The sequence below is a fragment of the Rhinoderma darwinii genome, chromosome 2 (genome assembly GCF_050947455.1).
Source record: "Rhinoderma darwinii isolate aRhiDar2 chromosome 2, aRhiDar2.hap1, whole genome shotgun sequence".
In the NCBI taxonomy this organism is placed as follows: domain Eukaryota; kingdom Metazoa; phylum Chordata; class Amphibia; order Anura; family Rhinodermatidae; genus Rhinoderma; species Rhinoderma darwinii.
In genome coordinates this window covers 361,700,855-361,845,033 of record NC_134688.1, presented here as the reverse complement: position 1 = coordinate 361,845,033, position 144,179 = coordinate 361,700,855, and the positions used below count along the sequence as shown (strand labels likewise).

The following is a 144,179-nucleotide window of genomic DNA, read 5'->3' as shown; positions in this document are numbered from 1 at the left end:
GACGTCAGGAGATAGTCACTGTCCAGGGTGCTGAAAGAGTTAAACTGTTTCAGCACCCTGGACAGTGACTTCCGATCCCAATATACATGAACGTGTAAAAAAAAGAAGTTCTGACTTACCGATAACTCCCGGCTTCTTCCTCCAGTCTGACCTCCCAGGATGACAATTCAGTCCAAGTGACAGCTCCAGCCAATCACAGGCCAAGCACAGTTTGCAGCGGTCACACGGACTGCGGCCACATGGACTGCGGCGTCATCCAGGGAGGTGGGGCCCGATGTCAAGAGAGGCGCGTCACCAAGGACGCGTCACCAAGGCAACGGCCGGGAGGGAAGTTCTCGGTAAGTACGAACTTTTTCTTTTTTTTTTAACAGGTTTCTCGATATTGTGATCGGCATTCACTGTCGAGGGTGCTGAAAGAGTTAACTGTCGATCAGTTAACTCTTTCAGCACCCTGGACAGTGACTGACGTCGACTAGACTCATCTCTATGATGGCGGCTGCGCGAAAATCACGCAGCCGCGCATCATACACGGATGACACACGGAGCTGTCAAGTGGTTTTTGCACACGCAAAACGCCACGTTTTTTTGCGCGCACAAAAACGCAACGTTCGTCTGAATAAGCCCTAAGTCCGACAAAGTAGCTATTAGGGTAGTAATGAGCATTTGACAAAATGTTTTTATATCATAAATATTCCTACTCAGTAGGCCTCATGCAAACATCCGTTACCTTTTATATGGCCGCAAAACATGGATTCGCAAAACACAGACTGCACACGGATGGCTTCTGTGTCTGGTCCGTTTTATTTTTTAGCACAACATTGAATAGAATTTTCTGAAAGTTGATACCTAGAACATTTTCAAAATGTTACTCAGCACTTTACACTCACAGATGCCTTAAAAGAGGCAAATAATTCATGTTTGTGGATAAAAGTCCGATCCCCAACAGCCTAAGGGCTTATTCAGACGAACGTTGCGTTTTTGCGCGCGCAAAAAACGCGCCGTTTTGCGCGCGCAAAAACCACTTGACAGCTCCGTGTGTCATCCGTGTATGATGCGCGGCTGCGTGATTTTCGCGCAGCCGCCATCATAGAGATGAGTCTAGTCGACGTCAGTCACTGTCCAGGGTGCTGAAAGAGTTAACTGATTGGCAGTTAACTCTTTCAGCACCCTCGACAGTGAATGCCGATCACAATATCGAGAAACCTGTTAAAAAAAAAGAAAAAGTTCGTACTTACCGAGAACTTCCCTCCCGGCCGTTGCCTTGGTCACGCATCCTTGGTGACGCGCCTCTCTTGAGATCGGGCCCCACCTCCCTGGATGACGCCGCAGTCCATGTGACCGCTGCAGCCTGTGCTTGGCCTGTGATTGGCTGGAGCTGTCACTTGGACTGAATTGTCATCCCGGGAGGTCAGACTAGAGGAAGAAGACAGGAGTTATCGGTAAGTCAGAACTTCTTTTTTTTACACGTTCATGTATATTGGGATCGGAAGTCACTTTCCAGGGTGCTGAAACAGTTCAACTCTTTCAGCACCCTGGAGAGTGACTATCTCCTGACGTCGCGTACCGGAAATTTTTTTGCCAGGTTTGGCCGAACTCGTTTTTACGTTCGGTTCGGTTGTCCGGGTTCGCTCATCTCAAAGACACTCCGTTTGGATGTTTGTAAACAGAAAAGCACGTGGTGCTTTTCTGTTTACATTCATCCTTTTGACAGCTGGTGCGTGAAACAGGCAGTTCGCACGGAAGTGCTTCCGTGCGACCTGCGTGGTTTTCACGCACCCATTGACTTCAATGGGTGCGTGATGCGCGAAATACGTGGAGATATTGACCATGTCGCGCTTTTTGCGCAGCGGACAAAAGCTGCGCAAAAAGCACTGACTGTCTGTACTGCCCCATAGACTTGTATTGGTATGTGCGTGGCGCGTGAAAACCACGCGGCCCGCACGGACCCAATACACGTTCGTGTGAATCCACGCTAAGGCTGGGTTCACACACACTATTTACAGACGTAATTATGGCGTTTTAGCCCCGAATTACGTCTGAAAATGCGGCTCAAAAGCGTCGGCAAACATCTGCCCATTCATTTGAATGGGTCTTACGATGTTCTGTGCCGACGGTCATTTTTTTTACGCGACGCTGTCAAAAGGCGGCGCGTAAAAAAGACGCCCGCGTCAAAGAAGTGCCTGTCACTTCTTCAGACGTAAATGGAGCCCTTTTACATGGACTGCATTGGAAAAATAGCTCCAATTACGTCCGTAATGGACGCAGCGAAAGACGCCTGCACATGCCCTTACGGCTGAAATTACGGTGCAGTTTTCTCCTGAAAACAGTACCGTAATTTCAGCCGTAATGGACGCTGCCGTGTGAACATAACCTTATTATGAAGTAGAAAGCTTATGAATCAGGGATACAGAAAATAAATAATGGATGTAATGATGGGGGTAGGGAAACGGACAAGAGAGCCCTAATCTACCCGCCACTCTGTCCCTGCCTACTTGCAACGACCCGCCCTAGGCGACGGGGTACAACTGGGCTGCGGTCCCTACGCTCAGTAAGTGCACGAGACAAACAGACAAGGGTACACAAAGCTTAGGGAAAAGGGAAAGTTGCCCACGGCAGCACCGTGAGCAACAAGAGTGGTGAACGAGCCGAGTCAAACCAGGAGAGAACGAGGTACCAAACGCAGAGCAGGAGTCAAGTAAGCCAGGGTCAGTATGGAGCAGAATCAAATAGTAGAAGCTGTAGCTGGGCCAGGAAACCACACGAGAAGAATCACAAGCAAAGGAGGAACAGGAAAGGCAGGTATAAATAGACAGAGGGCGGGAGCTAGCTCCGTCTGGCCAGGCTGCGATAGGCTCTCCCACTCCTAAGCCTGCCATCCTGAGTGGTGGAAGATGGAGTCAGTCTCAGAGACATAGACTCAGGTGCAGACTGATTACCTATGGGCGTAAACACAGAAGTTGTGCCTGGCAGATCCTTTACAATGGATAAATATAAATAAAAACAAAATAAAAAACAATTGTAGCGTACTATTAACCCCTTTAGGACACAGCCTGTTTTTGCCTTGTGGACACAGATGATTTTTTTCAAATCTGACATGTGTCACTTTAAGTGGTAATAACTCCGGAATGCTTTTACCTATCCAAGCGATTCTGAGATTGTTTTCTCGTGACATATTGTACTTTATGTTAGTGAAAAAATTTGGTCGATAAATTCAATATTTATTTGTGAAAAACTTCACATTTTAGCAAAAATTTGCATTTTTCTAAATGTAAATGTAACAGATAGTAATACCACACAAAATAGTTACTAGTTAACATCTCCCATATGTCTACTTTATGTTTGCATCATTTTTTTTCACGTACTTTTATTTTTCTAGGACGTTACGAGGCTTAGAACTTTAGCAGCAATTTCTCATATTTTCAATAAAATTTCAATAGGCCATTTTTTCACGTACCAGTTCAGCTCTGAAGTGGATTGAGGGCCTTATATATTAGAAAGTCCCCATAAATCACCCCATTTTAAAAACTGCACCCCTCAAAGTATTCAAAACCACATTCAGAAAGTATTTTAACCCTTTAGGCGTTTCACAGGAATTAACCCCTTAAGGACACAGCCTGTTTTGGCCTTCAGGACACAGCCGATTTTTTCAAATCTGACATGTTTCACTTTATGTGGTAATAACTCCGGAATGCTTTTACCTATCCAAGCGATTCTGAGATTGTTTTCTCGTGACACATTGGACTTTATGTTACTGGCAAAATTTGCTCGATACATTAAGTATTTAATTGTGAAAAACACCAAAATGTAGCGAAAAATTGCAAAAATTTGCATTTTTCTAAATTTATATGTATCAGCTTGTAAGACAGATGGTAATACCACACAAAATTGTTGCTAATTAACATCACCCATATGTCTACTTTAGATTGGCATCGTTTTTTGAACATCCTTTTATTTTTCTATGACATCACAAGGCTTAGAACTTTAGCAGCAATTTCTCACATTTTCAAGAAAATTTCAAAAGGCTATTTTTACAGGGGCCAGTTCAGATGTGAAGTGGATTTTAGGGCCTTATATATTAGAAACCCTCGATAAGTCACCCCATTTTAAAAACTTCACCCCTCAAAGTATTCAAAACAGCATTTAGAAAGTTTCTTAACCCTTTAGATGTTTCACAGGAATTAAGGCAAACTAGATGTGAAATGTTCAAATTTCTTTTTTTTTTTGCAGAAATTCATTTTTCATCTATTTTTTTTGTAACACAGAAAGTTTTACCAGAGAAACGCAACTCAATATCTATTGCCCAGATTCTGCAGTTTTTAGAAATATCCCACATGTGGCCCTAGTGCGGTAATGGACTGAAGCACCGGCCTCAGAAGCAAAGGAACACCTAGAGGATTTTGGGGCCTCCTTTTTATTAGAAAATATTTTAGGCTCCATGTCGGATCTGAAAGGCTCTTGCGGCACCAAAACAGTGGAAATCCCCCAAAAGTGACACCATTTTGGAAACTATACCCCTTGAGGAAATTATCTAGGGGTATAGTGAGCATTTTGACCCCGCAGGTTTTTTGCAGAAATTATTGGAAGTAGGCCGTGAAAATGAAAATCTACATTCTTTCAAAGAAAATGTAGGTTTAGCTAATTTTTTCTAATTTCCACAAGGACTAAAAGGAGAAAATGCACCACTACTTTTGTAAAGCAATTTCTCCCGAGTAAAACAATACCCCGCATGTGGTCATAAACGGCTTGCTTAGAAGGGAAAGAGCGCCATTTGGCTTTTGGAGCTCAAATTTAGCAGGAATGGTTTGCGGAGACCACGTCGCATTTGCAAAGCCCCTGAGGGGACAAAACAGTGAAAACACCAAAAAAGTGACTCCATTTAGGAAACTACACCCCTTGAAGAATTCATCTAGGGGTGTAGTGAGCATTTTGAACCCACAGGGGTTTCATAGATTTTATTAGAATTGGGCAGTGAAGATAAAAAAAATCCTTTTTTTCCAATAAGACGTAGCTTTAGCTCAACATTTTTCATTTTCTCAACAAATAAAGGAATAAAAGAACCCCAACATTTGTAAAGCAACTTCTCTGGAGTACGGCAATACCCCATTTGTGGTCATAAACTGCTGTTTGGGCACACGGCAAGGATCAGAAGAGAAGGAGTGCCATTTGGCTTTTGGAGCACAGATTTTGCTGGATTGGTTTCTTGACACCATGTCACTTTTGCAAAGCTCCTAAGGTGTCAGTACAGTGGAAACTCCCCAAAAGTGATTCCATTCACAAAACTACACCCCTTGAGGAATTCATCTAGGGGTGTAGTGAGCATTTTGACCCCACAGGTGTTTCATAGATTTTATTAGAATTGGGCAGTGAAAATAAAAAAAATCCTTTTTCTTCAATAAGACGTAGTTTTAGCTGAAAATGTTTCATATTCTCAACAAATAAATGTAAAAGAGCACCACAACACTTGTAAAGCAACTTCTCCTGTGTATGACAATACCACATATGTGGTCATAAACTGCTGTTTAGGCACAGAGTAGGGCACAGAAGGGAAGGAGCGCCATTTGGCTTTTGGAGTACAGATTTTGCTGGATTGGTTTCTGGGCGCTATATCGCATTTGCAAAGTCCCTGTGGGACCAAAACAGTGGAAACCCCCCCAGAAGTGACCCCATTTTGGAAACTACACCCCTCAAGGTATTCACCTAGGGGTGTAGTGAGCATATTAACCCCACAGGTGATTGGCAGAAATTGGTGTGCACGTGATGTTGCAGAGTGAAAATGGTTTTTCAATAGATATGCCAATATCCAGCTTGTGCCACTGGAGACACACACCCCAAAAATTATTAAAAGGGTTCTCCCGGGTATGGCGATACCATATATGTGGAAGTAAACTGCTGTTTGGGCACACTGTAGGGTTCAGAAGGGAGGTAGAGCCATTTGGCTTTTGGAGCGTGGATTTTGCTTGGTAGTAGTTTTGTTTGGAGTCTTACTGGTGTTTCCGTTTATAATGTGGGGGTACATGTAAGGCGGGCGGAGTATATAAGGGGCATAGTCAGGTGGTATAGTGGGGTAAAAAAAATAAAAAATAATAATCCATAGATGTGTGTTATGCTGTGACACAATCCTTTCTGCACAGGCCGGTGTCGCACTAATAAATGGTCTTTACTTATCCCCCTTTTGGTCCGCACTCGGCACCTTTGAAGTTTGGGGAATTTTGCTGGGAAGTGTTGTCCTGGTATAATACGGGCACCCTCGCTTCCAGCAGATATGCTGGGCCCTCCCCTTCCTGGATCCCTAATTTTAGGGGCCTTGATAATTCGCCACTTGAAACAGAAGAAATGTTCCCCTCGGGCTGCACAACTGCATATTTTTATTTCCTGGCTTATTGGTGCCTTGACTAATTTTAAGTGGTATGAGGGCTGTTTTTTTTTGCGGGACGAGCTGTAGTTATTATTGGTACCATTTTGGGGTACATGCGACTTTTTGATCACTTGTTATCCTTTTTTTTTTGGGTGGCAAGGTGACCAAAAAACAGCAATTCTGGCATATTTTTTTAGTTCTTTTTATACAGCGTTCGCCACGTGTTATAAATTACATGTTACCTTTATTCTGCGGGTCAGTCCGATTCCGGCGATACCTCATTTATAGCACTTTTTATGTTTTACAACTTTTTGCACAATAAAATAACTTTTGTAAAGAGAATGGATTTTTTCTGTCGCCAAGTTGTGAGAGCCATAACGGTTTTACATTTTTCGTCGGCGGAGCTGTATGAGGGCTTGTTTTTAGCGAGACGAGTTATAGTTTTTATAGACACCATTTTTAGGTACATGCGACTTTTTGATCACTTTTTATTTCAATTTTTGGAAGACAAAGTGACCAAAAAATAGCAATTATGTCAGTATTTTTTAGTTATTTTTTTTACGGCGTTCACTGTGCGGAATAAATAACATAATATTTTTATAGTTCAGGTCGTTACGGTCGCAGCGATACCAAATATGTATGGTTTTATTATTTTTTTCAATAATAAATGACTTGATAAGGGAAAAAGGGCGATTGTGTTTTGTGTTATTATTTGAAACTTTTATTGTATTTTTTACAACTTTTATTTTTACTTTTTTGACACTTTTTTTGACACTTTTCTTTAGTCCCACTAGGGGACTTGAAGGTCCAACAGTTTGTTTGATGTTCTAATACATTGCACTACCTATGTAGTGCAATGTATTAGAACTGTCAGTTGTTCACTGACAGCAAGCCGATCAGGCTCCGCCTCTGGGCGGGGCCTAATCAGCTTACGTAATGGCAGACAGGAGTCCATTGTTAGGGCTCCTGTTGCCATGGTAGCAGTCGCCAGCCTTGCCATCGCGTGGCAAGGCTGCCGATTTGCTACAAACCTCTAGGATGCAGCGATCACAATGGATCGCTGCATCGAAGGGGTTAATGCCAGGAATCGGAGCTAGCTCCGGTTCCTGGCGATAGATCGGGGTGTTCGCTGTAACATACAGCGGACACCCACTGCTGATGACGCCGGCTCAGCTTCTGAGCCGGAAGCTGAGCCGGCGCCATCTTGCCGATGGTACCGGAAGCCTCCTGGGCCCCGCCGACGACGGGGCATAGGAGGATTCCGTTGCTGGCGGACCGGGAGGTAAGCATTAGCCCTCCGATCGCCTTTGCAGCCACCGGCAACCCAGCGATCATGTTGCTGGGGCGCCGGTGGCTATAAACTCCTCACATGCTGCGATCGCTATTCAACGCAGCATGTGAGGGGTTAATCGGTCGGATCGGAGGCTAGCTCCGGTCCTGGCCGATACCTCAGGATGCCAGCTGTGACATACAGCTGTCACCCGGCGGTGATGTCGCTGGCTCAGCTCCTGAGCCAGCTTCATCTCCATGACGTACAGTTACGTCAAGATGCGGGAACAGTCCATCTCCCATGACGTAACTGTACGTGATTTTGCGGGAAGGGGTTAAGGCAAAGTAGAGGTAAAATGTACAAATTTCATTTTTTTTGCCGAAATTCATTTGCAATAAAAAAAAATCTGTAACACAGAAGGTTTTACCAGGGAAACGCAACTCAATATTTATTGCCCAGATTCTGCAGACTTTAGAAATATCCAACATGTGGCCCTAGTGTCCTAATGGACTGAAACACAGGCCTCAGAAGCAAAGGAGCACCCAGTGGATTTTGGGGCCTACTTTTTTTAGGAATATATTTTAGGCACCATTTCAGGTTTGAGGAGGTCTTGTGGTACCTAAACAGTCGAAACATCCAAAAAGTGACCCCATTTTGGAAACTACACCCCTCAAGGCATTTTTATAGGGGTATAGTTAGCATTTTGACGCCACAGTATTTTTGCAGAAATTAGTGGAATTAGTCTGTGAAGATGAAAATCACCTATTTTTCTGTGGAAACATAGAATTTTTTCATTTTTACAAGGAATAAAGGAGAAAAAGCCGCCCAACATTTGTAAAGCAATTTCGCCCGATTACGGCAATACCCCATATGTGGTCGTAAACTGATGTTTGGACCCACAGCAAGGCTCAGGAGGGAAGGAGCGCCTTTTGGATTTTGGAGTGCAGATTTTGCTCGATTGGTTTTCAGTGCCATGTCGGGTTTGCAACGCCCCGGAGGGACCAAAACAGTGGAAACCCCCCAAAATTCACCCTATTTTGGAATCTACACCCCTCAAGGAATTTTTCTAGGGGTATAGTGAGCATTTTGGCCCCTCAGGATCTTTTTTAGAGCTAAGGTGACCAAAAAACAGCGATTTTGGCGCTTTAAATTCTTTATTTATTACAGCGTTCACCGTGCGCAATAAATTACGTTTTCATTTATTCTGCCGGTCGGTACGATTACGCCGATACCATATGTGTATAGTTTTTTTTAAGTTTTGCAGTGTTTGCACAATAAAATTAAGTTTCTATAAAATAATTTATTTTCTGAGACACGCTATTCTGAGCCGTAACTTTGTTATTTTTTAGTCAAAAAAGCTGTGGAGGTCTTGTTTTTTGCGGGCGGGTTGTAGTTTTTATTGGTACCATTTTGGGGTAAATGTGACTTTTTGATCACTTTTTATTCTATATCTTGGGAGGGGTGGTGACCAAAAAATAGTGATGCTGAAAGTTTTCCGTTTATTTTGTTTGCAGCGTTCACCGTGTGGAAAAATGAACATTATAGTTTCATAGTTTGGGTCGTTACGAACACGGTAATACCAAATATGTGTACTTTCTTTTAACGTTTTCATTTTTTCCCCATAATAAATGACTTATTATAGGAAAACAAAACCTTTTATTTTTTCACTTTTATAAAACATTTTTATTAACTTTTTTTACTTTTTAAACTTTATATTTTTGTTTATTAACTTTTTTTTTACTTTTTACACTTTATTTTTTTGACCTGTAGCTCTGATCGCTGCTAGAATACATTACACTGCCTTGGTAGTGTAACGTATTCCAACTGTCAGTGTGACGTCACAGTCACTCTGACAGTTGGTCTACGAGGAACAGCAGAGGCTGATCCTCATAGGCTGACATACATGGCAGACCCGGGGGCCGTTGTCTGGCCTCCGGGTGCCATCACAAGCATCAGAAGCCCCCACGATTGCATGGGGGCTGCTGATGCGCTACAAACCCGCTACATGCGGAGATCGCAATCGAGCCCCGCATGTAACGGGTTAATTGCCGAAATCAGCGGCGATGATCCGCTGATCGGCAGCACTGGAGTGTCAGCTGTCGGGGACAGCTGATCTCCCAGTTCCCGATGCACACCTTGTCGCCGACAGTGTACATCGGGAACGACACAGTGACTTCCTGTCACTCTGACAGGAAGCCTATCAGGACCAGGCGAAAGTTGGTCCTGATGGGCTTCCGTCCATGGCAGACCCGGAAGCCATTGTTTGGCTTCCGTTTGCCATACTAACTATCGGCAGACCCCGCGATTTCGGACGGGGGTCTGCCGATATGCTAGAAACCTCCAAAAATTCGGTGATTGCAACCGATCGCCGAATTTAAGGGGTTAATTCACCGAAATCAGCGGCAAAGGACCGCTGGCCGGCAAGAGGGGAGTGTCAGCTGTCGGCGACAGCTGACCTCCCGGTTCCCGGTGCACACTGTCGCCGACAGTATGCACCGGGAAAAACTCAGTAACTATACGTCCTCGTGCGGGAAGTAACCTCCCGCAACGACGGACAGTTACGTCCTCGTGCGGATAGGGGTTAAGGAAAATCACGTGGCCCAGCAGGTAAAGGGAATTCACTGAAGTGATAAATGAGTAAAATGTATCATTTTTATTTCATAGCTATCTAAAAACAGGGGTACAATCACCACTGTGAAAAGCCCAACCGTGTATTCAAAAACGTATTAAACACAATACTCCCAGTCCTAGTTCGTTTGCGAACCCTTTGTGACTGGGTATGTAAACAGAGATATCAAAATATGGAATCAGCGTATTAACATTGGTAAAGCAGTGATTTGGACCCTCGTTCACACAGGAGCCTGCGTTAACCGCACCAGATTCTCCCAATGTACAGATGCACAACAATGCCACTGCCCCTATGCAAAATTCCCTCACTTCACCCGACCCTACGCGTTTCTATACTTATCATCAGGGGTCTGTCAGTCTGGCCAGGATGCCAGCGATATATCTTCAGCAGCAGGTATTCTACTGCACAACACGGAAGCATGCACGCATAGATGTCAGCGGCATGCTTCACTCTGGGACTCTGAGTCACTATGAACTGAATACTCCGCCCCCTGGCTCCGGCAGCATACATCAAACAGCCAATCACACTGGCCCAGCACATCCATGATGCTCAACCATGTGACTCCCGGCTGTCAGCTGACATACCCGGAGCAGCAGGTAAAGAGGCAGTGATAGTCTGCAAAAATGACTTATTATTAAATTGGTGCGAGACTGTATATAGAAACCATTTGGCTCTGCTTAATGTGTATCAAAATATCGGATATAAATGGAACGTACAAAGACAAAAGGTGTTGCACCAAACCTGTTGTATTATAACAAATGGTTTCAAAGGGGCGAGAGGTGAGAGAAGGTACCAGGCTCAGTTAGACAAAGAGATCAGCAAACGGCATTGTGCGAAGAAGGTAGGTCACTATAAGGGCATGTTCAGACGTGGCAGAATTCTGCAGACACTGTCCACATCAATGCAGCACATAATCTGCGTTGCAGATTCCGTTGCGCCTTTGCCTAAAATGTGAAGTAAAATGCTATGGATTAGGCATTGCGGATTCAGGTGAAGAGTACATCCTGCTCTCTTTTAAAACATTCCATCTCAGTCTGGCTATAGACCTCGAAACAGCCAGAATGATGAAATATCCTGGTCGCGAAAGCAATCCGCAACGCAACACACATAACATCTGCGGATTTCATTGCGTAATTTTTCAACTCCATTGAAGTCAATGGAGAAATTACGCCACAAGTACGCATAAAGCCCGCAACAGCCAGTGTATGCTGCGAACACCAAATTCCGCAGCGGAGTTTTCCGCAACGTCTGTATGAAGATAACTAAAAAGGTTTGGAAACCAATGGACAGACTGTCTGCTGCGGATTTTGAGTGCGGACTGTCCGCAGCGGAATTCCACAGTATTCCGCCACGTGTGAACATGTCCTAAATAGGATCTATTTGTGAGAGAGTCGACTATTCAATCTCTCAAAGTAGCAAGATAGCTCTAGTTTCAGCCACTACCTCCTCCATGCGCTGCAGATGAAGGTTTTTTTTTCAACATTCTGCAATCTGCCGTTTTAGTAGCGATAAAGAGGAAATGCAGGTGACTTCTTTTTTTTTTTAAGAATAGAAAGAGAGCCTAGTGTCATAAAGAATAAAAGGGTCGAGGATATAATGGATAATTCAACACCTGTGATAACTTATCCATAAAAGTACTATAAAAAATTAAAGTTTAATGTGGGTGAAGTTCTCACATGCCACACGTCTAAACATACATGTCTTCAAATGAAATACCATAACAGTAGTAATGCAATGTTTGGTTTATTGATACAATTTTAATTCACTGCGAAAAGTGATTGTAGCCCCAAACTCTATTTATTTCCTGAAAGCAGGTATAACGTGATGATTGCAGCAGTTTTACGCATCCATTTTCCAGGCATGACCACATTGATGCAACTTTGTGACATTCAAGAACTCTTAAAAAAAGAAATAAAAAAATATATATAAAAAATATCTTGTTCGCGGTAACTTACAGTTAGGGCTTATTCAGACGAACGGGATATACGTCCGTGCAATGCGCGTGATTTTTACGCGCGTCGCACGGACCTATATTCGTCTAAGGGGCCGTGCAGACAGTTGCGTGATTTTTACGCAGCGTGAGTCCGCTGCGAAAAACTCACGACATGTCCGTTGAAGTCAATGGGTGCGTGAAAATCACGCGCACCACACGGAAGCACTTCCGTGGTACGAGCGTGATTCGCGCAACAGCTGTCAAACTATGAATGTAAACAGAAAAGCACCACATGCTTTTCTGTTTACAAACATCCAAACGGAGTGTCATAATGATGGCGGCTGTGCAAAAATCACGCAGCCACGCATCATACGGTGCTGACACACGGAGCTGTTAAGTGCCTTTTGCGCAGGCAAAACGCAGCGTTTTTTGTGTGCGCAAAACGCACACGCTCGTGTGAATCCGGCCTTAGGCAGAGGCTTATACTCAAAATAAACTGTACACATTATAGCCTAAGGTATGCAAAAGTTGTACATAAAGTTTGAGCTCACAAAAATGCTGAAACAGTGGGCATGCAATATTTGGTCTTCAATTGCAAATTTTATAAAAAAAATAATTATGCTGTACAACATAAACAGCTACTGAACTGCCAAAATGCAATTTATTTCAGAAAGCAGACAACCAGCACAATAATTTACAACCACCTTCATGCAACTTTGCATCAAACAGTAATTTAAAGCAAAAATTGCATGCAAATTTAAATTTGCTACCATAACACTGATCCTACCAGAGCCCACGGGACGGATATGGTGCATACAAACCACGCAGCGCATCTGGTCCAAAAACCGCAACACATTGTGGTGCGTTTTTTCGGACAAAATTTCCGCTGCAGAAAGCAGCGATAAAAACTACTCATACTTACGTAGTTGTTATGGCGACGTGTCCCTCTTGTGCAGTCCGGTCCGGCCTCCCTGTATGACATCATCCCAGGAGGCCAGCCCTCTGACGACATCCAGGCCAGCCTCCTGGGATGACGTATCATCACATGTGACCACCGCTGTAGCCTGTGATTGGCTGCAGCGGTCAAATGGCATGCAATATCATCCCAGGAGGCTGGACTGCAGGAAAAAGGAAGGACTTCTGGGTAAGTATGATTATTTTTTTTTCATAGTTGCGATTCTTGCGGTGTAATCGCTATGAATACGCCGCAAAAGTCGCAACACTTGGCTTTCTGTTGCAGATTTTGCATCCTCATTGAATTCAATGGGGAAAACGCACAACGGAATATCAACAACACCGCATAAATTGACATGCAGATGAATTTAATTCCGCACCGCATGTCAATTTATTAACGTTTACGCTGCGTTTTTTTTCCGCACCGTGGGCATGAGATTTTCTAAATCTCATCCACTTTGCTGCTACTGTAAGTGCTGCGGAAATTCTGCAGCGTTTACACTACGTGTGAACCCGGCCTAACACAAAAAATAGCTCCTTAAAAAGTAGTGCAACATGTACGGGAATCATACAAACCACAATTACTTATGTTTGTGTAGCGTCCATGGCCGCGGGTCGTCCAGTTAACTTACCTCCCGACTTCCGCAGCCATGGATCTGTGAGCACTGGTTCCCATCTCCTTCCACTCCAGTCCGCTGTGTCCCATAGGGTGCGCGTGCATGCTCGTGCCCGCTCTTAAAGGGCAAGCGCGCGCACATGAAAACAATCATCATCATCAACTCACATGATGTCCTGGACTATAAGAAGGCCTCTGCCCTTTTGATCCTTGCCTGAGCGTTGTTTGTCGTATCCTAGTTTGTCTAAGCAAATGGTCTCCTAGTGTTTTCCAGTTCTAGTGTTCCCTGTTCCTGTATCCTGTATCCCGTTCTATCCTGGTCAAGTGCCGTGCTGTGCTGTAGTTGTGCTGTGCTGTATCTACGCCTGTCGTGCTCCTCCACACCTGACGTCTACTTGCTGCCTAGTCCCAGCCGAGCCTGCCTTGCTACTGTCCGAGCTGCCACAGGTACCCTATACGAATTATAGACTTAGACCTGCGCCCTGTTGGCCAGCTGCCATGCCATACGGCCCAGTGGGTCCACGAAACCTACGTGACAGTACGCTCAGGCCATGGACCCAGCTGGTCGATCCAAGACCATAACGTCGTCATAAGAGATGCGGGCGGATATGCTAGACCTCCGGTCTCAATAGGACCAACTCCTCCAGGCCTTCTCGCACGTCGTTTGAACCAGTGCCAGATCCACTTCAGCCTGTATGCTAGGGTATTTTCGTCTGATGGCGCAAGGGTCGCTTTCATCATCTCTCTTCTTACTGGCAGGGCTCTTGCATGGGCGAACCCTATCTGGGAGAGACAAGGACCAGAGACCTGTGACTTCCAAGGGTTCCTCCGGACATTTCGCACGGTGTTTGAGGAGCCTGGACGAGTCTCCCCTGCAGCGGCTTCCTTGTTGAACCTATGCCAAGGAGACATCTCTGTGGGCGAGTACACCATCCACTTCCGCACCCTGGTGGGAGAACTGTTGTGGAACAATGAGGCCCTGGTGGCTACATTCTGGCATGGACTGTCTCCTAAAATTAAGGATGAACTTGCCGCTCGAGACCTGCCATCTACCCTGGATGACCTCATCCTTCTGACTGCCCAGATTGAAAGAAGGCTCTGAGAACGACTCCAAGAGGTTCGTCGGGAGGGAGCTCTTCCTAGTCTGGCCCCTACGTTGCAGCAACCCCTGCCGTCCTCAGATGCCGTTCCTCCTAAGGAGTCTGATAGAATGGACCAATATAAGCTATCTACGCAGGAGAGACAACGCAGACGCACTTCGGAACTCTGTCTATATTGTGGCCTCGGAGGCCATCTTGTGTGTCTGTGTCCCTAAAAGCCCCAAAGCCTAGGGTTGGTAGGAAAGACAACCTTGGGCAAAGAAGGACTCTTGTCTAAATTGTCCATACCCGTGACCATAGTGTCCGGTGAGAAAACGAATCAGGTCTCTGCGTATCTGGACTCTGGATCCGCTGCTAATTTCATTTGTAGAGACCTGGTGGACCTTCTTCAGTTGCCCACTACCCCTCTGGAGAGACTGTTCATGGTTACATCGGTAAATGGACTACCTCTGCCAGACCCAGTTATAGCTGTGACAAAGCCACTGAGGCTCCAAGTGGGAGCTCTTCACTCCGAACTTCTGTCATTCTATGTCCTATCCAAAGCCGTTAACCCTGTGTTGCTGAGCCTGCCTTGGCTCCGACTACATGCCCCAGACCTGGACTGGAATTTTGGAGAGGATCTCCAGTGGGGCCCTGAGTGTCACAGCCGATGCCTGGTGCATATTAGTTCGGCTAAGCCTCCTCTGCCTCGGTCATGCTGCATTTTCAGATGTCTTCAGAAAGAGGGAGGTGGAGACATTGCCCCCACACCGGGCGTATGACTGCCCTATCGAGCTGATTCCTTGTGCATCTCTTCCCCGTTGTAGGATATATCCTCTCTCCTTGCCAGAGACTCTGTCCATGTCCGCCTATGTTAAAGAGAACTTGGAGAGTTCTGAGAGTCCTTGTATAGACTACCGGGGTCTCAACCAAATCACGGTGAAGAATAAGTGTCCATTGCCACTGATCTTTGAAATGTTCGATCGTATACGTGGTGCCAATATTTTTTCCAAACTAGACCTGCGTGGGGCTTACAATCTAATCCGGATTCGCCAGGGTGACGAATGGAAGACTGCATTTAATACCCGTGATGGACACTATGAATATCTTGTAATGCCCTTCGGCCTGTGTAATGCTCCTGCGGTCTTCCAGGAGTTTGTTAATGACATTTTCCGTGACCACCTCTATGTTTGTGTTGTGGTCTATCTTGATGACATCTTGATTTTTTTCTCCAGATCCTATAACGCATCAGAGACATGTCCGTCAAGTTTTTCTGCCGTTAATGGAGAATCGTCTGTACGCCAAGTTGGATAAGTGCGTGTTTGAAAAAGATGCTCTACCCTTCCTGGGCTACATTGTCTCGAATAGAGGTCTCAAGATGGATCCTGAAAAGGTAAAGTCTGTCCTGGAATGTCCACGCCCTCAAGGCTTGAGGGCCATACAGCGCTTTCTGGGATTCGCTCATTTTTACAGACAGTTTATTCCAAATTTCTCCTCACTGACTTCTCCTATCTCTAACCTCACTAAGAAGGGCATGAACGCCAAGGTGTGGACTCCTGAGGCAGAGTCCGCATTCAATAGCCTGAAGAGTGCCTTCACGTCAGCCTCTTTCCTCCATCATCCAGATGTTTCTCTACAGTTCTCGTTGGAGGTGGACGCATCCTCTGTTGGTGCTGGCGCACTCCTGTTCCAAAGAGGTTCCAAGGGCAAGTCAATGGTATGTGGATATTTCTCTAAGCTCTTCTCTTCCGCAGAACGCAACTACTCGATTGGGGATCGGAACTTACTGGCAATCAAATTGGCTCTGGAAGAGTGGAGACATCTACTAGAGGGCGCAGCTCATACCATCCTGATGTTTACGGTCCACAAGAACCTCACCTATCTTCAGACGGCCCAACGGCTGAACCCTCATCAGGCCTGGTGGTCACTATTCTTTACCGGGTTCCAGTTTGAGCTCCATTATCGCCCGGCCGACAAGAATGTGAGGGCCGATGCCTTGTCCAGGTCTTTCGAGGCAGAAGACACCGTGGAGATTCCACAGAACATTATTGATCCGTCTTGCTTTGTCTCTGTCAATACCCTGCAAGTTGGGGACATTCCTCCAGGGAGGACTTTTGTGCGCCTGGCTGAATCCTCCGCTGGGGACACTCCTCTAGACTGGCAGGTCACGCAGGGACCCATAAGACCCAGGATCTGATCATCATCATCATCATCAACTCACATGATGTCCTGGACAATAAGAAGGCATCGGCCCTTCTGATCCTTACCTGAGCGTTGTTTGTCGTATCCCAGTTTGTCTAAGCAAATGGTCGGCTAGTGTTTTCCAGTTCCAGTGTTCCCTGTTCCTGTATCTCGTGCTATCCTGGTCAAGTGCTGTGCTGTGCTGTAGTCGTGCTGTGCTGTATCTACACCTGTCCTGCTATTTCACGCCTGACGTCTACCTGCTGCCTAGTCCCAGCCGAGCCTGCCTTGCTACTGTCCGAGCTGCCACAGGTACCCTAAAAGAACTATAGACTTTGACCAGCGCCCTGTTGGCCAGCTGCCATACCGCCAAGGCGGTACGGTCCAGTGGGTCCACGAACCCTATGTGACAGTTTGTACATACATGTCTCCACAAATTTGTCAAAACTACGGGCATGCAAAATCAGATTTTTTTTTCCCCCCTGCAACTGAAATGAACTCCAAGGATATTGTACAGCCATTTTTTTATTTTTTTTAAAACAGACACTATGAACATTATAGTATAAATATATCCAGCAGTTTGCACTTATAACCACCTTCATGCAACTTGTAAAAGTGACTTTTACCCAAACATTGCTCTCAAATTCAGAGTAACAACTAAAATGTTTGCTCAAGCAGACCCCTTATAAAAAAAATATACACAAGCGCACGTGTTTAAAAATGTAACTGCAGCAAAAGAGAAGTGTATATAGGGGTTTACATTGGTGGATTAAGTAGACCATAGGCCCCGGGCTGTTACCCAAACTTGGGCCCCCCTTCTCCACCGCCGCCCTGCAACTGTTGTTAACACTACTTTTTTGTGCAAGCATTAACAAATGGGTGTTACGATTCCCCTTGTCAAAGGGCTGTGTTCCTACATACTGACAGTCTCCAACCATCGCTGACAGTATCACATTGCGCATGGACACATCCAGGGCCGGCCTTAGGCTAAAGTGCACCCTGTGCAGCAGATTTGTTTTGGCGCCCCTCCAATGTTACATACCTTCCACACAACTAATGCCACCATATACTGTTCATATAAATAACACCGTTATATCCCGTACGTAGAAATATTGCTGCCACTTACTTTATACATAAATAATACGTCTGTAAAATGTATACATTTATAATGCCGCCATATACAGTACAAATTAATAATACTGCACATATAAATAATACCCCCATGTACTGTGTGTCTGTGTGTGTGTATATATATATATATATATATATATATGTATATATATATATATATATACATAATGCTGCCATAATATAATCGCTTTAAACTCTACACAAATTTAACACCGCAATATATTGTGCACATATAATACCACTACATATTATTTGTATAAAAAATACTGCTATATACTGAACACATATAATACTACTATATTCACTACACAGCTATTATACTGCTATATACTATACTCACATATAATACCGCTATATACTGCATACACCTATAATATCGCAACATACACTACGCACAAAATACTGCTATACAGTCTACACACACATAATACCACTATATACTCTACACATCACAGTTTTGCCACTATTTACACAAAAGCACAGGAAAAAAAACGTTTTTAAATCATTGCTTCAAAACTACAATGTGCGAATATGCCCTTACAGTATCATATGTACACAAGAATCATATATATCCACATGCACACAGATTATATATATATATATATATAAAAAAAATCCTGGCCTGGGGAGTGATTAAACGTACCTCCTTTTTTCATTCACTACTTTGGAGTGCTGCCCCAATTCTTTTTTACCTGATTTTATATATATATATATATATATATATATATATATATATATATATATATATATATATATATATATATATATATATATATAAATATATATATATATATATATATACATATATAGGGTGGGCCATTTATATGGTTCCACCTAAATAAAATGGGAATGGTTGGTGATATTAACTTCCTGTTTGTGGCACATTAGTATATGGGAGGGGGGAAACTTTTCAAGCTGGGTGTTGACCATGGCGGCCATTTTGAAGTTGGCCATTTTGTATCCAACTTTAGTTTTTTCAATGGGAAGAGGGTCATGTGACACATCAAACTTATCGAGAATTTCACAAGAAAAACAATGGTGTGCTTGGTTTTAACGTTACTTTATTCTTTCATGAGTTATTTACAAGTTTCTGACCATTTATAAAATGTGTTTAAAGTGCTGCCCATTGTGTTGGATTGTCAATGCAACCCTCTTCTTCCACTCTTCACACACTGATAGCAACACCACAGAAGAAAGGCTAGCACAGGCTTCCAGTATCCGTAGTTTCAGTTGCTGCACATCTCGTATCTTCACAGCATAGACAGGCTCCTATGTCTGTGAGACTGACTCCATCTTCCACCACTCAGGATGGCAGGCTTAGGAGTGGGAGAGCCTATCACAGCCTGGCCAGACGGAGCTAGCTCCCGCCCACTGTCTATTTATACCTGCCTTTCCTGTTCCTCCTTTGCCTGTGATTCTTCTATGCTTGTTTCCTGGCTTGCTGCTGCTGCTTGTACTACTCATCCTCTGCTTGTTATTGACCTTGGCTTTCTGACCACTCTCCTGCTCAGCGTTTTGTACCTCGTTCTCTCCTGGTTTGACTCGGCTCGTTCACTACTCTTGTTGCTCACGGTGTCTCCGTGGGCAGCTGCCCCGTTTCCCTAGCTTCTGTGTACCCTTGTCTGTTTTGCACTTACTGAGCGTAGGGACCGTCGCCCAGTTGTACCACGTCGCTCAGGACGGGTCGTTGCAAGTAGGCAGGGACTGAGTGGCGGGTAGATTAGGGCTCACCTGTCTCCCTACCCTGTCATTACATAAGTATTTGATCCCTTTGGCAAACAAGTCTTAATACTTGTTGGCAAAACCCTTGTTGGCAAGCACAGCAGTCAAACGTATTTTGAAGTTGATGATGAGGTTTGCACACGTTAGATGGAATTTTGGCCCACTCCTCTTTGCAGATCATCTGTAAGTCATTACGATTTCGAGGCTGTCGCTTGGCAACTTGGATCTTCAGCTCCCTCCATAAGTTTTCGATGGGATTAATGTCTGGAGACTGGCTAGGCCACTCCATGACCTTAATGTGCTTCTTTTTGAGCCACTCCTTTGTTGCCTTGGCTGTATATTTCGGGTCATTGTCGTGCTGGAAGACCCAGCCACGAGCCATTTTTAATGTCCTGCTGGAGGGAAGGAGGTTGTCACTCAGGATTTGATGGTACATGGCTCCATCCATTCTCCCATTGATGCGGTGAAGTAGTCTTGTGCCCTTAGCAGAGAAACACCCCCAAAACATAATGTTTCCACCTCCATGCTTGACAGTGGGGACGGTGTTCTTTGGGTCATAGGCAGCATTTCTCTTCCTCCAAACACGGCGAGTTGAGTTAATGCCAAACAGCTCAATTTCAGTCTCATCTGACCACAGCACCTTCTCCCAATCACTCTCAGAATCATCCAGATGTTCATTTGCAAACTTCAGACGGGCCTGTACATGTGCCTTCTTGAGCAGGGGGACCTTGCGGGCACTGCAGGATTTAAATCCATTACGTGTTAGCAATGGTTTTCTTGGTGACTGTGGTCCCAGCTGCCTTGAGATCATTAACAAGTTCCCCCCGTGTAGTTTTCGGCTGAGCTCTCACCTTCCTCAGGATCAAGGATACCCCACGAGGTGAGATTTTGCATGGAGCCCCAGATCGATGTCGATTGACAATCATTTTGTATGTCTTCCATTTTCTTACTATTGCACCAACAGTTGTCTCCTTCTCACCCAGCATCTTACTTATGGTTTTGTGGCCCATTCCAGCCTTGTGCAGGTCTATGATCTTGTCCCTAACATCCTTAGAAAGCTCTTTGGTCTTGCCCATGTTGTAGAGGTTAGAGTCAGACTGATTAATTGAGTCTGTGGACAGGAGTCTTTTATACAGGTGACCATTTAAGACAGCTGTCTTTAATGCAGGCACCAAGTTGATTTGGAGCGTGTAACTGGTCTGGAGGAGGCTGAACTCTTAATGGTTGGTAGGGGATCAAATACTTATTTCTCTGTGCACAATGCAAATAAATATATATAATTTTGACTATGTGATTTTCTGTTTTTTTTTTTTTTTTTTATATAATCTATCTCTCACTGGTAAAAATTAACCTAGCCTAAAAATTCTAGACTGTCCATGTCTTTGACAGTGGGCAAACTTACAAAATCAGCAAGGGATCAAATACTTATTTCCTTCACTGTATATACCTACTCATACGCACATTTACACTCATACACACATTTCCACACTCACACATACTATTACACACTCATACATACACTTACACTCATACACACACTCATGCACACACTTACACACTAATACACTTATACATACATAAACTTATACACACATTTACACACTTACACACACATACACACTTACACTCATACACACACTTGAACACTCATACACACACTTGCACTCATACATACACTTACACACACTTACACATACTTACACACACTTACACACACATACACACTCATATACACACTTACTCTCATACATACACTTACATAGTCATACATACACATACACACTCATACATAGACTTAACTTCCATGTAGGATCTGTCATGGAGACAGTCTCCTGGAGCAGCAGGGGCCTTTACAACATGACCCATCCAAGGACAGCAGATATAACCAGCTGCAGAAGTAGCTGGTCCCTTAGCTGTATCCTGTTCCCAGTGTTCCCATATCCTGTATCCCGTATCCAGTCATTGTGTTTGTTCCTGAGCAAAATCTAGTGTTGGAGTCAAGTTCATCTTCTGCCACGCCAAGTGTTTTCGGCTACTCCAATGTGTCTGCTACGCTACTTGTCTGTCAGAACTTCTATACAGGTACTATAGTTCTAAAGACTTTCATTGGCTGTAGTTTGGCCAGCTGCTACTCCGCTACGGTCGAGTGGCCTAGTGTGTCCACATAACCCCAGAGCCATGACAATCACAGGTGATGTCTTCTCAGATTCTAGTAGTTGTGTTTCCTATGTTCTTCTCCTTCCAGTTCAGACCTCATGACGACTTCTCCCGGCCATGATCCATTTCTGGAGAATTTGCCACTCAAATGACCTTTTACGATCCTTCTATTCTTACTTCTGTGTTGTTAATAATTTTTCAATAAACATATATTATGTGAAACAAAAATAAAAAGATTGGGTACACACTTGTATAAGAATAGTATAAAATGTATAAACTTTATTGTATGTGTGGTTCTAGTGTCTGCTGTGTCCTATTGAATTCAGCTATCCAGATACCAGTAAACATCAAAGTCATAGTCGATGAGTCGCATGCTACATTTTGAGCACGCTATACAGGGGCATTATCATAGTCACAATTGACACTGCAGAATGTGTAAGCAAGAAGCTGCAATTCTATGCAGCTCCCTGCCTTACCGTCTGGTGGGAAAGATCGGTGACCTCATGGTCACCGTATTGATCCCTCATTGTAAAGTCAAAGGCCTCATGCACACGACAGTATTGGTTTTGAGGTCTGCAAAACCACGGACCCATTGTGGTCCCTTTGACCACAAAAAGCCTCCGTTGTGAAGCACTGTCTGGGGATTCATCTCCTGGAGGAGCCCCCTGACATTATTGTTCATATATGGACAGTGAAGTCAGAGGCTCCTCCAGGAGCAGAATCCCTGGTGAGAACGTTGCCGATGCTCTGGCCGGGGATACCGCTCCTGGAGGAGCCCCAGATGTCACTGTTCATATCTGGACAGTGACGTCAGGGGCTCCCTCTAGGAGGGGGGTGTGGTCCTATCTACATGTGTGCTGTGGCACTATATGGGCACTATCTACAGGGGACACTGTGGCACTATGTACCTGGGCACTGTGTCACTATCTATGTTGGCACTGCGGCACTACATGGGCACAGTGGCACTATCTACAGTGGACATTGTGGCGCTATCTACCTGGGCACTGTGTCACTATCTACATGGGCACTATGGCAGTTTATATGCCACTTAATATGTGGGCACTGCGGCATTATGTGGGCACAGTGGAACTTTTTACAGTGTGAGACTATGTGGGCACTGTGGCACTATGCGGCACTATCTAAGTGGGCACTATCTACGATGGGCACTATCTACAATGGACATTGTGGCATTATCTACATGGGCACTGTGGTGTTTTCAGGGGGTTGGGACAAAATAAAACCCTGGCAAATGAAATCCATCCGTTCATTAAACGACCATGAAAAACGGATCGCAAACGGGAGACATACGGCTATTAAAAATGGCAGACGGACTTGAAATGGATGACAAACTGATTCAAAATGACTATGAAAACTGACAGTTGATCAGTTTTTAATGGTATTTCTTTCCCACTGTTGTGTGAATATAGCCTTATCTTCATATATTTTCAATAAAGGTAAAAAAAAAAAGTACACGTAACTATTAGGCTGGGTTCACACGACCTATTTTCAGACGTAAACGAGGCGTATTATGCCTCGTTTTACGTCTGAAAATAGGGCTCCAATACGTCGGTAAACATCTGCCCATTCATTTGAATGGGTTTGCCGACGTATTGTGCAGACAACCTGTAATGCAGGACACTTCTTTGCCACGTAATTTGAGCTGTTCTTCATTCAACTCACAGCTCAAGATTTACAAGTGTCTCAGACGGCTCGCAAAATACGAGGAGGAGCATTTACGTGTGAAACGAGGCAGCTGTTTTCTCCTGAAAACAGTCTGCCTTTTCACACGTAAATGACAGCTAGCGTGTGCACATACCCTTATAAGGGTTTGTTCACACATAATTTTGGGTAGTTTCTCGGGCCGTAAACGGCTCAAAAATGGCTGAAAAATCAGATCAAATTGGAAGCAGAACGACTCCAAACATCTGGCCATTGATTTCAATGGAAAAAACAGCGTTCTGTTCCGACGGGCCATTTTATTATGCGGCCGGTTTTAAAAATGACCGGGTTAAAAAAACGTCCACGAAAAAGAAGTGCATGTCACTTCTTGTGCCGTTTTTGGAGTCGTTTTCCATTGACACTATAGAAAAACAGCTCCAAAAATGGTCGTAAAAAACGCAGGGACAAACGCGAGTGGCTTAAAAAATGTGAAAATCAGGAGCTGTTTTCCCTTGAAAACAGCTCTGTATTTTCAGACATTTTTTAGTAAGCGTGTGCACATACCTTTACTTTGCCAAAACTGGTAATGTGTTACATACCTGGATGTAAGTAAGCCACGGGCCACAGACGAGGTGTCAACCGTAGCCTCCAAATCAGATGTGAACAAAGCCTAAGCTGGAGCCAATATACTAGATCTTTACCAGAGCTGTAGGTACAATTTAATACATTATAGAGTTTATCTTGATTTCACTCCAATTTACATTTGGTAAACGGAAGAAATAACATTGTGCTAGAAATGTAGGTTTTAAAATATGTGTTATATCCAGTGGCAAATAAACATCTCACACATAATTAAATTAAATAGGAAGTAGTCTAGAGCTATTACTTTGCTGATACCTTCTTGGACATCCAAAAAATTTATCCGGCTAACTTAAAGGAAGGGTGTCGCGAAAAAAATAAATTTTATATCAATTTGCTTTTAGTGTTTTATTAAAAAATGTTTTATTTATTTGTGTATTTGTGTTTTACTTATTTTTATTTTTTAACTTTTTCTTGTCTATGGGGGCTGCCATTTTTTTTTTCATCTCTGTATGTGTCGTTTAACGACACATACAGACATGGAATACGGCACATACAGCCCCATAGAGAATGCGAACGGGGCCCGTTCCATCCACTATGCTGTACGCCGTCTGTGTGGGAATGGCGCATGCGCCGCTCCCACACAGTCCAAATGGAAGGTCTTCGGCCGAGCGACGTACGGCGCCATTTTCTTGTGGACCGGAAGCTGCGGCCGGACAGTAAGATTACTACTTCCGGTCGCGGCTTCCGGACTTGTGTTCTAATGCAAGCACTTGGAGCGAAGGGAGCAGACGGACCGGAGGGAGCGGCGGCGGCAGGAGCAGGTAAATTAGGTCTGTGTATGTACGTGTTTTACTGTGTGATTACTACTGTATGTAAACCTACTACACTGTGTGTTCGCTCAAAAAATGGCGACACACAGTGTAGGAGGTTTGACCGTTCAATCCCCTTCTCTCTCCTGGCACTAGCCAGGATAAGGGAGAGGGGATTCTGTGAGCTCACTAGAGCGAGTGTGTTTTCTCAAATTTTGCAGCATAAAGCAATGTGGTTGCTTTACCACATGCCAATGCTGCAATTTGGGAATTGCTCCATCTAGTAACCAGCACTGGGAAATGTTATAAATTAAAATCTAATTTATAATATTTCCTGACTCGTGAAAAAATAAAAAAAAATTAGAACAATGTTTAATCATTTATACACTAACTGTTTAACTAAAAAAAAAAAAAAAAATTCTAGCGACACATTACCTTTAAAGGGAATGTGTTGCCAGAAAAACATGTTTTTTTTTAAAAAATTAAACATTTAGTGTGTGGGTGATTAAACATTGTTCAAATTTTTTTTATTTTTTTCACGAGTCAGGAAATATTATAAATTAATTCTAATTTATAATACTACCCATTTTTGGTCACTAGATGGAGCTGTCCCCAAAATTGCAGCTTTGCAAAATTGGATAAAAAGCCCTCGCTCTAGTGAGCTCTCAGCATCCCCCCCTCCTTTATCCTGGCTAGTGCCGGGATAAACGAGGGGTTTGAACGGTGTAACCTCCTACACTGTGTGTCGCCATTTTTTGAGCTAACACACAGTGTAGTAGGTTTACATACAGTAGTAAACACACACAAACACGAACATACATTGAAATCTCTTACCTGCTCCTGCCGCCGCGGCTCCCTCCGGCCCGTCCGCTCCGTTTGCTGCCGCTGGTCCAAGTGCACAAATCCGGAAACCGCGACCGGAAGTAGTAATATTACTGTCCGGCCGCGACTTCCGGTCCACAGGAAAATGGCGCCGGACGGCGCCAATTTCGAATTGGACTGTGTGGGAGCGGCGCATGCGCAGTTCCCACACAGACGCCGTACACTGAAGTCAATGGGACGGGAGACGTTCGCAGTCCCTATGGGACTGTGGCTGCCGTATTCCATGTCTGTATGTGTCGTTAATCGACACACACAGAAATGGAACAAAAAATGGCAGCCCCCATAGGAAAGAAAAAGTGTAAAAATAAGAAAAAGTAAAACACAAACACACAAATGAATATAAACGTTTTTAATAAAGCACTAACATCTTTGACATATAAAAAAATAATTTGTGATGACACTGTTCCTTTAAGAAATGGTTGTTTAACCCATAAAATCACCCACCACCATTTCTATGGCAGTGACATATAGTCAGTAGAAGTGACATAGATCAAATAATTGTTATGGGAACCGGGAGTGGATCTTCTATAACAATTATCGGATTGAATCCGATTGATGCATGCTAACCTGGGATACTGAGTGTAAGGCCTCGTTTACACGAGCGTGATATACGTGCGTGCAACGCACGTGCTTTTCACGCGTGTCGTACGCACCTATATTAGTCTATGGGGGCATGCAGACAGTCCGTGAGTTTTGCTCAGCGTGAGTCCGCTGAAAAAAACTCACGACATGTCCTATCTTTGTGCGCTGTTCGCGCATCACGCACCCATTGAAGTCAATGGGTGTGTGAAAAGCACGCATGCCGCACGGAAGCACTTCCGTGCGAACTGCGTGATTCGCGCAACAGCTGTCAAACTCTGAATGTAAACAGAAAAGCACCACGTGCTTTTCTGTTTACAAACATCCAAACGGAGTATCATAATGATGGCGGCTGCGAGAAAATCTCACAGCCGCGCATCATACGCTGATGACACACGGAGCTGTTAAGTGCCTTTTGCGCATGCAAAACGCCGCGTTTTTGCGTGCGCAAAACGCACTCGCTCGTGTAAATCAGGCCTTTGGGAGACCTTGCCTTCATCCTTAACCCCCTTAGGGAGGTAAGGTCTTTGTTGCCAAAGGTATCTCTTGGTTGACCATGATCATGTTTGCTGCAGGTGCACATATCAAATAGCTTTTACATATTAGAATTAAAGAGTTGTACAAGATTAGAAAAAAAAATACTCTGCTTTTTTCGCTAGGAATAGCTCCACTCTTGTCCTAGGGCTGTATCTGGTATTGCAGCTCAACCATACTGAAATACTTAAGTGAATCAGCCAGAGTTGCAATACCAGACACGGCCCATGGACAAGAGTGGTGTTGCTTCTGGAAGAAATCAATGTGATGACTTTTCAAGACTAAAGTTTTGGCGCAAATGTGACCATAAAACATAGTATATATGCAAGTTAAGCTGCAGTCAATAAACTATTTATTTTTTAAGGTTCAGTAAAGTTTCAATCTTAAGAGGATAAGTCAACACAAAACAATTTACTCCCAACACATTCTTTAAGAAGCAAAGTACTTTTTGGTTGGTAAAATAGAATCTAGTATCACGGATTATTCTCTTATGCTTGTCAGTGCAGTATATCCATATACCACATTGCTCTTATCTCTTCTCCCAAATGTATCACTAAAACCTGCTTATCGTTAGCTGCTGTGAATTGGAAATCTAAAATTAATGAGCTCCATATTCCTGACATGAGTCCCCATGGATTGCTGTCCATCTGGAGCTCACATTGCTTCTCTTTTTTTTGTTCTCATAAAACAAAAGCATGCAGCAGGATCACTATATATCTTGATAGCTTTGCTATTGGTTCTGTCTTGGATTAGATGAGGATCCTCACGCTTGTAAACAGAGTAATCTTTAGCGTGTGACCTACTTTGAAATCAATTTGATTACAATGTGTATTAAAGCAAATGTGTTTGTAAAAATAAAAAAAAATAATCTGAAACATTGGGTATTGTTTTTCAACATACTCTCTTAAATTTTATACTTTAGATCAGGGATCTCAAACTCGGCCGGGTAAGTGGGCCACATATAGAAAAAATGGGAAGTTGACGGGCCGCATTACTTTCAAATTTGATACAATACAAAATTATTCAATCAATTCCTTATTTGAACTACTATAACACTATATTACTAGAATAATAATACTACATTACTATAATAATACCGCTAGGTTTAAAATTTTAGATATTTCTCCACATGCTTTTTTCAACAATCCAGTTTTCCAGTTTTAATGTCGCTAAATGCAGTCCGGCGGCTCAGTTGGCAGCGTTTGGCAGACACACATATCAAGATTGGGCAGCCCCTTTTTGGATAGTGCAACAGAGTCCTCTGTAGATAATGTCACAGTGCCCTCTGTAGATAATGCCACAGTGCCCTCTGTAGATAATGCCACAGTGCCCTCTGTAGATAATACCTCAGTGCCGTCTGTAGATAATGCCACAGTGCCCTCTGTAGATAATGCCACAACACCCTCTGTAGATAATGCAACACACCCCTTGATAATGCCACAGTGTCCTCTGTAGATACTGCCACACACCCACTTGTAGATAATGCCACAGTGCCCTCTGTAGATGCTGCCACAGTGCCCTCTGTAGATGCTGCCACAGTGCCCTCCATACATGCTGCCACAGTGCCCTCTGTATATACTGCCACACCGCCCTCCGTAGATGCTGCCACAGTGTCCCCCGTAGATGCTGCCACAGTGCCCTCCGCAAATGCTGCCACAGTGCCCTCCGCAGATGCTGCCACAGTGCCCTCCGCAGACGCTGCCACAGTGCTCTCCGCAGGCGCTGCCACAGTGCCCTCTGCAGACGTTGCCACAGTACCCTCTGCAGATAATGCCACACACACCCCAAGTAGATAGTAGTGGAATCCCCAGCCAGAGTGTTGCCGACGCCTTGGCTGGGGATTCCTCTGCTGTTTGAGCCCCTGACGTCACTGTCCATACACAATGACATCAGGTGATCCTCCTAGACCGGAATGTTATATCAGGGGCAACCCCAGAGCCGGTGTCCCGGAGCACAGCACTAGTATAGGCTCTGTGCCGGAACTCTGGGGAAGCCACTGACATCAGTGTCCATACATGGACAGTGATGTCAGGGGCTTGCCCAGAGCTGGAGTCTCGGAGCAGAGCCACTTCTAGCACTCTACCTGGGATTCCAGCTCTGCTCCTGACATCACTGTCCATATATGGACATGGATGTCAGGGGCAACCCCAGAGCTGGAGTCCCGGGCAGAACGCTAGTAGGCTCTTGCTGGGACTCCAGCTGTGCTCCTGATATCACTGAGACTCTTGCTCTTGGGAAGCCTATACTAGCGCTCTGCCCGGGACTCCAGCTCTGGGGAAGCCCCAGACATCGCTGTCCATATGTGAACAGCAATGTCAGAAGATTCCACAGAGTCCCGGAGCAGAGCCTATACTAGCGCTCTGCCCGGGACTCCGCTCTGGGGAAGACCCTGACAACACTGTCCACATATACAAACACACACACACACCCCGTAGGTAGTGCTACACACACACACACACACACACACACAAACAATTCCCCCTTTGCAGATGGTGCCACACGCTGAGACGGGACCATTGCGTAGGCCGGCGTGATCCAGTGACGTCATCGCGCTGGCCTGCGCAGGGATCATGTCCCAGCAAATTATAGGCTGCAGGCAGGGGCTGACTGTCAAATTTTAGCCTGGGGGACAAGCATACTGCACTGGCCCATAAGTATAGGCCTATGGATAAGTATAGGCCTATCCTCGTTGCGGAAAATCTGCAGCAAATACAGTAGCAGCAAAGTGGATGAGATAAAACAAATCTCATCCATGCGCTGCGTAAATACTGAGCAGAAAAAAACGCTCAGAAATTGACCTTTGGTGCGGAATTTTATTCCGCAGCATGTCAATTGTATTTGTGTAAATGCTGCATATTTTTTGCTGGTTTTCCCCATTGAATTCAATGGGCAGGCAAATCCTGCAACAAAGAGCAGTTGTTGCGTTTTTTTGCGGTGGGTTTGCAGTGATCCCACCACAAAAAATGCAACTCAGAAAAAAACAAAAACTCATACTTATCCAGAAGTCTGTGTTCCTCCCTCCAGCACGGCCTCCTGGGATGACGTTTCATCCCATGTAACCGCCGCAGTCAATCACAGGCTGTAGCGGCAGTCACATGGGGTGAAACAAGAGGCCGGCCTGGATGACGTCAGAGGGCCGGCCTCCTGGGATGATGCTTCATCCCATGTGACGGCTGCTGCAGCTAATCACAGCTAGCAGGCAGGTTACGTGCTGTAGTTTTCCGCAGCGGACATTCCGGGCGAAAAACTGCACCACAGTTTGGTGTGCTTTTTTGCCCGGAATTCCCTGTGGCGCACAGTAGTTGTCACAGATCCTGTATGTGCTAGGAGGGGGGCCAAAATGGCAGTTCATGCCGTGACATACTATCAGGTCATGGAGCCCGAACGATGCGCTCCTCATGACCTAATAGTACGTCCAGGAGTGGGAAGGGGTTAAGCAGCTGGGGTTTGAATGTTTTCCGATCCCAGGTTTTTTCAGCAGGCTGTTCTAAGTTCAGGAGCTGTTAGTTACAGTTGCTGCTTAGAGGATGAGAGCTCATCAGCCTCTTCTACAGCCCCACCAAAAGACGTCACTGTAGATGAAGCACCTGCACCGCATTCCGTCAAAAGAGGGTGGGCGGTCGTTGAGAGGTTAAAGTGGTTAACTCAAGAAGACAAGCTCTATCTTACTGGAAGCCAACATGGCGATCAGCTTCTCTAACCCCCAGTGATCGGCTGTAAATTGACAACTGGATGTTACCACTCCCCTTGTCAGTAGGTGTCTCTTTGCACAGTCTGACACTGTCGGCACTGATTGTACAGTGTCAGGGCTCATTTACACGAGTGTGTGCGTTTTGCGCACGCAAAAAACGCGGCGTTTTGCGTAGCGCAAAAGGCACTTAACAGCTCCGTGTGTCATCCCCGTATGATGCGCGGCTGCGTGATTTTCGCGCAGCCGCCATCTTTATGACACTCCGTTTGGATGTTTGTAAACAGAAAAGCACGTGGTGCTTTTCTGTTTACATTCATAGTTTGACAGCTGTTGCGCGAATCACGAGCGTCCCACGGAAGTGCTTCCGTGGGGCATGCGTGATTTTCACGCACCCATTGACTTCAATGGGTGCGTGATGCGCGAACAACGCACGAATAAAGGACATGTCGTGAGTTTTACGCAACGGACTCACGCTGCGCAAAAATCACGGACTGTCTAAACTGGCCCATAGACTAACATAGGTCCGTACGACACGCGTGAAAATCACGAGGGGTTGCACGGACGTATAACACGCTCGTGTAAACGAGCCCTCAGAGTGAATAGGGACACGCCCTTTTGACAAGGGGGCATGGTAATACCCAGTTGTCAATTTATACATTTCCAGGAGGATTAAAAGAGGAACAACACAACCCTGAGTTGTAAGAAAAAATGCTCCGGTATTGTTATTTCACAGAAAATACAAGTATTTGACAGGTCCTCTTAAAATCAGAACCTATCGGACTTGTCAAATGTATTTTAGCAAGAAGTAAGGAACATATAGAAAGGAGTTTGACTGCAGGATTAGTCTACATGAAGACAGATAGGTCTGCATAGAAGCTGTAGACACAAAATGGAAGGCTATTTTGAATCAAACCTTCTTGCAAAGTTGCTTCATTCTTTATTTTAGATGCATTGAAGCAATGCAATCAAAATGGTTGCAAAGATGTACATAGCTGTTGAAGAATTTTCCCCAATATCAACTTTTATAGCATGGTAATTAGATATGCCATAAAAATGTGGTCCATGGGGGTCCTAAGTGGCAGCTTGACCACCAAAGATCATACTTTTATGGTATTATATGGCATATTAAATTGAAACAACATGAAGAATTAAGGGCAACACACTTGTGATGTCACAGCAGATTACCTGACGGAAACACAGTTCTGATATCACTGAAGCTTTCCTGACTGAAACCCACTTTTTATTGGACCCAAGCAACGGTTTTCAGGCTGCAACACATACCTTCAAGCCACTGACTACAAGGCAGCATTTGACACACTTTTTTTTCCTGGTTTTCATCTGAGCAGCACAGATCTGATGAGCTGTTTTTAATCTGGCTCGTTTAGGACACACTCTAATAAATGAAATGTGTCCTCCTGTTTTGTGGTAACGCGAGGTTGTCTAGGTCGTGGTCCATTATATATCTCTTGAGGGTACACTACACGCCACCAAGAGAAACCTCCAGGCGAGCAATTCCCAGCAGACTGTGCCCTGCATTTCTCAAAGCGACTATGGCAGATTGCTTTTGATTAATAACTCCTTCATGGGACCCATTTACGTGACCACTTTACACATTTTCACAAGTTCACACAGTATCACAATACAAGGATTGTATTGGACACCGGAGTTCTTTCACTATGTACAGTGGGGAATTAGAAACCTGTTTAAGAGAGAAACTGTCTTTGTTGCCCATAGCAACCAATCACAGCGCAGCTTTCATTTCATATTCTGCTTTTTTTTTTAAAAAGGCCTCACTAGCAGTAGACTAATTTCTGTGCAAAACACAAATATCATGTTCATACTTGCCAACTGTCTTGAATTTGCCGGGATTGTCCCGAATTTAGAGACTGTCCCGGCAAATTACTGTCCCGGGACATGGCCCGGCAAATGCTACATTCAATTGTATCTGCGTCCTCAGGACGCAGATAAAATTGAATACTATGGCGGAGCAGGAAACTATCCGAACCCTGCTCTGCCATTCACTCCTCCTGAAGTGAAATCCCCGACCAAGGCATTGCCGGAGCCCAGGCTGGGGATTCCGCTGCAGGAGGTGCCACAGACATCACTGCCCTTATATGGACAGTGGAGTCAGGGCTCTCTCCAGAGCATTGCCGATGCCTGGACGAGGATTCCGCTCATAGAGGGACCAACAATGGCTCTATCTACAGGGAGGCAGGGGTGGGGCTATCTACAGAGGGAGTATGTGGCTCTATCTACAGGGGGAGTATGTGGCACTATCTACAGTAGTGATGTAAAGGATCTGCCAGACACAACTTCTGTGTCGATGCCCATAGGTAATCAGTCTGCACCTGCTTCTATGTCTGTGAGACTGACTCCATCTACCACCACCCAGGATGGCAGGCTTAGGAGTGGGAGAGCCTATCACAGCCTGGCCAGACGGAGCTAGCTCCCGCCCTCTGTCTATTTATACCTGCCTTTCCTGTTCCTCCTTTGCTTGTGATTCTTCTCTGTTGGTTTCCTGGCCCTGCTGCAGCTTCTTGAACTACTGATCCTCTGCTTGTGATTGTCCTTGGCTTTACTGACCATTCTTCTGCTCTGCGTTTTTGTAACTCGCTCATCTCCTGGTTTGACTCGGCTCGTTCACCTCGCTTGTTGCTCACGGTGTTCCCGTGGGCAACTTCCCCATTTCCCTGGCTTCTTTGTACCCTTGTCTGTTTGTCTGTCGTGCACCTATTGAGTGTAGGGACCGTCGCCCAGTTGTACCCCGTCGCCTAGGGCGGGTCGTTGCAAGTAGGCAGGGACTGAGTGGCGGGTAGATTAGGGCTCACTTGTCTGTTTACCTACCTCGACATTACAGGTGATGTGTGTGGCATCATCTACAGGGTGTGTGTATCATCATCTACAGGGAGTGTGTGGCATCATTTACAGGGGCGATATGTGGCATCATCTTCAATGGGTTTGTGGCACCATCTACCGGGGGTCTGTGTGGCATCTACAGGGGGGCTGTGTGGCATCATCTACAGGGGGGGCTATGTGGCATCATCTACAAGGGGTGTGTGTGGCATCATCTACAGGGGGTGTGTGTGGCATCATCTACAGGGCTGTGTGGCATCATCTACAGGGGGTCTGTGTGGCATCATCTACAGGGGGGCTGCGTGGCTCTATCTACAGAGGGCATTGTGGTATTATCTACAGAGGGCACTGTAGCACTATCAACAGGGGAGCCATGTGGCATCATCTACAGGGGGCACTGTGGCATCATCTACAGGGGGCAGTGTTGCAATATCTACAGGTACCAGTGTGTGGCAATATCTACAGGGGGCAGTGTAGACACAATCTACAAGGGGCACTGAGTGTGGCATATGGCCTAGCACTAGTGATAAAGTGAGACATCACCTGCCTGTAAACAACCAGATAATCAGAGAAATACCAGCCACCATAGTAGTTGTCAGCCAAACTAGTGCAGAAATTTTGTTTGTATTTTGTATGCATAAATTCTGCAAAGTCACGCCCCGCTAGCCACACCCAAAAGATAAATCACACCCATAAGACACACCCACCAAATACACCACACCCTAAGTGTCCCTGGAAAAAAATTTCAAATGTTGCCAACTATGCATGTTCATCCTTTACAGATAAATTAACAAATCTGGGGGGTGTATTGAAATGAATGAGAAGGAGTATATAAAAATAAATGTTTACAAAGGTACATGAAGCCTGTAAAGGTGTATCTCAATATCAAAGTTTATGGCATGATAACTAGCTATGTCATAAAAGTATAGTTCCTTGGGGGTCCCAGGTGGTAGTTTGACCCAAAGATCACACTTTTATGATGATGTAAGGATGTGAAGCAGCCCTTCCCCTTCCCAAGTAGATGCTACTGTTTCTTTAACCCCTTCCCGCACCTTGGCGTAACTGTACGTCCAGATAAGCAGTAACTTCGCGCACCTGGGCGTACAGTTACGTCCGCGCTTTAAAAGTTAACCGCCGCGCGGCGCTACACCGCAGCGGCGGTTAACTGTGCAGGGTGTCAGCCCTGCTCTCCCCGTTGCCGATCAGCGGCCTGTCGCCGCTGAAATCGGCAATTAACCCCTTCGATGCGGTGGTCGATTGCGATCACCACATCGAAGAGGTTTACAGCCGATCGGCAGCCCCCCACATGTATTTGCGGGGGCTGGCGATCCTTATCATGGCAACCAGAGGCCAGACAATGACCTCCGGGTTGCCATGTACGGAAGCCTCGGAGGATCAGCCTCCGGCCGTTCCTCCTCTGCTTCCTGTCAGTGTGACAGTTACGTCACAATGACAGTTAGAACACATTACACTACGTGTGTAGTGTAATGTGTTCCAGCAGCGATCAGAGCTGCCAGTCTAAGTGTCCCCTAGTGGGACAAGTAAAAAAAGTTAAAAAAAGATAATAAAAATGTTTTGAAAAAGTGTAAAAATAAAAGTTATAAGTGACATAAACAAAGAATGCTTTTTTTCCCTATAATAAGTCTTTTATTATAGGAAAAAAATTAACACGTTAAAAAAGTACACATATTTGGTATCGCCGCGTTCGTAATGACCCCAACTATAAAACTGTAATATTATTTTTCCCGCACGGTGAACACAGCGAAAAAAATAAACGAAAAACAGTGCCCGAATCACAATTTTTTGGTTACCAACCCTCCCAAAATATACAATAAAAAGTGATCAAAAAGTCGCATGTACGCCAAAATGGTACCAATACAAACTACATCCCGTCCCGCAAAAAACAAGCCCTTACACCGCTTTTTTGACTGAAAAATAAAAACGTTATGGCTCTAAGAATATGGTGACACAAAAATTAATTTATTTTATAAATAAGTGATTTAATTGCACAAACGCTGCAAAACATAAAAAAATTATATACATATGGTATCGCCGTAATCGTATCGACCCGCAGAATAAAGTATAATGGTCATTTATAGCCCAGGGTGAAGGCCATAAAAAAAACAAATAAAAAACATTGTCAGAATTGATGGTTTTTGGTCACCTTGCTTGCCAAAAAATGGAATAAAACGTGATCAAAAAAATTTCTGGTACCCCAATATGGTACCAATGAAAACTACAGATTGTCCCGCAAAGAATAAACCCTCACACGGCTCCGGTGGAGAAAAAATAAAACAGTTCTGGCTCTCAGAATATGGCGATGCAAAATGTGCAGAGTGTTCCAAAAGCGGATAAGATCGGGCGCCATTTATAAGTGCGACACCGGCCACATATCTGCGGATTATTATTTATTTACTGCATTATTATACCCTCTTATTATACCCTGATGTACCCCGCACAGATAACATGTACCCTGATGTACTCCGCACAGATAACATGTACCCTGATGTACTCCGCACAGATAACATATGCCCCCACATTATAAACTGAAACACCAGTAAAACCCCAAACAGAACAACTACCAAGCAAACTCTGTGCCCCAAAAGCCAAATGGCGTCCCTCCCTTCTGAGCCCTGCAGCGTGCCTAAACACCAATTTACGTCCACAGATATGGCATCGCCATACCCGGGAGAAACCGGTTAATATTTTGAGTTATTTGTCTTCAGTGGCACAAACTGGGCATAACATGTAGTGCACTAAAATGGCATATGAGTGGAAAATTTTAATTTTCACTCCGCACCATGCGCTGTGCATTAACCCCTTCGTGCACCACAACATAGCATGTCTTAGTGTGGGGGGTGATGTATGGAGCGTCTCACGTAAAAAATAAAGAATTTAGAACGGCAAAATCGCTGTTTTTTTGGTCACCTTGGCTCTACCTAAAAATGTAATAAAAAGTGCTCAAAAAGTTGTATGTACCAAAAAGTTGCACCAATAAAAACGACCGCTCGTCCCTCAATAAATAAGCCCTCATACCGCTCTATTGACTGAAAAATAAAAAAGTTGTGGCTCTTGGAACGCCGGGAGGAAAAAACTAAGAAGGAAAAGAAAAAAATGGATCACTCCAGAAAGGGTTAATTACTTTCTAATGAAAAACCATTTATGACCACACGTGGGGTATTGCCGTACTCGGGAGAAATTGCTTTACAAATGTTGGGGGGGGGGCTTTTACCCCCTTTATCCTTTGTGAAATTGAAAAAAATGCAACATTTTAGTGGAAGAAATGTCGATATTCATTTTCACGGCCTAATTCTAATAAATCCTGCAAAAGACTTGTGGGGTCTAAATGCCCACTATATCCCTAGATAGATTCTTTAAGTGGTGTAATTTCCACTTTTGGGGGGTTTCCCCTGTTTTGGCCTCTCAGGGGCTTTGCAAATGCGACATGGCACCCAAAAACCATTTCAGCTAAATTTGAGCTCCAAAAGCCAAATAGCGCTCCTTCCCTTCTAAGCCTTGCTGTGGGTCCAAACAGCAGTTTATTACTACATATGGCATATTTCCGTAATCGGGAGAAATTGTTTTACAAATGTTGGGGTGCTTTTTCTCCTTTATTCCTTGTAAAAATTAAAAATGGCTACCTTTTTTCAGAAAAAAAGTCGATTTTTACCTTTACAGAATAATTCCAATGAATTCAGCAAAACAACCGTGGGGTCAAAATGCTAACTTTACCCCTAGAAAAATTCCTTGAGGGGTGTAGTTTCCAAAATGGGGTCACTTTCCGGGGGTTTCCACTATTTTGTTCCCTTCAGTGCATTTCAAACGCGACATGGCACTGAAAACCATTCCAGCAAAATCAGAATTTCAAAATCCAAATGGTGCTCCTTTCCTTCTCAGTCCTGCTGTGGGTCCAAACAGCAGTTTATTACCACATATGGGGTATTGCTATAATCAGGAGAAATTGCTTTACATATGTTGGGGTGTTTTTTCTCTTTTATACCTTGAAAAAATTAAAAATTTCTACGTTTTTTCAGAAAAAAGTAGATTTTCATCTTCACAAACTAATTCAAATAAATTTAGCAAAGAAACTGTGGGTTCAAAATGCTAACTATACCCCTAGATAAATTCCCTGAGGGGTGTAGTTTCCAAAATGAGGTCACTTTTGGGGGTCTTTATTGTTTTGGCCCCACAAGACCTCTTCAAACCTGACATGGTACCTAAAATATATGCTAAAAAAAGAAGGCCCCAAAATCCACTAGGTGCTCCTTTGCTTCTGAGGCCGGTGTTTCAGTCCATGACCGAACTAGGGCCACATGTGGGATATTTCTAAAAACTGCAGAATCTGGGCAATAAATAATAAGTTACATTTTTTGGGAAAAACCTTCTGTGGTATAGAAAAAAATGTATTACAAATGACCATCAGAGACTGGCACTTTTCCTTGCAACAGTAGAAAATGCAAGACCTGTACCAACATCTGGTCATCAAACACCATCCAGATACCAAACACGCAGCAGGACTATAAAATCACTGGCACGTTCTCCTGTACATCCTCCAATGTAGTGTACATGATCCTGTGTACAAGGTGCATCAATAAAGGAATCTACATTGGAGAAACAATACAAAAACTACAAACCAGGATGAATCTTCACAGACATACAATAAAACAGGAGGTGGATACACCCGTGGGAAAACACTTCTCTGGACCAGACCACAGTTTGGCAGATTTAAAGGTACTCATTCTGAAGGGTCATTTTAAAAACAACAGAGAAAGAAAAATTTGGGAATTCAAGATGATGATAAAATTCCAGTCATTGACACAAGGCCTCAATCTAACACCAGGATTTATGAGCCACTACATGGACACACGTCACGTCCCCCATCAGACTGACTCCAGATGCCTTAACTCCTAAGTCATCACCCCTATAACCTCAGTTTTATTGCCCCAGCTTATCTTAATGATGTATCACCTCATGTACTAATTGTCTTTGTGTAACATCTAAATGTTGTACTTTTTTCTAAGTCATTCATTTGTAAACTGCCTGAAGAAGGGGCCTCTGTGCTCTGAAAGCTTGCATATAGAACTTTTATGGTTAGCCAATAAAGGTATCATACCTATTATACTTTTGTCTTTTTTGACACAAAAGTATTTAACATTTCATAGTATAAAAAAAATGAAATTTGTAACTTTCACCTCTACTTTGCTTTAATTCCTGTGAAACGCCTAAAGGGTTAATACACTTTCTGAATGCTGTTTTGAATACTTTGAGGGGTGCAGTTTTCAAAATGGGGTGATTTATGGGGACTTTCTAATATATAAGACTCTCAAAGCCACTTCAGAACTGAACTTGTCCTTGTAAAAACGCCTTTTGAAATTTTCTTGAAAATATGAGAAATCGCTGCTAAAGTTCTAAGCCTTGTAACGTCCTAGAAAAATAAAATAATGTTCAAAAAACGATGCCAAACTAAAGTAGACATGTGGGGGATGGTAACTAGTAACTATTTTGTGTGGTATTACTATCGGTTTTACAAGCAGATACATTTAAATTTAGAAAAATGCTAATTTTTGCAATTTTTCGCTAAATTTTGGTGTTTTTCACAATTAAATACTGAATCTATCGGGCAAATTTTGCCAGTAACATAAAGTCCAATGTGTCACGAGGAAACAATCTCAGAATCGCTTGGATAGGTAAAAGCATTCCAGAGTTATTACCACATAAAGTGACACATGTCAGATTTTAAAAATCGGCTTCGTCCTGAAGGCCAAAACAGGCTCAGTCCTGAAGGGGCTAAATGCACTGATTTATGTTGTTTAACGACTTTTCTGTTCTACAGGCTTAGATCCTAAAGAAGAATTGCAAGCAGTGATATTGCTTTATTTCCTTGTTATGTGTATATATTTGTAAATGTTTATTTCATGTGATGTGCTTTTGTTTAGAGGTAATAGTCGATGGATCACTGTGGCTGTTGCATGCACCGCCAGTAGAAACGGCCCGAACACCATGTTCTAATATACCTTGTTATAGCAACAGCAGTCTGAGGACGCAACCTGTGTAGGTGCGCTATGTGCCTCACACTGGGGTGAAGTTTACATGTTAAAAGGTGGCTGTTCCCGCCTAACGGCGTCATTAATTGGCCTATGACCCAATAGAGCAGTAAAGTGCTCGCACACACTAGATAAAAGTGAACCTGGAATGGGTCCATAGAAAGTGGGTCGCGGTGCCAGGGCGCCTAACCTGCAAGCAGTAAAAAAGATTCAGATGGGTGGATTTGCCAGGGAGTCTGTAAAGATTGTAGAAGGGCAAAAAGAGAGATGGGGTCTGGAGACCAGAGGACATATCCCTGCCTGTGCCTCTGCTGGAGAAGTTGTTTGCACCCCCGTGCGGCCGTTTGTGGAAATTGCCTGCCTAGTAAAAACAACTGTTATTTTGCATCAAATTTGGGCTTATTATCTCATTGTGACTAGACCTCACTTCTATTGCGGAGCTCGGTTTAGACTTAGGCTAGGTTCACACACCCTATTTACGGATGTAATTCGGGCATTTTAACCTCGAATTACGTATGAAAATACGGCTCCAAAGCGTCTGCAAACATCTGCCCATTCATTTGAATGGGTTTTACGATGTACTGTGCTGACAGTCATTTTTTTTACGCGCTGCTGTCAAAAGACGGCACATAAAAAAGACGCCCGCGTCAAAGAAGTGCCTGTCACTTCTTGGGAAAGTAATTAGAGCCGTTTTCCATTGACTCCATAGAAAAACAGCTCCAATTATGTCCGTAATTGACGCTGCGAAAAACGCCTGCAACATGCCATTACGTCTGAAATTCAGGAGCTGTTTTCTCCTGAAAACAGCTCCGTAATTTCAGGCGTATGGGACGTGTACGTGTGAACCCAGCCTTAGAGTACTATTTGCATAGTAAATTAGCATGCCATGAAAATTATGGTAAAAAAAAATATGTATAATATGCACATATACCATACCCCACATATCCCCAAAAAACAATGGCAGAATACACTTTTTTTTACACATTCAAATTACACCTGAAATGCAAAAAAAGAAAAAAACACGACAGCAAAGTCAGTGGAAAAATAAAAAAGTTCTGTTCCTCATAATGGGATAGGGCACAAATGTAAAAATACTCTGTTTCCTGAAGGCAAAATTATCTGCGTCCTCAATGGGTTAAACCCTCACTGGCGCCATAGCTCCTCGACTAGCATATAACCGGGCATAGAGTCCCTCAACCGCTATCCCAACTCCAGGTACGCCTTCCCCTGACCTTCTTGTACCTGTTCCATGTATGGGCAGGGCTCCCCTTAATGTATCTTGTATATATTCTTTCATTTCTACACTGTCTTATGTAATAGTTACAATGTGTTACTCTGAAATTGTGCTATGTAAAGCACTGTGGAAGTTGGTGGCGCGATATAAATAAATAGTAATAATAATGAAAATAATAATACAAATATCTATACATTTCAATAGCCTTTCATTTACACATTACCACAAAAATCGTTTGAATATGTGTTAAGGTCAAAACTGTATCAAACGATGAAATAACATACATTTGGGTCTAATATGCTGTGTTGCAGGTGCTTTTTGAGGCAATATAGAACATTTATTAATGCAAATCTTATCAGGTAAAAAAAAAAGGACATTTAAAGATCATAAATGGTGTAAGAGGGTTAAAATCCAGATCAAATGTGTTTGTTTATATAATTATAGCTCTGATAGATTTGAGGCATCGGACCACACACGCGGCGTGTATTTTACTATTCTGTGACAACCCATCTAATCTTATATCTATTGCCCTTAACCAAGATGGCGTCCGAGTATTCGCTATAGAGTTGCGTACTCACGCACAGAACGGCATGACGAAAGGAACTCCTCTGTGGAGCTGCAGGCGGTACTACGGGTAGACGGGGCGAACTGTGGAATACTGGGCCGCAGAGAACCGTATACATTTCCCGCGTATTATCCGGACTGACTACGCTGCTGTGAGGCCTCCGGCTGAGGAGCCGGAAGCATAGAACATGCCGCGTCCTTTGTGGCTCAGTCCGGGCATTCTGCTGCTACTGACGGTGGCGGCCGCGGCCTCGAACGCTACTTGCCCGGCTCCCTGCGTGTGTGAAGGGAGAATGCTGGACTGCAGCAGGAGAAGACTGGGCCGGCTTCCCGCAGCGCCACTGCCCGAGGGTATCACAAGCCTGTAAGTAGTTTTCTTTATACACGTGAAGCAGCTCAACCTAGTGCTTGTTTACACAGCGACCCTGCCCGTTCTTGTAGTAGTGGTTCTGTATTGAGGTGTGTATGTATGTGTGTGTATATATATATATATATTTTTCTATTGGCGCTGGTTGTTATAGAATTGCTATAGCTACGCTTACTTTATATGTAATTGGACAACTTGCACATGTTTCGTACCAGTGATGTCACACTGGAAAGCGGCATACACAGGTAAACAATGGACGCATGTGACGTATCGTCCATTCTGATGTCATGTGACCACATCCACTAGGTCTATTGCTGTCCACGTAAAGCCCTATCGCCGTGCGTCATTGCGGTCATGTGGTGTCAGTATGTTTGTAGAGCGTTAAAGGCATTTTACATGGGCCGATGATCGGTCCTGATCCTTGTCCTATATTAACATGCCCATAGATCAGGCGTCAAACTAGTGCACGCTCCTTTATCGTTGATTGCAAAGTTTATGCGGTCCTAAAAGTTGTTTGTTGCCATCACGCCTCCCCGTGTAAACAATAATGTAAACTGTATGGGGACAAACTATCGTATTAACTGTTTTCATACTCCTAATGTTTTTCGCATGTAATGTAGTTAAAGGAGCGCAGGTGGATTTTGCCTAATCGTTGATGATGGGGGTTCAGGATTTGACATCAGTGGTTTCCTGCAGCAGACCAGGTTATAAAGTATTATTCGTAAATTGGCTATTTTTCTTTAAGCCGGAAATTTACATAGGGACCCTAAAATGTGGCTGCATTACGCTTCCCTGAAACAGCCTAAGGCGGAGTTCACACGACAGGGTTTCCCGGCCGGGTGACGGCCGTTCATAAATCGGCCATCACCCGGCTGCATTAGGAACCCCTAATGGGGCTATTCACACGACCGATTTTTTGACGGGCCGGGAAAACCAGCCGTCAAAAAATGGGACATGCCCTATTTTCGGCCTGGTGCCCGGCTCCCATAGAAGTCTATGGGCCAGGTAATACACGGCCATCACCGGAATGTTTCCCTAGTGATGGCCGGGTCTACCGTCGCTCGCGTTTTCTCTCCTCCTCCTCACAGTGTAGAGTGCATGTGAGGAGGAGGAGGGTCTTGTTTTGCTCCCTGTAGGAGTCGGAATCCCCAATCCCGGGGATTGGTGATTCCGCTACAGGAGAAGTGCGTGACTACACTGTCCATATATGGACACAGCGATGTCCTTCACTTCTGCTGCGGAATCCCCAACTCTATGGCCGGGGATGCCCCTACAGGAGAAGTGAGTGACTACACTGTCCATATATGCACCACAGAAAAAAGTGGGACATAGAATAGGATTCAAAACATATATGGACACAGCGAAGTCACTCACTTCTGCAGCGGAATCCCTGACTCTATGGCCGGGGATTCCGCTACAGGAGAAGTGAGTGACTACACTGTCCATATATGGACACAGTGACGTCACTCACTTCTGAAGTGGAATTCCCGACCTGTGGCAGGGAATTCCTCTCCAGGAGAAGTCAGTGACTACACTGTCCATATATGGACATTGAAGTCAGTGACTTCTCCTGGAAGGGGGGGGGGGGGGAATGGGTGGCATCACCTGCAGGGGGCTGGGTGGCATCACCTGCAGGGGGCTGGGTGGCATTATCTACAAAAGGCTGTGTGTGGCAACAAATTTAAATGAAATTCATCCGATTTTAAAACGGACAGGGAAAAAAACGGATGCAAATCGGGTCCAAATCGGCCGGTAAAAACGGCAACACGGTCCGGAACGGAATCGGAACGGATGCAAACCGGCCTGTTTTCCCGGCCGACGCTCGGACCCTGTCGTGTGAATGAGGCCTAAGGCCTCTTTCACACGACAGTGAAAAACGGCCATGTGATGGCCGTCCTTTTAACGGCTTTCACATGGCCGTTTTCAGAACAATGATATTCTATGGGTGCATTCACACGGCCGTTTTTTTAACGGCCCGTGAATAATGGCCGTCAAAAAATAGGACATGTCCTATTTTTGGCCGTTTTAACGGCCTGACGGCCCCCATAGAAGTCAATGGATCCGTTTTTAACGGCTGTCAATACATGTAACAACCGTTAAAAAAGGATCTGTTACATGGGCACTGGCAAGGGCACTACTAGTTCCCTTGCTGGCTATCGTTGGCATACTCACGTTTGTGGCGCTTCTTCATGTGTGGTCACTCGTCTTCATGGGTTTGAAGGCGCCTCGATGACGTCATCGCCCCGTCGCGCTGCCTTGCCAGATCCCGTGCAGACGAGTGACCACAAGTGAAGAAGAGAGACGGCGCTGCTCTCGTGAGTATGTGGCACAATCTACAGGGAGGCTGGTGTGGCATCTACAGGGAGGCTGGTGTGGCATCTACAGGGAGGCTGGTGTGGCATCTACAGGGAGGCTGGTGTGGCATCTACAGGGAGGCTGGTGTGGCATCTACAGGGAGGCTGGTGTGGCATCTACAGGGAGGCTGGTGTGGCATCTACAGGGAGGCTGGTGTGGCATCTACAGGCAGGCTGGTGTGGCATCTGCAGGCAGGCTGGTGTGGCATCTACAGGCAGGCTGGTGTGGCATCTACAGGGAGGCTGGTGTGGCATCTACAGGGAGGCTGGTGTGGCATCTACAGGGAGGCTGGTGTGGCATCTACAGGGAGGCTGGTGTGGCATCTACAGGGAGGCTGGTGTGGCATCTACAGGGAGGCTGGTGTGGCATCTACAGGGAGGCTGGTGTGGCATCTACAGGGAGGCTGGTGTGGCATCTACAGGGAGGCTGGTGTGGCATCTACAGGGAGGCTGGTGTGGCATCTACAGGGAGGCTGGTGTGGCATCTACAGGGAGGCTGGTGTGGCATCTACAGGGAGGCTGGTGTGGCATCATGTACAGGCAGGCTGGTGTGGCATCATGTACAGGCAGGCTGGTGTGGCATCATGTACAGGCAGGCTGGTGTGGCATCATGTACAGGCAGGCTGGTGTGGCATCATGTACAGGCAGGCTGGTGTGGCATCATGTACGTGCAGGCTGGTGTGGCATCATGTACAGGCAGGCTGGTGTGGCATCATGTACAGGGAGGCTGGTGTGGCATCATGTACAGGGAGGCTGGTGTGGCATCATGTACAGGGAGGCTGGTGTGGCATCATGTACAGGGAGGCTGGTGTGGCATCATGTACAGGGAGGCAGGTGTGGCATCATGTACAGGGAGGCAGGTGTGGCATCATGTACAGGGAGGCAGGTGTGGCATCATGTACAGGGAGGCAGGTGTGGCATCATCTACAGGGGGCGTGTGGCATCATCTACAGGGAGGTGTGTGGCATCATCTACAGGGAGGTGTGTGGCATCATATACAGGGTGGTGTGTGGCATCATCTACAGGGAGGCTGTAAATAGTGTCTAGGTGAACATGTGACCTTCCTTTGGTGGTTTTCAGGGGGTTGGGACAAAAAAAGCCTGACCAATGAAATTCATCAGTTTTTTTAACGGCCATGAAAAACTGATGCAAAATGGATGTCAAACGGCCATTAAAAACGGACAGACGGACTGGAAATGGATGAAAATTTAGAGACAAACTGATGCAAAATGGCCATGAAATACTGACAGTTGATCAGTTTTAAATGGACATTTTTTTTCACTGTCGTGTGAATAAGGCCTAAGACTGCCGGCACGCTGTGTTCTGCAGAGCCGCTCTCGAGTACCACTATTTTCATTGAAAGTGGGAAGAGATCCTAGTAAAAGATAAATATTCCATAACACTTCTTTATGAGACGTTACTTTTGATGAAGAAAGAAGTACAGGATTTCCATAAGCGTGAATTCAGTATTAATTCTGCAAGAGGAGGGGTAAATGTTTTGGCATGTTTACCAGTCCGCCTGGGACAAAATTGCTGATCTAGGTGCTGGCTGTGTTTATGCCCACTGACAAACTGATGCTGGAGATGGTGCCCATCCGGTACCTGCAAAGAATGGTGTTGTCATAAAGGATTTTACTAAATTGTTGCCCACAGGTATGACAAGTTATTCTCCATTCCAGTGCAACCTAAAGCTGGCCTGGCATTTAAATGAATTTAATACTTGCGTGGCGTCTCCGTACGGCCTCTTAGAGGGGGTCCCGAGCAGGGGACCCGCTCTGACACTCATTTACTGTAATAGGCCATTAAACCACCAGCATGTCTTTATACTGCTGGGGTTTATTATCCTAAACATCTTCCCCTCAAAACTGTCTGTTTTGGCATTTTGTCTAAAAAAAAAATAAAAATACCGAGATGTCAGGACTCTTCTCCGGTCATTTGTAACTTCTTTTTAGTGAAATTGCTAAAACATTGATTGGCTTCTATGGCCTCAGTTTTTGATAAATGAGTCCCATTGGGTTTTGATTCCTCACCATTTTTAAGATTCTCTTTGCTGTCCGTAAGTGAAGGAAAGTTTGGCTGAACACTTGTGCAGACCTAGTCCGAGATATGGATATAATTGTATCCAGTGTTGGCAATTCTGTGTAATCTAAATACATAAGCAGCAGCACAAGTCTTCCTCCTGTCCTGGTAGTTTGTTACAGTGTATCAGACTAGTTCAGAGAATCTGCAGAGAGACTGAGTTTGCACTGGATACAATTGTAATCCTACTATGGCTCTTTTAAATGGGTATTCCCAGAATACCAATCATGAAAACGGGGGTCCTGAACCCGTTCCTCATCACTCAACATTGTGAAAAAGCTTAAAGAGAACCTTTCACCTACCCATACATGTGCAGCATGTAATAGGCAGGGGTGCACAAATGCTGGGGCACTGTAACTTTTTTTTTTTTTTTAGAGTTATACGTTATTTAGATATCGGTGCCGTTATATTTGGCGCCCGATATTTAAATAACGCACCTGTAATGGCAAGGGGGTGTGTAACATCGCTGTGAGACTATCCAATCAGAAGTGTATGATGCGGATTGGTCAGCGTCATACACTCCTCTGTACAACACCCATTTGGTAAAAAGTAAAAACACACCAGTTGTCTATTAACCCCTTGAGTACCCAGCTCATTTTGGCCTTGAGGACCAGACCCATTTTTTCAAATCTGACATGTGTCACTTTATGTGGTAATAACTCCGGAATGCTTTTACCTATCCAATTGATTCTGAGATTGTTTTCTCGTGACATATTGTACTTTAGGTTAGTGAAAAAATGTTGTCGATAAATTTATTGCTTATTTGTGAAAAACACCAAAATGTAGAGAAAATATGAAGAAATTATGATTTTTCACATTTTAAATCTATCTGCTTGTAAAACAGATAGTAATACCACACAAAATAGTTACTATTTCACATTTCCCATATGTCTACTTTATGTTTGCATCGTTTTTTGAACATCCTTTTATTTTTCTACGACGTTACAAGGCTTAGAACTTTAGCAGCAATTTCTCAAATTTTCAATAAAATTTCAAAAGGCTATTTTTACAGGGGCCAGTTCAGTTCTGAAGTGGTTTTGAGTGCCCTATATATTAGAAACACCCATAAAACACCCCATTTTGAAAACTGCACCCCTCAAAGTATTCAAAACAGCATTCAGAAAGTGTTTCAACCCTTTAGGCGTCTTACAGGAATTGAAGGAAAGTAGAGCTGAAATTTGAAAACTGCCTGAAGAAGGGGCCTCTGTGCTCTGAAAGCTTGCATATAGAACTTTTATGGTTAGCCAATAAAGGTATCATACCTATTATACTTTTGTCTTTTTTGACACAAAAGTATTTAACATTTCATTTTTTTTTTACAAAATTCATTTGTAATACATTTTTTTTCTGTACCACAGAAGGTTTTACCTGAGAAACGCAACTCAATATTTATTGCCCAGATTCTGCAGTTTTTAGAAATATCCCATATGTGGCCCTAGTGTGATAATGGACTGAAACACAGGCCTCAGAAGCAAAGGAGCACCTAGTGGATTTTGGGGCCTGCTTTTTTTAGAATATATTTTAGGCACTATGTCAGGTTTGAAAAGGTCTTGTGGTGTCAAAACAGTGGAAACACCCAAAAGTGACCCTATTTTTTAAACTACACCCCTCAGGGAATTTATCTAGGGGTATAGTTAGCATTTTGACCCCACAGGTATTTTGCTATGTTTATTGGAGTTAGTCTGTGAAAATGAAAATCTACTTTTTTTCTGGAAAAACGTAGAAATTTCGAATTGTTGCAAGGAATAAAGGACAAAAATCACCCTAACATTTGTAAAGCAATTTCTCCCGATTACGGCAATACCCAATATGTGGTAATAAACTGTTGTTTGGACCCACAGCAGGGCTCAGAAGGGAAGGAACGCCATTTGGATTTTGGAGTGCTGATTTTACTGGAATGGTTTTCGGTGCCGTGTTATGTTTGCAATGCCCTGGAGGGACCTAAACAGTGGAAACCCCCCCAAAAGTGACCCCATTTTGGAAACTATACCCCTCAAGGAATTTTTCTAGTGGTATAGTTAGCATTTTGACCCCACAGGTTTTTCGCTGCATTTATTGGAATTAGTCTGTGAAGATGAAAATATACTTTTTTTTCTGAAAAACGTAGAAATTTCGAATTTTTGCAAGGAATAAAGGACAAAAAGCACCCCAACATTTGTAAAGCAATTTCTCCCGATTACGGCAATACCCCATATGTGGTAATAAACTGTTGTTTGGACCCACAGCAGGGCTCAGAAGGGAAGGAACACCATTTGGATTTTGGAGTGCTGATTTTACTGGAATGGTTTTCGGTGCCGTGTTATGTTTGCAATGCCCTGCAGGGACCTAAACAGTGGAAACCCCCCAAAAGTGACCACATTTTGGAAACTATACCCCTCAAGGAATTTTTCTAGTGGTATAGTTAGCATTTTGACCCCACAGGTTTTTCGCTGCATTTATTGGAATTAGTCTGTGAAGATGAAAATATACTTTTTTTTCTGAAAAACGTAGAAATTTCGAATTTTTGCAAGGAATAAAGGACAAAAAGCACCCCAACATTTGTAAAGCAATTTCTCCCGATTACGGCAATACCCCATATGTGGTCATAAACTGTTGTTTGGACCCACAGCAGGGCTCAGAAGGGAAGAAACGCCATTTGGATTTTGGAGTGCTGATTTTACTGGAATGGTTTTCGGTGCCGTGTTATGTTTGCAATGCCCTGGAGGGACCTAAACAGTGGAAACCCCCCAAAAGTGACCCCATTTTGGAAACTATACCCCTCAAGGAATTTTTCTAGCGGTATAGTTAGCATTTTGACCCCACAGGTTTTTCGCTGCATTTATTGAAATTAGTCTGTGAAGATGAAAATATACTTTTTTTCTGAAAAAACATAGAATTTTCACATTTTTACAAGGAAAAAGGGAGAAAAAGCACCCCAACATTTGTAAAGCAATTTCTCCTGATTACGGAAATACCCCATATGTGGTCATAAACTTCTGCTCAGAAGGGAAGGAGCACCATTTGGATTTTGGAGCGCAGATTTTGCTGGAATGGTTTTCAGGCGCCATGTTGCATTTGAAGAGCCCCTGAGGTATTAGTACAGTGGAAACCCCCAAGAAGTGACCCCATTTTGGAAACTACACCCATTGAGGATTTTGTTTTAGGGGTGTAGTGAGCATTTGGACTCCACAGATGTTTCATAGAAGTCATAAACATTGGGCAGTGAAAGTGAAAATTTGCATTTTTTCCAATAAAAAGTTGTTAAGCCCCAAACTTTTCATTTATACAAGGGGCAATAGGAGAAAGAGCACTGCTCAATTTGTTACCCATTTTCTCTTGATTACAGCAATACCCCATATGTGGCTGTAAACTGCTATATGTGCACATGGCAAGGGTCAGAAAGGAGGGAGCACCATTTGGTTTTTGATCACAGATTCTGCTGGAATATTTTTCAGGCATCATATTGTGTTTTCAGAGCCCATGAGGTACCAATATAGAGGAAACTCACAAGATGTGACCCAATTAAGAAAACGACACCGCTCAAGGTATTCATCTAGTGGTATAGTGAGAAATTTAACTTTTCAGATTAGGAATTAAAACAAAATTGGTAGAATTTAAATGTTTATTTATTTTACAAACGCGTGGGTTTGATGAAACATTTTGGGGATGTATCAAGCACCAATGAGAAAAAAAAGAACTCACAATTCATTCATTTTTTTTTCTTGTGTTCATTGATACCCTATATAGGACCTTTTTGTATTGAGGCACACGGTGAGGCCCGGAAGTGAAGGTGTACCATGAGGCTCTTCAAGGCCTAGTTTTTGCTTGGGTGATTTTGGGCCACCATGGTGGTATTCATCTAGGGGTATAATGATTTTTTGTTTTGTTTTATATATCCAATTGGTGCACAAGTGGACAATTTTTAAATGAAGGTGACATAAAATTTAAGATGAAGTTTATATGGACATCCTGAAAATGGCATGAAAAAAATTAGTAGTCCACTGAAGAATGGTAAATTCTGAAACATTCTTTCATGCAAAGCCCTGGTTTGGAGGGGCAAGTGCTGCATTGATATATTGTATCCTTTCGGATACCCCTCTTCGCGCACACGCGACATCGTTTTTGTGGATGGCTCTTTTTTTCGGTTGGGGGGACTTCACTGGGGAAGTGCTGGCCAGGGACAATTCTATTTGCCTCACTTCCTGAAGCCCTGCTACTCGCTCCTTCCTCTTGGTCTTTAAAAATTAATTTTTTAATTACTTTTTCAAGGTACTCGAGGTACCTAGAACGATTGCCAGCACTTCGGTACAAAATAAAAGAATTGAGGAGGGCCATTTCAATTAAATATACGGACAGTTTTTTGTACCATACTTTCGTCTTTCGCATGGCACAGTATGGCTTCATTAGTTGATCTCCCAAATCCACCCCTCCCATATGCTTGTTCTAGGCCTGTATGCATACAGGCTTTGAAACAGTGGTGCTTGTTCCACGCACTGAAACTGGGCTTGTGGTGTTGCCATGCATGGTGGAGAGCATGAGGACCTCTTTTTTTGTCCCTGAATTTTACCAGGAGCACATTTTCATCATATCGTGCCCTGGTTTCGCCAACTGACAGTTTCTCAGCAAGAAAAGGCTTTGGGAGGTATTTTAGATTCCTGCGAGCAGTGCCACAGGCCATTGTTTTCCTTTCAACAAGGCACTTAAAAAGCGGAACGCTGGTATAAAAGTTGTCGAGGTATAGGTGGTACCCCTTATCCATCAGAGGATGCAGCAGGTCCCACACTATTTTACCGTTTGTGCCAAGAACTGGGGGGCACTCTGGGGGACTAATCTGTTTGTCTTTCCCCTCGTACACACGAAAGGAGTGTGTGTATCCAGACTGGCTCTCGAACAGTTTATATATTTTTATGCCATATCTGGCTCTTTTGTTTGGCAAGTATTGTCGGAAATGAAGCCGTCCTTTGAAATGGACTAACGATTCATCAATGGCTGTTTTTTTCAGGAACATAAACTTCTGCAAAAACCAAATTAAAATATGTGATGATGGGCCTAATTTTGAACAGCCTATCAAAATTTGGATGATCCGGGGGGGGGGGGCACTGCTCATTGTCAGCAAAGTGCAAAAACTTTAAAAGGGCCTCAAAACGTTTTCGCGGCATCACAGCACGGAATACAGGTGTATCGTACAAAATATCTGTGGACCAATACGATTTGATGGTTGGCTTTTTTACAAGGCCCATGTGGAGCAAGAGCCCCCAGAAGGTTGCAATTTCATTTGCATTGGTTGGGTGCCAAGCTTGGGTTCTGGCATAATGGGATGTCGGATTTTTGCCTAAGAATTGTTGTGCATATAAATTTGTTTGCACAACCATTAGGTCAACTAAAGTATCCGAAAAAAAACATTTAAAAAAATCTATTTCCTGAAAGTCAGTTGGATTTATTTTTATGCCAGGGGCAGAGGTAAACGCAGGAATTTCAGGTGTGTAAGAGGTAGGCGGTAGCCATATCGGGTCACTGGTGCTGGGGTCACTGGTGCTGGGGTCATTCGGATCACTAGCCCTGCTTCGTTTCTGAGGGGGTTCCTCATCACTGGAGGAGGATAACACAAACTCAGATCCACCCTCACTGGCGCTTTCTGTATCTGTATCTGAACATAAAATGGCATATGCCTCCTCCACGCTAAATAGACGAGACATTACGGGTGTGTAATAACACTGCACTAACCCTGACGTGCAAAACTAAATTCCTGAACAGTATTGGCAAGGAAACTGTGACGTGCAAAAGTAGCACACAAAATGACTACTAAATTACTAAAACTTTTTTTGTATTTTTTTTTTTGTTTTTTTATATTTTTTTTATGAAGAACTAAAGGATAGGGCAGTAAAGGGGGCTAATATACTGATGGGCACTAAAGAAAAGTATTATATAGGTTTGATTGTTACTAGGGAGGACTGATGGGCACTATAATGAGCAGCAAAGGGGGCTGGTGGGCACTAAAGATTGCTGGTGGGCACTAAAATGGCTGGTGGGTACTAAAGATGGCTGGTGGGCACTGGAGAGGGCTGCTGGGCACTAAAGGGGGCTAATATACTGATGGGCACTAAATAAAAGTATTATATAGGTTTGATTGTTACTAGGGAGGACTGATGGGCACTATAATGAGCAGCAAAGGGGGCTGGTGGGCACTAAAATGGCTGGTGGGTACTAAAGATGGCTGGTGGGCACTGGAGAGGGCTGCTGGGCCCTAATGGGCACTAAAGAATATTATTAGTTATATTCTGAGGGATGATGGGCACTATAAAGGGCAGATGGGAACTATAAAGGGCAGATGGGAACTATAAAGGGCAGATGGGCACTAAAAACGCTGTTTTTCCACTGTTTTTCAACTGTATTTCTGTCACTCTCCGATCTCCTCACAGTTCTCACAGAAATGAGGAGATCAGAGACGCTGACAGGAGCTTTCTCCGGTTTCCTACGTCATAGATAGCTGTCATTGGTCAGTCTCTAAAGACTGACCAATCACAGCAATCGCCGACATCGGGGCATGCAGATCTGTCCCCAGCACGGCAACAGAGGCGGTCAGCTATCACTGACAGCTGCCGCCATGTCGCTATCACTTTGTGATTTCACAGAGTGACAGTTTGATCCTTCGACGTAATAGTACGGCGAAGGTACGCTGGCATATGCGGCCAGCGACGTAGTATTACGGCGAAGGTACGCAAGGGGTTAAGAAACTAATTAGCATAAATATAAAATTGCTCATAACTTGCTAAAAAATGATTGTTTTTTTAAAATAAAAACCACTGTTATCTACGTTACAGCGCCGATCAGATTATGGGAGATAGGGCACATGTAATCTGGTGACAGAGACTCTTTAAATGGAACAGCAGTCTGCGCCCGCCGCTCCACTCAATGTCTATGGGACTGACCGAAACAGCTGAGCTCTCTATTTGGCGGTTTCCATCATTCCCATAGACTTTGAATGGAGCAGTATCGCGCATTCTCAACCACCGCTAAGTTCAAGGTCCTCCTCACTGCGGTCGAGCAGTCATGAGGAAAAGGGGGTTTGTACCCCGGTTCTCGCGATTGGTGGGGGTCTCATCAATCATATAATTATCATTTTATGGGTTAGTGATAATTGTCGATTCTGGGAATACCTTTTTAATTTGAATAAAAGGTGTTACCCTAGATTCTTCTATATGAAGTGCTCTTTGCTGTATATTGTCACCTGGAATGTGTTGTGTGTTGCTAGTACAATGATTTACTTATCACATAGACACAGGAATCTGCACACTGCGGGTTTAGAGTTGGTTTAGAAGCATGGCATTGAATAATTGGCCTGGTATTAAGTGTTCATAGAGTAAATTGTCAGCCTGTGAGTAATTCACACCAGCGGAATGTGTGCGTTTTCTACAGACAATTCCATTTGGCGTTTGTATTGATTTTTTTTTTTTTTTGGTTTTTGCAGTTATGTTTTTCTTCCTATCTTACTTAGGCCTCTTTCACACGACAGTGAAAAACGGCCATGTGATGGCCGTCCTTTTAACGGCTTTCACATGGCCGTTTTCAGAACAATGATATTCTATGGGTGCATTCACACGGCCGTTTTTTTAACGGCCCGTGAATAATGGCCGTCAAAAAATAGGACATGTCCTATTTTTGGCCGTTTTAACGGCCTGACGGCCCCCATAGAAGTCAATGGATCCGTTTTTAACGGCTGTCAATACATGTAACAACCGTTAAAAACGGATCTGTTACATGGGCACTGGCAAGGGAACTACTAGTTCCCTTGCTGGCTATCGTTGGCATACTCACGTTTGCGGCGCTTCTTCTTGTGTGGTCACTCGTCTTCATGGGTTTGAAGGCGCCTCGATGACGTCATCGCCCCGTCGCGCTGCCTTGCCAGATCCCGTGCAGACGAGTGACCACAAGTGAAGAAGAGGAGAGACGGCGCTGCTCTCGTGAGTATGTGGCACAATCTACAGGGAGGCTGGTGTGGCATCTACAGGGAGGCTGGTGTGGCATCTACAGGGAGGCTGGTGTGGCATCTACAGGGAGGCTGGTGTGGCATCTACAGGCAGGCTGGTGTGGCATCTACAGGGAGGCTGGTGTGGCATCTACAGGGAGGCTGGTGTGGCATCTACAGGGAGGCTGGTGTGGCATCTACAGGGAGGCTGGTGTGGCATCTACAGGGAGGCTGGTGTGGCATCTACAGGCAGGCTGGTGTGGCATCTACAGGCAGGCTGGTGTGGCATCTACAGGCAGGCTGGTGTGGCATCTACAGGCAGGCTGGTGTGGCATCTACAGGCAGGCTGGTGTGGCATCTACAGGGAGGCTGGTGTGGCATCTACAGGGAGGCTGGTGTGGCATCTACAGGGAGGCTGGTGTGGCATCTACAGGGAGGCTGGTGTGGCATCTACAGGGAGGCTGGTGTGGCATCTACAGGGAGGCTGGTGTGGCATCATGTACAGGCAGGCTGGTGTGGCATCATGTACAGGGAGGCTGGTGTGGCATCATGTACAGGGAGGCTGGTGTGGCATCATGTACAGGGAGGCTGGTGTGGCATCATCTACAGGGAGGCAGGTGTGGCATCATCTACAGGGAGGCAGGTGTGGCATGATCTGCAGGGAGGCTGGTGTGGCATGATCTGCAGGGAGGCTAGTGGCATGATCTGCAGGGAGGCTGGTGTGGCATCATCTACAGGGAGGCGTGTGGCATCTACAGGGAGGCGTGTGGCATCTACAAGAAGGCTGTGTGGCATCATATACAGGGAGGTGCGTGGCATATACAGGGAGGTGCGTGGCATCATATACAGGGAGGTGTGTGGCATCATATACAGGGAGGTGTGTGGCATCATATACAGGGAGGTGTGTGGCATCATCTACAGGGGGTGTGTGGCATCATCTACAGGGGGCGTGTGGCATCATATACAGGGGGCGTGTGGCATCATATACAGGGAGCGTGTGGCATCATATACAGGGAGGTGCGTGGCATCATATACAGGGTGGTGTGTGGCATCATCTACAGGGAGGCTGTAAATAGTGTCTAGGTGAACATGTGACCTTCCTTTGGTGGTTTTCAGGGGGTTGGGACAAAAAAAGCCTGACCAATGAAATTCATCAGTTTTTTTAACGGCCATGAAAAACTGATGCAAAATGGATGTCAAACGGCCATTAAAAACGGACAGACGGACTGGAAATGGATGAAAATTTAGAGACAAACTGATGCAAAATGGCCATGAAATACTGACAGTTGATCAGTTTTAAATGGACATTTTTTTTCACTGTCGTGTGAATAAGGCCTTAGTGTGACATATGCATGAAATCTCTACATACAAGTTAGGTTTGCGAGCTAAAGCCAGGGCTGTGTGGTGCACCTTACCACGTGTAGCTTTAGCGACATCTCTACCGCGCCATTGTTTCTGGTCGTTTCAGTACAACTGACAGACGAAACATCATGTTGCATATTTATCTTACAGTTTTATTGTCATTAACAAAGTGCCATTGACATTAACCTGAGGTCTCTCTCACACAGTTTTTCCGGTTTGTTTTTGGAGACTTTGCCAAGTCTCATTTGCTGTCCGTTTAGACCAGTCCTCTTATCAGGAGCTTTGAGGCCACGTGTGGCTCTCATGTATTCGTCATGTGGCCCCCTATCTACAGCCCTTGTGTGATTCACATCATTGCCAATACTTGTACCAGGGTCAGAACCTATTCACTGGCACTAGACACCAGGCTAATAACCACATATTTTGATCTGATAAAAAAACAAATCAGTGTTTCGCCATATAAAATTGGAGGTAGTGTATAACTGGGTATTTGGGTGCCACTAAGGGAAATCTGTCACCAGGATACACAACTTCTGGTCCATTGACCCAATTTCTAAAGAAAAACGAGCCAGTATCTTGCACTTGTTGTGTGGCATCCAAATGCTAAAAAAACATGCTGTGTGTGTGTTACTACAGTATCTTTCTCGGCTGTTTTCAGTTACGAGGAGGCATCCTCAACACTTTTTATATCGCACAGTTCAATAGATGCAGCCACGTGGACCCACCTAGCAGAGGGCTAATTGAACACCCCTAATAAAAGTCCATGTGGTGGGGCGCTCAGCAGTGGCTTATTTCCTTTTATATTTTTTGGTGACAGGCCAACTCCAGCAGGTGGGATGGGGATTAGGACCCCGGTTCGGGAGATGGGGGGCGGGTCCGAAGGTGGGACATGCATATTCTGTGGATATACCATAAATGTCTAAGATGCTCATTTTACTTATTTTGGAAGAATGTTGGACCTTTTATTTATTATTATTTTTTTTTTTTGATGATTATTGGAGATTAAAGAGGTTGTCTCATCAACACAACCTGGTCCATATGTCCTATTACGACCCGCTCCTGCTCTGGTAGACCCGACATACATTACATGGACGCCATGTAATGCTACATTTCCCCTGCAGTAGATGGACCCAATGCAATCAGCTGGCTTTTTTTTTAAAGAAGGGATTGTCTTTATGAGACAACCCCTTTTATATGAGACCTATCAGAAAAAATAAATGGTCGTTTTCATGTACATTAAAAATCTGGCAAAGGGCCTGTTCACATCACTGTTCGTTTCCACTGAGGGGTTCTGTCGCAGGTTTCCGTCCGGTTAACCCCTCACCTTAGCTTCCGTTTCCCTCACCATTGAACTCAATGGTGACTGAAACCTAGCTAATGGTTTCTGTCTGTCACCGTTGTGACAGGGTTCCGTTGTTTTGGGCGGAATCAATAGCGCAGTCGACGGCTGTTGATTCTGTCACAAAGGTGACAGGCGGAAACAATTAGCTAGGTTTCCGTCACCATTGAGTTCAATGGTGAGGGAAACGGAAGCTAAGGTTTCCGTATGACTGTTCGCTGAGGGGTTAACCCAATGGAAACCTCAGACGGAACCCCTCAGTCGAAACAAACTGATGTGAACAGGCCCAAAGATCCATATTTACACCCTGACCGGCTTGAACAGGAGCAAAATAATTTATATAATGTGTATGTAAATATTGATGTGGGTGGTCGTTTATATTTATACATCTTCATGACCAGCACTACATCTGATAAGACATAAGAACAGAATGTGTCACCAGAACTTGGCTTAGGCTTTGGGCATGTATCTTCAACAATTCTATAAAGGAGACCTACCAGTAAAAAATGTTATTAAAAAGTTTCATATATTTGTGTTCAAGTTTAGACTTTCTCTAGGCTGCAGTATTAGAAGCTTGAGTATTTCAACTGAAGTTCAAACTAAGGCCCTGTTCACACACTTTTTTTATTTTATTTTATTTTTTTTTTGCAGGCAGACAAATCTGCTTTAAAAGGCAGATTTTCACCTGCCTGCACTTTCTTGCTGTGGTGTTTGCCGCAGTTTTTGAGCACTGCGGGCAAAAAAAAACATTGCAAAAAACGCTTTCTTTGCCTTCTTCGTGAAGAAAGAGCATGTCTTTTTTTTTCTTCCCTGCAAGCGGCTAAAGACGAAAGCGGGAAAAAAACCGCCTGAAATCAATGGGAGGCAATTTCGGGCATTTTTGGATGCTGATTCCGACGCAGTTCCCGCTTCAAAATTACAACTGATCCGTGACCCTTGTGTATTGTTTTTAAAACCATACACGTTTTTTGGGCGTATATGGGTTTATCGATATTATTTTTACAATGTTAGCCAGCTCCACAAGTTTCATTTGAATGAATTTTCCCCCTGTTGCTGTTGACTGTAAAAAAGGAAGGCTGAAATCACACACGGCATTCAGGTCAGTTTTTCACAGCATGTTTAGATCTGGGTTTTTTTCTTGGCCAGGAACTTCTCCCCTTATTTGCAGTTAGTCCATAGCAAAATATTATTATGTCTATACACTTTGGAGGAGATTTATCAAAACTAGTGCAAGGCAGAAGTAGAGCAGTTGCCAAAAGGTAATCCATTAAGTCGCTTTCATTTTCTAATTGACCTCTGAAAAATTAAATGTGGAATGTGATTCAATTCTAGGGGCAACTGCTCCACTTTTAGGGCTTATTCAGACGAACGTGATATACGTCCGTGCAACGCACGTGTTTTTCACGTGTTAAGTGCCTTTTGCGCACGCAAAATGCTGCGTTCTGCACAGGGTCCTGCTCACACTTCAGACACTATAATGTAATCTCACCCCTGATTATTTTTAGGCAAAATCGCCCAGCCCTACCTTGATATCACTTTCCATACATGGACAGTGATGTCAGAAGCTTTCAACGCCAGAGTCCCCGGCCAGAGTGTCGCAAGTGCTCTGGCTGGGTACTCCAGTGCTGGGGAGTCTAATGACATCACTGCATATATATGGACAGTGATGTCGGTAGCTTTCTGACGTATACGTTTAATGTATACCTGTGACAGACACAACACCTGGACCTCCCGCGGCTGATTAGAACTAGAGTTAGAGCACCATAGGCTTCTATCGTTCTTTATCTCTTGTTCTAATGAACAGCGGTAGGTCCAGGTCCTGTGTCCGTAACATGGGGGCAAGAATTCACCCGTATAACGCTTGCGTGAAAGCGGCCTAAAGATGGCAATACAATAAAAGTGCTTTCCCTATGAGATTCTGCAAACAGTGAAGTGATTGAAATGAGTTCAGATGTCACATTTTTTTGAAAAGAGCAAAGTATGTATTGTCTACCAAAACGTGTTTAGTCTTAGAGTATTGAACTTGGAGAGTAGCCGGAGCTCCACTTGACATATGTGATATATTGACTTACCTCCTCCTCTAAACCTCTGTGCATGCCTAGAAATCGTTCAGTATGAACCATCAATGTTGTCGCTGATGAATGCCATTTTTTTATTACTTTTGTTTGATTTACTTACACATATCCTTGCGGTTTACTGAATTGTTTGGATCTGAATGAAGATCAATGCTTTGTGAAAAGGCTTTTGTCTTATTTATTCATCAGAACGTCTCCGTATTTCTTCAGAAATGTTGTTTTTGCTTTGTCAGAGGGCTGATCGCATTGTGCCGTTTACTCTTAAGACTGGACTCGCATGGGATGGAAATACTGTGGATTTTCTGTGCGTAAACTCCGCAGTGGATCAAAGTTTCAGCCATGTGGATGAGATTTGAACATTTTCCGGCCAGAAATCTGACCATTCTGTAGATTTTCGAATCTGCAGCGTGCTCATACTGTTTTGGATGTTTACTGCGGATTTCACTTTTTTCAGTGAAGAAGGGGTGAAATCCACAGCAAAATCCAAACATAACACTTACGGATTCTACTGCAGAAACGTTCCTGAACCGTGTTAATCCAGCCTTAGGGCTTACTCACACGAACTGTGTCAAACCGATTTTCACCTGTGCGGGACCCGAACTCACAGATCCCTCATAGACTTGTCTATTGACATGTCCTCTGGGCACGGGCCGTTCACATGGTCCATTAAAAAAATGGCCATGTGAATAGCCCCATAGAAGTGCATTGTTTTTAATGCAGCCGTGTGACGGCCGTTAACAAAACGTCCGTCACAATTACAATTATCCCAATTTGTGTGAATAAGTCCTTATTGTTCTAGTTGCTCATAAATGTATCATATCGTCAGGAGATGAGTTCATAATTGCTACTTCTACCTGGTGAGGGAAAACATCTTATAAGAAACCTCTCCGTGCTTAGCTTTTATATGCAATCTGTTTTTATTGAGTTTTTTCATAAAGAGTGAACAGAATAATAATTATGTAGATTATCATACACATCAGTGCTATAAAATTGCTAAGTATCAGATGTGCGTTGACTAGTACAATCCAGCTTTTGCAGAAAGAGCTTTAAATGTATGAAAGGGGCCAATATAACACCAGTTAGAGATTTAGGCTAAAGGGAAATGCAGAATTTAAAAAAAAACAACTAACATGTACAAAAATTAAGGATTACAATGTGCCATGTGGTTGTTGCATGCAGGGGCAAGCATTCATCCAGTATGTCCCTAAGGGGTGACAAAAGTAATGACTGGTCTCCACGAGTCAGTGTCGCTAGGATTAATTTTCACTAGTTTCAGTGTGAGATCAATGTTCTTTCTTTTGTGGGACCAACAAGAGCAACTGCATTGACTATGGCTGGATGGTGGCCTCAGAAGTGTTATTCAGTAGCACCTTCTGAGTTATTAAACTGAATGTTTCATCAGAAGATGACCTGTTTGAATCAAGTTTTTATGTTAAACATAATTTTTTTTTAGACTTTTTGGTGATATTTTTTTTTTTAATTTTCCATGTTACTTTTCATGTTGACTTGAGGCCCTTTTACACTGGCCAGTTATCAGGCAAACGAGCGTTCACGGAACGCCTATTCCTTTTGATTGCCCTGTGTAAACAGGGCAACCATCTTCCTGAACGCTCGTTCATCAGCTGATAGTATAGTTTTAAATGCCAAAGCTATTATCGTTGTCGAGAGCACCTCTTCCTGTGTAAACTGGGAGAGGTGTTGCCGACACGATAGAACTGTATGGGGATGAGTGGTTGAAGTAACGAGCGATCGTCCCCATACTAGCTCCTTGTGAAAGGAGAAAACGAGCGCTGATCAACGTTCTATCTCGTTAATCGGCGCTCGTTTACACAGGCAACGTCAGGCCGTTTAAGGGCCTGTTCACATCAGAGATATCTTTCCGTTGAGGGGTTCCGTCGGGGAACCCCTCAACGGAAAGGCAAACGGAATCCTTCGCTATGTGTGTGCACGCTCTCACTCTTCAGCTCTCAGCAGACAAGGACGACAAGACTGATCTCTCGCGAGAGATCACACAGTCTTGTCGTCCTTGTCTGCAGAGTGCGGAGGAGTGCGCGCGCAACTCCGACGCTGCTGCTGACGATACCCCCGCCGCAACGGAACAGAAGAAGAATTCACATTCTTCTTCTCCACTTTTGTTCCGTGGTGGCGGTGGAGCTGCGCACGCGCGCACACGCTCTCTTCTCCAGCTTTTTCTGTGACACTGTCCGTAGCTGGTTGGACAGTGTCACAGCGATTGTAGCATGTCCCCTTGCCAATTACACACCCCATTGACAGTTCAGGGGGTTATTTAAATATCAGGCGCCAAATATAACGGCACCGATATCTAAATAACTGAGGAGGGTAGGAAAAAATGTAAAGTGCCCCAGGATTTGTGCAGCCCTGCCTATTACCTGCTGCACTCAGCTGTACATGTATGGGCAGGTGAAAGGTTCTCTAAAGATTTCATGAACATAAGCATTTATATGCTGGTTCTGTAATGATGTTGCTCTCCTTTTGTCTATATTTCTACTTCCGCTACCTGTAACCACAGTGTGAAATGGAACCTCTCTGCATACTGCCCCTGGTCACTGCCCCCTGACCCTGGTCACTTTGTTCTTATTCTGTCTTGGTCCTTGTGAAACACTATAGGGTTCAGTTGAGTAGCCGGCCCTTATATTAAGCTTGACCTGTCAGTGTGAAGTAGATCATAAAACTGTGCTGCAGAAGCCGGATATCGCAGACCAGGTATAGAAAAACTCACATTCTCCTTGAGACAAAAACAAATCTCTTGGTCTGTGAGGATTGTGAATCCTTTCGTGAACAGTCCTTGTACATTTGGTTGCAGTTAGATGAGTGGTACAGCCAAAGGCCAGAATGCTCTGGATCAGGCCCGACATCCCTAAGCGGTGCTAAATCAGGACAAATATTGTGGAGCTGCCCAAAATTAGGAGCAGATGTTTTATAGCCTCATTTTAATGCAGTATTTAACACTGTATGTGGGATGCCTGTCTGATTACCCAATTCATGTATTCTGTGTTTATTTCATGGCCAAACATGCGCTCTGCTGCTCTATTCAAACATTATGGCGCTGATGGAAACTGTGTTCAGCAACTGCCATATGCTTTGAATGGAGGGGCAGGGTACATGCTCGGCCACCGCTCCATTCAGCTCCTCCCAGCAAGCAGTCTTGCTGCGGGGTGGAACAAGGGCACAGAGACTGATGGGGGGTCCCAGCAGTCAGACCCCCACCAATTTAACAGTATCACCTATCCATTGGATAGGTGATAACTTGTCACAACCGGAACACCCCTTTTTAAGAGAGAAATAATGCTTTTTCTATTAATTAAATATATTGAGGCTTAGACCCCCTTAACATAGCATTATTTGTCTTCCATTCGTCATCTAAACACTCGCAGAGCGCCCAGGACAACGGTCCTGTAGAAAGTTCCTGACATCGCTCTCCATCTATAGACAGTGACGTCAGGAGGTTCTCCAGGGCCGGAGTTCCCAGGCAGAGCGCTACCTGATGCTCTTCCCGGGGACTTCGGCCCTGGAGAAGCTCCTGACGTCTCTGTCCAGATTCCTGGTGTTAGAGTATGTTCACACAGGGCGGATTACCTATAGATTTTCAGTCTGGATCTCCATATCATAAACGGGCACAGGGAAAACCAAAGCCGTGTTTCAGTGCCAAGAATTTTTATTTTCTGAGTTTGATCCAGAGAGTGGGAGGATTGGGGCGAGCTGCTGTCACTCATGTTCATGGTTTTGAGTAAGTTAAGGTGAAACACTTTATAGTGAGGTTTAGTTATTTCTGCATTGTATTATCCTTATTCTTACCGAGCGCCCCTGGTTACTGCTCGGCACACGGAGTTACTTGAGGTGACAATTCTTTCATGTCTGAATTGCTGCATCGTGTTGAAACTGATTGTTTAGTTCCTTGCAGCAAATTGCTTGGAATTCTATTCCATTATTGAAGTATTTGTCCGCCCTTCCCCCAAGCACACAGAGGAGCCAGGCCATGGAGAATAGGTTGTCATTTCACCAATCAAACTGGAGTTGCTATAGGGTTCAAAGACAAAGTGATTTCTGCTGGAATGGCCTGTCTGCTTCCTGCACTGAAGGCTGCTGAGCCTGCACGGTATTGGAATTCTGGACGTGTACACTGTTCAGACATCTGGTATTAGTTAATCTATAATAAGGTCTTTCAGGTATCTCAGTCTGCAGTAGGTTATGAATGGCCAGTGTCTGCCGGATCTTTACAGGATCAAGTCACTATCCCTGCCGCACAATCGGCTATTGTTAACCTAGACACACAACATATAGGTGCTTGTACTTTGGTAGAACCTATAGCTTACCAGCTCCTGCAAGGAATGTTTCATTTGTTCCATTTGACAAGTAACTAGTAATTGAAAATGCCATAAAGGTGCAGACTGGTACATTGCCTCTGGCTATTGCGATGCCATCACATATACACTCCTCTTCTTCATTTTTTTTTTTTTAATTTAATTTTTTTAACATATAGAAAAGGAGACTTTACTGGAAGCCTTATAACTGACTTGTCTCAAGTGACTTTCGGATCAAGTAACAGGCATAGGAAAGCTGAAGATTTTCCACTATGGCAGTGGCTCAAAATGTGATGATGGAAACTGTTGGAATCACGACATTTTGTTCCAGCTATTTTTGTACAAGATTTGATTTTTTTTATTTTTATTACAGTAACAATCTAGATTAAGTGTTTGCCCAACCTTATAGGACTACCTCCTGAGGTTCACCACTTTGTTGACTGCTTCAAGTCTGGCTCCGCTTTGTATAGGGGTTTATGATGTAAACTTTAGCAAGAGCCAGAAGGATCATTTTAAAGCATTAGGGTTTGTCCACACGTAACGGAATTTCTGCAGAAATTCCACTGTGAATAAACCTCCGCATTTCCTGTGTTTTTTACTGTAGAAAATGGTGCGTATTTTTGCCTTCTTTCTTCAGAGACGGGAGACCCCTATTAGTTAGGCCTTCTCCTTTTCTACTGGGGACTCACCACCTCAGTTATATTGATAAACTATATCTGTCTGACACTGCGGATTTGAAAAATCGACACCAGTAAGATCTATTCACCATGATGTCCGTTTTTGCAGGATCTATTACAGGTATGACAGATCATGACAGATCATAACAGATCTGCTAGGAACTTTTTCTTTTTACCCCCTATTAACATATAATGGGTCCAACAGGTTTCAGAATGCGCCAAAAGGTAGAAACTTTTTATAATAATAAAAGTTGAGCATGACTTAAATCTGAGTTTTGGTTTTCATTTGCATTTAACCCTTTCTCCATGATAGAAGTCGGCACCATTTATGATGAGTTTTAATTTGCTCCATAACAGATGGCACCACAGTTTTCAGCGCTTTGAAGCTTCATCTTCTCTCAATATGGATCAGTAATGTGAAAATCCCTGTTCTTCAAACAAAGTTTTTATTTTGTTATTGTGAAATATTTCTTGGATCTAGATCATGGTAGTGGAGGTGCGCCAAATGTGCTGTTTATGTTTGTTAGAAAAGAACGTGTATTTTCCTATTTTCGGTCCGGTACGTAGTGATATATTTTACATTCATCATTGTAATGATTTAAAGAGGGCCTGACATGTCCCCCAAAAAAGTTACATTTACACCATATCTTGATTCCTGCCTTGTCCCGGAGTCCTGCGCCATTTTTTTTAAAGTTTCACTGCAATTAGTTCAGTTAAGCAGCTGGTATGCTAATACGTGAATAAATTGACAACTGAGGGGTCTCCACAATCCAGTGTCAACAGGGCATGAACCTAAGCCGCTCTGTTGATGGGCGAAGCTTCGTGCTCCGAAAACACCGGTTTTAAATTCAGGGGTATGGAAGCGCCTAGAGACATAAAAGAATGATGCTGGAATCTTAGTGAATGCATGAATCCTGGTATGGCGGCAGTTTAACTTTTTTGGGGACAAGACCAGTGCTCTTTAAAAGTCCTATTTACTAATATGGTAGAAAACTATAGGTTTTCTGGGCATGCTCTGGTATCTCATCATTTCTTCTCGTACCCTATACACTAGATATTTTAGACAGATTTATTTTTTTGTGACGCAGAAGTGTGTGACAGACAAAGACCGATATCTGTGGAAAAGACAATTAGCCAAATTTTTGGGTCAAGTGCCGTCATTGGCTGGGCCATTCTGGTTACAGAACAAGGCAGAGACCAATCTGTCAATTGTCGGGGATTTCTGTTTTTACCTTATGGCGTTATCTGAAATGACAAACTTCACAGACCAATCCTAAGTCGTTCAGAAAGTGCAGAAAGAGCGCCACTCTTGTCCGTTATCGCACATTGAGAAGGAATGAGAGACAATTGTGATGCCGTTATTTGAAAAACAGACTTAGATTTTTATTTGTGCTAGACAACTCTGTTAAAAGGAACTCTATCACCAATTGGTACCCTATAGTAAAGGTAATCTATAAAATGTGTATAGTAAGGAGCTTCAGAGCGTGCTTTTCTAAATAAAACACCATCGCTGAATTTTACTATCCCACCTCTGACATTTTATTGATTTGACCCCAGCCTGAAATCTCGCTGTTTGTGGCTACGTGACGCTTGCTCTTTGAAGTGACGCAGCTGTCACAAGTCATTTCAGTGATACAATATATTTAACATTTGGAAGTCTTGAGTGTTGCTGCATCAGCCTCACTATGTTGTAGAGGAAATTAAGAATGTGCAGGGCAGTAAAGTTACATAGTTACATATTACATAGTTACATAGTTAGTACGGCTGAAAAAAGACACATGTTCAACCAAGGGAAGGAAAAATTTCTACACATAGGAGCTAATATTTTTTTGTTCTAGGAAATTATCTAACCCTTTTTTAAAGCCATCTACTGTCCCTGCTGTGACCAGCTCCTGCGGTGGACTATTCCATAGATTCACAGTTCTCACTGTAAAGAAGCCTTGTCGCCTCTGCAGCTTGAACCTTTTTTTCTCCAGACGGAGGGAGTGCCCCCTTGTTTTTTGAGCGGGTTTTACAAGGAACAGGATATCACCATATTTTTTGTATGTGCCATTAATATATTTATATAAGTTAATCATGTCCCCCCTTAGTCGTCTTTTTTTCAAGGCTAAATAGGTTTAATTCTTTCAATCTTTCCTCATAACTTAAATTCTCCATGCCCCTTATTAGCTTCGTTGCTCTTCTTTGTATTTTTTCCAACTCCAGGGCATCCTTTCTATGAACTGGAGCCCAGAACTGAACTGCATATTCTAGATGAGGCCTCACTAATGCTTTGTAAAGTGGCAATATTACATCCCTGTCCCGCGAGTCCATGCCTCTTTTAATACACGACAATATCCTGCTAGCCTTTGAAGCAGCTGATTGACACTGCATGCTGTTATTGAGTTTATGATTTACAAGTACACCCCCTAGGACATATGATGCATGCAGGTTGTTGGTACCCAGATGCATAACTTTACATTTATCTACATTAAACTTCATTTGCCAAGTGGACGCCCAAACACTTAGTTTGTTTAAATCTGCCTGTAATTCATGAACATCTTCCATAGTCTGAACTATATTACATAGCTTGGTGTCATCTGCAAAAATAGAAATAGTGCTATTAATCCCTTCCTCTATATCATTAATAAATAAGTTGAATAATAGTGGTCCCAGCACTGAACCCTGGGGTACACCACTTATAACCGGTGACCATTCAGAGAAGGAATCATTGACCACAACTCTCTGGATACGGTCCTTGAGCCAATTCTCAATCCAATTACAAACTATATTTTCTAAACCTATAGTCCTTAATTTACCCATTAGGCGTCTATGGGGGACAGTGTCAAATGCCTTTGCAAAGTCCAAAAACACTAAATCCACAGCGGCCCCTCTGTCTAGACTTCTGCTCACCTCTTCATAAAAACAGATTAGGTTAGTTTGACAACTTCTGTCCTTAGTAAAACCGTGCTGGCTGTCACTTATAATGCTATTTATTGTCACATAATCCTGTATATAGTCCCTCAATAGCCCCTCAAACATTTTCCCCACGATGGATGTTAAGCTTACTGGTCTATAATTACCCGGGGAAGACCTAGAGCCCTTTTTGAAAATAGGCACCACATTTGCCCTGCGCCAGTCCCTTGGCACTATACCAGTCACTAGAGATTCTCTGAATATTATGAAAAGGGGGACAGAAATAACTGAACTAAGCTCTTTAAGAATTCTAGGGTGTAACCCATCTGGTCCCGGAGCCTTGTGCACATTTATTTTATTTAATTTAGCTTGGACCATCTCTACATTCATCCAATTCAGTATATCAACTGATATATTAATAGCACTGGCACCGGCTACATCAGCTGCTCTTTCTTCTGTTGTATATACAGAGCTAAAGAACCCATTTAGTAACTCTGCCTTCTCTTGATCCCCTGTGATCAACTCCCCATTACCATTATCTAGGGGTCCTACATGTTCAGACCTTGGCTTTTTTGCATTTATATGCTTGAAGAATTTTTTAGGATTTGTTTTACTATCCTTGGCCACCTGCCTTTCATTTTGTATTTTTGCTAATTTTATTACATTTTTACAGATTTTATTAAGCTCTTTATATTTTACAAAGGCTGCAGATGTACCCTCAGATTTGTATTTTTTAAATGCCCTTTTATTGTCATGTATTGCCTTTTTCACAGAAGGTGTAAGCCATGTGGGGTTTAATTTGAGTCGTTTATACTTATTACCTGTAAGAATAAATTTTGCACTATAATAACTCAAAGTAGATTTGAAAATCTCCCATTTATCATTTGTTCCATTATTTGACATTAGTTCTTCCCAGTCTATATCCTGAATTGCAGCCCTCATCCTGGGGAAATTGGCTTTCTTAAAATTAAATGTTTTTGCCCTCCCAGCCTGCGTTTGTTTTTTACAGTATAGGTAAAATGTAACTATATTGTGATCACTGTTAGGGTATGTTCACACGGCCAAATTTCAGACGTATACGAGGCGTATTTTGCCTCGTTTTACGTCTGAAAATAGGGCTACAATACGTCGGCAAACATCTGCCCATTCATTTGAATGGGTTTGCCGACGTACTGTGCAGACGACCTGTTATTTACGAGTCGTCGTTTGACAGCTGTCAAACAACGACGCGTAAAAATACAGCCTCGTCAAAAGAAGTGCAGGACACTTCTTTGGACGTTTTTGGAGCTGTTTTCTCATAGACTCCAATGAAAACCGCTCCAAAAACGGACGTAAAAAACGCAGCGAAAAATGCGAGTTGGTAAAAAAACGTCTGAAAAGCAGGGTCTGTTTTCCCTTGAAAACAGCTCTGGATTTTCAGAAGTTTTTGTTGACTACGTGTGAACATACCCTTACCGAGGTTTTCACGAACATTGACATTCCCAACAAGATCTGCATTATTAGAAATGACCAGATCCAACAGAGCTTCACCTCTAGTCGGGTCTTCCACAAACTGGCCCATAAAATTTTCCTGCAACAGGTTGAGGAAATGTCTCCCCTTTGCAGTTGAAGCCGAACCATGACACCAATTAATATCCCGGAAATTAAAATCTCCCATTATCACTACAGTACCCGCCTGTGCAGCCCGCTCCATCTGTTTATATATCTGACCTATCTCTTCAGTTATATTGGGGGGTCTATAGATTACACCAAAAGTAATTTTTTCAGTGTTTACCTCCCTTTCTAGTTCCACCCACAAGGTTTCAACCTCCTCACAGTCTTCACCCACTATTGTCTCTTTCACACTCGCCTTCATATCACTTCTCACATACAGACATACACCACCACCTTTCCTATTTGTCCTGTCTTTACAAAAAAGTGTAAAACCCTGTAGATTTACAGCCCAGTCATGTGAAGAGCCCAGCCATGTTTCAGCAACACCAACTATATCTATATTTTCTTCCAGTATCAAGGCCTCCAGCTCCCCCATTTTGCTTGCTAGACTTCTGGCATTTGTGAACATACACTTTAACTTGCCTGTCAGTTTTTCACTTTTATTATCAGAAATGTGATTTGACATTAATCGGTCCTTTTTATTTACACTGATGTTTTGTAACGAAAGGATCTCCTTATCTTGTTGTCTAGTCCTCTCCCCACATTCTGTTTCTCCCCCCACCAATATAGTCTGACCCCTCTCTAACCTGGCTACCCCTTTTTTTTCTACATTGACCTCCCTCGTCAGCCCTAGTTTAAATACTCCGCCACCCCAGCTAGAATTCTCTCCCCCAGCACAGCGGACCCCCTTCCATTTAGGTGCAAATTATCTGCAGAATACAGTTTGTACCCCAATGAAAAGTCAGCCCAGTGCTCTAGGAACCCAAATCCTTCTCCTCTACACCAAGACTTCAGCCATGCATTTAACTCCCTAAGCTCCCGCTGTCTTTCCTGTGATGCGCATGGCACAGGCAGTATTCCTGAGAATACAACCTTTGAGGTCCTTCCCTTCAGCTTGTAGCCTAGTTCTTTAAAATTATTCTTAAGGCTCCTCCACCTACCATTTATTCTGTCGTTGGTACCGACATGGACCACGACAGCTGGATCATCACCAGCCCCTCCCAGCAATTTGTCCACCCGTTCCGCCACATGCCGAACCCTGGCACCAGGGAGACAGCAAACCATTCGGTTGAGGTGGTCTTGGCGACAAATAATTCTATCCGTCTTCCTGATTATAGAATCCCCTACGACTATCAATTGTCTTGGCTTACCTGCATTACCATCTCGCCGACTACTAGCTGGGCTGTTCTCCCGGCTGTTAGGGAGATCAGTATCCACTAGGGCTGCCATTTCTGAGACTGACACCCTTGCATCATCACCCAACTTGGCAATTTTGCCTGGAATGTCAGAAACCGGATCGGCCTTCCTTGTCTTTGACCCCTTTCTACTGCCCCTAACTACATTAACCCAGCTACTTACCTGATCCTGCTCACCCATGTCTTCACCCTCCAGTTGTAACCCACTAAGTTAGCACTGCTTGTTACATGGCATCGTATTAGAATGGGACCTTGGCTGCACAGGCGGGTAACTAACAATTCATGTAATAATGGGTTAAATATTTAATTAGGAGAGAATCTCTGCAGGGAATCGGGGGGATATGGCAGATACAGCACTTCATGACATCATTCCTGCCGTTGGTGAAATATTAATGAAGTCCCTTCAGTTACAGCATGTCAATAGTGATACAAACAAGGATCAATTTGCTGCTCTTGCTCACACTTAGCAGTGTCAGGCTTAAAGGGAACCTGTCACCAGCATTTTAGCTATAAAGCCAGCAATACCTGGTGAAAGTGGGTGAAAAATCATTGTCATCTAAGCTATAAATATGTTCTAAGTAAGCTCTGTAGCTTTAGTATTCCTTTTTTCAGTGGTCCCACGCCGTATGCAAATGAGCAGAAAAGAGTCAAATCTTCATCTGAAAAGAGTCAGGTTTTCATTCCTCCAGCATCAGAGTGGACTCCACCTCCTTCTTTTTGATTGACAGCTCCTTAGCCAGTCAGGGCCGGACAGGTGCCGGCGGTGGGCGGGGTTACGAAGCTGCATCCCAGAGCGAAAAATAATTACCATAAAAGGCGGGAAAAGTTTAAACGACTATTTACTGACAGAGGAGGACTTCAGGAAAGAAAATAACAGGAATGAACTCTTGACAGCTGCGGCCATTGAGGGGTCAGTTGAGTTTAACAGGTAAGATGTTGATGACAGGATCCCTTTAAGATGGCATTTAATTCTGCAGCCCCCTTTCTCTCTCCTCGCCATATAAGCTAACCACATTTGGATTAGCTACCGGTGGAAGCAGGAAATGGCCTGATGAGTGTTTTTGATTCGGTGACTGAGAGGAAGGGTGAAATCCCTGCTTGGAGAAGTGACTCACACGTTCTTATGACTGGGACAAATGGCAGCAGGAATATAGCACCAAGCTTATGAAAGCTGCTGGTTACTTGCTGGGATTTCATGTGTTAGTGACTGATTTTTATGTTTCACTATTATAGGGGAGGCATCTGGTGTTTTTTTAAAAAATTTTTATTTTTTTTTATATTGTTTTGCGTATATCGCAACTGCTGTATATATTTCTTTTATTTTTTTGTTTTAGTTTAAAACAGATTAAAGGGACGCTCCGGCCAAAACAAAACTTTTCGATGTGTACCATTATGGTATTCCATTGGTATTGTTTCAGTCTCTCACCTGTTATTTATCTTGCTGCTTCTATAATCAGCTATCACTGATACTTAGACGGGTTCCTGTCACACAGGTATAATGTAGAAGAATATAGTGCAGCCTCCTTGTCTGTATACTTGTGGGTTCTCAGCTTATTTAGGAAAATATAGAGAGAATGATAATCATAGTGTCCCCCCCCAACATGCAGTTATGGTATGGTCTTTAGCTGGTCATGTGATGTAATGTTGAAGCATCATGGGATTGATAGCAAATCAGAGAGGAAGAGAAAGCTGGGGAAATCTAAGAATAAAGATGGAGGCTTTTTTAAAGCACAGACAAGACAGCAGTTCATAAAGTAAATACTGTATACATAAAGTGTAGTGTGTTATACAGTCAGGTGGGGGATGCAGACATGGAAAGTTGTGTTTCCACTCGAGGTCTTCTCTACAACAATTTCAACTTCTTTTTTAATTCTTTAAATGGAAGATTTTAAATTTGGAATCAAGGATGCAGATGTTAGGTCAAGTTCTCTCAAGGGTTAAAATAGCACACTGGGCACAAATGATCTAGCATTAGTTATAGCTTTTACCCTCCGTAGGAGACCACCCCAGAAATATTTGAACATTTAGCCAGCACTGGCATCCAGTATGTTAAGAGGAAATAAGGGTAAGGCCCCATGGAGCAGCATTCAATGTGGTTGTCAAATGAATAGACCCTTGTGGTCGCACAATTTTGCAGGTAATCAGCAGTTTTTCTCTCAACACCGCGCAGCCATTAAAAAATAATTTGACAATTGCGCTGAACAGCATGCCGGTATGGTTTTCACCTGGGTCCGTGCTGCTTCGTCAGGCCTTACCCTATCAGTTAAGTCGTACGTAGTCGTAATAAGGCCATAAAATAAACAGTGGCGTTCTCACATTTTATGCTGTATTACAGAGATGTTTTCCTCTAGAAGCGTTTCAGCTTGCATTAACTCTTTAAGGACTCGGCCAATTTTTGCCTTGAGGGCAAAGCAATTTTTTTACATTTCCCTCTTTGCATCCCGACGCTCATAACTCTTATTTTTTGTACGACGTAGTTGTATGAGACTTTGTTTTTTGCGGGACGAGTTGTACTTTATGTAGGTACCATTTTTTGGTACAAATACATTATCGTTTAATTTCTATACATTTTTATTATGGCGAAAATGCAGAAAAAAAGCAGTTGCGCAGCAGTTTGAAAAATTTTTTTTTTTACACCATACACCGATCATCATAAATAATGTTATACATTTGTTGTACAGGTTGTTACGGTCGGGGCGATACCAAATATGTCTATTTCATGTTTTGGGGCTTATATTTTAAAAAGTTTATTTATTATAAAAAATGTGTGTTTCTGTGTATTTTTTTTACTTTTTATTTATCATTTAATTTTTTTTTACATTCATTTAACGTTTTTTTTTTTTTTAATCCCATAAAGGGATTTATCATTTTTATTTTGTAACTGTAATGTACTGGCATAGATCTATATAATTGTACACAGGCAGTTGTTAGGGCATACCTCAGTATGCCCTAACAGGAAATATGTTCAGACAGCCCTGGGGTCCTTCAATGAGTAGTGGGCTATGATCGCGTCACAGTTATCTTCTGTGACGCGATCAATGTGCAGTCCCCCCTCTTTGAACGCCGCAATCAGCTTTCATCGCGGCGTTCAAAGGGTTAACGGCGGAGAGAAGATGTTTCTCTCCTCTCCGCTGTCAGAGCGGGGCCGTGGCTGTGTGTTAGTCGTTGCCCCGCTCTCGATCACACACAGAGCATACTCGTCATGTGTCGTTAACCAGTTAATATGTGTTTTGTTGGGTAAATAATAGCTGGTTCTGTAGCACAAGTGTCTGATTTCTTATTTGCATTTTTTTTTTATCTCACCTTTAGGGAGATCAGCCACAATTGGTTGACTTTATCCAACAGCAGCCTGGTGCCCGAATTGTACTCTCTGCAAGAAGTGTGAGTTGTATTTCATTTTATTTTTTGGGGATAACCGGTCTGGCTGAAAGTGTGGTATTTGCCACTGGTGGAGGTTCATCCATTCTGTCTCCAGAAAGAAATCTGGCCATATGGAAAAAAAAAAACTTTCTCTTTGGTTCGGTTCACATTAGCGTCATGCCTTGCGTTTATAACAGAGCTATGGCAACTGTGTTTTGTGAAGGATACTGGTGAATCCAGACAGTTAGTAGACTGCACTTCTGTTGTTGTCAGAAAAAACTGGTGAACCTGATGGAAACTTTGACAGACTCTAACGCTAGTATGAACAGAACCTAATTTACGTAATAATTGAGGTATATTTTGTGAAAATGCCTCATGATGTCTGAAATATGGCGCGTAAATTAAGGCTTTGGCCTGTCACATATATGCTCAACATTTACAATTTGTTTAGGCCTTTATTTTTTATTCTTTACCCTTAACCCCTAGGCGCACCATTACGCAACTGTACATCCATGTGGCCAGTGTCTTAGTGCACAGGGACGTACAGTTACTGCGTGGTTCCCGGTGCACACTGTCGGCGACCGTGTGCACCGGGAACCGGGAGGCCAGCTGTCCCTGACAGCTGACACTCCACTGTATGCCGATCAGCGGCTCATTTCCGCTGATTTCGGCATTATCCCCTTAATTGCGGCGATCGATTGCAATCACCGCATTCAGGGGTTTCTAGCAGATCGGCAGACCTCACAATGAAATCGTGAGGTTTGCAAATGGCTAGCATGGCGATCGGAGGCCAAGTAATGACCTCCATGTCTGCCATGTACGGAAGCCTATCAGGATCAGCCTCCTGATAGACTTTCTGTCAGAGTGACAGGACGTCACTTCCGTTCGCGATGCACACTGTCGGTGACCGTGTCGGTGACAGTGTGCATCAGGAACCGGGAGGTCAGCTGTACCTGACAGCTGACTCTCCACTGTTGCCGATCAGCGGCTCATTGCCGCTGATTTCGGCAATTAACCCGTTACATGCGGGGCTCAATTGCGATCTCCGCATGTAGGGGATTGGAAAAAGATATTTTTTTTCCTATAATATGTCTCTTATTATAGGGAAAAAATGAAACAGTTAAAAACACAGTACACATATTTGGTATCACCGCGTTCGTAATGATCCAATCTATAAAACTATAATGTTCTTTTTACCGCACGGTGAACGCCGCAAAAAAAACAAACTAAAAACAATGCCAGAATCACTTTTTTGGTCACCACCCCTCCAAAAATATAGAATAAAAAGTGATCAAAAAGTCGCATGTACCCGAAACTAGTACCAATAAAAACTACAACCCGTCCCGCAAAAAAAAAGCCCTGACACCGCTTTGACTGAAAAATAAAAAAGTTACGGCTCTCAGAATATGGTGACACAGAAAATAAATTATTTTATAAAGAAGTGATTTTATTGTGCAAACGCTGCAAAACATAAAAAAAACTATATTCATATGGTATCGCCGTAATCGTACCGACCCGCAGAATGAAGTAAATTTGTCATTTATAGCGCATTATGAACGCCGTAAGAAATAAAGATTTTAAAACGCCAAAATCACTGTTTTTGGTCACCAAATCTCTAAATAAAATGTAATAAGTGATCAAGAAGTTGCATCTACCAAAAAATGGTACCAATAAAAACTACAGCTCGTCCTGCCAAAAATAAGCCCTCACACCGCTCAATTCATGGAAAAATAAAAAAAGTTATGGCGTTTGGAAGGCGGGGAGTGAAAAACTAAAATGAAAAAGCAAAAAAGGATCAGTCCTGCAAAGGTTGATTAATTTCTATTAAAAAAATAAATTATTACCACATGTGGGGTATTGTCATACTCGGGAGAGATTGCGTTACAAATTTAAGGCGACTTTTTCTCCTTTATCCCTTGTGAAAATGAAAAAATTCAACATTTTAGTGGACAAAAATGTTTATATTCATTTTCACGGCCTAATTCTACTAAATTCTGCAAAAGACCTGTGTGGTATAAACGCTTACTATACCCCTAGAAAAATTCCTTGAGGGGTGTAGTTTCCCAAATGGGGTCACTTTTGGGGTGTTTCCACTATTTTGTTCCCTCCAGGGGGTTGCAATCGCGACATGGCACTAAAAACCAATCCAGCAAAATCTGCGCTCCAAAATCCAAATGGCGCTCCCTCCCTTCTGAGCGCTGCCGTGGGTCCAAACAGCAGTTTATTACCACATATGGGGTATTTCCGTAATCGGGAGAAGATGCTTTACAAATGTTGGGGTGCATTTTCTTCTTTATTCCTTGTAAATATTACAAATTTATGTTTTTTCAGGAAAAAAAAGTAGATTTTCATTTTCACAGACTAACTCCAATAAATATAGCAAAATACTTGTGGTGTCAAAGTTCTAACTATACCCCTAGATAAATTCCTTGAGGGGTCTAGTTTCCAAAATGGTGTAACTTTTGGGGAGTTTCCACTGTTTTGGCACCTCAAGACCTCTTCAAACCTGATATGGCTAAAATATAATCTAAAAATAAGCAGGCCCCAAAATCCTCTAGGTGCTCCTTTGCTTCTGAGGCCAGTGTTTCGGTCCATTAGGGCACTAAGGCCACATGTGGGATATTCCTAAAAACTGCAGAATCTGGGCAATAAATATTGAGTTGTATTTCTCTGGTAAAACCTTCTGTGTTACACTATGTTTTTTTTTTTTATTACAAATGAATTTCGGCAAAAAAAAGAGACATTTGTAAATTGCCACTCTACTTTGCTTTATTTCCTGTGAAACGCCTAAAGGGTTAAGAAACTTTCTGAATGCTGTTTTGAATACTTTGAGGGGTGCAGTTTTTAAAATGGGGTGATTTATTGGGGGATTCTAATATATAAGACCCTCAAAACCATTTCAGAACTGAACTGGTCCCTGTAAAAATAGCCTTTTGAAATTTTCTTGAAAATGTAAGAAATTGCTGCTAAAGTTCTGAGCCTTGTAACGGCCTAGAAAAATAAAAGGATGTTCAAAAAACAATGCCAATCTAAAGTAGACATATGGGAAATGGTAACTAGTCTCTATTTTGTGTGGTATTACTATCTGTTTTACAAGCAGATACATTTAAATTTAGAAAAATGCACATTTTTGCTAATTTTGTCTAAATTTTGGTGTTTTTCACGAATAAATATTGAATTTATCGACCAAATTTTTCCACTATCATAAAGTACAATATGTCACGAGAAAACAATCTCCGAATCGCTTGGATAGGTAAAAGCATTCCGGAGTTATTACCACATAAAGTGACACATGTCAGATTTTAAAAAAATCGGCTGTGCCACAAGGCCAAAACAGGCTGCGTCCTAAAGGGGTTAAAGCGACATCCTGACATGTTCATTTAAGTAAATACTTGCATTCTCCATAAAATAATGATTCTGGGGCAACTTTTCTTGATATTATGGGTTGCTGTCCTCTGTTATTCCTCCTAGAATTTTTTTAATAAATTGACAACTGAATATTACCAGTTGCTGGTGTGTCTACACAATCTGACACTGCAATCCTTGCTGATATAGGGCATACTGTGTAGGGACACAGCTAGTTGACAAGCATAATGGTAACACCCAGTTGTCAATTTTTTCATACGTTTGGAGGCATAACAGAGGAACGGCACAGTGAAAAGTTAAAAAAAAAAAAAAAAAGATGCTTCTGGATTGCCTTCCCCATAAAATGACAAGTATTTCCAAAAACAGACCCGTCGGGAGAGGTGTCCGGTCCTCTTTAAATACAATAATTATTTTGTTGGTAGTTTTGCATAAAGGTAATGGTCATTTTAAAATTGTCATTCAGTTTATTAAATATCCTGTACCTGATATATTTAGTGTCGCTTTTACATAGTTTGTGGATATTTTATATTGTATTTCCCACTTAGTACTATTGTTTTTAAATGCACATCTGTATTTAACTTCGTAAAAATTGAAAACCTCATGCATAACATTCAAGGTAACTTTTTTCTTTCTGCAAGGGGTTGTATCAGAATCTAAAATGATCACCTATCCACAGGATAGGTAAAAATTTTCTGATCGCTTGTACTCCCACCGATCGCGGGAGCAGGGCTTGACTGCAGCGAGGAGAACATTGAGTGGGAGTTGTGGTCGAGGTTTCAAGCTACTGCTCCATTCAAGCTTTACTGCATGCGGTGCAGTAAGGAGGAACTGGGGGTCCCAATGATGGGGCCTCCAGCGATCAGAAAACGATCACCTATCCACACAGGATAGGTAATAATTTTTGATTTTGGGAATACCAACATCTTAACATTATTGGTTTTACATTGTTTCATCTTTTAGGAAAATGAATTACAATGAGTTAACTGCAATTCCTCACCTTGGAGAACCAACCGCTAACATCACGCTTCTCTCACTGTAAGTATACTTTAAACTAGGGTTGTCACGATACCAAAATTTGGAATTAGATACCGATACTTTGTGTAGTTTTGCGTTTAACGATACAAAACGATACTTTGCCAACAATGATAAAAAAGTTCTTTCGTTCTCTGATGTGAGGCACGTGGTGTGATGAATTTTGAACCATATATGTGCCGCACATTAATAATAATTAACCCCATCATGTTTCTCAGTCATAATGGACAACATGGAGTTAACGTGAGAGTTACATGATGGGGTTAATTACTATAATTGAAAAGCACATGGAAGTACTAAATTCACAACACCTCGTGCCTTACATTAGTAAATGAAACTTAGCATTTTTTATTTTATTTGTTTCACAGTGTACACATCATAAATGATGCTATATATTTGTTGTGCAGGTTATGACGGTCGCGACGATACCGAATATGTGTATGTTTTATATATTGAGACTTTAAGTTTAATGTTTATTGTAAAAAAAAAAGTAAAAAAAATTTTTTTTATTTTTTTTCATTTTTAAGCTTTAATGTACTTGCGGATATCTGTATGCCAGTACGTCAGCTGCCCCCCCCCGGTGGACTGTGCCATGCAGCCGCCCCCAGGATCCCGTCAGCGTTGATGCTTTAAAGTACCTCCGTTCATCGTCCTAAGGATGCAGATACTATTGAATGTGGCGTCGCTACCGCTATAGCGGTCATAGCGGCACCACCCCATGCCGCGGGCCTCTTTTCAGTCGCTATGGCTGCTACAGCGGTAGTTATGCCACTGATGGCAGTATTACACAGCCGCAGCCCCACTCTAACTAAACTCCTGTGTTACAATACTAAGGCTATGTTCACACGGGGTCTTTTGCCGAGTTTATTGACGCGGAAATCGCGTCGCAAAACTCGGCAGAAACGGCCCGAGAACGCCTCCCATTGATTTCAATGGGAGGCGTCGGCGTCTTTTTCCCGCGAGCAGTAAAACTGCCTCGCGGGAAAAAGAAGCGACATGCCCTATCTTCGGGCGCTTCCGCGTCCGACCTCCCATTGACTTCAATGGGAGGCAGGAGAAAGCGTGTTTTATGCCCGCGGCGCTCAATGGCCGCGGGTGAAAAACGGCGCGATAATTGCTATTCACACGGAGTATTTTGGGGGAGGAATATCTGCCTCAAAATTCCGTTTGGAGCTTTGAGGCAGATATTCCTCCCCCAAAATACTCCGTGTGAACATAGCCTAAGGGTGCACGGCATCGAAATAGTATTGATATTTTGATTCATCGTGCAACCCTACTTCAAACACTTATTTACGCATGGACAGAATATGAATGCCCTCAGATTTTGCTACACATGAATGGTATTTTGAAAATCTCATTCATGTGTGGTACTGTAATTTGTTGCACATTTTCGGTGCAGAATGTGCACTCAAAATTTCCAAAAAAAAGCCACAGCTTCTGAACATACCCTTAGGCTTCGCTTCATTCACACGATTGTAGTCGTTTTTACTGTCCGCAAATACGGAACCGACGGCTGCCGAAGCACCCATAGATTTCTAATGGGCGAGTCCGTAGCGCAATTGTGGACAAGAATAAGACATGTTCCATATATTGCGGATCATTTCTCTGGCCCGGACACGTAATTATACAGAAAGGTGTCTGTGGCCAATAGAATGAATGAGTCCGCAATTTCATCCATAATAACAGACTCCGTAATTACGGATGAAAATGACAGTCGTGTGCATGGGGCCTTCTGAAGCTTTATTTAAAGTTATGTTCACATGGCTTATTTTAGACCGTTTTTTGGGCCGTAAACGCCCGAAAAATCGGAAGCAGAATGCCTCCAAACATCTGCCCATTGATTCCAATTGGGAAAAACGGCGTTCTGTACCGACGGGTCGTTTTTTTTTTTTTTTTTGTTTTTTTTTACACGCCCATTTTTAAAAAAACGCCTGTGAAAAAGAGGTGCATGTCACTTCTTGGGCCGTTTTTTGAGCCGTTTTTCATTGACTATATAAAAACAGCTCCAATAAACGGCCGTAAAAAAACCGCTTCAAAAACCCTGAAAATCAGAGCCTGTTTTCTCTGAAAACAGCTCCGTATTTTCAGATATTTTTTGGGTATGTTCACATGGCTTATTTTCGTCAGTTTTTAGGGCCGCGAATGGCCGAAAAATCGGAAACCGAACGCCTCCAAACATCTGCCCATTGATTTAAATGTGAAAAAACGGCGTTCTGTTCCGACGGGCCATTTTTTTTTTCCGCGGCCGTTTTGAAAAACGAGAGTGGCTTAAAAAACTTCTGACAATCAGGAGCTGTTTTCCCCTAAAAACGGCTCTGTATTTTCAGACATTTTTGCGTTTGTGTGCACATACCCTTACTTACACGATGGAAGACACTTCCTGAACAGTGTTCAGAATGTTTGCCTGTCTTTTCTTAGTAGCTTTGTATGAGTTCATTGAAGGTATGTGTGTTTAGTTGACTTGTGTTAAAAGCTGTTTATGTTTTTTCCCAACAGGGTACACAATAAAATTTCTGAATTGAATGGAGATTTGCTACAGCAGTATCTTTCACTGGAAACCTTAGATCTGAGTTCAAACCTTCTAACTGAAATAAAAATCACATTCTTCCCAAAGATTCCTCTGAAGCATTTGTAAGTTTGTTTTTTAGTTTTTGTATCATTTTAGAGGAAACTTTAGGTTTTTTTTTCCCATTTCTTATTTATTCACACTTTGAATATGATTGAAATGTAATTCTAAGATAAGTTTTTTTTAATAGCAAGAATAATTTAAACCGTTCTGAGAGAAGCTAGAAAATGCTGATACATAGGTCTCTAAGGGTATGTGCACACACACCAATTACGTCCGTAATTGACGGACGTATTTCGGCCGCAAGTCCCGGACCGAACACAGTGCAAGGAGCCGGGCTCCTAGCATCATACTTATGTACGATGCTAGGAGTCCCTGCCTCGCAGCAGGACAACTCTCCCGTACTGTAATCATGTTTTCAGTACGGGACAGTAGTTCCACGGAGAGGCAGGGACTCCTAGCGTCGTACATAAGTATGATGCTAGGAGCCTGGCTCCCTGCACTGAGTTCGGTCCGGTACTTGCGGCTGAAATACGTCCGTCAATTACGGACGTAATTAGTGTGTGTGCACATACCCTAACAGTACAGTCCAGATTATCCTAACCCTGATTTTCATAAATTTGGGAAACAAGTACAAAAAAATAAATAAAGTCCATTTAAATGGGTGTCCCGCCACAGACATTGATGGCATTAACCTCAAGGGTACCTCCAGGGATTGCCTTAAAGGAACAGTGTCATCACAAATATTTTATTTATATGTTAAAGATGTTAGTGCCTTAATATAAACGTTTATTTTCATTTGTGTGTTTGTGTTTTACTGTTTCTTTTTTTCACACTTTTTCTTCCCTATGGGGGCTGCCATTTTTTGTTCCATTTCTGTGTGTGTCGATTAACGACACACACAGACATGGAATACGGCAGCCACAGTCCCATAGGGACTGCGAACGGCTCCCGTCCCATTGACTGCCGTGTACGGCGTCTGTGTGGGAACTGCGCATGCGCCGCTCCCACACAGTCCTATTCGAAATTGGCGCCGTCCGGCGCCATTTTCCTGTGGACCGGAAGTCGCGGCCGGACAGTAATATTACTACTTCCGGTCGCGGCTTCCGGACAAGTGCACATGGGACAGCGGCAGCAAAGGGAGCGGACGGGCCGCGGCGGCAGGAGCAGGTAAGCGATTTCAATGTATGTTAGTGTTTGTGTGTGTTTACTACTGCATGTAAACCTACTACACTGTGGGTTACCTCAAAAAATGGCGACACACAGTGTAGGAGGTTAAACCTTTCAAACCCCTCGTTTATCCCGGCACTAGCCAGGATAAAGGAGGGGGGGATGCTGAGCGCTCACTAGAGCGATAGCTTTTAACCCAATGTTGCAATGCTGCAATTTTGGGAACTAGCTCCAAACAGCTCCATCTAGTGACCAAAAATGGGTAGTATTATAAATTTGAAAAAATTTATAATATTTCCTGACTCGCGAAAAAAATAAAAAAAATTTGAACAATGTTTTATCACCCACACACTAAATGTTTAAATTTTTTAAAAAAAACATGTTTTTGGGGCGATACCATGCCTTTAAAAATCTCTTTGGAAATGGTCCTCATTGTGTAAATTCTAATATAGCATTAAAGGTTTAGTGCTTTATTCTGCTTGGTAACTTTAGGAGTAGGAGGTAGGGCTGGGCGATTTTGCAAAAAAATAAAAGCTAGATTTTTTTTCAACACTTTAGGCGATTTGAATCGGGGCCAAGCAGATCGCACTGAGTGGGCACTTTGGGGAGACATTACATTATATTGTCTGAAGTCTGAGCAGGACCATGTGTATTACTGCCCCCATGATGGTGTTTTAATAAATTAAATTAAGGCCGGATTCACACGACCGTAATTGGACTGTGAAAAACAGTCAGTGTGTCAGACGGATTTCCCAGGCCGACCATGGTACATGTGAACGGCACTCTTGGCATCATAGTCAATTAGGCTACAATCACACAGCTGTAAGATATATTCACACACTGCTGCTTTTTTTTTTTTTTGCCACGATTTTGAGAGTCGCGGCAAATAATGCGATATGACCACAATGTGTGAATATATTCTAATGTGAGCTAGCAGGCTTGTAGATACCATGACTGGGCCGCAGCTTCACTTTATCTGTAACGTGGAGACAATGACAACAGCTTTCTGTGAATTAAAACGGAGGAGAGATCTGCTACATGAACAGCTGAGCTTTTAAGGGAACGTCTCCACAAAGGTGTACTGTTAATAAAGATCTAAGAACACAGTAGGACTTCCTTCAACAAATTGTGTTTGAAGCTTGTCTGTAGAGCTGCCCGCCTCTGCAGCTTTTTTCTTCTAACCCTGCAACGTGTGAGACCTGCCAGTTTCTGCTGATTAAGAATGCAGTCAGCCAGTCAAGTTCTTGCATTTCATTTTGAATAATCTCTTATCAGAATATATGTCTAAGTACAACATAGAAGTACCCTGTAAGCTGTTCATGGCTTCTGCAGAAGTGAAGTTGAAGGTGTATTCCCAGCTGAAAGTTATGGCATATCCATGGGACCCAACCCCTGTTCCACCTAGTGAGGCACCCGCTGGATCCAGGCAGAGAATTAATGGGAGAGGTGTGCTGCTCTTGCCATTCATTCCTTTGGGAGATACGGAAACAGCCGAGCAAGCTCTCCATTCATTCTCTGCCTGGATGTTTCACCTGATAAGATGGGGGGTTGGGTGACCCCTGTTCTGGAGATGGGTGTGGGTCCCAGACCTTCATAGCATATCCTGTGAATAATTCCAATAATACAGATTTGACTTGGATCTCTAAGCTAAAATCACTCTTATTACCAATTCCATGCAGTGGGATAGCAAAAAGTCAGTTTGTATGGATCTCACCACTCCACATGGTTCCCAATTCCCTTAGTCCTCTTGCTTTCGACTCGTTATGGCGTTCCCAAAGGGCGGTAATGATCCCTGTTGCTGCTGGCAATGAATGCCTGCAAGGAAAAGACTTCAAACCTTATTTATTTCATCTGTCACTTACAGCCCATACACAAGTGGTGGAACTTCACTGTTTACAGTGTAGTATGACATTTGCAGCTATATATGGGGAAATGTAGAACACAAAGGGAATTCACTTTTCTGCCTCAATTGGCGTAAAAAAGGCACAAATACATCAAAAGTTGCAATTTTCCCCAAAAATAAGTAAATTGTGACTTTTCATGCATTCACGCAGCCCGTGCCACTTTTCCAGAAAGTGAGTGGGACTTGGCTAAAGGAAACCAGGCTTGCTGCGGCCCGACAAATTTACACCAGAAACGGTGTAAGTTATAGTAAATAATATAGTGCTCGTAACTGGCGTAGATTTCCCTTACAGGCACACGGACAGTCAGAGGTGCATCTAATTTAATAACAGCGTGCCCCTCTTATTAAATTAGGTGGATCACACTTCAGCTATCTTTATATTTAGACTAGCGTATGATACGCCAATCTTAATAAATCTCCCCCAAACACTCTGTGGAACCTGATTTAAAGGGGTTTTCCCATTAGGGACATTTATGACATATCCACAGGAGATGTCATAAATGTCAGATGTGGCTCCCACCTCAGATGTGGGACCCGCATCTATCTGACACTTATGACATATCTTGTGGATATGTCATTAATGTCCCTAATGGGAAAAAACGCTTTTACTATTGTTTTGTTCTTTTTGACTAATCCGTGTCTATCTATTGTCTAAACGTCCCCTCTTGCCTTACTAATCACATCAAGGGGAAAAAAAAAAATTCTTCAAACCTTTTGTTTTTGATAATAGTTTGATTCTCAATGTCATCAGTGTGCGTGCAATTCTTCTTTTTTTTTTTTTAATTTTATTTATTTATTTTTATATACTGTTGGCTGGTTCTTTGGTACATTTCTTATGGAGAAGAAAAAAATTACTTGTGGATATGTCATAGATGTTTCAGTTGGGATTACACCTTTTATATTTACCAGCCAATTATTACTAGATCTATATACTTTTATCAGTTAAAGGCCATGTAGACCTTTTTGAATTTTATTTTTTTTAATAAAAATCTTGCACGGAATCCTGTGTCTGTCCGGTCCATGGGACTGACGTGTTCATTGTCAGTGGGTCATGTGTGTCTCTGACATGCAGGATCAAGCTGCTATTGTTCACATCTAAATTCATCGATTACAGGTGGATCCTGTGTGTCAGAGACACGCAGAACCCGCTGTCACTGAACCCATCAGTCCCATGGACCTGGCGGAATCAGGTCTTCACGCACGGTATAGCTGCTTTGTATACAGAATACAAAGCATCTGTATCTCAAAAAGTAAAAATAATTAATAAAAAGTATTTTGAAAGTTGCACCAATCACACCGATAAACATTTATTAAAAAAAATAAAAATATTCAAAGGTGTACAGAGCCTTTCAATATAAATTTATGCTGGTAAATGCCAAAAAAGCTAGCAAGTACACTTAATGTGTAATTTATAGTTAGTATTGCCTTCTGGGATGCCAGTTAAGGAACAGATTTCCATTTAAACACATCTGTAAACTATAATCTGATCTTGTGTTTCTTAGCGCCTGTTCACATCAGCGTCACTCTTCCGTTCGAGTGCCGCTAGACCTTTCCGTTAGAGGATCCCATGAACTGAAAGGCAAACGGAAACCATTTGCAACGAAACCATTACCAATGCAATCAACAGTAATTCAAACGGAAGCTATGATTTCCGTTTGCCTTTCCATTCATGGGTTCTTAGGGCCGGAAAGGTCTGACGGAACCCATGATCGGAAGGGTTGCGCTGATGTGAACGCACCCTTACACCTCGGATTTTGCAATTGTGTTCCTCGGCTCAATACCAGCATTTTTTTTTTAAGTTGCTTGAGGATAGATGAATTGAACCATTGAAAAGGATTGAATTCTGTTTGCACGACTTCCAGATTTATTCCGTACTCTATTGGTTTCTGTAAAGTTTTGGTTATGCTGTTTGGGAAGGCAAGAGTTATATACAACTAGTTTCTCCTTCCCCCCGAGTGTTGTAGTCATTCCAATCTAATCAGGCAAAATAGGTGATTGTTCATCTCATGTTGGGTCACCAAACCACATATAAACATTGTGCAAAGTTCATACAGCTTTATAGAAGGGTCATTAATCATTTTAGATTATGAAAAAAAATAAACACATGTTCTTCATATTCCTTGTTCCCGGGCTCCAGTCCTAAAGATGATTGACATAATAATAATTCTTTCCCCCTAGAAGACACCACAAGGCTTTCACGCCCTAAGGCCGGATTCACACGAGCGTGTGCGTTTTGTGCACGCAAAAGGCACTCAACAGCTCCGTGTGTCAGCCCCGTATGATGCGCGGCTTCATGATTTTTTGCACAGCCCCCATCATTATGACACTCCGTTTGGATGTTTGTAAACAGAAAAGCACGTGGTGCTTTTCTGTTTGCATTCATAGTTTGACAGCTGTTGCGCGAATCACGCACGTCCCACGGAAGTGCTTCCGCGTGGCATGCGTGATTTTCACGCACCCATTGACTTCAATGCGTGCGTGATGCGCGAAATACGCACAAAGAACGGACATGGCGTGAGTTTTTCGCAGCGGACTAACGCTGAGTAAAAATCACGCAACTGTCTGCACGGCCCTTTAGACTAATATAGGTCCAAGCGGCGCGCGTGAAAATCACGCGCTTTGCACGGACGTATTTCACGTTCGTCTGAATAAGCCTTAAGAATGGGCCAGCTCGGAATCTATTAGCAAAGACCTTGATGACGCTTTACTTTTTTCTGAAGGAGGTGTCGGTGAAGCATGGGGGAGTTTCTTGATAGTATATGAATGACCCCATCTGTCAACCAGTTGAGGAGAAAAGCTATGGTATGGCCATGGCAGTGATGTGTTAACAAGCAGAATCAAGCTTTCCAAGGCTTCCGATAAAATCTCCGGTTGAGAGGGTTTTAGGAAACCATTGTATCCATTAGATATTTATTCTCCTTTACTTCAATAAGTACATTTGTTTGTTGTGATTCTTCTCTAGACAAGTTATTTAAAGCTGCATAGATTCTAGTTCACTTACTTTTTCCTCTCTTCTAGGAATCTAAGCAACAATAGAATTACAACTTTTGAAGTTGGATCTTTTGACAATTTATCGGGATCACTAATAGTGTTGAAGCTGAACAGGAACAAGATCAGTGTGATTCAGCCTAAAAGTTTGAAGCTCCCAAATTTGCATCACCTGTAAGTCCAGTGTCCTCAGATGCTCTAAGTCTGGACTCTGGAGGGTTTGGCAATCCTCTCATTGTAATTAATTTGGTAGACTGTCAGACCTCTTAATGAATAATGTTCCAGCTGCACTGTTTGCTGAGCACACAATGCTTGCTGGGGAACAGAAGTTCTGGCCTGCAGGCCGCAGTGCAGGATCTCCATTCCATTTTATACATATCCATTCATTTTATTATTAACTACTTGCAGACCTACCAACGTCTTTTTAAAGGGAACCTGTCAGGATGTTTATGTTGCCTCCGCTGAGGGCAGCATAAAGTAGTGTTAGACACACTGATTTTAGCTGTGGGCAAGGAGTCTGGCGTATGGCACCCTTGCATGTACGCTGCACTCCTTGCTCACAGCACTTGGCATCGCACTGCAATGTTCACTGTGTGTAAGTACACAAAATCCTCCACAAACCGATAAGTCACGCTCCATTTAAATCAGCGTGTTTGACACTACTTTTTTGCCCACAACGAGTGTAGCATCAATGACCTGACCGATTCCCTTTAAAGGCTTGTCCAGTTTAGAGAACTCATTTTTGTATGCCCCATTATGGAATAATGAGTTAATAGAGGAGGGCCCTCATTTCTTTGCCAAGATGGAGAGTGGTTACAAGAAGCTTTTCTCTCTGGAGGACCTGTCCTGCATTACACAGACCTCACATGGATATGAATGAGCACTGTATAATGCTTTACTTCCCCTGGTGTGGAACTGCAGAGAACTTAAAGAGGCTCTCACCACGTTATAAGTGGCCTATCTTCTACATAATGTGATCGGCGCTGTAATGTAGATTACAGCAGTGGTGTGCATTCATGTGCGTTGTTCACTATGTGCTGTCACTTACTCACACATTAACGTTACTGAAGTGTCTTGAGAGTGAATAGACATCGCTTCCAGCCAGGACGGGATGTCTATTCACAATCCCGACACTTTGGTAACGTTTGTGTGGGATTTAATGACAGCAAGCGTGATCTTGCCCACTTGGTCAAAAGCTAATAAACGCCCAGTTGGGCATTAAGAAAGTCATTAGCATAAATCTAAAATAGGTCATAACTTGCTTAAAATTGATCGTTTTTCGAAATAAAAAAACACTGTTGTAATCTACATTAGGCTGGGTTCACACAACCTATTTTCAGACGTAAACGAGGCGTATTATGCCTCGTTTTACGTCTGAAAATAGGGCTACAATACGTCGGCAAACATCTGCCCATTCATTTGAATGGGTTTTCCGACGTACTGTGCAGACGACCTGTCATTTACGCGTCGTCGTTTGACAGCTGTCAAACGACGACGCGTAAATTGACTGCCTCGGCAAAGAAGTGCAGGACACTTCTTTGCTACGTAATTTGAGCCGTCGTTCATTGAAGTCAATGAAGAGCAGCTCAAGATTTACGGGCGTCAAAGACGCCTCGCATAATGCGAGGAGGAGCTTTTTACGTCTGAAACTAGGCAGCTGTTTTCTCCTGACAACAGTGTCTTTTCAGACGTAAAGGCAAGCTAGCGTGTGAACATACCCTTACAGCGCCAATCACATTATGTAGAAGATAGGCCACTTATAATGTGGTGACAGAGCCTCTTTAAACACTTACTGCCAGGTTTCCCCACAGATTACAGCTGATCACTGGGGAGGTCCCACCAGGGAAGACACTATATCTGCTTATTGTCGAGACCTTTTTTACAAGTAGGAATTGTCCATTTTGGAGAACCCCTTTAAGGATTGGGCTGGACCAGATATGACTCAGCAGAGACGTTGTTAAATGTGTCTGGAGTGTGCAGCTGCAGGAGAGGAAAGGTTGCGGACAGAGTCAAACCCTTTGTCTTTGCATTCCTGGTCACGCAGTACTCTGCGCCTTGTATACAATGCAGTACGCTGCAATGATGTTTAATACGTGAGACACCACAATCACAGGGTAGATCTGGGTCTTAGCAGATTGAGTACATTCAAGGGGTTGTTAAAGGCTATGTAAACCTATTGAATACCTTTTTTTTTTTTTTTTTTTTTTTTATATATATATATATATATATATATATAAGACCGTCAGCGTGATTGGTGCAACTTTATAAATAGTTTTCATTACAAATAATTTTTACCTTTTGAGATACAGCTGCTCTGTATTCCCTATACAGAGCAGCTGTATCGTTCGCTAAATCCTGCTTCCGTCAGGTCCGCGGTACTGACGGGTTCAGTGAAAAGCGGCTCAACAAAGGATCCACCTGTAATCGATCACATCTAAATTCTTAACTTAGATGTTACAAATTACAGGTGGATCCTGTGTGTCAATGAACCCGTCAAGCCCGTGGGACCGAAGGATTCAGGTCATATCGAAAGGTACAGCTGCTCTGTATAGAGAATACAGAGCTGCTGTATCTCAAAAAGTAAAATTTATTTTTTATTAACTACTTATAAAGTTGCACCAATCACACTGACTTTTTTTTTATTGAAAAAAAATATATATGTCATTCAAAGGTTTACAACATAGCCTTTAAGTTACAAAATGTTGAAATGTCACGGAAGGTCTCTTATGACCTTTTGGGGGGCACAAATATAAAAAATATATACAGAAGTTAAATAACAAAAAAAAGCACCAAACCAATATTCATTACAATAAAGTAAAAATCAAAAAGTTGAGATTTTTTTTTAATAAAGCAAAGTTTGCATGATCCGATTACCAGTTTATATATTTTTTTTTAATACAGAGATTTGTTATTTTGTAAACTATGTAATGAAGTTTTTTTTTCCCCCATTATTCCTTCTTTCAGTGAATTGAGACGTAATAGAATTCAAATTGTGGAGAGCCTGACTTTTCAAGGCCTGGACTCATTAAAATCGTTAAAAATGCAGAGAAACGGAATTGGCAAACTAATGGATGGTGCTTTTTTTGGATTGGACAATATGGAACAGCTGTGAGTTTGTTTTTTTTGTTTTTTTAATTCCTGTTTTAGGGTGCCCTAAACACAATTCTCAAGATCTGCATCTAGCAAACCTTACTGGATGTTACCCAGGTTCCTCCAAGGCCAGATTTAGAGGAGGCAGATTGTTATGCAATGCACACGGTGAAATCCATAGCAAAACTGCAGTCAAATTTGTGACCATGTTGTACCTGGAGGTGTTGTCTTAATATGTCTGAAAACGTTAATAAATAAACGCATTTTGACGCATGTGTGAAGTGAACGCAGCCTATAAAGTGGCATTAGAGCTCCATTAACTGGTTGCTGACACAGGACGAGTATGCTCGTCCTGAGCAGCGAGCACTTCGCGCATTAGGACGAGCATACTCGTCCTGTGTGACAGCCGTCCCTGCGCGCGTCTGTGCGCGCGATCGAGAGCGGGGCAACGGCTGTAATACACAGCCACGGCCCCGCTCTGACAGCGGAGAGGAGAGAAACCTCTTCTCTCCACTGTTAACCCTTTGAACGCCGCGATGACAGCTGATCGCGGCGTTCAAGGAGAGGGGACTGCACATTGATCCCGTCACAGAAAATAACTGACGCGATCAAAGCCAACAACTCGTATGGCCAGACAGCCCAGGGTCCAGTGAAGGACCCCAGGGCTGTCTGAACATATTTCCTGTTGTTAGGGCATACTGAGGTATGCCCTAACAACTGCCTGTGTACGATCAGTAACAGGCTAATGTACTGGCATATAGATCTATTACAGTTACAAAATAAAAATCAAAATGATAAATCCCTTTATGGGATTAAAAAAAAAAGTTAAATGAATGTAAAAAAAAAATAATGGTAAATAAATAAATAAAAAGTAAATAAAATACACAAACACACATTTTTTATAATAAATCAACTTTTTAAAATATAAGTCCCAAAACATGAAATAATATAGACATATTTGGTATCGCCACGACCATAACAACCTGTACTACAAATGTATACCATTATTTATGAAGATCAGTGTATGGTGTAAAAAAAAAAAAAATTAAAACTGCTGCACAACTGCTTTTTTTTCTGCATTTTAATCTAATTAAAAATTTATAGAAATTAAACAATAATGTATTTGTACCAAAAAATGTTACGTACATAAAGTACAACTCGTCCCGCAAAAAACAAAGTCTCATACAACTACGTCGTACAAAAAATAAAAGCGTTATGAGCGTCGGGATGCAAAGAGGGAAATTTAAAAAAAATTGCTCTGTCCTCAAGGCTAAAATTGGCCGTGTCCTTAAGGGGTTAATATGTCTCTTTGGTGGAATATCCGTGATCACTCTCCCTCATTCATCACATTTTAAAAAGCTTTAGGCCTCATCTGTTATTTTCTTCAGGGTGCCATCCGTTTTTTTAACTGATAGCACCCTGACACATTCATTTCTATGGGGCCATTCACACTTCCGTTGTTGTGACGGTTCCGTTCGTCCGTTGCGTCAAAAGTAGTGCATGTCCTACTTTGGTCCGTCGTTCAGTAACCATGGGGCCCATTGAAGTCTATGGGTCCGTTAAAATAACGGACGGCACACGGAAGGCATCCATGCGCTGTCCGTTTTTCACAATTTGTTGCTAAGCAATGGCAGGGTGTGCCAAAATTCCCTGCATTCAACACACAATGGAATTTAACGGACCGTTTAAAACGGAAGACGAATGGAAGCAAGAGCATTCATCTTAATGGAACGGACACTGAGTGACAACAGAAACCACACGGATGTCACAACGGACTCACGGATCCGTTTTAAATGGACGTGAAAACGGTGAAGGATGTGTGCATCAGGCCTTGCACAAAAACAAAACCCTTGGGCCTCTTTCTGCTTATATACCTTTTAGCTATGTAAATCTTTCCGTGCACATTTTGCATGCAACTCCTTGCTCAGCTTGTTGTTTTCCCTGTCCACTTGAGTGCTTGTAAGGGGGGTTCACACTGCGTTTTTGTTGCGGTTTTAGCTTGCATTATGGTTGATGACCTCACTTTGAAAGACATAGGATTTTATCTACCAAAAGAAACAAAAAAAGCCACATAAACGCACCGTATGGACCCAGCCTAACATCTTCCCTTCATGTCTCTGTCCTTGTCAATTAACAATGCTTTGGTTTACATAACATTAGGTTTTTACTTTGGTGTTTTATATTAGTAGAATTGTGATCCTATTTCCGTAGACTACTTGTTATGGTGGGCGTTTGAATGCATTAAATCTGGTCGTGATCTACGTTCAATCTTGCCCTTTGTTGAAGAGTAATTGTTGTGATTTGATCTCCTGCAGCGAGTTAGAATATAATAATGTCACAGACATTAACAAAGGCTGGCTATATGGACTACGATCCCTACAACAGCTTTACATGAGTCAGAATGCAGTGAACCGGATCAGTCCAGATGCGTGGGAGTTCTGCCAGAATCTCTTGGATCTGTAAGTATTCAACTGCATCCCTCTTTGTGTTATTTGTGGGACGTTATGCAAGATCCATTCTTGCTGTGGTATTTTTCTTTTCCACATCTGTGTGCCAGCCACACGAGTTTTATTATTCCACCGGGTAATTACTATGGATGGACCTCCTCAGATTGTCACTCTGCTAACCAGCTTGAATTCAGGCATCTATTTTAAGGAGCACTCTACTTGTTCCTACTGTTGGATTTGCACCCCTCTCTTTTCCTCCTATGGTTAACGAGAGTATGTAAAGGAGATGGCCACTTTAAGGTGCATTCCAAACAGCCTTTTTTGTACGTTTACAATTTGACCTTATTTGCAGTTTAACACAGTTTTCCCACGGTCCTAAGCCATTCCACCTTATGACCGTGGTTTTCTTATGGCTACGCCTCCCATTCATGATATGGCCGAGAATGGAGGCGCATGTGACTAGACACGTCGCTCTGCATCCTCTATTATAACACCGTGTCCTGGAAACTGGCGCAGTGTGTTACAATGGATTATGCAGAGGGTCTAGTCACATGCTGCATTGCATCCTTGGATATATTATGAATGGGAACCCACATCTGTCATAACACGGGGAAAACCAGGCTGAACTGAAAATAAAGTTAAATAGTAAGTTTACTCAAATACTGCTTAGAATGCACTACTGATAGTTTCCTTAAAGTGGCCATCCCCCTTAAAGAGTCTTAAGACCATTGTTTTATACAACGATGATATGCCTTCATTAGCTGCATTCCTCTGCCACCTGCTTTTCATTTTTATCTTATATTTTATAGTGTATTGCCTTTTTCTCTGCTCTCCAAGTCAGCCCTGCTTATCACCTATACACAGGATGTATTTGATCACCGGGGTCACACCGCTCGGCAATCTATCAGTCCCATAGAGAATGAATAGAGCGGCCGCGCACAAGCATGACCACCGCTCCGTTCAAACAGGGGACTCGAGACCCTTGTTCTCATCCCAGCGATCAAGCACTTATAATTTTTCCTGTGAATAGTTGATAAAATGCTGTGGTGGGATAAACCCTTTTACTTATCAAACGCAGAAGGCAGACCTGGAGGCCTTCACTAATCCTCCAGCTGTCATGGCAACTGCTCGCCAGCCCCTTCCTCTGTCCGACCACTCAGATACTGCTGGTGCTATTGACGGTGGCATCAGAGGCATCTGCGCTCCTGGCCGTATAAAAAAACAAAACAAAACGGCTTCCACCTCTTATGGTGCGGGCTCCGCTCCAGAGCCCACTCCATATTGTTAAAGCGCACATTCGCCGTACATGTAAAGCATATGTCACTATGGGAGTTAAGTTTTTTTTTTTCTCGGTTTTATAGACCTAAAACGTAATCACTGTATTAACCCCTTAGTGACCAGCCCATTTTAAACCTTGATGACCAAGCTATTTTTTACATTTTTTTTTTTCCATCGTCTCCTTCCAAGAGCTATACATTTTTTTTATTTTTCCGTCGACAAATCTGCATAAGGACTTGTTTTTTGCCGGACAAGTATTCCTTAAAAACACCATTTTGGGGTACATTTAATTTATTGATTAACTTTATTTGGGGCGTAATAGAAAAAACCCCAGCAATTTTGCCACTTTTTTTGCATCTTTAATTTATGCCGTTTTACCGTGTGATATAAATACCAACTTTATTCAGCGGGTCGTTACGATTGAGAAAATACCAAATTTATATTGTTTTCTTGTGTTATACTAATTTCACACAGTAAAAACAGTTTTTTTCAAAATTGTGTTTTTGTGTCTCCATATTTGAAGAGCCATAACTTTTTAATTTTTTTTGCCGATGCAGCTTTATGAGGGCTTTTTTTTTTTTTTTTTTGCGGGACGACTTTGTAGTTTTTATCGTTACCTTTTTGGAGTACATGCGACTTTTTGATCACTTTTTTTTTTTTTTTTAAGGCAGGCTGAACAAAAAAACAATTCTGACTTTGTTTGTTTTATTTTTTACAGCGTTCGCCAAGCGGGTTAAATAACATAATAGCTGTATAGTCAGGGTCGTTACGGATGCGGCAATACCAAATATTTGTAACTTTTTTTTTTTTCATAATAAAGCATTTTGTAAGGGGAAAAAGTGGGTTTTTCATTTTTTTTCCACTTATTTATTAATAACTTTGTTTAAACGTTTTTTTTGTTTTTTTTTTACTAGTCCCACTAGTGGACTTCACTATGCGATCGTCCGATCGCTTTTATAATACACTGCAATGTTTCTGTATTGCAGTGTATTACTGCCTGTCCATTTACAACAGAGGCATGACCTTGCAGGCATCCACTACAGTCAGACCTGGGGCCTATATTAGGCAGACCTGGGGGCCTATATTAGGCCCCCGGCTGCTATAGAAGACACTGACACCCTGCGATCTCATAGGGTGCCAGTGTGATTTCGATCCGCCTGCTCGGGCAGCGCTGCCCCAATTTCTCAGCTACTGGAGGTAGTTGTGAACAGAGTTTTAACTTCTCCCGGCGCCGCAGATTTTATTCTGATGCAGCGCCGTGAAAATCTATATATGCGTATGCATCAGAATAAAGCCCGTTAGGGGCCACCGGGAAAAGGCGTATTGGTGGTCACCAACGGGTTAATGAAAAGTTTTGTTTACAACTTTTTAATAAACTTTGTGTTTCAATTCCTCACCATTTCCAAGATACTTGTTAGCTGTCAGTGAATGCAACTACTTGTTTGAATTCTATAGGGCAGCAAATCCATACATACCTATTCATGGATTGATACAATTGTATGCAGTCTCCGCAATGGCGGTGAGCAGCACAGATCCACTTCTCTTCTGATAGCTGGACTAAGTATATACCTTTTTGCTGCCTATGAATGTAAACGAGTGTTTTAATTCACTGACCACAAAGATCTTCAAAATGGTGTAGAACTGAAGCACAAAGTTTATTAAAAAGTTGCCGAACTTTGTTTATACTTCTAATAGGAAATCTATTGATGTGTGTATATAGGTGCAAAGCCATGCTGGTTACTGTAGTACACCATCAATTCAAGGCAATTGAAAAATGTGCCAGTGTTGTTAACGCTTGTTCTGTCTTTTTCATAGTCTGTGTTTGTCTTTTGCCTCCCCAGAGACCTGTCATACAACCAGCTGAACCGTTTGGATGAGTTTGCATTTGTTGGACTTAGCTCACTGGAAAAATTGAACCTCGGGGATAACAGAATAAATCATATTGCTGAAGGTGTTTTTAAGGAACTCGTAAATCTGGTGACATTGTAAGTGTCATGAATTAAAACACAATTTTCTGTCTGTTGTGTGAGCTAAAGTTTAAAGGGGTCATCCAATGTCTCAGTTTCTGTTCAACCTACCACATCCACCCAAATATTAGATCTAAATGCTTTAGACATGTCTTTGGGTAAAATCTAGCAAGGGCTTTAGGGTTCTATTAATGTTATTTGCAATGTGTTTTTGTCTATTTTCCATTTGCAACTCTGTACTGGACTATTCAGTAAAATCCCTTTTCCAATAGTCATAATAGAGATCCCATTGGTAGTTACAGCATTGCGCCACCCCCCTCTAGAAAAATAGTTTCCCATGCTCTCTAATTCCCCTGAGTGGGGACCTCTACTACTTCAGTAGGCACGGTAGTCCTCCCTTCCCACAGTTCCCCAGTAGTCGCAGCTGCCCCGCAACACACAACAAGCTGTCAGCGACCGCTTCTTGCATTTGCCACCTTGTGATGAAGGGCAGGGAGCCAAACCCAGTTGCCTAAGCTGATGTCAGGCTTTGTCCAGCCCTGCTACCTTTGCAATGCTTTTTTTTTTTATTGGTTATTTGCTTCCGCAAAGCAAAATGAAGCAACTTTCTAACTAGTCTTCATAAAAATTAAAATAAAAAAAATCTCCTACCATTTTGCTGCTGTAAAGTCTGTGTTAGTGCTTCCCCTAGCTAGTTGTCCTTCTGGTTTTGACAGCACATTTCTTCTTCTGTGTGAGCTCGCTCTGCCCCCTCCCCCACTCAGTGTAGCAGCAGGGAGAAGGTGTAGAGGATCTGAGTTCAGGGAGGACAGATCACATAGGCTGTCAGTATCTGAGTAAATACGGAGGCAAGCACAGCGGAAGGGGCAATCATACGCTGTGTAAAGGGGGTTTTACACAGGATGTTTTTTCGGGCAGACCAGCGTTCATATAACGCTCGTTGCAGATAATTGCCTTGTGTAAACAGAGGAACGATCAGCAGATTAACGAGCAAACGCTCGATCATCTGCTGGTCGGATCGTTTTAAAAGTTAAATATTATCGTTGTCGGCAGCGCATCTCGCTATGTAAACATCGGAATAACGACCGCTCGTTCTCATCCATGGCTCCGTGTGACAGGAGCAAACAAGTGCCGATCAATGATGTCTCGTTGATCGGTGCTCGCTGCATCGGCCGCTTATCGGCCGGTGTAAAAGGGCCTTAAGAGTAAAGAAAGATGAAAGAGAAGAAATCACTCATGGACTGTAGACGAAGAAAGCGGTAGAATAAAGCTTCTGAAAATGAATGCACTAAGCCTCAAACTTAGTGCAACTTTTTAACTCCAGGCAACCACTAACATAAAAAAAAATGTTTAATGTCAAAGGTGTCGAGACTTTTAAGGGCATCATCTTAAAATAAGAGTACCAAGTAAAAGCCTGTATAGCAGAATAACTGTATTGGAAAACTGGATGACAACCCCTATGCAAGGTGTTTTTGTCAGCCATTCGCCAGCAAGAAACAGATATTACTAAGCCCTGGATAAAAACTACATTTTGTCCCTTCAAAGATACACATTTTACTTCATGCATTGGTAAAATAATTTTACTTTCCCATTATCTGTGTATCTGTTCTTCAGTGCCGTAGTACTCTAAACCTCTGCTGAAGAAAGGGGCTGCCCCAACTTGACAGTGTGTAGTTCTGAGGCTGGGTTCACACAACCTATTTTCAGGTGTAAACGAGGCGTATTATGCCTCGTTTTACGCCTGAAAATAGGGCTCCAATACGTCGGCAAACATCTGCCCATTCATTTGAATGGGTTTGCTGACGTACTGTGCAGACAACCTGTCATTTACGCGTCGTCGTTTGACAGCTGTCAAAAGACGACGCGTAAAATTACAACCTCGTCAAAAGAAGTGCAGGACACTTCTTGGGACGTTTTTGGAGCCGTTTTCTCATAGACTATTGAAAACGGCTCCAAAAACGGCCGAAAAAACGGCGCGAAAAACGTGAGTTGCTCAATAAACGTCTGAAAATCAGGTGCTGTTTTCCCTTGAAAACAGCGCCGTATTTTCAGACGTTTTTGGCTCAGCGTGTGAACATACCCTAACAGAATGCAGGCAATGAAAAAAGATTTTAACAAGCAGAGCGGTCAAATTCTTTAGCACCATGGTGGTTAGTATATATTAAAAGCAAAATGTCGGCTCTTATTAAGCCTGAGAACTGTGACCGTAACAATCCTGCCACCAATGAGCACCTTCAAAGTCTGTGTGTCTTAATTAAATGTGATGGTATTATTGCTGGTGTTTACCCACTGAAGAAATACTATATTTAAAGGCTATGTACACCTTTGAAAAGTTTTGAAAAAGGGTATCCTAGTGTTTGGTGCAACTTTGTAATTACTTTTTATTGAAAAACATATTAACTTTTTCAGATACATTTGCTTTGTACACCCTGAGCTCTGAATCCGTTACGTCAGCGGGACTGACGGGTTCAGTATCGGTGGACAGGCACGCAGGATTGAGCTTCTATCGATCACATCAAAGCTCATAACTTAGAGGTGATTGATAACAGGTGGATCCTGCGCATCCGAAACACGCAGGACCCGCTGTCACTGAACCCGTAAGTCACGCACCCTATCTCTCTGACCATATGCTGTGAGCCTTTTTGGCTGGAACAATCAATTTTTCAGCTAGTGGTTGCTAGGGCTATATACTACAAGAGGAGTTCTGGTCTTTAGTTATATGCTTTTAAATACCGCCTCCTATCCCTGACCACTTGCTGAGCCTGAACATATGTACTTGTGGGCCATATGAGCCAATTTTATACTATATTAATAAAATTAATTTTAATTCGTTCTAATCAGTAAATAAAAAAAAAAAACCCTAACCAAAAACTTGGGCAACTTTCTATACGGGTCAGTTCGCACGTAGCGTAAATACAGCAGATTTTCCGCAACGGATTTCGTTGCATCAAATTTGCATCATAATACATTAGCACCAAAGTGGATGAGATTTAAACAAATCTCATCCACACGTTGCGTAAATGCTAAGTGGGAAAAAAACACTCAAATTGACGTGCGGTTTTTCATTCCGCAGCATATCAATTGTATTTGCCGAAACGCTACTTATTTGTTGTGGGTTTTTCCCATTGAGTTTAATGGGGAGGTAAAACCCGCAACAAATAGCAGATGTTGCGGTTTTTTTTTGCGGTGGAAAGGCAGTGATTCAGCTGCAAAAAAAACGCAACTCGTATACTTACCCAGAATTCTGTGTTTCTGCGTCCTGGCCGGCCTTCTGGGATAATGTTTCATCCCATGTGATCGCTGCAGTCATTCACCGGCTGAAGCGGTCACATGGGATAAAACGTCATCCCAGGAGGCTGGCCTGCAGGACGGTGGTGGGACGCGTCACCATGGCGACGCAAGTATGAAAATTTTTAAAACCTTTTTATAGGTGGTTTTCCACGGCGGACAGTACGGTTGAAAAGCTGCACCACAATACGGTGCGGTTTTTCCGCTGGAATTCCTTGCGGTGCACAGGGCAGAAACGCATATCCGCCCGGTGATAACATACCCTAAAACCGCATGCAATTTTGCTACAGTTTTTGATCATGTGGCACACCGCCACTAAGTGTACATGCACCTTGAAACTGTAGTATTATTTTTGGGGAATTTAAATTGGTTAGGCTTTGATATTTACGTTTTAATCAAATTCTATTTGCACAGACTATGGTAATTGTATGGAAAATTATCTTTCTGCTTCCTAATTCTTCATCTAAAGTTTCAGCCCCCCCCCCCCCCCTTCTATTTCCACTGTAGCTGAGAAAGATGTCTGAATGCATTGATATTCTGTTAACCTTTGTGCAACCTCTCTAATGCAATAATTAAAACCAATCTGGGAGAGTTAGAGCCTCATGAAAGGGAACAAGAATACATTAATTAGGACCTTTTTTTGTGGTTCAGGAAGGGCGTAACGACAAATGACAGGCAGACTATGCAGTTCAGGGTCATCAGATGTTCACAAGCAGGAGGGCCGCGCTGATTAACAGGGCTCCAGTCGCTGATGCTTAACCAAGCATGAACCAGGGAACCTTCACTCAAGGAAGTGGACTTGGTCTTCCTCCGCACAGTCCTTTAGTTAACCATATGAATACCTGAGAAAGATAAGGCTTTACTGAATAAGTGACAAGTCCTTGTTTCCAAAATATCAGTTTCATGTTAAGCTTTGGAAGTTTAAAGTCACTTCTAGCTTGTAATGACAAGTCTCCAAAGATCTGTTGTACACTTTTGTATGTCCAAATCCTATTTAATTTGTTACTGTATGTTATCAGCGCCCTTTCCCTCAGAAAATTAATAGAGCACATGTAAATGTCTTTCTTATACTGCTTTGTAGTTAATGTTAATCTTACTCCCTGTACAGAGCAATTTCAGGCAGGCGAAATGCTGTCTATATTGCGATTCAGTGGGACAAGCAACGGGTACTCAAGATAATGCCTCCCCGTGAACATTGCCCTATCTCAAATCCCTCCAGTTCATATACATGTAGAAAAAAAAATTGTCAATTATATTATCGGCGCTCTTTTATAAATATTCATTTTAGGCTTTGTGCTGCTTTTCAAAAAAACTCCTGTAACCTCATGTCTGCTACTGAATGACTGACTAACTGCTGACTCCTTAGTGCTGTTAATTCGCATGTGAACAATGTTTATCTTTATGGCCCTCGCAAGCTAATTATTTACTGTGAACACTAAACAAGGAGCAATTAAAGGGACTTTTTCACCCGCTGACAATAGCGAGCACCGATCAATGAGACATCGTAGCTATGGATGGGGACTAGCGGTCGTTACTCCGATCGCTCGTCCCCATACATTATTGTCATGTCGGCAGATGTACTGCCGACAACGATAATATTTAACTTTTTTAAAACTATACGATCAGCAGATGATCGAGCGTTTTCTCATTCATCTGTTAATCGCTGCCCTGTTTACACAGGACAATATGAACACTCTTCTGCATGATAATTGCCCAGTGTAAAACCCCCTTAATAGTATGTTCCCATTTGCTTTAAATATAGTTTCCTTACAAGCGCCTCGCCCCCCTCATTGCTTACCGGGCAGAACGCCATACATTTTGGAGTGGCTGTGCCTAGTATTGCAGCTCAGTCCCATTCAATTAAATAAGATTAAGCTGAAATATAAGGCACAGCCACTACAAAATGGCCGATTTACTTTGCTGATCGGTAGAGGTACTGAGAATTTGGGACACACCAATCTGATATTGTTGGCCTATAGAATAGGTCGTCAATCTTAAAGTCCCAAGAAAAACCTCTTTAAGCACAATTACAGATTATTTGACATTTAATCTATTTGAATTTGCTAGGCCCACTTCATATTGTATAACCTACAAAATGAAGTCTAAAAAAATTGAATAAAATACATAATGGAATAACCATATAAAAGTTAAATGACAATACAATTTCAAAATAGTTAATAGTTCTACAAGAGAAAAGGACCGCTCACTGTGTAACTCACAAGATATAATAGAATCAGACCCCATTACTGCACAGACTACATAGTATATACATAGGTCCAAGTGCTATGGCAAATACAAAGTGGTCAATGCATGAGTTACAACAAGGAGTATCAACGCACTGAGCGTCCACCCCGAAGTGCGTTTCGGCGCAAGACTAAGACATTTTGTGCCAAAACACGTTGGGGTGGACGTTTCCTGTGTTGATACTCCCACAACAACTTCATATGGGTATATTCTATCCCTTTACTTATTTGTCTATACGATCATGTAAACTTGTTGTAACTCATGTGTTGACCACTTTGTATTTGCCATAGCACTTGGACCTATGTATATACTATGTAGTCTGTGCAGTAATGGGGTCTGATTCTATTATTATATCTTATGTGAGTCACACAGTGAGCTGTCCTTTTCTCTTGTAGGACTGTAACTTTTATATGGTTATTCCAATAAAGTATTTTTTTCAATCTTCTATATTTGATTTTGTAGCATCAAGTTTTTTTTTAAGGTTATATATTGCACTGTTTGATGTGTTCAGGAATTCACCCTGGAATCTACTCCCACCATTATTGACACCTGTTGTACTTATTTGGGGTTCTTGCTGCAGTGTTTTGGCTTATCCACTTCACATTTTGGTTTACCCCTCTGTAGAAAGTATACATCGTGAGGACTCCCAACGTATATCTCTGACGGAAATCTGCAACGTATCCCAACGTATGGTTTACCGTTGGATACGTTGTCCTGGGAGATTTCAAGCAGACCATCAGCTCTGTCCGGGGACTCCTGCTCTGGAATCTTCTGAGGTTACTGTCCATATATAGACAGTATTTGTATGAACTTCCCCAGGGCCGCAGTCACCGGGCACAGTAGCGTCAATAATTGATCTGCCAGAAGACTGGCCCTGGGGAAAGTCCTGACGTCACTGTCCATACGTGGACAGTAATGTCAGGAACTTCTCCAGGGCTGGAGTCCACGGGCAGAGCGGTAGTGCAGGAAGCTCCATCGACACAACTGTCCACGTATGGACAGTTATGTCACTGAAGTTTCCTGACATATGCAGAATCCCGCAGGATGGAATAGATGTGAAGAGGGCCTTATGTACTTTGATACTTCCTGTGATTGTATTAAAGTCTATTTTAATTGTAATTTTTTATTTTTTTCTTAAGTTGACACGAACTACCTAATATATATCAACTTTGTAATTTACTTACTGTTAAAATGTATTTGTTTTATCCATGCACATTCAGTGTGAAGTTACTACCATTAGTTTTCTCCCTTTGTGTAATCTTCTGTCCACCCCCTGTTGTCAAGAAAAATCCCTCACTAGTTACAGAGCAGAAGATATGGACAGCAGAAAGTGTGTGGGGAGTGTCTCTTCACTGCTTGCCTATACAAGTCTATAGAGAAGGGAGAGGAAGCAGAAGGAGGAATCTGGAAGAGAGAGACAGACGCTGCCAATAGAGGTCTATGGAGGGGGCAGGGTGGAGCAGAGAGAGAAAGGCACAGTAGTCCTACGTCTTCTGGGAAGAGTTCTATCTCACCACAGTGCTGGATTCTCAGCTACATCTCACTACTGCTGTATAAAGTCTTCTATTCTGCTGCAGCTACTATATATGGATAGATAGAGATAGGAGAGAAGGATTCTCCTCTACTATCGGTGCAGTATATATGAGACATGATAGCCGTTAGGCTCCATCCAGTAGCTCCGAGACATCTGAAAATTAGAGAGACACCCTACAGAGGGGGAAAACTGCTAAAAAAAAAAATGCAGAATACATGTCATATAATGCTCAGAAATAGTATTATTTCTCATGTACACACATATGACAACTTATTCTTAAGTCACATGAAAAGTTAGATACCCTGTATAAATAATGAAAAGAATTAGCCTAGTTGCCTATAGCAATTAACTGAAGCTCAGTTTGCATTTATTAAAATACAAGCTGCGCTGTGATTGGTTGCTCTAGTGTATCTACAGATCTGAAAAATGGATCATAACAGATCAGTCATGTTTCCTGTTAAATGAAAGCCATGGGGCCAGTGTGAACGGAGCCTTCGTTAATTTATTTTGATTTATATATTTACAAATTAACTTTAATTGAATGGTGCAAAAAATGGTGTAATAATTGAATAAATATCTGCTTAATATAGGGACCTGCGAAACAATGAAATCTCCTGGGCTATTGAAGATTCCACTGAAGCATTTTCTGAACTATCGAAGTTACATACCCTGTAAGTGGCAAATACCCTATTATGCGTATTACTGCCCCAAATAAAGATTCTAGTAGCACATCAACTAAATAATACAGCAGGGGTCATGAACCTTTGGCTCTCCAGCTGTTGAGAAACTACAACTCGCAGCATACCCTGGCATCCAAAGGCTTTATACAGCATTCAGTTTGTGTTTTATTGTAACTTGCTTATCTGCATTAAAGCAGTCTCCTTTTGTGTCTGATCTGCTTTAGATATAAGTTTTGGCCACTGCTTCAATGTTGCCTTTTTTTTAATACGTCACATTATAAGTGCCAGAGCTGCTGTAGACTTGGGTGTGTTTTAAAGACCACATTATAAGTGGCCTATATTGTACACGATGTGATCGGCGCTGTAATGTAGATTACAGCAGTGTTTTTTATTTAGAAAAACGATCATTTTTGACGGCGTTATGACCTATATTAGCTTTATTCTAATGAGTTTCTCAATGGACAACTGGGCGTGTTTTACTATATGACCAAGTGGGCGTTGTACAGAGAGACTCCAGGGACCCTAGAGATAAGACAGGAGTGGTTTTCACTGCTTTTGTCTTCTCTATTCTCTTGTACACATCAGTCAATGAGCTTTGTGTATGGAATAGAAGCAGCGCCGCTACCTCTATTGGTCTGGGTTGTCATGTGACTGGTCACATGATTGCCGGGATGCCGGTAGTAGGAGGCTGCTGCTGGGTCTAACTAGATCCAGCACAGCCCTGACAGTGACAATAGTCACTATAACAGGGCTAGTTTCCACGATAACTGGGGCTGCTGTGTAACCCCAGTTACAGAGAAACGGTATAGTGTCAAAAAAATAAAATGAAATAAATTCCCCCATATGTCTTTTTGACCTTTTGAGAGGCAGGCCATAGTGATAAAAAAAATATACGTAATAATTAAATATAAAATACCCCCTTCAAAAAAACACCCCTCTCGCCAATCATTGTCTTAATGCATATGTAATATGTCAAAATTTACCGTAGACAATGCCGATCACAAATAAAAAGTGTATTTTAGGGTAACACTATTAGTACCAGAAAAGTTATTATTTTTTATCAAACTATAAGCTTAAAAATTCTAAAAAAAACAAAAACTATGTATATAAACATAAGAGAAACCTGCATTGATCACAAAAAATACAATTTGCGTTACTAGCCAAACAAATAAGTTATAGCTGTTTAACTCGTACTAAAATTTGCAAACCTATTCCTGGTCCTGAACTGGTTAATAAATGTCTAAAAATGTTTTATAACACTAAACGCATATTAAGAAACAAAAAAGTTTATACGTTTTTAGTGACAGTTCTTTTTCCATCTCCTACTGGGGCCTGCTCTCCTCCATACCAATGGTATGTGGAAGTAATATATCTATTTATTATGCCCTAATCACCATGTGACGTTTCCGATGAGCCCGGCATACTGAGGGTGAAAAATCCTGATGTGTGAAATTAGTCACTTCAGTTTTATCTCTATTTTATATTTAGCCTATTTTCTTAAGATTCTTCCCGTTTTCCCACTTCAACTTGATTAAGAAACTTAAATTGGAATGTTAAATGAGCGCTCCTCTAATTTGCAAGTTTAAGTACTGTAGGTTCCTTTGGTCAATGCATTATAGAGTAGTACATTTTAATTTAGAGGAGAAACTAATTTTGCTTTTCTTTCCTCTCAGTGTTCTGCAAGGAAACAAGATTAATTCCATCACAAAAAAAGCTTTTACTGGTTTGGATTTGCTGCAGCACCTGTAAGTATTTGCTGGTCTCCCTGAAGAAAAAGCTTGTTTATAAAGTTGAACGCCAAGTATGATGAAGAACACTTCACACGTCATTTTGTTTTATACATTATTTTTCATAAAAAAGAATGCTATCTCTTCACTGATTTGTTGGTTTGACTGTATGAAGAAAGAAACGGACCTTGTGATCGTGATTGCATAGATGCAGACATATTATTGGTTGTAGAAATGCTCCAACTATATTTCCAATTCTAAGAACGATTGTCAAATTGTAATCATGAGCAGGGGTAAGAAAGCTGTAGGTGGTTATTACTTAATGAATTGGCAGCTTTAGCCGAGTGCTTTGCATAAGGGATACATTATTCGAGATTGCTCATAATAGAAAGCAGATGGAAATTATAAAATTCTTGCATTTTATTTGGCAAGCAAGGGAATCCAGTGTATCCTGTGTATAGCCTATTCAACAATGTAATGAATCAAGGAGTGTTTATACCAATGGAGAACTGCTATGAATGAATTAAGTCTGACAGTGTGAAATCACTACATACACTAGGGTAACCTTCATCAAAGCCTTTCACTACATCATGTGGATTTGGCTTGTTCAGATTATTTGGATGAAAAACATTCAGAGCTCATATAAATTCCATGTCCAAATTTGAATGCTATGAAGGTGGCAAGTCTACCAACTGGACCAATTTTAGCAACTCTTGGTAGCACCTCTTAGTATGCTGGTCAGTGACTTAAAGGGGCTGTCATCGTAGATGATCCCTTAAAGAGGCTCTGTCACCACATTATAAGTGGCCTATATTGTACATGATGTGATCGGCGCTGTAATGTAGATTACAGCAGTGTTTTTTTATTTAGAAAAACAATCATTTTTGACGGAGTTATAACCTATATTAGCTTTATGCTAATGAGTTTCTTAATGAACAACTGGGTGTGTTTTACTTTTTGACCAAGTGGGCGTTGTACAGAGGAGTGTATGACGGTGACCAATCAGCGTCATACACTTCTCTCCATTCATTTAGACAGCACATAGCGATATAGCTATATCGCTATGTGCAGCCACATACACACACTATAACATTACTTCAGTGCCTGACAATGAATATACATTACCTTCAGCCAGGACGTGATGTGTATTCAGAATCCTGACACTTCGCTAATACAATCCCGACACTACAGCACAGCAAGTGTAATCTCGTGAGATTACGCTGTAAACTGTCATTTCAAACGAGATTACGCTTGATGTGCTGTAGTGTCGGGATTGTGTTAGCGAAGTGTCAAGATTCTGAATACACATCACGTCCTGGCTGTAGGTAATGTATATTCATTGTCCGGACACTGCAGTAACGTTAGTGTGTGTGTGTATGTGGCTGCACATAGCGATATAGCTATATCGCTATGTGCTGTGTAAATGAATGGGGAGAAGTGTATGACTCTGATTGGTCAGCGTCATACACTTCTCTCCACAACGCCCACTTGGCCAAAAAGTAAAGCACGCCCAGTTGTTCATTGAGAAACTCAGCATAAAGCTAATATAGGTCCTAAAAAATGATCGTTTTTCTAAATAAAAAACACTGCTGTAATCTACATTACAGCGCCGATCACATCATGTACAATATAGGCCACTTATAATGTGGTGAAAGAGCCTCTTTAAAGAGGCTCTGTCACCACATATAAGTGCCCTATCTAATACATAATCTGATCGGTGCTGTAATGTAGATAACAGCAGTGGTTTTTATTTTGAAAAACTGTCATCTTTGAGCATGTTATGAGCAATTTTAGATTTATGCTAATTAGTTCCTTAATCACCAACTGGGCATTGTACAGAGTAGTGTATGACGCTGACCAATCAGTGACCAATCAGCATCATACTCTTCTCATTATTCCAGCCCAGCTCCTTTCACTGCACAATGACACTAACAATGGGCTGGAACAATGAGAAGTGTATGACGCTGATTGGTCAGCGTCATACACTCCTCTGTACAACGCCCAGTTGGTCAAAAGTAAAAACACGCCCAGTTGGTCATTAAGAAACTAATTAGCATAAATCTACAATTGCTTATAACTTGCTCAAAAATTATCGTTTTTCTAAATAAAAACCACTACTGTTATCTACATTACAGCGCCAATCAGATTATGTAGGAGATAGTCAAGTTATAATCTGGTGACAGAACCTCTTTAAATAAGGGAGCTGGCTGATTTACAAGCAGCAGATTGTGGCAAGCAGCAGCCAGACACGCTTCCCCTGCAGGGGAAATGTAGTATTACATGATGGCCGTTCAAATAAATGGCCGAACATGTAATGCAGGGACATCAGAGTCTGCCAAACGGAGAGCCACTGATTGTTAGTGATTTCCTGTTCCGGCTCATCTAGAGGGTGGTCTCGAGCAGGTCCTATTATTCCCTATAGGTCAAATTTTTAAAGAAATTTGTGAAGAAGCTTGCGTTGCGATTCCCACAAAAATATGGATTTTCTATTTGACATTTTGTTTATTTCTCTTCACAGTGACTTAAGCAATAATGGAGTTATGTCTTTGCAAGATGATGCCTTTGCTCATATTAAACTGCAAGAGTTGTAAGTGTTATGGTCCATATAGCTCGATATCCTTTTTGTAATTGCTTTCGTTTCCATGCAGAACATACACTATATCTTCACAAACCAATATTCGGCAAAACCTTTCTTTTTAAAAGGCTTTAAGGAAATCTAACTTCTCTACAGCCAGTAGTGAAGCAAGAGCCGTCGTAGATACTTGTAGTATACACACACACACTGTAACCTGCACTTGGTATAATGGATACAGGGAAGGATTTGTCCCGCCGTGTTTTTTCTGAACATTTTGTCCCAGGCTTTACAATCTTGAGTTTACCTATAACGCTGCTCTGTGTGGTATTTTTTTGCTGATGACATTTTTCTTGCTGTACACATGATGATTGTAACAACATAAGCTGCCAATTTGTACCCTGTCTGATAACCTGCTGTGCGAATCTTCTGCAGAATCCTAAACACAAGCAATTTGCTTTGTGACTGTCAACTAAAGTGGTTTCCCCAGTGGCTAATTGACAGTGGTTTGCAGAATTCTGTAAATGTGAGCTGTGCCCATCCTGATTGGCTGTCCGGGCGGCCTCTGCTCAGCGTGGATTCTGGGGATTTTATCTGTGGTATGTATCTCATTTTGTTGCTTTTATTACTGGAGGTTTGGATATGCCAGCGCTCCGCTACTTTATTTCTGGCTCTCTTTACTATACGGCTAAAAGTGATATAAACAAAACCCCATCTCGTTCAAGTTTTCTCTACGCAGTAACTTCTATTGCAGGGGTCCTCAACCTCCGGCACTTCTAGCTGTTGTGAAACTGCAATTCCCAGCAAGCCCTGGCAGGTTTTGGTTGGAATAATAAAGCTTTTGGCTCCCAGGGCCTGATGGGAGTTGTAGTTTTGCAACAGCTGGAGTGCTAAATGTTACGGACCCCTGTTCTTTTGCATGTGTTCAGTATTCACAAAATAAAACATGCCAGAATTTGGGTCAAGTATACATTTGTATGCACCAACCAAACACCTCATTGGGGTAAAGAACAGCGGTAACATACAAAGCTTTCAAGTTTATTTTCCAGCTAGTATGATATGTGGAAACTTTTCAACATTGTGCACTTGGCTTGCCAACAAGATTTTGAAAAAGAAAATAGTAACGACATGTGACACTGAAAACGTCTTATGACAGGGGAACTTTGTTTTTTTATTACAAAGTTATTATTATTATTATTATTATAACGTCGTTCGCAAAATAACCGTATTCCTGCTTGCATCAATTTCTATAATTCATAAGGAATCAAGAAGAGTTTATTGCATGTTCCAGTCATTTTAAACCGAATATAGAATCTGAATATGACCTCTAATCCTCTCATCCCCCTGACTAAGGGCCTGTTCACTTCCGTTCCGTCGGGTGAACCCCGCAACGGAAAGTGAAACTGACAGCACAGCTTCCGTTTCAGTCACCATTGATCTCAATGGTGACGGAAACATCGCTAATGCTTTCCGTTCGTCACCATTCCGTCTGGTTTCCGGTTTTCCGACGGAATCAATAACGCAGTCGACTACGCTATTGATTCCGTCGGAAAACCGGAAAGCATTAGCGATGTTTCCGTCACCATTGAGATCAATGGTGACTGAAACGGAAGCTGTGCTATCAGTTTCACTTTCCGTTGCGGGGTTCACCCGACGGAACCCCGGAACGGAAGTGAACGGTGATGTGAACAGGCCCTAAGCTAGTTATACAGTCTAATCTCTGGAATAGTTGGTGGTGAAGGCTTTTCATGAGTACATGACAGACCTGCTTAAAACCGTGCTTCGAGTACTCCCTGTATCTTTACCTCTAATAATGTGTATTTAAAGTAATTCATTGTCATTTTTTTTTTCTAGATAATTATCCAAAACCACAAATCAAAGTTCACCCGGAAACAACCGTGGCACTAAAAGGAATGAATGTGACTTTCACCTGTGTCGCAGCCAGCAGCAGTGATACACCCATGTCTACAGCGTGGAGGAAAGACAATGAAATGTTGTATGACGCAAAGGTGGAAACCTTGGCCAGATATCAGAAACACGGGGCTGAGCTAGTGGAGTATACAACTCTTTTGCACCTCTTCAATGTTAATTTTACAGATGAAGGAAGATACCAATGCATCATCACCAACCACTTTGGCTCTAATTATTCCACCAAAGCTAAACTCACAGTTAATGGTAAGCACTGGGTTAATGCAGTAAATAAATTTACTGTCAAATATTGATATCCTTGGATTCCATAAGACCCCATAATAAAAATGCCATCCTGTATACTAAAGTTTACAATTCTTGTTGGAGAATTTAAAGAGGAACGGTCACAGCAGAGGACTTCAATAATGATGTTCATCCTGATTGACTTGCTATGGAAAAAGCTTAGTCTGAAGAGTCAAACTAATGGCTCTTTGTCTGCTATTTTTTCAATGACTGATGCCTTAAACAAATGGCTTAAATAGTTGGTTATTCGCATATAAAAGCGGAACGTTCTAAATCCTGACCCTGAGTAGCAATGATGAGTTACTTTGATGATCCTCTTTAATACTATTTTACCTATGCAAACTTTTCAAAGGACCTGTCCGCTCTCCTGATGTGTGTGTTTTAGTAAATGCTTGTTTTTCCCATGAAATAACTATTCTGGAGCATCTTTTCTTAGAAAATTTTGTTGTGCTGTTCTTCTGTTCTCCTTCCTGAATAAATTGAAGTGAATCAAAATGAATAGATTGACAGCCGGGTGTTAACGTTTCCCTTGTCAATAGATTAGAAGCAGTACACTTCAAACCATATAGTTGTCTCCGAGTTTTCTCCACCCCAGAGTAGTTGTATCACGTCGCTTTTGATAATTCTGAAACCATGCCACTAGAGCTAAATTCTGTCAGTGACAACCTAGCTACAGCATGAAATGTAGAGTTATGCTGAGTAAAAAAAATCATCATAATGAGACACGTCTATTACTGGAAGGGGTAAGAGCTAAAATTAGAGGGAATCTCGCCAGGTTTATGCTGCCCTTTCTGAGACCCTGAGTCCAGTGGTGTGTCACTTTAATAATCACTCCTGCAGCACAAGCCGAAACACCTTCGTAAGCCGAGGCTCCCCCCGCTGATAGACCGCTTTCTCCCCATATTGTGCAGAGTAAGAAAGCGGTCCATCAGCGGGGGGAGCTGCAGTTCATGAATATCGAGTTCTCATGAGCACGAGGACATTATTGAGAGGACTCCTTGCTCGCGCTGCAGGAGATAAACGGATTTTACTTTATGCTGCCCTCAGATATGGCATCATAAACTGGGTGACAGTCTCTTTAAATAGTAAACTTAGTGAACAGTAATATACGCTTCATGCTTCTTCTTTTCATTCACGTTATGGTGTTTTTTTTTTTTTATATCCTTAATAGAAATGCCCTCCTTTCTGAAAACTCCAATGGACTTGACAATCCGCACTGGTGCCATGGCACGTTTAGAGTGTGCAGCAGAAGGTCACCCACCTCCACAAATTGCATGGCAGAAAGATGGTGGAACGGATTTCCCTGCAGCCCGAGAGCGCCGCATGCATGTTATGCCAGAAGATGAGGTCTTGTTCATTGTCAATGTCAAAATTGAAGATATGGGTCTTTATAGCTGCACAGCACAAAATGCTGCAGGCAGTGTATGTACCAACGTCACACTGACTGTATTAGGTAATCTTTAACTTTTTTACTTGATTCTTATGAAGATGGGAAAATTAATTTACCTGCCCATAGAATACAATAAGGGAATTGATAAACATATTTTTTTTTTTTATTTGTCAAAAGTGAATGTCAAACCTGCAGGAGAATCGGTGAGGCACAATATGTGCTCCTCTTTAGATACTAATCTTTTAGATGGAGTCTATTTATTCATAAATCAACAGAGTAGTTTATATAGAGAATGTGACACTTCACACTTGATTCTATGTGAGTTTTGACAGTTGAAAGGAGCGGTGCTGTTTCTGGGGAAGGGGGGGGGGGGGCACACCCTTTCTCTAGCAGGATGCTACTCTTTTAACTCCAGTGCATCAAAGGGCTTTTCTGCTAATTCACTTTTATAGTATATAAATTAGAAATGCCATAAAAATTTGGCTAATTTCGGACCCCATTGATAACCCCTTTTGGCTTCTGGAACGTTCTGAAAATACAAGATTATTTATCATCAGCCACCAGTCTTTAGTCAATGGGGTTATCCCATGACCTCATTTACTCCCAAACTCTCCTAATTTCTTTACAAAAGTAACAGTTTCCTGATTGCTATTTGTGTTTCCACCATACCTTTCTAAGGTAATTTTTCGCATTTGAATTCCCCGTTGAAACGCGCAGCAATCCACTCAATGTGAGGGGGCTTCTGGAGGCACACGTCACCGGACTTGGAACGTTGCCTCCTACAATCTCCATAATTCCGTTCATGCGGCTCTGCAATATTTTCCCTCCCCCTGGTGCTGTGTCGCTACCCAAGCCTTGTTTTTCCTCCCTGCTGTGCTCAATAGAGAATGTCAGGACCAGGGCCCTGACGTTCTGAATAGCGTCAATGCAAAGTACAATAAGAAATCGGCGCAGTTGTGCCTGTACTGCTGAACCAGTACAGGTAAGATATTTACACTACGCATGCTCCGCTTTCTCAACGCTATGACGTGAGAAAGCTGAATCAGGGAGGCTCGGCAGAGGGACCTCCTAGTGGATTGATTCTTTTCTAGGTGCTCTATATATCTGGCCAAACACTAGTACAGACTGCACATGCGTGTCCTCCAGCGTGAGCATCGCTGGAAGGACGTGGAAAGCGTCTGCTATAGGAAACAGCAGGAGGTGCCATACATGTGAACAAACAGCTAGACATGAATCTAGGTACCACCGTGTTTAAATAACATTTTTTTGCGACTGTACACTACCGGTCAAAAGGTTTAGAACGCCTCAATTCTTCCAGTTATTTTTTACATTCACACAGTTCTAGTACAGCAAATAACATGAAATGGTTCAAAAATAAGTTAAAAACCTAAAAATAATATGAATTTTTAACCTAAACCGCAACAATAATCTGAATTTCTGATTTTAATCAAAGGGCTTTTTTCAGGGAAGACATCAAGGACAGCTGCTCTGCAGCACAGAAAGCAAATTTTGGTTTGACATTGGATAAAAACTTTACTACAGGTGTCTCAACTTTTGGAGATTACTTTCAAACCCTCTGATTCTATATAACCAGTGTTGTAACGGACCTCATTACAACACCTTGTAGGGCAGGATTTGAACAGTTTTGCTCTTCAGGACAGAGCACATTTCTTTCATAATGGCGAATAAAAGGCAATTAAGGCCGGATTCACACGAACGTGTTCGGTCCGTGATATACGGACCGTATGCCGGCAGTATTTCCCGGACCGAACACACTGCAGGGAGTCATGGAAAACTGTCCCGTACTGAAAACATGATTACAGTACTTGACTGTTTTCCTGCAGTGAGGCAGGGACTCCTAGTGTCATAGATAACTATGACGCTAGGAGCCAGTCTACCTGCAGTGTGTACTGCCGGCATACAGTCCGTATATCACAGGCCGAACACGCTCGTGTGAATCCGGCCTTACAAAAGAAGACAGACAGACAATTATAACCCTTAGCCAAGGTGGCAGTCAGTACTGTTTCCTATACCATCAAAAGGCACTTGGAAACTGACAGGAAGACGTCTGGCAGACCAAAGGCCACTGCAAAATCAGATGAGTTTTTAAGAGTCAACAGTTTGCGTGATCGGCGCCTCACGGCACAAAATTTTCAAGCCCAGCTTAACCCCTTCCTGCACCCGGACGCGCCATTACGTCCGGGTGTGTGTGGGGGGGGTGATGTTTGGAGCGCTCTCGCGCCAAGTGCGCTCCATATGCTGCGGGTGCCGGCTGTATTTTACAGCGGACACCCAGGACTAACAGCCGGGAGCAGCGATCACGCTGTTCCTGGCTGTTTAACCCCTCAAATGCTGGGGTCAATCGTGACCGCATCATCTGAGGTGTTGAAAACTGGGGCAGCCCCCTCCGACAGCTCATCGCATCCCCACCCCCGTAATGAGGTCGGGGATGATGACGGTTGTTTTGGCAGCCCGAGGCCTAATGAAGGGCTGAACAGAAGCCTGTAAAAATGACGATATACATCAATACGTTAGTATTGCAGTATATTGTACAAGCGATCCAACAAAAAATGGTACCAATAAAAACTACAACTCGTCCCACAAAATAAGCCCTCACACCACTCAATTGGTGAAAAAAATAAAGTTTATTATCAATCAAAGTAGTAAAATATAAAAAAACCTATATAAATTTGGTATCTCTGTAATCGTATTGGGCCACAGAATAAAGATAATTATTTTTTTTTTACCGCATGGTGAGAGCCGTAAAAACGAAACTCAAAAAACAATTGAGGAATCTCAGTTTTCAACTTCAGCCCGCAAATATTTTTTTTTTACAGTTTCCCAGTACATTATATGGAACTATAAATGGTACCAAAAGAAACTACAACTCATCCCGCAAAAAATAAGCCCTCACACCACTATATTGACGGAAAAATAAAAGAAGTTATGACTCTTGCAATGCGGGGAGTGAAAAATTAAAAATCAAAAAATGGCTTCCTCCCGAAGGGCTTAATGCAGCAAAAAAATAAACAAGTTTCCATTGCAACTGTGAAGAGAAGACTTCTATCCGCAGATTTGACAGAGTATCTGTAAGAAAGCCACTGCTAAGTTTGCAAAAAAAAAAAAACACTTTCCTTGGCCAAACAACACCTCCAGTGGACTACTGAAGATTGGAAGAAGATCTTATGGACTGATGAATCAAAATTTGACATCTTTGGTACATCACGCAGGGTTTTTGTACGTCATCGAGTACGTGAAAGGAAGTTTTCTCAGTGTATGGCACCAACTGTCGAACATGGAGGAGGAGGCGTGATGGTCTGGGGTTCTTTTGCTGGATACAGCGCTGACAACTTGCACAGGGTTACTGGCACACTGGACAAAAAAGACAACCACAGGTTTTTGATGCCCCATGCAATACCCTCAGATGTACGCCCACTTGGTCAGGGGATCATATTACAGCAAGACAATGATCTAAAACATACTTCTTGGGTAGTTCTGCCATAACCTAGAAGACAAGAAGAAGCCGGTAGGCTTCAAAGAATTGACTGGCCTGCACAGTCTCCAGACTTGGGATGAACTGGACATAAGGGTGAAAGCAAAGCAACCTGCAAGTGCAGCACATTTGTGGGAACTTCTGCAACAATGTTGGGAGGAAATTTCTGGACAATATCTAAATGCAATTGTAGAAAGAATGCCACAAATTTGTAAAGCTGTTATATCAGCTAAAAGTGGCAACTCTGAAGAGTCAAAAATCTAGATTTCATTTGTTGAATCAAAGTTAATCTATTATTTTTATTAATTTTAACTTGTTTGAAAGGAAAGCATAGAATAAAGTACATTTGAGACATTAAACTGTGTAAATATCAATAAAAACTGGAATAATGGAGGTGTTCTTAATCTTTTGACCGGTACTGTATTTAGTTTTTTTGAATAGCATAGATTTAGACCCACTATCTATGATGAGACAACCCTTTTAAGATGATGCGAGAAGGCAGCACCTTGCTCATCAATAGTGCAGACATAAGAATGAGTCTATGTTTTTACTATGGAGTTATTAGACAAACACTTTTTTTTTGTGCTACTTGGTACAGGAGCCTCTCAAACCTGAACCTAAAATATGATTCAATTAACAGGGGTCTGCTTTAATCCATACTGTAAGATCTTCACCATTTCTTCAGTCTGGGGCTGCTTTTCATGTCTGCCTGTAGGCAGAATGTAGTTTGCTTTACTCTACTGGTGTTACTGTGTGTAAATTGTGTGTTGCTAAGTTGGAAGATCACAGCGCACAACCTGCAGTACTGCCATCATCTTTCTAGACATATACAGTATATAAATATATTTACTGTGCTGATAGATTTGTACCATATGTTATATAATAACTTGAATATTGTCACGATCTAGTGGTATGTGGACCAACTAAGCTGCTCCGCCGTAGCGGAGTGGCAGCTGGCCAAATCAGTCTATAAAAAGTCCATGCAAAATACTTAGCACAAGGGTACCTGTAAGAGTCCAGACAGTAGCCGAGGCTTTGGCACAGATGGAGCTTTACGTGGTGGATGATACCAGAAGTAGCAGATGACACCGGACGTGGTGTATGACAGCAGGCGTGGCAGATGGCACAACACGACTCCAACACTAGATGAGGCTCAGGAGCAAACACAGCACAGAATACAGGTAGCAGGGCACAGGAATACTGGGAGCAGGGATACAACTAAGAGACCATTTTCAGTACGAACATGGGTAGACAACGCTTGGGCAAGAAGTGGAAGGGCGGAGCCCTTTTTATAGTCCAGGGGGATTGGGGGATAGGTTAGGGAATTTTTAACGTGTGCGCGCCGGCACTTTAAGGTCAGGACCGCGCGCGCACCCTAACTTGCAGAGCAGTGCCGGACGGCCATGAGAGCTGGTATTTCCTAGGAGGGAGACGCTGGCAGGATGCCAAAGGTCTGTGGTCGGAGCCGTCGTGAGGTAAGGAAAGGCGGCCGTCCGCGACCACGGTCCTGACAAATAATCTTTCAAATTGAAAATTAGAGGGGGCACTTCGAATCTTATTCAACTAAATAATGATGAAAATTTAGAATTGAAGAGAAAATATGAATGCGATTGTGGCCCTGTTTTGGATGACGAATGGTTAAGGATATTGAAGATGTCCTTTTTTTTTTATCTCCAATAGATTCTTAAAGATTTATAAATTTTTTAGTTTTTGCCATTTTGAGCTAAACTTTCTCCAACGGTACTCGCCAAATTTGGATTTAGAGTTTTGCCTCTGTGCCCTAAGTGTCGAATTTATCCAGAAATACTGGTTCATTTACTCTGGAATTGCTCAAAATTAAGATGTTACTGGTCTTGTGTTATTAGAAAGATTAAAACAGTTTATGATAGATATGTTATTTGATATCAAATTTTGTATTCTCATCTATACTTCTACCCATAGTAAAAGCAGTAACGTTGTATTTGGTATATGTAGGTCATTAGCGGCTAGGAAGACCGTTTTGCAATTTTGGATCCCTCAATAGATCAACGGAGTCACAATGGTTGACCAGTTTGGGCACTATTGCCCAAATGCTTCTTTAAATAACATGGGCATATTTGGACGCCATGGTTGGGTACTTTTGAATCATATATTTCTGTTCCAGGCTTGGAGAGGGTATATAGGGGGACTAAAATTGTAAATCTACGTAATTGTTAAATCCTTTTTTTTTTTCTATGGATTTATTTATTTTTTTCTAAGAATAAAGCTTGATAATAATAGTAAAAGTATAGCATAATAAAACCGTTTTCATGTATGCTATTTTTCTGTACATCCCTGTTAAAGAAACGGCTTTTATTATATTTTTTTGTTTTGCTGAATTGTATATGACGCAAGCAGCAAGTCTCTAACCACTGATGGTGGTTATAACTATGTGATGTTCTTTCTTTCTCGCTCTCAGAAACTCCCTCTTTTATAAGACCCCTGGAAGACAGAACAGTTGCTCGTGGGGAGACTGCTGTATTGCAGTGTATAGCAGGAGGAAGCCCAGCTCCTCGTCTGAACTGGACCAAAGATGATGGGCCACTGATGGTAACCGAGCGACACTTCTTTGCTGCTGCAAATCAGCTACTCATTATTGTGGATACTGGCCCAGAGGATGCTGGGAAATACACATGCAGCATGTCGAATACCCTTGGAACTGAGCGCGGTCACATCAACCTATATGTCTTGTCATCCCCTAACTGTGATTCATCTCAAAACATCGTTGGCTATGAAGAAGATGGGTGGACCACTGTTGGTATTGTCATAATTGTGGTTGTCTGCTGTGTAGTGGGGACATCATTGGTCTGGGTGATTGTTATATACCATATGAGAAGAAAAAGTGAGGATTACAGCATAACTAATACTGGTAAGAGTCCAATGGTATCATGTTCAATTTCTTGGTTCAAATTTTCTTTACGATTTGTTGACAGGAGGAAGATCTGGTTTGCTTTGACACAAGGGTGATGTATTTGTTGAAGCAATTCCAAGGGTTTTTCTTGTCAAGGGTTGTTGGCCTGCAAGAATGTATTGATTTTATTAAAGGAGAAAAATAACCTAAAGCGGAAATATAAGTCATCGGAACTAGTCATGTCAGAATGGGCCGATTATATACAAATATTTACATGTACACTAAAGGAAATGTGTTTTTTGTTTTTATTCCAGAACTATTAAAAATATATTGTATTCTGGCGATATTTTATTCCTAGAAGTGCAATGCTTCAAGGCTTAGATCTTGTCCTTTTTACAAAGATGAAAAAGAAAATAGTAGATGACAAAATAACAAGTTTGACCTTTCTTTAACCTTCATGTGTCAGGCTACTTTACCTCTATGAATTATGTGCATGGTGGTGAATTGTACAGCTATCTACAAAGCAAGGGGCCAATACTCAAAAACATTATTATCTTGAAATGTAAACTCCAGATACTCATGAATTGAGAAGTTCTCCTCTTTCATCTGCTGTGTACATAATTCTTGTGGGATCCTTTTAGTCTAATATGTTCAATTCATAGCTGCAAACATGCACAAGCAATCTCCCAGAGATCTCTCCTAGGTTATGGAGTGGAAATGATTACACAGGTTTGGTTTGCTAAAAATAGAAATAACCGAGTTATTCTATTTCTATCCATAAATATACATTAAACTTCTTGTATAAAAACTATGCCAACGAAGAGTCAGTGTTATTGATCGCAGCCAGTCAGATCAATGCTTTAAGCCAGTGATCTGATTGGCTACTATAGGAAATATCAATCCTACTTGTCTGTGATGTAATTATTGTAACTTTTTACAACTGTTAGGCTATGTTCACACGGGGTCTTTTGCCGAGTTTTTTGACGCGGAAACCGCGTCGCAAAACTCGGCAGAAACGGCCCGAGAACGCCTCCCATTGATTTCAATGGGAGGCGTCGGCGTCTTTTTCCCGCGAGCAGTAAAACTGCCTCGCGGGAAAAAGAAGCGACATGCCCTATCTTCGGGCGCTTCCGCCTCCGACCTCCCATTGACTTCAATGGGAGGCAGGAGAAAGCGTGTTTTCTGCCCGCGGCGCTCAATGGCCGCGGGCGAAAAACGGCGCGATCATTGCTATTCACACGGAGTATTTTGGGGGAGGAATATCTGCCTCAAAATTCCGTTTGGAGCTTTGAGGCAGATATTCCTCCCCCAAAATACTCCGTGTGAACATAGCCTTAAACTATGGTATTTGTTTCTTATTTGTGAAAGGAAAAATATATATAGGACAAGTATTCTGTTCCGGCAAACACTTATACAGAGAAGTATATCTAGTAAAATGAAGTAATTAAATGGGTTGTTCACTTAGGACAATCCCTACTTGTAAGAAGGTACTTTGACAATAAGAGTTTCAGCTGAAATCTGTGGGGAAACCTGGCAATAAGTGTTCATTTTCCCTGTAGCACCACCACAGGGGAACTTAGGCATTACACAGTTCTCGTTCATATTGGGTTGCCTGTAATGCTGAACAGGACAGGTCCTCCATGGTTAGAGAAGGTCTTTGTAACAGTGCTCCACTCTGGTCTAGAGTGGAAGATCCTGAACATGGGACCCTCCTCTTACTCAGAATTCCTAGAATGGTTCATGAAAATGTTTTTTTTCTAAACCAGGCAAACTCATTAAGCACGTACACGTTGTTTATTGAAAGTCTTATTTTTTTCTCTTCAGAGGACATGAATTTACCTGCTGACATCCCCAGCTATCTGTCTTCCCAAGGAACTCTGTCTGAGCCCCCTGAAGGATACAGTAACTCTGAGGCTGGCAGCCATCAGCAACTCATGCCTCCTGCCAGTGGTTGTGTTCATAAGGGGACAGATGGTAAGTAAAGAAGATCAAGAAAACTGCTGCATTTTTACACGTTAGAAATAAATGTTTGCTTTGGTTGGTCAATTTGAATATATCTGAAACATGATTTCCATTTGAAATGCTTTTAATTTTACTTAGGATTGAGAAGCTGCTGTTCACTTTATACACTCAAGCAAATGGAAACCTGAGTAAAAAAGTTTTTGAATGGCCAATGGGGCTGCAAACCGCCCTTGTGTTTCTTATTGTTTTCAGAGCCATATACTGGTGTACCGCCAACAAATCAGAACTTTATAAATGCATGGGTAATCCATAACCCCTTAAACTTAACGGTCTATTTTCACTGCACACTTTTTGTCTGGTCATATACACCATGGTTAGGCCGTCACTCACTTTACACCTAGCAGAATGAAGACACAAGCTTTGGTGGTTGTATTGGGGACATTTTTGTATTGTATAGATTGTCAGGGAAAAATATATACGGACCTCGCATGACTTCTATTTTTCATGTAACGCAAGTGATGAGCAAATAGATAAAGCCTTAGGATGGAATAATACTTCTGTCTATTTTATTGAAATGTTTGGTCAGATCTGAACTGTCCATAATCTATCAGATGCAATCTTTACATTTGAATTACCTCTAACTTTTTTAACTATAATGAAACTATACATCTGTCAGCCTGTTAAAAATACCACTACGTTTTTAAGCTTTATTTTTTTTAAGCTTGCGCTAATGTATATATTATTTTCCATTAGGATTATATGTTGATACTGGTAGTGAGGCAGATGCAGAAATCCTGAATTCGCAGTATGCGTCTAATCTGCAGAACGGTAGAATACCACAATTGTATGGTCGAAATCACGGCTTACATCCAGGAGACAGAAGGGACAGCCTACCTGTACCAGGTGAGAAAAGGGATTGTCTAGTGCTACCACTTGTAAGTTCAGTGCGTGTGTGTATATAGATATATGGGTAAACAAACACGAAGATGCAGCAGCCCTTTGTGGGCACTCGGATTTCTGTAAACATTTAATATATGGATTTATATAAATTGCATTCTGCAATCTTTACTATAGTTAGAAATGTGAGGTACTCGGCGCACATTTTAATCAAATTGGATGAGCCCACCTGCCATGACAAGACGACCCGCATGCAAATCGGTCCTTACACAAAGCATTATGCCTGTAAAATAGGTGACTTGCACCTCTGTCTGCAGGCCAGGCCTATAAAATGTATTTGGGATAGGTAGAAACCAGCGTTGGGAGTTAAAAACAGCCTTGGACGAGCGGGTTCAGTCACCACCCTTAAAAGTACAATACAAAAGAAAAAGTTGTCTTTTGCAAAGATATATAGGTCGATAGATGGTGTAAACATATATCATTATGTTTTATTCAAAATTTTGCTAATGTGCTTTAAAAAGCTAAAAAAACAAAACACACAACGCCTTGAAACTACCACAAATGAAAATGCCTATAAAAGTCTCTTCTTCTACTTGCCTCAATTGGTCTCTGGTTTTACATCCTTATGGGGTGACATGTCGTCACATGACCATGTCTACCGGGTGATGTTGCATCACTATGAATGAAACATTTCTAGTGTGGCGAGACATCACTATAGATCCAATGTCATTGCCCCAGGCAGTAACCCTGGAGCCACATGGACAAGATGAATGCTAGCAGGAGCAGAGCTGTAAAGGTACTTCTATTACAGTTTATTATTTTTCTGTTTGTCAGAAAACCATTTTAATAAGTTGGACCCTCCTCTCCAGTCGTCCAAATTGAGAACTTGACTGTGCCCTGTGATCTTTGTGTAGGATTAGCTGCAGTCTTTCTCAGCAGTTTGTTCTTCATAATGGAATTAGATTAATAAGCTTTTCTTGAATTTCTACTAGGTACTGGTCAGCTTATGATCTGTTCTGATTGTTATGACAATGCGAACATCTACTCAAGAACCAGGGAATTCTGTCCATATACTTACATTACAGAGGAGGACCCAATGGACCACACATTGTCTAACCTTATAGTCCCGATTCCAAAAGACACATTTCCACCTCATTCACATGACATGAGCTCATCTGCTGCTGACATGTCTGCATTCCTCACCAGCTACGAAAGAAAGGACTGTGGAAACCCCAGCTGTGGTAAGCAACCTAACTATTCACATCTGGGCGCGTAAATATCATCATTCAATTCTAGCAAGAGAGATCCTTCCACATTCTTTAATATATTGGCGCTATATTCCGCTACAGCTGTGTATCTTTAATTGCTCCATGTCTCAAAAGGACCATTACTCACAAAGTAGATGGATATGAACTCCTTGTGAGTTCCTTAGAAAAAAAAGACTCTGAGATCTGAAAAAAATAACATTTTGTGTTCATTAGGCTGGGTTCACACGTTGCGGTCAAAATGGCGTGGTTTTGCCCCAGTTCACGACAAACACATTTTGACCACCATGTGAACCCGTTCTTATGCATAATTTCGCTGCGTTTTATGCCCACGGCTCTCAACGGCCGCAGGCGAAAATCGGCGTGCAGGGAGAGGAAAGTCTGCCTGAAACTTCCAAACGGAACTTTGAGGCAGAAATTCCGCCTGCAAAAAACTCTGTGTGAACTTAGCCTTACTGTCATATTAGACTAACCTACTGGTGCTCTCGTCTTATATTGTGCCCCACTGCTCTCCGCAGAAATAATAGGCACCTGTAATTTGAAAATAATTTTTCCGCTTAACACTGCCTTGAAGTTTATGAAGTGATTAATGAGGAAAATATAAAAATTAATTGCTGGTTCTTATCTGTACAATTACTAAACACGATCATTTACTTGTTGTTTGCGCTTTTAGATTCTTTCTCCTGTCCGTCCTGGAGTATAAAGAAAGATGACAACATTCCCACAGCACATCCTCACTTCTGCCATCATTCTGTACCAGTCCACGAGAAAAGTATACAATGCAGAAGTGAAGTGGCCTCTTCATTCAGGGCAGAGGAGCGCCCATTTCCCAGACCTTGCACACAGTCATGCGACCAGGACTACGACTTGGGCAGGACTCTTAATATTGGTGATTATAAGGAGACAACTTAATGTGTCCAAAGGAATGTGCAAGTCAGCTGACTTTGTATTGACTACCTCAGAATTTTAATCAATGGCCAAAAAGTGCTACAATGGATTTGTTTACAAACGTGTCATGTGGACCAATGCAAAAAATCTTCTGCATCGGACAGCAACTGGATCAACACTACGTAGCTTGGACCGGTCCTTATTTGAGCACTTCTACAGTTTGCATTAGGATGAGTTGACTGACCAGAAACTTCAGTAAAAAAAAAAAGGATGATTATGGCATCCGAACATCTGAAGAGCAAAGACATTTTTCCCAGGTGGTTGTTACAATTGCAGGTGGATCCATTTATTACATGTGCAAATGTTTTGTAAATGCGCATAAAAGCAAGCATGTACCCGTATGCCATTACTGAAAAATCAGCGGGTACAAGTGGTGCAGCCCCAAATACATACATGTACTGGGCTAATCATAAATGCCTTAGAAAGTTACATCCATCAATGTTGAAGCAGAAATTGATAGCCAGAAAGTAGAAGTAAACAGACTTTCCAATCCAAACCTTGGTATAGCCCCAATAGCTAATATTTAAACCACCTAAGAACGTTCTGACATTTATGGAAACTTGTCGGAAAGTCCATAGTGGCTAAATTGAATGACGAAATTGACCAAAAAGTTGCGTGCCGTGTCTACATGTCGAGAATCAAATGAATGCATTATTCTGTAGCTACGTGACCGCAATTTCATTTATTATCAGTAATGTTATAAAGATGGCCAGTCGTAGAAATGTTTCCATTGACGGGAAGAAAATGTACTCTGATACTACTATGCTGCCCATATGACAAAATGCGTACTCCAATTTTATGACCTTATGGGATATATTAACCACCAGAGCATACATGCTTTAGTTCTATTCTACTGCAGAGAAATACATTCATTTATGAGGCAGAACAGAGAGAATTTCTTGGTAGAAAAATGTGTTTTGGGAAATTTCTTTCTCTCCTTCTAAGGCAATTTCTGTCATTCCAGCTGAGCTATAATGTCTGTGATGCTCATCCAGCCTGTCCTTTTTGTGGCCGACTTTTTATATTTGTCACTATGATACTAGAATATTTGTTATTTTTGCTAGTTTTTATTCGTTATGAATGTAAAATGGTATTTTTCCAGTATTTGGGCAGTTAACCATTTATTGCATTGAAAAATATTTTGCTGTGCAATCATTCATACAGTATATACTACTATGTATATATCTGTAATGTATTCCACAAGCAGATTATTCAGATTCCACATTCCAACTAAATGTACAATGTTCCTTTCTGTATGCTTATGTACGTAGGGTTTCATGTGTGGAATCAAGTTATTCTCTAAGTGGTATAAGCTGAATGTTTCCTTAATCACCATAAAAACCAATAGCACCATGGCAAATGTCTCAAAACTACAGTTCAGCACCGGTCAACATCTTTATTTTATTTAAGCACTTTTTATACATTTGTTTTTAATCATAGAGAAAAGATGATAATCATAGATGCCATAGTACTTCTCTTTTCGGAATGCAAAACCAGGTATTAACCCTCAAATTACATATACTGAAATGTCTAGTCCACTCTCCAGAGTTGAGGAATATACATTTTTAAAGAAATACTAAACATAGACTATAAAAACAAAAAAAAAAAACCTCCAGATCCTCCTCCTCCTTTAATCCTATTTTGTCTGATATTGCCATTAAAATCACAAAATAATTTTATATGTTTCCCAGTAGATCAACCATTCCCCCCTTCCGCCTTACAATTTTGTCTCTGGCTATGAGACAACTGGCTGCAGATGGAGCCTTCCCCCCACTGCGCTGTCTGCAATAGGAGACCACAAAAGTTTAAGCCCCGCCCCATAGCCATTTTCAAGCTGACAATGGAATTCTACAAGACCATTTGTTTCAGGAACATGCAGAAAACGCTGCCGACTGACAAACACTGAGTGCAAGTTTATCTTCTATTTACTTGTCATTCATATGTAGGTTTAGCTTTCCTTTAAGAAGGAAATGCTAGAAATAGAATTTAAGGCAAGCTAAACTTAATGTCTGTTACCTACTATTTGAATGGAATCCTTTGCCCATCTTTAAAAAGTCAACCGAGACTAAAAGTGCAAAGTTCATTCATGCCACTTATGCCATGTCTACATGCACATCCCTTAACATATTCACCAGAACTGAATAGACCAAAAGTCTCCATAATCCTGATACCAGTAAACCTTTGAGTCACAAAGTCGACGAATGGTCTGATTATGTGCAACTGCTCATTCCTTTAGTAGAAAAAAAATTTCCCCAGAGAGCACATACCCTCACAAATTGGTAAGATGGGTGATGACTGTGGGATCAGACTACACAATGTTTGTTTGTAGCCTGCAAAAATGGAGACACACAGGTCTACATAGGAGGTATATATACAAAATTGTAAGGCATTTTTAGTCATGAATAATTGCAACAAAAAAAAAAAGTTCCTATTTTTATTTTAGGTGCATTTGTGCAATACTTTTTTTATTTTATTTTTTCGCTATGACAATACCTTTTTTAAATTCTTTTTTTAGTTGTGCATGGTGGTTCTTGTATTGTCTTTAATTCTGAATCAGTTTTCATGGAAAGTCCTTGAGTAGATGTTTCCTCGCTGGTTGATATTATTCCATTTATTCAATGCACTTTGAATAATATCGCAAAAATCTCTTCCCTTGTCTGAGCTGCATTACCATTAATCCTTAGACAGACGCATGTAGAAGTGCAATCCTACAAAATTTCCAAATGATCATTGAGTCCGTGACGTATGACAGAACTTGTAGGCCTAATAAAAGGCATCTAGATGAATTAAATATTTTGTTTTGTGGCTTACAGCATACCCGGACAATCATTGCTCAGATATGGCATAGGATGCTCCTTAATTTTAATTTTCTTGCTGTACCCCACAAGTCAATATTTTTATGCATGTTTTAGTTCTGTGCTTGCACAGATCCATTATTCTGTATAGTTTTAACTCTTTTATATCATAATTCTGTTCATGGCTTACGTCTAAAGTTGAGGTTTCTTTGTAACCGCAACACCGAGATCCACGTTTAATATAACCGTTCATTTAGTTTACCTTTCTGTTTGCACCTTTTAAGTTGCTGGAAATTAAGCATTACCAACTAAGGCATTGTGCAATTAGACCCTTTTTCAGTTCTACACAAATCCTCAAAAACCAACAGAAAACTTTTTCAATATATAGCCAAGCTGGCAATTTTAGAACATAGTCCAAGTTAATTTTCTTGGTTAAAGATTACAAACAAACCCTGTGTAGTCTAATCCTGTAGTCCTGTTTTATTTCGTACCATCTGCCTCATATTCTACTTTCTGTAGGTTAGCAAAAAGGGAAGGAGGATGGAAAGTTTAGTAACACAACGCTATCCGACTACACACAGCGTTTGTTTGTAGTCTGTGACCATGGAGACACATAGAACAGTAGATTTATTTATTTTTTGAATCAAGGCTAAGTTGGTTACATTTTTATTTTAAATGCATAGGCGCAATAAAAAAAATAGTTTCTAAAGTGCACAGTCTTTAACAACTAGAATCTAACTAGTCATTCTATAAAATGATTACAGTAATTTCTGTGTGAGCGATTTTTATTTTTTTTTAGATTTTCACAGAAGGCAAAGTTGAGCCATAGTAGAACTCTGTTATAAAACCCCAAAAAGCTCTATCAGTTCACATCAAAAATATAACCCCAGGTTTATTTCAACACTACAAAGTTTTTTGTTTGTTTTTTTTAATTATCCTTGCGCTAAAATTCCACTCCTTTGTTAAATAATTTCCCAGAAATGCCAAAGATTATAGGCTTCAATGCTTATTGTTATATATGTAAATATACTTGTGATAAGATATTTTTGTACACATTGCACATACCTGTTCGTCGAATCATTGTTTTAGTTTTTTTTAATATGCCAAAACTTTTATTATGTTAAATAGGCAGTGTGTTAGTCTACTATTAAATTACATTTTATGAAAGCATCCTCCAATGCAGATGTATGGGTGAACTGTAGATAGAAATGTATTTCAATCTTATTGCCTCAACACTAAGCTTTGAAAGCGCTCTTTAATGGTTAATCTTCCATGAAATGAATACACATAAATTGTTTAGAGATGGCAAAGGACAAAGGCTTTTTTTATGGCCTCAGCAGAATTTTGGGAATGGTGATGAATAGCTGAGATGAGTATGTAGCCACTTGCCCTGATGCCTTTTTATATTGCACCTTTTTTTGGATGAGGTGTCTAAGGTAATATGTGCTGCTACAATGAATTTATATGGCTTCTGGCAGAAGTGGAACTATTTTATGACTGGCTCAGTGGGTTGCATGATATCTGTAAATGTAAGCTATGACCTTCAAAATGAGCAGTTTTCTAGGCAACTGCCATAAAACTATGCTGCTTTAGAGATCGAATTTAAAATATGCTACCCTTGCAAAATGTTTGACTATAACTTCTACCAAAAATAGTGAATTGTAAAAGCTGACCACATTGATGCTTTTGAAAAATGCAGAATAAGGGTCATCTCTCTACACTCCATGTAACTGATGTTGTTCTATCTCTGCACTAGAGTCTACATACTCTATAGTGCATTTTAACATAATTACAGTGGCATACCTGGGTACTAAGCCTTTCAAAGATAAAGCATATGTGACCATGTAATAGTTTTTTGTTTTTTTGGAAGCTACACGCTCAATTGGGTATGTATATATGTATGTCTTTGTCTTATACTTGAGAGAAAATAGAAACATTAAAGCGTAACTACAGACAAAAACTGAAAATGTTCGCTTTAGACCACACCAATGTATCACAACATTTCCCGAAAAGTTTTACTTACCGGAGTTCCATCATTCTTAGGCTACAGTTGAAGCCTGTGCTGGCCGTGACTCTTGAGCAGCCCACGCAGGCAGCATCAGAAGTATTACAAGTGGGTTCTCCATTGTCATGGCCCGCACTGGCTTCAACTGTGCCCTAACAGAGAACAGAGGGAATTGTCCAATATGACAGCAATTCAGGTAAGCAAAACTTTTCTGTAAGTGCTGCATTACATGGGTATGGCCTAAAACTTAATGTTCAGTTTTTGCCCATATTTTCACTTTAATACTGGACTAGTAATCCTTTAACAGAGCTGTGTCTAATATTAACATTAGAAGTGGGGTCGTTTTTACCAAAGACCACCACTGATTCCTACACACAAAATTCACAAATTGCAGCCGACATGAAATTTGACACAGATTAACTTATTAACTGCTTGACATAATTGTATACACTCCACTCCTAGCCAGAATTTTTTAAACTGTATTTTATTTTTCCTGTGTTTTGTATATAATAAATATACTAAAGTGAAAACATTTGTTAAATCTTTTTATTTTTATTTTTTATAAATCTTTTTGTAAAATGTGACCAAATTTGAAAAGAGGTTCTCCCGGACTAGAAAAAAGGGTCTGCTGTTTTTCCAAAAAGAGTGCCACGTCTGTCCACAGGCTTTTGTTTCATTGCTCTTTTTTATGAATATTTTTATGTTACATAGTTACAACAGTTGAATGCAAGTTAATTAACTTTCTGGCTATTTGAGGAACACCAACATTTTAAAGAAATTCTTTATCTAAATTATTAAATTAAGATTACAGGCTGGGATGGGAGAATTGCATTCAGTGACTGCTGCTAATCTGCTTTGTCAGTACAGTGTCGGTCTAGTTTTGAGCTGGACTGGTTGCTATGGATACACTAATAGCTGCCGCTTTTTATATGGTATTGTCAGACCAAGAATCCCTAGGAACTTGTCTGCCTCAGACTACTCTGAATTGGAAGTCTGCTGATTGCAATGGAACCAGGAGGATTGGCAGAATGGAAAGTGCTATATACTTTTTACAAAAATCTCATTAATATGGTAGATTTTAAAAAATAAGTTTAGGTTCAGAACCTCCTTTAAAATGTATGGTTTAAATCTAGAAACTGTTTAACCCTTTTAAAGGTGCCCATACACAGTAAATGAACGTTGGCATATTTTGTCGAGTTGGGCTGGCTCTCTAATGTGTATGGGTCTGTCCAGCTTCTCCCCTGACACCAGATGCAAGGGGAAAGGAGATTCAGGAATGTTGGATTTTAATCTTTTATTCTCACGAGATAAGCTGCTCCCCATAATCTCGGCCGAACGTGCATGTGTATGGCAGCCATGAGGAATTGCTGTTTGTCCGTCATCTATCGAAAGTGTATGGCCACCTAAAGACTATTGCAAGATTATTTTTGGTGTGGATTATCTGACACTTAGTCTCGTGTTTGGTGAAAAGCTTGATGTTGATTGTAATATGCCACTACTCTATAGGCTTGCAGCACAAATCATCAGTCAATGCATGTAATTTTTAACAGTGATGGGGTTAACAGGAGAAGGATATATTCTTGTAACTGATTGGAAGTTAATGTTCTGGTACGATTTATGTATTCACACAATATAATCTGTTCGAAAACATCTTGTGCGTGTCTGGTGTTCTTTGAATAATTTAAGTCCCTATACTGAAGCCTTTGGGTGGTGGTAGCAAAAATCTCTTTTAATGCCAAGTGCATTCAGTGCACAAGCACATGGAGATAGAATAACACATCAATTTTACATTACACTTGGCGAAAGTAGCTCATTGTATCTTGAAAAACTTCCCTACAACTATACTGTTGAGAAATGTGGCAGTTTCTCTGCCTATCTGCCATAAGATGCCATGCTGAAGTTTTTAGCCACTCTTGGGACATAATGGAAACAGAGTATTCATCGTATAGTTAAGAGTTATAAAGGGAGACTGGAACTGTAACTAAAGTTTCTCACCTGTTCCATTAACCCCTTAACGCAATGTGACGTAATAGTAAGTCACAGGCGTTGTCCTGTTAACGCGAACTGACAACTATTACGTCATAGCGTTAACCGGGTACTGTGGCTGCAGACAGTTTTAAAGCAGTGATAGCTTAACGCTAGCCTCCGATCCGGCCGATTAACCCCTTAGATGCATCGATCAAAACATCGCTGCGTCTATGGTGTTTACAAGCAGATCGGAACCCCGCAATGAAATTGTGGGGCTCAGGCAGACCGAATGCCTAACACTGGCCTCCTATCTGCCGAGTACAGAAGCCTGCTAGGTTCCACCCAGAGGCGGGGCCTAAAAGGCGTCCGGCCGCAGTAACAAGATGGCTCAGAAGCTAAGCCTGCGCCATCAGCCGCCGGTGTCAGCTGTATGTTACAGCTGACACTGTCCTGTAACAGCAGGGAACAGCTAGCTCCGATCCCTGCCATTAACCCCTTAGATGCCGCGATCAAAAGTGATTTCAGCATCTTAGTGTTTTGTAGTGATCAGCATCGACACGACGTAATCGTGAGGATGCCGATCGTTGCTATGGCCTATCAATGTCCACCTGTTCTGCCACGTGTGATAGCCTTTTAGGCCCCGCCCAGAGACTGGACCTAATAGGCTTGCTATCAGTGAATGACGGACTGCTCTATATGGGTAGTGCAATGTATTAATGTAAAGATCAGAAGTCCCCTAGTGGGACAAAACAAAAAAGTTTATAAAAATGTTGAATAAAAGTGTCAAAATAAGTTTCAAGTTAATAAAAACAAACACTTCATTTTTTCCTATAATAAAATAATTATAGGAAAAAAGGCAAACATTAAAAAGTACACATTTGTTATCGCCGCGTCCGTAACGACCCAAACTATAAAACTAATGTTCTTTTTCCCACACTGTGAACGCCGCAAAAAAAATAAAATAAATAAGACCATTCCATAATCGCTACTTTTTTTTTTTTATCACTACCCCTCCCAAAAGATGGGATAAAAAGTGATCATAAAATCCCATGCACCCCAAAATAGTACCAATAAAATTACAACCCGTCCCGCAATAAACAAGCCCTTACCCAGCTTTTTTGACTGAAAAGTAAAGACGTTCTGGCTCTCCGAATATAGCAACGCAAAATGTGCAGTGTCCAAAAGCAGATAAGGTCGGGCACCATTTATCAGTGCGACACTGGCCACAAATCTCTGAAATATTTAGTTACCGCGTTATTATACCCCCTTATTATGCCCTGATGTACGCACAGATTCCATACGCCCCACATAAACTGAAATACCTGCAAAACCACCAAACAGAATAACTACCAAGTAAAGTCTGCGCTGAAAAATACAGTGTGCCCAAACAGCAGTTTACGTCCACGTATATGGCATAGCCATACCCGGGTGAACCAGCTTAGCAGTTTACGAGGTGTGTGTCTTTGGCACAAAGTGGGCAGAACATATTGTGCACTAAAACGGCATTTCAGTGGAAAATTGCAATTTTCACTTTGCACCATCCGCTGCGTGCTAATAATGAAAAACACCTTTGGGGTCAAAATGCTCACTATCCGCCTTAAGGGGGTGTAGTTTCTAAAATAGGGGTCACTACTTGTGATTTGTGTTACTATTTGACCTCCGGGCCCTGCAATTGTGGGCCAATGCTGTGAAAATCGCCAAAATAGACTTCAAATGTGCATGTTGCTCTTCACTTCTGAGCCCTGTCATATGTCCAGGCAAATGGTAAATGCTTTGAGGGGTGTAGTTTCCAAAATGGGGTCACTTCTTGGGGGCTTCCACTGTACTCCTGGTACCTTTTAGGGTTTTGCAAATGCGACATGGTGCCGAAAAAACAATCCAGCAAAATCTTCATGCCAAATAGCGCTCCTGCCATTCTGAGACCTGCCGTGTATCCAAATAGCAGTTTATGACCAAATGTGAGGTATTGCCGTACTCTGGAGAAATTGCTTTACAAATGTTGGGGTGATTTTTCTCCTTTATCCCTTGTGAAAATGAAAAAAATGAAACTTTATTGGAAAAAATGTTGATATCCCTTTTTTTACGACCTTATTCCAATAAATTATGCAGAAGACCAGGGGGGTCTAAATGCTCACTATAGCCCTAGATAGATTCCTTAAGGGGTGAAGTTCCCTAAATGTGGTCACTTTTTGGAGGGTTCCTACGGTTTTGTCCCTGCAGGCACTTTGCAAATGTGACCTGGCACCTGAAAACCATTCCAGCTAAATTTGAGCTCCAAATGGTACTACTTCCCTTTTGAGGCCTGCAGTATGTCCAAACGTCAGTTTATGACCACTTATGGGGTATTGCCGTAATCGGGAGAAATTGCTTTTTAAATGTTTGGGTGCTTTTTTTTTCCTTTTATTCCTTGTAAAAATTGAATGTCCACATTTTATCGGGAAAAAATTTGCTTTTCAATTTCATGGCCTAATTCCACTAAATTCAGCAAAAAAACAGTGAGGTCAAAATGCTCATTATGCCGCACGATAAATTCCTTTAGGGGTGTAGTTTCCCAAATGACAAAAAAGGCCAAACTTACTAGGTAGGTGGGTGGGTGAAAACCCGTTCCCATCAGGACGCAGACGGGTCAAAGAATGCTGCAGAAGGAGTGTGCATTAAATAGTGATAGCCCCTCCCACTAGTCTTGAGGGGAGTGGCGAACTAAGTGCTCAAAGGTGTGCGATAAATGAGTGTCAGTGTGGTGCTAGGGTGTGAATGGATGGTAAAAAATAAATATGTATGAAAGTGTCAGAACTGTGTAATAATGTAATAAAAATAAATAAATGTGATGAATAGGGGTCAGTGCTGTGAATAGTACATGGGGTGTCAGTACTATGTGTAAGACGTGGAGGGATAATGTGCTGGTCGTCAGGCATGGCGTATCTTGCCGAATAACAGCCTATTTGTAACGCCGCTAGTGTTAGCTAAAGCGGGCTGCTCTGCATTCCAAACCAAACGCCAGCACATCATGCCCTCCCAGCATATAAGACCCGGCTGCGTCCTGAAAAAAAGTGTAGTATACGTAGTAAGAAATATCCATGAAACATGGGGTATTAGTTGTTATTTTGGCCAAAATACGCAAAGCTCGCAACCCAACGTCAAGGGTCCCCAGTGCCTTGCGAGTCCCTAACCAGAACTTTTCGTTCCTAATTTAAAAACAAACAGAAAAAATGGGACATAGATTTCAAAACCACAAAAAAAGGCCAAACTTACTAGGTAGGTGGGTGGGTGAAAACCCGTTCCCATCAGGACGCAGACGGGTCAAAGAATGCTGCAGAAGGAGTGTGCATTAAATAGTGATAGCCCCTCCCACTAGTCTTGAGGGGAGTGGCGAACTAAGTGCTCAAAGGTGTGCGATAAATGAGTGTCAGTGTGGTGCTAGGGTGTGAATGGATGGTAAAAAATAAATATGTATGTATGAAAGTGTCAGAACTGTGTAATAATGTAATAAAAATAAATAAATGTGATGAATAGGGGTCAGTGCTGTGAATAGTACATGGGGTGTCAGTACTATGTGTAAGACGTGGAGGGATAATGTGCTGGTCGTCAGGCATGGCGTATCTTGCCGAATAACAGCCTATTTGTAACGCCGCTAGTGTTAGCTAAAGCGGGCTGCTCTGCATTCCAAACCAAACGCCAGCACATCATGCCCTCCCAGCATATAAGACCCGGCTGCGTCCTGAAAAAAAGTGTAGTATACGTAGTAAGAAATATCCATGAAACATGGGGTATTAGTTGTTATTTTGGCCAAAATACGCAAAGCTCGCAACCCAACGTCAAGGGTCCCCAGTGCCTTGCGAGTCCCTAACCAGAACTTTTCGTTCCTAATTTAAAAACAAACAGAAAAAATGGGACATAGATTTCAAAACCACAAAAAAAGGCCAAACTTACTAGGTAGGTGGGTGGGTGAAAACCCGTTCCCATCAGGACGCAGACGGGTCAAAGAATGCTGCAGAAGGAGTGTGCATTAAATAGTGATAGCCCCTCCCACTAGTCTTGAGGGGAGTGGCGAACTAAGTGCTCAAAGGTGTGCGATAAATGAGTGTCAGTGTGGTGCTAGGGTGTGAATGGATGGTAAAAAATAAATATGTATGTATGAAAGTGTCAGAACTGTGTAATAATGTAATAAAAATAAATAAATGTGATGAATAGGGGTCAGTGCTGTGAATAGTACATGGGGTGTCAGTACTATGTGTAATACGTGGAGGGATAATGTGCTGGTCGTCAGGCATGGCGTATCTTGCCGAATAACAGCCTATTTGTAACGCCGCTAGTGTTAGCTAAAGCGGGCTGCTCTGCATTCCAAACCAAACGCCAGCACATCATGCCCTCCCAGCATATAAGACCCGGCTGCGTCCTGAAAAAAAGTGTAGTATACGTAGTAAGAAATATCCATGAAACATGGGGTATTAGTTGTTATTTTGGCCAAAATACGCAAAGCTCGCAACCCAACGTCAAGGGTCCCCAGTGCCTTGCGAGTCCCTAACCAGAACTTTTCGTTCCTAATTTAAAAACAAACAGAAAAAATGGGACATAGATTTCAAAACCACAAAAAAAGGCCAAACTTACTAGGTAGGTGGGTGGGTGAAAACCCGTTCCCATCAGGACGCAGACGGGTCAAAGAATGCTGCAGAAGGAGTGTGCATTAAATAGTGATAGCCCCTCCCACTAGTCTTGAGGGGAGTGGCGAACTAAGTGCTCAAAGGTGTGCGATAAATGAGTGTCAGTGTGGTGCTAGGGTGTGAATGGATGGTAAAAAATAAATATGTATGTATGAAAGTGTCAGAACTGTGTAATAATGTAATAAAAATAAATAAATGTGATGAATAGGGGTCAGTGCTGTGAATAGTACATGGGGTGTCAGTACTATGTGTAAGACGTGGAGGGATAATGTGCTGGTCGTCAGGCATGGCGTATCTTGCCGAATAACAGCCTATTTGTAACGCCGCTAGTGTTAGCTAAAGCGGGCTGCTCTGCATTCCAAACCAAACGCCAGCACATCATGCCCTCCCAGCATATAAGACCCGGCTGCGTCCTGAAAAAAAGTGTAGTATACGTAGTAAGAAATATCCATGAAACATGGGGTATTAGTTGTTATTTTGGCCAAAATACGCAAAGCTCGCAACCCAACGTCAAGGGTCCCCAGTGCCTTGCGAGTCCCTAACCAGAACTTTTCGTTCCTAATTTAAAAACAAACAGAAAAAATGGGACATAGATTTCAAAACCACAAAAAAAGGCCAAACTTACTAGGTAGGTGGGTGGGTGAAAACCCGTTCCCATCAGGACGCAGACGGGTCAAAGAATGCTGCAGAAGGAGTGTGCATTAAATAGTGATAGCCCCTCCCACTAGTCTTGAGGGGAGTGGCGAACTAAGTGCTCAAAGGTGTGCGATAAATGAGTGTCAGTGTGGTGCTAGGGTGTGAATGGATGGTAAAAAATAAATATGTATGTATGAAAGTGTCAGAACTGTGTAATAATGTAATAAAAATAAATAAATGTGATGAATAGGGGTCAGTGCTGTGAATAGTACATGGGGTGTCAGTACTATGTGTAAGACGTGGAGGGATAATGTGCTGGTCGTCAGGCATGGCGTATCTTGCCGAATAACAGCCTATTTGTAACGCCGCTAGTGTTAGCTAAAGCGGGCTGCTCTGCATTCCAAACCAAACGCCAGCACATCATGCCCTCCCAGCATATAAGACCCGGCTGCGTCCTGAAAAAAAGTGTAGTATACGTAGTAAGAAATATCCATGAAACATGGGGTATTAGTTGTTATTTTGGCCAAAATACGCAAAGCTCGCAACCCAACGTCAAGGGTCCCCAGTGCCTTGCGAGTCCCTAACCAGAACTTTTCGTTCCTAATTTAAAAACAAACAGAAAAAATGGGACATAGATTTCAAAACCACAAAAAAAGGCCAAACTTACTAGGTAGGTGGGTGGGTGAAAACCCGTTCCCATCAGGACGCAGACGGGTCAAAGAATGCTGCAGAAGGAGTGTGCATTAAATAGTGATAGCCCCTCCCACTAGTCTTGAGGGGAGTGGCGAACTAAGTGCTCAAAGGTGTGCGATAAATGAGTGTCAGTGTGGTGCTAGGGTGTGAATGGATGGTAAAAAATAAATATGTATGTATGAAAGTGTCAGAACTGTGTAATAATGTAATAAAAATAAATAAATGTGATGAATAGGGGTCAGTGCTGTGAATAGTACATGGGGTGTCAGTACTATGTGTAAGACGTGGAGGGATAATGTGCTGGTCGTCAGGCATGGCGTATCTTGCCGAATAACAGCCTATTTGTAACGCCGCTAGTGTTAGCTAAAGCGGGCTGCTCTGCATTCCAAACCAAACGCCAGCACATCATGCCCTCCCAGCATATAAGACCCGGCTGCGTCCTGAAAAAAAGTGTAGTATACGTAGTAAGAAATATCCATGAAACATGGGGTATTAGTTGTTATTTTGGCCAAAATACGCAAAGCTCGCAACCCAACGTCAAGGGTCCCCAGTGCCTTGCGAGTCCCTAACCAGAACTTTTCGTTCCTAATTTAAAAACAAACAGAAAAAATGGGACATAGATTTCAAAACCACAAAAAAAGGCCAAACTTACTAGGTAGGTGGGTGGGTGAAAACCCGTTCCCATCAGGACGCAGACGGGTCAAAGAATGCTGCAGAAGGAGTGTGCATTAAATAGTGATAGCCCCTCCCACTAGTCTTGAGGGGAGTGGCGAACTAAGTGCTCAAAGGTGTGCGATAAATGAGTGTCAGTGTGGTGCTAGGGTGTGAATGGATGGTAAAAAATAAATATGTATGTATGAAAGTGTCAGAACTGTGTAATAATGTAATAAAAATAAATAAATGTGATGAATAGGGGTCAGTGCTGTGAATAGTACATGGGGTGTCAGTACTATGTGTAAGACGTGGAGGGATAATGTGCTGGTCGTCAGGCATGGCGTACGCCACACTGACACTCATTTATCGCACACCTTTGAGCACTTAGTTCGCCACTCCCCTCAAGACTAGTGGGAGGGGCTATCACTATTTAATGCACACTCCTTCTGCAGCATTCTTTGACCCGTCTGCGTCCTGATGGGAACGGGTTTTCACCCACCCACCTACCTAGTAAGTTTGGCCTTTTTTTGTGGTTTTGAAATCTATGTCCCATTTTTTCTGTTTGTTTTTAAATTAGGAACGAAAAGTTCTGGTTAGGGACTCGCAAGGCACTGGGGACCCTTGACGTTGGGTTGCGAGCTTTGCGTATTTTGGCCAAAATAACAACTAATACCCCATGTTTCATGGATATTTCTTACTACGTATACTACACTTTTTTTCAGGACGCAGCCGGGTCTTATATGCTGGGAGGGCATGATGTGCTGGCGTTTGGTTTGGAATGCAGAGCAGCCCGCTTTAGCTAACACTAGCGGCGTTACAAATAGGCTGTTATTCGGCAAGATACGCCATGCCTGACGACCAGCACATTATCCCTCCACGTCTTACACATAGTACTGACACCCCATGTACTATTCACAGCACTGACCCCTATTCATCACATTTATTTATTTTTATTACATTATTACACAGTTCTGACACTTTCATACATACATATTTATTTTTTACCATCCATTCACACCCTAGCACCACACTGACACTCATTTATCGCACACCTTTGAGCACTTAGTTCGCCACTCCCCTCAAGACTAGTGGGAGGGGCTATCACTATTTAATGCACACTCCTTCTGCAGCATTCTTTGACCCGTCTGCGTCCTGATGGGAACGGGTTTTCACCCACCCACCTACCTAGTAAGTTTGGCCTTTTTTTGTGGTTTTGAAATCTATGTCCCATTTTTTCTGTTTGTTTTTAAATTAGGAACGAAAAGTTCTGGTTAGGGACTCGCAAGGCACTGGGGACCCTTGACGTTGGGTTGCGAGCTTTGCGTATTTTGGCCAAAATAACAACTAATACCCCATGTTTCATGGATATTTCTTACTACGTATACTACACTTTTTTTCAGGACGCAGCCGGGTCTTATATGCTGGGAGGGCATGATGTGCTGGCGTTTGGTTTGGAATGCAGAGCAGCCCGCTTTAGCTAACACTAGCGGCGTTACAAATAGGCTGTTATTCGGCAAGATACGCCATGCCTGACGACCAGCACATTATCCCTCCACGTCTTACACATAGTACTGACACCCCATGTACTATTCACAGCACTGACCCCTATTCATCACATTTATTTATTTTTATTACATTATTACACAGTTCTGACACTTTCATACATACATATTTATTTTTTACCATCCATTCACACCCTAGCACCACACTGACACTCATTTATCGCACACCTTTGAGCACTTAGTTCGCCACTCCCCTCAAGACTAGTGGGAGGGGCTATCACTATTTAATGCACACTCCTTCTGCAGCATTCTTTGACCCGTCTGCGTCCTGATGGGAACGGGTTTTCACCCACCCACCTACCTAGTAAGTTTGGCCTTTTTTTGTGGTTTTGAAATCTATGTCCCATTTTTTCTGTTTGTTTTTAAATTAGGAACGAAAAGTTCTGGTTAGGGACTCGCAAGGCACTGGGGACCCTTGACGTTGGGTTGCGAGCTTTGCGTATTTTGGCCAAAATAACAACTAATACCCCATGTTTCATGGATATTTCTTACTACGTATACTACACTTTTTTTCAGGACGCAGCCGGGTCTTATATGCTGGGAGGGCATGATGTGCTGGCGTTTGGTTTGGAATGCAGAGCAGCCCGCTTTAGCTAACACTAGCGGCGTTACAAATAGGCTGTTATTCGGCAAGATACGCCATGCCTGACGACCAGCACATTATCCCTCCACGTCTTACACATAGTACTGACACCCCATGTACTATTCACAGCACTGACCCCTATTCATCACATTTATTTATTTTTATTACATTATTACACAGTTCTGACACTTTCATACATACATATTTATTTTTTACCATCCATTCACACCCTAGCACCACACTGACACTCATTTATCGCACACCTTTGAGCACTTAGTTCGCCACTCCCCTCAAGACTAGTGGGAGGGGCTATCACTATTTAATGCACACTCCTTCTGCAGCATTCTTTGACCCGTCTGCGTCCTGATGGGAACGGGTTTTCACCCACCCACCTACCTAGTAAGTTTGGCCTTTTTTTGTGGTTTTGAAATCTATGTCCCATTTTTTCTGTTTGTTTTTAAATTAGGAACGAAAAGTTCTGGTTAGGGACTCGCAAGGCACTGGGGACCCTTGACGTTGGGTTGCGAGCTTTGCGTATTTTGGCCAAAATAACTAATACCCCATGTTTCATGGATATTTCTTACTACGTATACTACACTTTTTTTCAGGACGCAGCCGGGTCTTATATGCTGGGAGGGCATGATGTGCTGGCGTTTGGTTTGGAATGCAGAGCAGCCCGCTTTAGCTAACACTAGCGGCGTTACAAATAGGCTGTTATTCGGCAAGATACGCCATGCCTGACGACCAGCACATTATCCCTCCACGTCTTACACATAGTACTGACACCCCATGTACTATTCACAGCACTGACCCCTATTCATCACATTTATTTATTTTTATTACATTATTACACAGTTCTGACACTTTCATACATACATATTTATTTTTTACCATCCATTCACACCCTAGCACCACACTGACACTCATTTATCGCACACCTTTGAGCACTTAGTTCGCCACTCCCCTCAAGACTAGTGGGAGGGGCTATCACTATTTAATGCACACTCCTTCTGCAGCATTCTTTGACCCGTCTGCGTCCTGATGGGAACGGGTTTTCACCCACCCACCTACCTAGTAAGTTTGGCCTTTTTTTGTGGTTTTGAAATCTATGTCCCATTTTTTCTGTTAGTTTCCCAAATGGGGTCACTTTTGGGGGGTTTCCCCTGATTCGGTTCTGCAGGAGCTCTGCAAATGTGACATTGCGCCGCAAACCATTCCAGCAAAATTTGAGCTCCAAAAGCCAAATAGTGCGTTTTCCTTTCTAAGCCCTGCCGTGGGTCCAAACAGCAGTTTATTACCACATATGGGGTATTGCTGTGCTCAGAAGAGGTTGCTTTACAAATGTTGGGGTGCTCTTTGTACTTTATTGTGAAAATTGAAAAATCGGAGCTAAAACGACATTTTATTTAAAAAAAATTTAGATTTTCATTTTCACGGCCTAATTCCACTAAAGTCAGCAAAAAACCCATGTGGTCAAAATGCTCACTATACCCCTCGATAAATTCCTTGAGGGATACTCCTCGATAAATTCCTTGAGGGGTGTAGTTTCCCAAATGGGGTCACTTTTGGGAGTTTTCCACTGTTTTGGTCCCACAGGGGCTTTGCAAATGCGACATGGCACCCAAAAAAAATTGATTACTTACTGGTAATCGGTTTTTCATGAACCTATGACAGCACCCCTGGAGAGACATCCCATTCGCTGGACAGGTAGCCTGACTATATAAAAAAAGGACACACCTCTCCACACATTCAGTCTTTAGAAAGACTCAGGATGAGAATTAGTTATCTTTTATTCATATATAAACAGTGTGTGTATAGACACACACCCGCATTTATTTATGTATAAGCCACCCCACACCATAAATATATATTTATAGTCATATGTACTATATACAAGAGATATCAAGGGAGTTTACTGAAGGGGAGGAACTAGAGGGGGAGCTGTCATAGGTTCATGAAAAACCAATTACCGGTAAGTAATAAATCTTTTACCCTTTCACCTATGACAGCATCCCTGGAGATGTAAAATAGAACCCCAGTTTTAGGGTGGGACTACAGCGTGTAGAACTTTCCTACCAAAGTCTAAGTCAGTGACGGAATGCAACTGTAATCTATAATGCTTAATAAAGGTTTGGGGTGAACTCCATGTAGCCGCCCTGCAAATCTGGTCTAGAGATGCGTTGGCTCTTTCAGCCCAAGAAGTAGATACAGCTCTGGTGGAATAAGCTCCAAAGAACTCTGGGGGATTAGAGTTCTGGCCCACATAGGCTAAGTGTATGGCCTGTTTAATCCACCGTACTATTGTCGGTCTGCTAGCTACCGAACCTCTGCTAATCTGGACCCTTAAATTTATTTTAGAGGTAACCTGTTTTTATTTTAACTGTGCAATAGTAAATATACGTGGTTTTTCCCTTGAGTAATATATGTGTTTCACTGGATAAATACCAATGGGAGTTTTTTGGTTAGAGCCTCACCTTTAATGTGAGATTTATTTCACTTTTTAGCAATTTAAGATAATGATACAATTGTATCCATAAAGTTTGTTCACTAGTGCTTGCGCACTTTACATTGACATATGTAATAAATTCGGATAGGACAATGATGAGATTTAAATGGCTAATACCATCACACTCTAGTATTTATATTTTATTTTAGAATTTTCCTGGTTTTTATTAATTTTTATTAAAAAAATAATTATATATATATATATATATATATATATATATATATATATATTTAAATATTTTAGTTCCAAGTTGAGACCGGTACCCTCCTTGTCACAAGGTGTGTGCCAGGAACTGATGCAACATGAGCAGCTGCCCTAGGAGTTCCTCTATATGAATCTCTTGTATTTCAGCTACTGCTGCTGTAGAGATCTCTGTGCAGCTCTCTTATTCGCAGATCAGCTGCTTTATCAAGCACAGTGCGTGCTGATACAGCTTCAGCTGCTGCTGCTGCTGTGCATTCCACTATGAAGATCTCGTGTTTAGCAAAACACTAATCCTGCCTATCTGTAGTTATCTAGCCCTACGCGTTTCTTTACTCATAAGTAACTCTGCAGTATTTCATCAGGGGCTCACAGAGTTAATAGATTAGACCCTCTGGCATTCCAGAGGTCTGTGTAGACAATGCACTGATTCTATGATCAAACGTGGACATAGTTGCTAGCCACTCATGTCCACGTTTGATCATAGAGATCTCTATAGCAGCAGTAGCTGAAATGCAAGAGATTCATATAGAGGAACTCCTAGAGCAGCTACTCATGTTGCATCAGTTCCTGGCACACACCTTGTGACAAGGAGGGTACCGGTCCCAACTTGGAACTAAAATATTTAAATATAATATATATTATATTTTTTTTAAATATATAAAAATAAATAAAAACCAGGAAAATTCTAAAATAAAATATAAATACTAGAGTGTGATGGTATTAACCATTTAAATCTCATCCTTGTCCTATCCGAATTTATTACATATGTCAATGTAAAGTGCGCAAGCACTAGTGAACGAACTTAATGATACAATTGTATCCATAATCTTAAATTGCTAAAAAGTGAAATTAATCTCACATTAAAGGTTAGGCTCTAACCAAAAAATTCCCATTGGTATTTATCCAGTGAAACAGAGGTAACCTGTTTCCTACTTGACAATGAAGTAGAGATAACTGTTTCAGAGAACTCTTTTCCTGAGGATTACTCTCTCAATCTCCATGCTGTAAGATGCAGCCTGGAGATGTCTGGATGAACTACTGGGCCCTGGGACAGGAGATCTAGTCTGTCTGGAAGGATCCATGGTTTGGTTACGGATAACTTCCTCAGCCAGGTGAACCACGGCCTCTTTGTCCAAAATGGAGCAATCAGGATGACCGAGAATTTGTCTTCTCTGATCTTTTTTAAAACTCTCAGAAGTAGACAGAGGGGGGAAAAGGCATAACCCTGTTCCAGGCTCCAAATCTGGGAGAGAGCATCTACTGCTACTGGATATTCCTGGGTATCTAGGGAAAAGAATCTGGGCACCTTCTTGTTCTCCCTGGTAGCGAACAGGTCTATGGAAGGATTCTCCCACCTGGCCACAATCATCTGGAAGACATCCTGATTCAGGGACCCCTCCGACTGCAGCAACTGTCTTCTGTTCAAGAAGTCTTCTACCTGATTGTCCCTTCCCCTTAGATGGACAACTGAAAGGGATGATAGATGTAGCTCGGCTAGGGAAAAGATCTCTGTAGCTAACTTAATCAGAAGACCTGATCTTGTACCTCCCTGATGGTTTATGTATGCTACTGTAGTCGTGTTGTCTGAAAGAACCTTTACCCTTCCCAAAAGTATAGGAATTGTGCTTTTTATTGTCTGAAGTACTGCCTCCAGCTCCCTGTAATTGGAAGATCTTATGGAGGTTTGAGGATCCCACTGACCCTGAAGGCAGAAGGATTCGCCATGGGCTCCCCATCCCCAAGGACTAGCATCTGTTGTAATGTTCAGGGCTGGGGACATTTCCCACAAAACACCCTTCCTGAGGTTCTCTATCTTCATCCACCACCTGAACGAGAGTCTGGCTACCGAGGAAAGGAGCAGGGAGTGATCTAGTGAGCATTCACTGAAGTGATAAATGAGTAAAATGTAAAAATTTTTATTTCATAGCTATCTAAAAACAGGGGTACAATCACCACTGTGAAAAGCCCAACCGTGTATTTAAAAACGTATTAAACAGAATACTCCCAGTCCTAGTTCGTTTGCGAACCCTTAATGACTGGGTATGTAAACAGAGATATCAGAATATGGAATCAGCGTATAACATTGGTAAAGCAGTGGTTTGGACCCTCGTTCACACAGGAGCCTGCGTTAACCGCACCAGATTCTCCCAATGTACAGATGCACAACAATGCCACTGCCCCCTACGCAAAATTCCCTCACTTCACCCGGGTCCCCCCCAATTTTCATAACTAGCCAGATGCAACACAGCAGCAGCAGGCAGCATTACCAGGGTGGGAAGGGCCACTGTATTTGGCCTTCCCCAGCCGAATACTAAAAGCCTGCGGCCGCCCTGGTACCTGACCGTCACTACAGATGGTCGGGTATTGGTTCATACCCGGCTCTTCCCAGTACCCCTGGTGGCGGTGGGTACCAGGGTAATAATGGGGGTTAGTGTTGGCCTCTGCACCTGCTAACATTAAGCCCCGCCTTAGTAATGGAGGTTGTCAATCAGCCAGCGGCCATTACTAAGGCGGTGATAATAAAGTTTAAAAAGATACAAGCACATAGAAAAAATATTTTATTGAAATAAAAAAACACAACCCTCATTAACCAATTTATTGAGAATAGAAAAAACGCCGTCATTGAAGTCCTCGAATCCGAAGTCCAACAACCGAACCTGTAAAAAAAAACACAAAACACCCAAAAATAATCAGTAACACATAAAGAAGCAATATTATTATTCTTACCTTTCCTGGGTCCTGCGCTGGAGCCGCAATGTCAGCGAGCTGAGCCCTGTATCTAATCGAATCATGTGTGATACTGTCTACTGGGCCCTATATCTAATCCTATCATGTGTGATACTGTCTGCTGAGCCACTGTATCTAATCCTATCCATAGTTTATAGGGTCGTAGTGCTATAGATATGCTATGCTGTCTCCTATACACACATTTGTTTTTGGGGCGGACACATATGTATTGGGGCTATTTCCCCTGACATTTTAAGCCCTGAAGGTATGTTCACACGGCAGCGTCCGTTACGGCTGAAATTACGGTGCTGTTTTCAGGAGAAAACAGCACCGTAATTTCAGCCGTAAAGGCATGTGCAGGCGTCTTTTGCTGCGTCCATTACGGACGTTAAATGGAGCTGTTTTTCTATGGAGTCCATGGAAAACGGCTGCATTTACGTCTGAAGAAGTGACAGGCACTTCTTTGACGCGGGCGTCTTTTTTACGCGCCGCCTTTTGACAGCGGCTCGTAAAAAAAATGACCGTCGCCACAGAACATTGTAAGACCCATTCAAATGAATGGGCAGATGTTTGCCAACGCTTTTGAGCCGCATTTTCGGACGTAATTCAATGCTAAACCGCCTGAATTACGTCCGTAAATAGGGTGTGTGAACCCAGCCTTAGTGACGCCCCTGGCTGCTAGTGCTGCATTGTTGGGTCACTTAGGAGAGCGGCTGCGGACCGTCGGCCATGAGGAGTTTGCATCGGGACCCATGAGCCTTTAGCTACCCCCCTGCCTTCCTCCTATCGAATGCTTTCTCCAGGAGATCATCCAGTGGGGGCCAAACAAAAAATCTCCTGAACAAAGGATAGAACAAAGCTTCCCTTTGGAGCCTGCATCTCCCTTCCATGTTTTCAGCCATATTGCTCTTCTGGCTGAGTTGGATAAGGCTGCGGATCTGGCTGCTAGACGGACCGAGTCCACTAAGGCATCAGCCAAAAAAAAATCTCTGTTCGTCGACAAAACCGGGAGGGAAGCCAGTATCTGATCCCTAGGAGTCTTGTCTCTGAGATGAAGCTCTAGCTGAGCTATCCAGATTTTGAGAGACTTGGCTACACATGTCGCCGCAATACCCGGCTTAAAGGCCCCCGCAGAGGCTTCCCAGGTTCTTTTTAGGTAATAGTCTGCCTTCCTATCCATAGGATCGGAAAGAGACCCAAGATCCTCAAACGGTAA

The 144,179-nt window shown here is 42.3% G+C and overlaps 1 protein-coding gene across 1 annotated transcript; it reads left to right on the top strand.

Annotated features, from left to right (window-relative positions):
- The first annotated feature begins 41,477 nt into the window (after positions 1-41,477).
- LRIG2 (leucine rich repeats and immunoglobulin like domains 2) lies at positions 41,478-128,419 on the top strand. Its single transcript, XM_075853848.1, has 19 exons — positions 41,478-41,822; positions 73,032-73,103; positions 77,409-77,483; positions 79,977-80,111; positions 86,138-86,281; positions 89,072-89,215; positions 91,513-91,656; positions 94,764-94,907; positions 102,546-102,626; positions 104,309-104,380; positions 106,881-106,949; positions 107,370-107,533; positions 108,789-109,109; positions 110,317-110,598; positions 116,466-116,915; positions 118,722-118,871; positions 119,613-119,762; positions 120,749-120,997; positions 121,695-128,419. Exons 1-19 carry the CDS (start codon positions 41,647-41,649, stop codon positions 121,931-121,933), a joined length of 3,261 nt encoding a protein of 1,086 aa, XP_075709963.1. The 5' UTR covers positions 41,478-41,646; the 3' UTR covers positions 121,934-128,419.
- The last annotated feature ends 15,760 nt before the right edge of the window (positions 128,420-144,179 follow it).

Coding starts and splice junctions, on each gene's coding strand:
- LRIG2 (XM_075853848.1), top strand. CDS start 41,647: ATGCCGCGTCCTTTGTGGCTCAGTCCGGGCATTCTGCTGCTACTGACG. Junction 41,823..73,031: donor CCCGAGGGTATCACAAGCCT/GTAAGTAGTTTT, acceptor TCTCACCTTTAG/GGAGATCAGCCACAATTGGT. Junction 118,872..119,612: donor TGTTCATAAGGGGACAGATG/GTAAGTAAAGAA, acceptor ATTTTCCATTAG/GATTATATGTTGATACTGGT.